This window comes from Dendrobates tinctorius, unplaced genomic scaffold (genome assembly GCF_039654945.1).
Source record: "Dendrobates tinctorius isolate UK_male_01 unplaced genomic scaffold, ASM3965494v1 ptg000230l, whole genome shotgun sequence".
Classification (NCBI taxonomy): domain Eukaryota; kingdom Metazoa; phylum Chordata; class Amphibia; order Anura; family Dendrobatidae; genus Dendrobates; species Dendrobates tinctorius.
In genome coordinates, this window is record NW_027361897.1 from 3,978,764 (window position 1) to 4,122,942 (window position 144,179).

The window sequence follows — 144,179 nt, forward strand, 5'->3', positions numbered from 1 at the left end:
GACTACACACGCCGGATTCCGCCGCTGCCTGACCACCCACCTCCATGCAGTCACAGCCTGCAGGAAAGACTGCGGCTTGCTGGCTGTGCTGGAGATGGGGTGCAGGAGCCCTCTGGTGGCGCCGCCGCACCCCATCTCCAGCACAGGCAGCAAACCACCGTCTTTCCTGCTGGCTGTGACTGCACGGAAGTGGGTGGGCAGGCAGCGGAGGGACACACACCCCACACACATACTTCCCTCCCGATGTGATATCATCGGGCCCACCTCTAGTTTAATAATAAGTCATATTTTGTACTGATTGATTTATTCTCCACTTGTCAATTATAATATTGCTGAAATAACTGTTCCTTAGTTTAACATTAAAGGAATTGTCACAGACAGATGCATGATGAACAACTTTGAATCTTACAAGTCTCCCTGTGGAAGGGAAGCTCTACCTCCTGTTGTCCTCCTGCCATTGTTTGTGTTGATACTCATTTTTACTTTATTTTTAAATATTTCTTTATAGCACTGAACACTGATTTTCTCATACAAAGACCCAGATCCCCGACCCAAGCACAGATTTTATATATAACATGTTGGCTGCCTGCGTTCACCATCAGGGGAAACCGAGGAGTTTACTGCATATATTGTGATAATGTAAGCTTCTCATCTCCCTCTAGTGATAACTGCATAGAACTAGCATAATGCATACCTGCCCTTTCACAAAAAAAATGCTTGTTCCAGTCTAATATGCCCTGGAACTGACCCAATATGTTCTTTTTTGATTAAATGGTTCCTCTTTACTAGCGTTATGCCAGCACTATAAGTGCAGGAATTTCCTTTTCTCCCAGATTATACTTGAAGTGGACATTAAGTTAGGTACCTGGTGTCTGAACTCTGGAATGATTTTCAGGCTAAGCCATCTTAAAGGGGTTATCCGGGATTTTTTTTTACTATGGGTTTAAGAACTAAAAGGCAGGTAATTGCTACCTAACTGCCTGTTGTGATAAATAGGGATGAGCGAGTAGTGAAATACTCGGACTCACTGTACTCATTACAAGTACCTCCTAATACTCGGGTACTTGTAACGAGTCCAATGTAAGTCAATAGGAAATGCGAGTAATGGGCTGTGTGTGTGTGCTGGGCGGGGACAGTGCGATGACTGTGCCGGGCTGTGTGGGACTGTGCTGGCCGGTGCGGGACTGTGCTGGGCTGTGCAGGTACTGTGCGGGGACTGTGCCGGGACTGTGCTGACCTGTGCGGGACTGTGCTGGGCTGTGCAGGTACTGTGCGGGGACTGTGCCAGGACTGTGCTGAACTGTGCGGGACTGTGCTGGGCTGTGCAGGTACTGTGCGGGGACTGTGCAGGGCTGTGCGGGACTGTGCTGGGCTGTGCGAGGACTGTGCTGGCCTGTGCGGGACTATGCTGGGCTGTGCGGGGACTGTGCAAGTCTGTGCGGGACTGCGCTGGGCTGTGCGGAGACTGTGCTGGGCTGTGCGGGACTGTGCTGGGCTGTGCAGGTACTGTGCAGGTACTGTGCTGGGCTGTGTGGGACTGTGCTGGGCTGTGCGGGGAAAGTGCTGGCCTGTGCGGGGACTTTGCTGGGCTGTGCAGGTACTGTGTGGGGACTGTGCCGGGCTGTGTGGGACTGTGCTGGGCTGTGCGAGGACTGTGCAGGGCTGTGCGGGACTGTGCAGGGCTGTGTGGGACTGTGCTGGGCTGCGCTGGGCTGTGCGGGAACTGTGCGGGCTGTGCCAAATATTGCGAGGCGAGTAGTGAAATACTCACCAGGATTCGAGTACCGCATTACTTGCCGAGTAGCGAATCCTAACGAGTATACTCGCTCATCCCTAGTGATAAACACTGATTTCTGCTGGTGCAGAGCAGTCACAGACCGCTCCTGCCAGGGATTTTGCGGTTTCTGCTGATGTTACATCCACAGAGCAATGACTTCTCTTCCTCTCTGTTCTGTTAATGGAGCATGACTGCTGATGTTATGCTGATTGACATCTGGTTTCCAGCTACCTAACTGCGGGGATCCAGCTGTCAATGACCATGATGACGGTAGTAACGTCCCATCGACAGTGCAGCAGGAAGAGGAAGAACTGGTTTGTAGATGTTAAGCAGCAGAATTGCTGTCTCCAGTGGTCAGTCAGCAACTGCTCGCCTGTTACTTTTTAGGCCCATAGTAAAAAAAAAAAATATTGTCTTGAATAACCCCTTTAATTTTAAAAGTGACATATTGCATAGCAAATTAGATCAAGTGCTGTGCTTGTGCAAATGCCTGGTTATCTCTATGTTTAAACATAATAGTTTAGTATAATAAACTATTCGGCACCACGCAGCTGTAGTATTCCCAGGTACGCGAGATGCAGTGACGAGACGGGAGATGGGATGAACTTAGGATGTAAGTTTTTATGTATATTTGTCCCTATGGGGACTATCTTGAGTAACCAACAAGCTAACATCAGTTATCCTTGCAGGGATCAAAACAAGAATACACAGGTAACACCAACACGACTACCCGGTCGATACCGGTAACTATAGGGCTGCGGTGTGGCCGACTACAGGTCCAGAAAACTATAGGTTATTAACTACAATGTGTCACTTATCCTCCTCTGACATCCGGCAGAGTGGTGGTCGATGCTGCTTCGGTGTTTCAACTGCTGGGCCCAGCCGACGAGGATTTGCCGCAGGCTTCGGGCATTCCTACGCCCAGGTGGAGTGGGGGCACAACAGGCCCCTGTAGAGTTCCTCTGCGTTGCACCTCCCAGCAGAGGCGGGATGGTGTTGGCCGGGGTCCGAGGCGTGTAGGCCGCAACCAGAGGTTGGGGCCAGGTAGCGGCGGCCACGGGTGGCGGTGAACAAGACGCAGTCGCGGGCTGAGATCGGGCTGCGATGGCCGCAGGCAGCGGTGGGTAGGCTGCAGCCCCTGGCTGGAGTCGAGCCGCAGAGGCCACAGGCGGCAGCGGGTAGGCCGCAGCCACAGGCTAGAGTTGAGCCGCGGGGGCTGCGGGTGGCAGCTGACAGGCCGCAGCCACGGGCTGAAGTCGAGCGGCGGAGGCCACGGGCGGCAGCGAGTAGGCCGCAGCCGCGAGCTGGAGTCGGGCTGTGGCGGCCGTGGGGAGCGCGGTTGGGCAGTCGGTGTCTCTCTGCTGTACGGCTCGGTGCCGTCTCTCTCCTGTCTGCGGTGAGTCTCTCCGATCCCTCCAGTCGCTGCTCTCTTCTTCTAGCTCTCGCTCTGGCTCTCTGGCACCATCTAGCCTTCCTGCTTCTCCTCTCCCGCTCTGTCAACTGCCCCCTGCTGGCATCCTCAGCTCCTTTTCTACTTGCTCCGCCTTCATCCCTTCTAGAACCCTCTCTGGTCCGGCCTCGAATTATGTCCCACGGAAACAGTCCCCCTAGGAACCTTGGTGACAGTCCCCTTGGTTCCAGTCCGGTTACACAGCGGGGACTCCCCCTCCTACACTCCCCCATCCTGTAATAAACAGGAAAAAGACATAGTATATGTGGAGGCAAGAAGTAACTAGCCTAAATAAGTACAAAAAATCATATTTCCACATACACATAAGTATATTATATATATTGGGACTTAAATAGGAAAACTGCACAATTTTGAAATAGCACCAAGGAAGAAAGCAGTCAAAGAATCCATAAAATTAACAATTTTATTGAAATCACATATATAAAAAAGGACACAACAGTACATGGAATGGGGAGGAGAAATATCAAAATGTACACAGTGGTGCAAAGGATCAAAACACACTGTATCCACAATCCCAGGATTTATATAAATAATCAATGTATCAATATATCAATATATATCCCTGGTAGGAAAGGTAAGGGCAGCTTATCATGGGCACACCAATGGATAATCAATATCTATCCCTAATAAGGGTTTAAACAGTTCATCATAAACACATCAGTGTATAGGCTAAAAGCTCAACCCTCACTGCTGCCCATAGTTCCCCGACAAGGCATAATAGAGAAATCTACAGAGCAAATGCTCAAAAGAAGCGCCCTGACAGCATCATCAGTATTAAGGCAGCATCAGTTGCATGAATGCCCAGAGGACAAGCCCCTATACGGCGGATGCTAGAAATAAACATTACAGTACAAGTGCTGTGAAGGCGTCATTACCCAGGTCTAGTGAAGGCGGTGTGATAGATCCAGTCCCCAATGCGCGTTTCGGAGCCGTGGCTCCTTCCTCAGGGGGCGTGGTAAGTGGGCGCAACCACCCAGTTTAAGTAGCGCGCCCACCGGAAGTCCCACCGGCGTGCACGCTGCCCGCCAATCAGAGGACGACTCATCACCACGGCGACGCTGAATACACGCGGGCCCACGTGATCAGACGCCGCCGGGTGGGAGGAGTCAACCAGATGGTCAGCAGACAGCACACACGCGCAATGGATGTGGCTGTAAAGCCACCATTTTGATAGAGGGCAAAACAAAGGGCAGAGATCGGCAATATGGTATAAAAGGACAAAGAGCATATAAAATGCAGCCGCATAGTGCCTACAGAACGAAGGACAATATAACAAAAGGGCCTACCAACGTGCGAAGTATGCAGCTCGCAATGACCTGCTGTACAGGAATCATAAGAAATCTGAAGGGAATGACATGGTTTGCTTTGTCACTTCCTTTCATTCGCAACATGGGTTGAAGCGTGATGCTATGGCAAGAGCTTGGCCCATCCTTAAGGTTGATTCAGTTCTAAATAAATTTCTCCTGGAATATCCATCCATCACCTTTAGGAGGGCTAAAAATCTGAGGGATCAACTGGTAGCCAGTCACTATGTTGACCATCGGGCGCACACCTTTTTGGATGATATTCCGGCTAGGCAGGGATGTGCTCCATGCGGCAGATGTGTGGCCTGTCCCAATATTGTAAGGAGCACTTCATTTACTAACTACGATGGTACTAAGACATTTACCATCAAGCATCATATAACATGTACCACTCGGTACGTGATATACTATAGCACGTGTCTCTGCGGTTTAATCTATGTGGGTATGACAACACGGCAATTGAAGGTTCGTACAAGAGAACATGTCCTGGGTATACAGGCCGCCTCTGCCTGCACTGACAACTCGAGTCTGAAAACTCTGCCCAGACACTTTAAGGAATACCATGGGTGTAATGCCACGTTATTTAGTGTTCGTGGCATTGATGCCCTTAATATTAATATAAGAGGAGGTAAACTGTCCAATCGTTTAGCCAGGTCCGAAACCAGGTGGATCTGGACATTAGGTACTATCCAACCATATGGATTAAACGAAAATATTTCATATGTCCCATTCCTATAGTCATGGTCTGGTATACATTTATGTAATTACAGTGGCTTTTGCTATTTTATTCATTTTATTTTTTATATTTATTTCTGTAGCTCTATTTACATCATCTATTTGCTTGGAGAATGTGGATGAAGTTCAGAGTCTGTTTCAAGATATTGAAGATAATTGGCTTGAATTGACCTACATATTCTGTTGATGTGACATGATGTGTTAATATATGTCCATTACATCATTAATGGTTGTCTTATATATTTTCTGTATAAGAGGTGCTACACATACATATACTCTGCTTTAATATGGTAATATACTAGTTAGTGTATATTTTGCATGTTAGATGATTTTTTACTAACATGTATATAGGTGTCTATTTGGCATATGCATGCTGTATTCCTCCTTGTTGCCAATACAATTTTGTACGCTTTACATGATTATTAATTGTGGGTATAGGTTCTAGTATTCTATAAATTCTATATGTCCCTTTAATGCAGACTTTGTGTATATTCTAGTATGTATGTGCCTCTTGCTGTATTTTATTTTTTAATTATTGCTCTGCATAGTTGTTATATTGTCCTTCGTTCTGTAGGCACTATGCGGCTGCATTTTATATGCTCTTTGTCCTGTTATACCATATTGCCGATCTCTGCCCTTTATTTTGCCCTCTATCAAAATGGTGGCTTTACAGCCACATCCATTGTGCGTGTGTGCTGTCTGCTGACCAGCTGGTTGACTCCTCCCACCCGGCGGCATCTGATCACTTGGGCCCGCGTGTATTCAGCGTCGCCGTGGTGATGAGTCGTCCTCTGATTGGCGGGCAGCGTGCACGCCGGTGGGACTTCCGGTGGGCGCGCTACTTAAACTGGGTGGTTGCGCCCACTTACCACGCCCCCTGAGGAAGGAGCCACGGCTCCGAAACGCGCGTTGGGGACTGGATCTATCACACCGCCTTCACTAGACCTGGGTAATGACGCCTTCACAGCACTTGTACTGTAATGTTTATTTCTAGCATCCGCCGTATAGGGGCTTGTCCTCTGGGCATTCATGCAACTGATGCTGCCTTAATACTGATGATGCTGTCAGGGCGCTTCTTTTGAGCATTTGCTCTGTAGATTTCTCTATTATGCCTTGTCGGGGAACTATGGGCAGCAGTGAGGGTTGAGCTTTTAGCCTATACACTGATGTGTTTATGATGAACTGTTTAAACCCTTATTAGGGATAGATATTGATTATCCATTGGTGTGCCCATGATAAGCTGCCCTTACCTTTCCTACCAGGGATATATATTGATATATTGATATATTGATTATTTATATAAATCCTGGGATTGTGGATACAGTGTGTTTTGATCCTTTGCACCACTGTGTACATTTTGATATTTCTCCTCCCCATTCCATGTACTGTTGTGTCCTTTTTTATATATGTGATTTCAATAAAATTGTTAATTTTATGGATTCTTTGACTGCTTTCTTCCTTGGTGCTACTCCCCCATCCTGTACGCTCGCCAGTCCTCGGGCGAGGGTTTGGAGGAGCCTGGGCCGGTTTTACGATATGAAAGTCTTTTCTGCCACATGAACTGGTCCTGTTCATAGCGTTCGGGGGGTTTGCCAGCTGTTGACCGCTCGGAGCATTGTGGTTCGACTGTGGTGGAGTCTTCTGGGGTGGTGGAAGATGGTGGACCGACTGGATCTGCTGGAGTATTATTTCTTGAAGGGTCCGTTTGTACCGCCGGAGGATCTTCCTCATCGTCCTCGTTCCATACTGCTGCCGGAGGTTCTGAGACCTGAGGAGGGGGCCTCGGGTAGTGCAGGGTCTGTGGAAATACACGGTTGTAGCATATTGCGGTGTACGGTACAGGCAGGGTGGTCCCCATCTTTTTCAGATTGTATTTCATATATTGGCCCCTCGCGACTTACTAGGCGCAGTACTCGGTAGGGACTTTCTTACCAGCAGTGTTCCAATTTGTTTTGGGGTCGCTGATCTCGTACGAGTACACGATCTCCTGCTTGGAGGTCGGTGCATTGAGGCGAGGTCCTCCCCGGGTGTTCCAGGTCCGGAAATCTTGTGTGGACGATTCGGTGCAGGGTTTGTAGCCGTTATCGGTGATTCCGGACCCACGAGGAGACCCCTGTCCATGGTTGTTCATCCTCCGGGTTTTACTCTACCTCCATGATCCCCTTGCCTTCCTGGCCGAATACCAGCGAGTACGGAGTGTAACCAGTATCTCGGTGTACCTGGTTGTTATAAACCCAGACCAGTTCGGGGATGTATTCGGGCCAGCGGGCCTTCCAGTCACTTTCCAGGGTGCGCAGCATTTGGAATAATGTCCGATTAAATCGCTTGCAGGCCCCATTTCCTTGAGGGTGATACTCAGTGGTTCTGGATTTATCGATACCGTATAAGCGGTGCAACTCTTCCATTACTTTTCCCAGGAAGCACGCATCTTGGTCCGAATGGATCCGCTGGGGGCAGCCGTATACCTGGATAAAGTTTTTACAAATTGCGTAGGCGACGGATTCCGCAGTTTGATCTCAGGTAGGGGTTACCATGGCGAATTTGGTGAAATGGTCCACCATGACAAGACAGTGTTCATACCCCTGGTGTGCGGGACCAATGGTTAAATAGTCTATCATCAAGAGTTCGAGGGGTGCCGCTGTTACAATTGTCTGTACTGGAGCCTGTTGTGTGGGTGGTTTAGTTAACTCACACAGGCAGCATGCACGGCAAACTTCTTCTACCGCGGCCTGCAACCGGGGATGGTAGGCTATTTGTTGTAGCCACTGAAAAGTCTTTTGTGCCCCAAAATGAGCTCCCTTTTCATGGACCTCGCGAGCAAGTAGAATGAGTTGGGCTCCCAGTAATACTACCAGCCAGGCTGTCGCTGATGTTGTACGCAACACTGCCTTCTGGTACAATAGTCCTCCTTTGATCACCAGATTCTCCCATTGACATAGCATCAGTAAAGTCAGTGTCTGCCTTTGGGTGTCGCTGGGTAACCGGCCCGTGGCCACCCATTGACGCAGAGGCCCAATCTCTCCATCTTCCTGCTGTTGTTGGATCCATTTATCCAGGGATTGTTCTAGTATGCCCCTAGTGGGTCCCATGAGGGAATGTTCTTGGTTGTAGCTGTGATTCCGGCGGGGGCCAGAGCGAACAGGGTTTCCTCTCCTTCTAGCTCGTCATCTTGGCTTCGCCCCGGAGTAATACGTCGTATTCTGGAGAGGGCATCGGCATGCACACTCTCTGCTCCCCGTTTATAAATGATTTTATATTTCAATTTGGCCATTCGGGCCACCAAACGTTGCTCCAGGTCCCCCAATTTGGCATTATCGAGGTGTTATCAGTTCGTACCACCTCAGAGCCTGCCAGGTACTCAGCGAACCGCTCCATCATGGCCCACACTACCGTGAGGAGCTTGAGCTTAAAGGACCTGTAATTGTCGGGATTACATTCGGCATCGTGGAGTGATCGACTACCGTAAGCGATCACTCTTTCTCGGCGGTTTTGGATTTGTGACAATACAGCCCCTAGCCCGTGTAAGCTCCCGTCGGTGTGTAGTATGAGCGACTGCGAGAAATCCGCGTAAGCTAGCACTGGGGCGTTCGAGAGTGCGGTTTTGAGATCTTGGAAGGCCTCTTCCTGTGTTTCTTGCCACTGAATCTTCCAACTATTTGCTCCGGCAGGGGCTCCCTTCAGCAGGTCTTGCAGGGCTCCGGCGGGCGAAATTCTTTACGAAACGACGGTAATATCCGGCCAACTCCAGAAAGGCTCGTACATCTTTTAGTCTCGGGAGTAGGCCACCCTTGTATTGCGGTGACTTTTTCCATAGACGGTCAAACGCCTTCGGCGGAGACGGTATGTCCTAGGTATTCGATCTGTGTACGGAACAGATGGCATTTCTAGGGTTTTACCTTCAACATGTACTTTTGCAGCCGACCGAGCACCTGCCCCAACCGCTGCAGGTGGTCCTCAAATGTGGCAGCGTAGATCATAATGTTGTCCAGGTATATCAACGTGGGCTTGAAGTTGAGATCTCCCAGACACCGCTCCATTAGCCGTTGAAAGGTCCTGGGGGCATTAGCCAACCAGAACGGCATGCAGTTAAATTCGAACAGTCCCATGGGCAAGATGAACGCAGTTTTGGCATGTCCTCCTCTGACATGGGCACCTGCCAGTACCCGCTGGCCAGATCTAGGGTAAAAAAGTATGTTGCCTTCCCCAGGGCGGATAGGGACTCCTCTGTCCGGGGCAGTGGGTACGAGTCTTTGATGGTACAGGCGTTCAACTTTCGATAGTCCACACAGAACCGCAAGGTCCCGTCCTTCTTGCAGACTAACACAATGGGGGCCGCCCAAGGGCTCTGGATTCCTCGGATAACTCCTTTCCGCAGCATTTGGCCCAGCAGTGTTTTTACCTCTTGATATAATTGTAGGGGAATCTGTCGGTATCGTTCTCTGATAGGGGCCGTTCCTTCCGTGGGGATGCCGTGCGTGATGGCTGTGGTGCACCAGAAATCTTCCTCATGATTGGCCCTCTTGGTACTGGCCCAGGAGTGTTTCTACCCGGAGTATTTAGGCTGGGGTGAGGCCTGAGAGTTCTTTTTGCATTTTCTCCAGGATGGTTCAACCCTTCTCTTTGGCCGAGGACCTGGTGGTTTGAAGGGATCGGATGGTTACTGCCCATGGGTCCCCTGCCTGCACTTTTAACTGGAATGCCGGGGTTGGAAACATCTCCTCTAGAGGTTTCATCAGTTTTGCCATTTCGGCTCGCAGTTTAAGGATCACATCCTGATCTTCTGAGTTGACGCAGCGCACCAGGACGGTCCCTTTCCTCACAGTGGCCAAGGTGCAGCCCACCAGGAATACAGGGGGCAGGAACTCTGAGAAGCATGGATCCACCTGCATCTCCACTCCCTCCAGGGGCCCGGACAGGCAGGGCCACCACCATCTGCCCGTGCGACAGCACGAGCTGAGGGGCCACCGGCACGATCACTTTCCCCAGCACCTCGCCCTCCTGGCAGTGCTGCAGGACCTGCGCCCCCAGCACCAACTGCTGAAAGATCTGCCCTTAGGGCGTGCGGGAGTCCCACTAGCTCAGGGTCTCTTGTGAAGGCTCCGTGAGGAGTAGACTGCCGAACTCCCACAATATGTTCATACCCAGGGTAACAGGATGTCTGTCGTTTGCGTCTCCTTGGGTCAGGATCACCCCTTGGCGGCCAAGTTGTTTGCCGCACAACTAAATTTGCATCCAGGCTACTCCGATGACAGGGACTGGCAGCTGGTTAGCGGCTAATAACTTTATTACGGACCCCCACTGGGTCCTCACTGCCTCGGAAAGTGCTGCCGGATATAAGTCTCTGGCATGGTCGTAACTTGCAACCCTGTATCTACTAGGCAGCGAACTGCACATCCTTCCACCTCTGCCCATATCACTGGACACTTGATCTTCAATCAGATCTTTGGGACTTCTACCACCCCGCATCGTGGTTTCTGGCTCCGAGCGGCATCCCCCAGCTCAGCGCCCTTTAGTTTAATGGCCGCCGGGGTGGGTACCTCCCACGCCGTGGACACTCTCGGGCAAGGTGGCCCAGTTCGCCACATTCAAAGCATTCCCGAGGCCGCGGGGGCCGACCACCCCTAGGATTGCGAGGACCCCAGGGCCCCAGGCCCGCACCAGGCCGTCCACTCCTGGCCTCGGCCCTTTTCTTCACCTCAGCCAGTTCGCCCCTGATGCTCTTCAGCGCCAGTTTCATTTTTTTCCACCCATTGGGGCTCCCCAATGGCGTTCATGGAGACTCCAGTGCTCCAGACCTTTCCCACGGGGACTGTCAGCCCCTGTTCTTGCTCCTGCGCGCGCCTGACTCCCTACCTCGGAGAAAGCCATATGCTGGTTTACACAGACTTGCTCCCGTAATGCCTGTTTAGTCAGAGGGTCTCGGAGCCAAGTCACTAAGAGGTTGCGTAGGGTTATGTTGATGGGTCCCACACCTACGCCATCCTTCCGCTCAATGGCCGTGTATAATTCTTGAAGAACGTTCATATATTGGGTGACTGTCTCCCCTTCCCTCTGCATACGACTGAACAAACGGGTTCTCAATTTCCCCACATTCGTCGGGTCCCCATGAGTCTCCTCCAATATCTGTAAGACCCTAATAAAGGTGTTTCGCTGTCCTGGGGGGTCTCAACATTACAGAATCCCGGGCCTCCCCGTCCAACGCCATAAGGGCTACCTCTGCTTCTAAGTCGGGGGTAATCGGATGCATTCTAAACAGCCCTCGCATGCGTTCCGTCCAGCTCCACAGCATAGTATTGGTGCTGGAGAACTTGGGCAGGTTACTCAGCATAGCCGCCAAGGATATATTGGACCAGGGGCCACCGTTGCCCCCCCCGAGTCCACGGCCCATCCTTGGTCCGTGGCATCTCCACTCGCGCTCGGAGACTGCTTCCTGCCGACTACGCCAAATGTATTTTGAGTAACCAACAAGCTAACAGCAGTTATCCTATAGAAAACTATAGGTTATTAACTTCAGCGTGTCACTTATCCTCCTCTGATGTCCGGCAGAGTGGTGGTCAATGCTGCTTCGGTGTTTCAGCCACTGGGTCCAGCCGATGAGGATTTGGCGCAGGCTTCGGGCGTTCCTACGCCCAGGCGGAGTGGGGGCACAACAGGCCCCTGTAGAGTTCCTCTGCATTGCGCCTCCCAGTGGAGGCGGGATGGTGTTGGCCGGGGCCCGAGTCGTGTAGGCCGCAACCCCGGGCAGCGGGTGTCGGTGAACAAGCCGCAGCCGAGGGCTGGGATCGGGCTGCGGTGGCCTTGGGCGGCGGTGAGTAGGCTGCAGCCGCGGTCTGGAATTGAGCTACGGAGGCCGTGGGCGGCAGTGGGTAGGCTGTAGCCGCGGGCTGTAGTTGAGCTGCGGAGGCCGTGGGCGGCAGTGGGTAGGCTGTAGCCGCGGGTTGTAGTTGAGCTGCGGAGGCCGCGGGTGGCTGCGGACAGGCCGTAGCTGCAGGCTGGAGTCGAGCCGTGATGGCTGAGGGCGGCAGCAGATGGGCCGCAGCCGCAAGCTGAAGTCGAGCCGCAGAGGCCGTGGGCGGCAGCGGGTAGGCGGCAGCCGCGGGCTGGAGTTGAGCCGCGGGGGCTGCGGGAAGCAGCGGACAGGCCGCAGCCGCAGGCTGAAGTCGAGCGCGGGAGGCAGCGGGCAGCAGCGAGTAGGCCGCAGCCATGGGCTGGAGTTGGGCTATGGCGGCCACGGGGAGCGCGGTCGGGCAGTCAGTGTCTCTCTGCTGTACTGCTCGATGCCGTCTCTCCTGTCTGCAGTGAGTCTCTCTCCGGTCCCTCCAGTCGCTGCTCTCTTCTTCTAGCTCTCGCTCTGGCTCTCTGGCGCCCTCTAGCCTTCCTGGTTCTCCTCTTCCGCTCTGTCGAGTGCCCCCTGCTGGCGCCCTCAGCTCCTTTTATACTTGCTCCGCCCCCATCCCTTCTATAACCCTCTCTGGTCCGTCCCCCTAGGAATCTTGGTGACAGTCCCCTTGGTTCCGGTCTGGTTACACAATGGGGACTCCCCCTCCTACACAGCGCCAGCAGCAGAAGTAGAAGGTGTGAGTACCGATATGGATGTTACAGAAATACTAAATTATGCTTAAAATATTGAATAATGAAATTGCCATTTTGGTGGCAATTGTCTGGGTCACAGAGGAACATTTTGATTTCTGGTATGTGATCCCAAGTCCCAGAGTTCAGTGTAGAAAATGCTCAAAGTAGAATATTCAGCTCATGGGTATTACTCACATCAATCTGTCTTCTATTCAGTGCAAGATTTAACCACAGCAATTTACCTATTAATTTGTCAGTTTCAGAGAATTATGTTCACTACAAAGAGAAAAAAACCCAGCACAATCGCTGAAGATTATATCATATAATAACCGCCAAGGTAATATACTGTATGTTCTCTGCTAACATGGCTTACACAGGCTTTATGAAACTACTACATCATAAGTCAACTTGAAATTACACTTTGGACTTGGTAATTATAGAGGAATCAATCATGAGAAGATCTCCTTCATGATGGGCAGGGAGATTACCCAGCCAATTGCTTCCAGACAAGCTCCGCATCATACTCCGAGACAGATCTGTCACATTTTGGACAATTAATGAGTGAATTATCTAAGGATTAATATAAATCTACCAAAATCTCCACGTGTGGTCAAGTGACAATTAGATGTTGGAGGTTGTTCTTGACTTTTATGCTTATTAAACCGATAACCTTCTTCAACTGTTTTTTAAAATGAGGTTCCCCTTTATATAAGTAACATGAGATGAAAATCATGTTGCACATTTTGCATTGACGTCAGGGGCCCCTGACTGTATTGACAGCCTGGGGCCCGTGTGCAAGAAATAGGATTAAGCACCCCTCCTTTTATGGTAATATATATATATATATATATATACTGTATATAATATATGTATATCTATTACACAGTCTCCTCTCATTATGAATATTACACAATGTCCTCCCTTGTTATGTACAGCACCATCCATTACATATCGGATTCTCGTTATTTTTGTTTATAGCGCCCTTTTTATCACATACCGTCTTCTCTCGTTATATAAAAACTGAAATAACTGCTGATGTAATATGGTAAAGCTAAATTCCTGATAGAGTCGGATGAAGGACCGGTCATCTGGTCAGATGCTGCTCCATCAGCAGTCATTTTATATCTAACAAGAGAAGACTCTATGTAATAAACAGAGGGCGCTGAGATTAACAAAAATAACGAGAATACACTATGTAAGGGACGGTACTATATATATAACAAGATATTTAATTATGTAATAATGGGACAGCATTGTACATAACAACAGAGGATGCCGCATAATAACGAATTGCCCCATACATAACTAGGAGAAATTACCAAGTGATGTACATGAACCACAGTTGATGAATGTGTATATAGACAATATTAATGAAAACCAAAGAAAATATGACAAAAATAATGTTTATTATAGATTCAGACACAATATGCGACTACAATAAATAAAAAACATGTAAAAATGTTATAATATGACAAAAGGCACCCGTAGGTGTATTAATGCTCTAATAGCATATTATATTAATCTCACCACTGTACACAAGGGGTTTTTGTATAGAATATAAATTCGGCATAAATAGTAGAGTCCCCAAATAAAGCAACAGAAATGTGTAAAAGTGCAAAGAAAAATATATATTTATAAATGCAATAATAAAATTGACAAATGTGACTGTATCCAAATATATAATGTGATGCACTAAAAGAACAAAGTAATAAAAAAATTGTAATATATGAAAAACACATATATATTAGTACAAAAGGTGAATATACAAAAAATGTGAACAAAGTTTAAACTGCTGGGATGATAAAGTGAAAAATAAAAAACTCCCAAAGGAGTGCTGAAAAACGGAATACATGGGGAACTTGGACACTGAATACTATGAAATGAGTGAGATATCAAGCCCTTTCTGAAATAAAATCCAGCGTACTCAATGCGCAATAGAAAGGAAATCCAGCGCTCTTATAATACAAAAAGTATATGACACGATGTGTTGAAATGGGCTGCCATATGGCACTGATTATAGAGAGTGAGCCAGCTCAGAAAAAGAGCTTGTGCAAATCACTATGCAGTGAACGAAATAGCTGGCGCTCAATAGTAAAACATATGGCTTAATACAAAAGACCGCCTTGTAGCGCTATGAAGTAAAAATGGGCCAGCAAAGAATGGCAATCACTCATATGGAGCAATATACAAAATGTCTAACGCCCAAAGGAAAAAGGTGCATATAACCGAACAAAGCATAACATATTACCCAAGGCTGGATAGAAGACAGTGGTGAGAAACGGGTGGCCAGAATAACGCGCCCCGACGCACGTTTCGGAAGAACTCCTTCGTCAGAGTGCGCTGGATTTTATTTCAGAAAGGGCTTGATATCTCACTCATTTCATAGTATTCAGTGTCCAAGTTCCCCATGTATTCCGTATTTCAGCACTCCTTTGGGAGTTTTTTATTTTTCACTTTATCATCCCAGCAGTTTAAACTTTGTTCACATTTTTTGTATATTCACCTTTTGTACTAATATATATGTGTTTTTATATATTACAATTTTTTTTATTACTTTGTTCTTTTAGTGCATCACATTATATATTTGGATTCAGTCACATTTGTCAATTTTATTATTGCATTTATAAATATATATTTTTCTTTGCACTTTTACACATTTCTGTTGCTTTATTTGGGGACTCTACTATTTATGCCGAATTTATATTCTATACAAAAACCCCTTGTGTACAGTGGTGAGATTAATATAATATGCTATTAGAGCATTAATACACCTACGGGTGCCTTTTGTCATATTATAACATTTTTACATGTTTTTTATTTATTGTAGTCGCATATTGTGTCTGAATCTATAATAAACATTATTTTTGTCATATTTTCTTTGGTTTTCATTAATATTGTCTATATACACATTCATCAACTGTGGTTCGTGTACATCACTTGGTAATTTTTCTTTGTCTCATTGATACCGGATGGTCTGCCATCTAGCCTTAAAGGAACACATTGCTAATATATTAAATTACATATATTATATGATTTATTCATTATATATTGTTGGAGTGTTCTTTTTTCTTTTTTCTTTTTTCCCATACATAACTAGAAGGGATGATATATAGTAAGGGACACCCTTCCAATAATAATGTCCCCCATACAGGCCCCCTTCCTGGGATAATTTTTCCCAACCTAGCCTCCTTCTTGGTATAGTGTCCCCCTATCCTGGTCCCCATTTTGGTATAATGTCCCCATCCTGTTCCCCTTCTTGGTATATTATCCCCCATTCCTGGTCCCCTTCCTGGTATAATGTCCCCCACCCTGGTGTCCTCCCAGGTATAATGTGCTCCATCCTGGTATAATGTGTCCCAAACAGGTATATATGCCCCCCATCCTGATGTAATTTGCCCCATCCTGGTATATGTGTCCCCCAACCTGATATACATTTCCCCCATGGTGGTATATACAGTATGTCTCCCATCCAGGTATATATGTCTGCTGTCCTGGTATACATGTCTGCCATCCACGTATGCATGTCCCCCATTGTCATATATATGTCCCCCATCCTGGTATAATGTACCCCATCCTGGTATAATGTGTCCCATCCTGGTATAATGTGCCCCATGTTTGTATATATGTCCCCCATCCCGGTATAATATGTCCCATCCAGGTATATATGTGCCTCATCCTGTTATAATGTGCCCCATCCTGGTATATATGTGCCCCATTCTTGTATATATCTCCCCCATCCTGGTATAATGTGCTCGATCCAGGTATACATGTGCCGTATCTTGGTATATGTGTGGCACTGTGGCTCAGTGGTTAGCACTACAGCGCTGGGGTCCTGGGTTAAAATCCCACCAAGGACAACATCTGCAAGGAGTTTGTATGTTCTCCCTGTGTTTGCATACAAGATAGGGAATTTAGATTGTGATCCCCATCGGGGACAGTGCCTATAATGTCTGTAAAGCGCTGTGGAATTAATGGTGCTGTATAAACGAGTAAAATAAATTAAAAAAATGTGTCCTTTATCCTAGTACATATGTGCCCCTTCCCTGTATATATGTCCCACATCCTGTTATAATGTGCTCTGTTTTGTAATACATTAAAAACAAACAATACTTACTCACCTTTACCCACGCTCCTACGCTGCGGGTTCCTCTTCTGCAGTTGACTTTGGCGTCCCCATCATGGCTTGTGATGTCACTGCCAGGCGTCTCCAGTCACGGGCATGCCGCTGTCAGCTGTCGACCTCTGATTGGTGGGCAGCATCTATTGCAGTGCAGGAAGCCTGACATGTACACAGGAAACCCGCCAGATGCACATCCAGTTGAAGAAGTTGCTGGTGACAGCAGGCTCCCCTTTACCTCTAGGCCCCGCTGCAACTGCATTGGCTGCACTGGAGATATGTCCACCCCCCTGTTGAAGTCCAGAAACTTTAAGTTATTTTTCTGCTTCTTCCGCTTTATGAGATTCATTTTACTTAAAGTGGTTGTCCACTACTGGTTGACCTCTTCTTAACTGTTAAAGTACCTCACATTACATTAACCCATTTCCGACATTGGGCATAATAGTACGCCGATGTCGGACTCCCTCCCTTTGATGTGGGCTCCGGCACTGAGCCCACATCTTTTCCGGCATATGTCAGCTGTGAACTCGTAATGACCTGGAGAATAATAATGGCAGGTCAGTTTTAGCATTTAGTGAACCTAGTAAAAAAGACAAACAAAAAACAAGTGTAGGATTGCACTTGTTTTGCAATTTCACCGCACTTGGAATTTTTTTCCTGCTTTGTAGTACACAACATGGTAAAACCAATGGTTTCGTTCAAAAGTACAACTCGTCCCGCAAAAAACAAGCCCTCACACGGCCATATTGATGGAAAAATGAAAAAGTTATGGTTCTGGGAAGGAGGGGAGCAAAAAAACGAAAACACAAAAACTAAAATATTCTTGGCGTTAAGGGGTTAAAATGCAATAACAGGCGATCAAAAGATTGTATCTGCACCAAAATGGTATCATTAAAAATGTCAGCTCGGCACACAAAAAAAAAGCACTTACCAACCCTAGATCACGAAAAATGGAGACGTTACGGGTATTGGAAAATGGCGCAATTGTTTTTAACAAACTTTGGAATTTTTGTTTCACCACTTAAACAAGAAATACCCTAGATATATTTGGTGTCTATGAACTTGTAATGACCTGGAGAATCATAATGGCAGATCAGTTTTAGCATTTAGTAAACATGGTTAAAAAAAACAACTTGGGATTGCCCTTTTTTTGCAATTTCACAGCACTTGGAATTTTTTCCCCCGTTTTTGAGTACAAGACATGATAAAACCAATGATGTCTTTCAAAAGTACAACTCCCACAAAAAACAAGCCCTCACATGGCCATTTGAAAATGCAAAACCAAAAATACCTCTGGTCGTTAAGGGGTTAAAAAGCCCCTACACTTGGCTCCTGCACTGACACCACTCCTGCAATGTCAGTGCTATGATTCCGCTGAATGGGTACAGCGCTCAAAGAACCTCCAGACAGAACAGCTCCCTCTTATGAAAGTATGAAGGCTGCAGCTGATCAACGGCCATTGATTGGCTGCAGTGGTTATGTTACATAACAATATTGCACCGTAAGAGTGGCATTGGTCCGATAGGTAAGTGTACGTTGTTATTTCGTTTGGTTTTATGGGAATCTGTAAGCAGTAGAGATGAGCGACTTTGCCTTTTTTAGGGTTGAGTCGGGTTTCATGAAACCCGACTTTCTCAAAAGTCGCGTCGAACGAAATGAGCCGACTATAGGGAGAAGTCGGGGGTCCGACTGAAACACGAAACCCAATGCAAGTCAATGGGGAAGCAAAGTCAGCAGAGAGTGGAGAACAGTAAACACACCTACAGTGCCCATTTCAATGCCAAAAACATCAATTCTTATTACTGAAGCTTGTCAACCTTAATGTACTTTATAATAATAGTTACGCACTGAAAACTGGGGGTTATTTGGATAAAGTTGTGGGGGGGGGGGTAGGGCTGGCTCCAGGTTTTCATGTGCCCTGGGCCAAAGAGCGCCCCTTTAACACATACCACAACTCATGATGCTCTGATACGGCACAGAAATATAGGTATAGTACAATGACAAATACTTCACTGCTTACATGACATGACTGATCTATTTTAAATTCTACAAAAGCTCCAAAAAGGACAGTATATTACTCCATACAATATTATGGCCACCATATTCTGCGCCATACAGAATAATGAGCCCCATATATTTCTCCATACAGAATAATTGGCCACATATAATGTTCCATACAGTATATGATGAGCTCCACATAATGCTACAGCATATGATGGTCCCCATGGACGATGCTCCAGTGTGTTATGGGCCCAAATAATGCTCCATTTCTAATGCTCCAGTGTATAATGTGCCCCATAGATGCTGCTCCAGTGTCTGATCTGCCCCATTTAGAATGCTCCAGTATATGATGGACCTCATGGATGATGCTCCAGTGTCAGATTTCCCCCATTTGGAATGCTCCAGTATATGATGGGCCCCATAGATGCTGCTCCAGTGTCTGATCTGCCCCATTTTGAATGCTCCAGTATATGATGGCCCCATTTTTAATTAACCCAGGCATGGTATGTGAAAAGAGCTCCATGAAGTAATCTGAAGTGTGTGCTGCCGCATCCTTCACTTTTGGTGTGGGTGAAGGACACAAGGAAAGTGGTTGCTCCTGACCAGAAGCCTGCACTTATGACTCAGTGCTTGCATTTTTTTAAACTTAAGAAGAGGAGGCGATAGAGCTGGAGGCTGTTTCAGCAATGTAAGCCAAAAACAGTTCCTGATGCTCCGGCTTTAAAAGCAGTCTACCTACTCCCATAAAACGGAGCCTTACAGGCTTTCCAGAGCTACACCAAGACGCAGGCTCAACACCTCCTGCCTTAGCTGCTATTGTGATTTTGGCACTACCAGCAGATGCACCACCACCACCATCAGTTCCAGGTGGCCGCCCACGTCCACGTCCTCTTCCACCATACTTCCTCATGTTTTAGAAAATTGACCCAAAATACCAGCAGATATATGGTACTGTATCAGAAGTGTACAGTTCTATACAGTCTAGGGATAACAATAAATCTCCGTATATATTTCATGAGTCATACACAGATGCTCACAGGCTCAGTATGGATTACCCAATAAAAGGGTACAGTATCAACAGATACAAGGTATATATAGTATAGTGTAAACATTCTGAATCTTCGTATACATTTCAGGAGGCAGACACAAACGCTCTCAGGCCCAGTATGGAGTACACAAGAATATGAAAAGCTGTAAATGGGTAATGTAACACAAGCGTACACCTGTATACAGTGTTGGGCAAATTTGAAATCTCGGTATATATTTCCGGAGTCACCCTCAGACGCTCACTCAGTCTGGGTTTGATCATAATAAAAGATGTTGCAAAAAAGGTACTGGATAACAAGATAGCAAGTATATATATTATAGGGTACAATTGAAATCTCTGTAAACATAGTCCCGTAGTCAGTCTCAGATGCTTACTCAGTATGGATTTGACCATAATACTAAATGTCGAACAAAGGTCATGTAAAACAAGATACAAGCTGTATCGAGTATAGGGTAAAAATTGGTATCTCCGATTCACCGTATATAGAAGGCATAAACCACACACGCTCACACATGCTCACTCACTATGGATGATACCATAACACAAAATTTGGAACAAAGGTACTGTATCAGCACATACCAGGTGTATCCAGTCTAGGGGTAATTGTAAATTTTCGTCTATACTTCCGGATTCAGACACAGACACTCACAGGCTCAGTATGTATTACACCAGAATTTAACAAGTAGAAAAAGGGAAAGGTAGTCGAAGCGTACAGCAGTATACAGTGTTGTGGCACTTTTAAATCTTCATATATATTTCAATCTCAGTAAGCCAGTCCAGACTCTTCGCTACTGGAAACTACATGGATACAAGTACAGACGGAAATTCGAGTGTTATCAGAAATCTGGGAATTACTCATCGCGGGAAAACCTCCCAGTAGATGTTGCAGAGGCGATGCAGACCCTCAATTACTGTGTCTGTGGAGACAGCAAAAACGGTTCTTTGTGAAGAAAGGATTGCTTTATCGCAGTAGCGTGGATCACATCACCGTTACTCGTCTCCATCAAACTGTGATCACAGGGAGAGATGTACACATGGTCCTCACTGCCTATCATGATGTGACTGGTCATTTTGGAGTGCCAAAACCAGAAGCCACAGGCCGTAGGCAATTCTATTGGATTGGCATGAGAGGAGACATTGAAAAATGGTGGCAGGAATGTCACACATCTGTGACTATCACAACTGTGAAAGGTGATCATAAAGCACCACTGCATCCGCTTGTAAGTTGACGTCCATTACAAATGGTAGCCATTGATCATCTGAAGGTAGAGGCCAGCAGGACAGGGCATAGCTACATCTTAACCATCATTGATCAATACACCAAATTTCTAGTGGCCGTCCCTGTGAAGAATTTAACTGAGGGATCCAATGGCTGGATATCCTTAAAGACAAAAATGTCCAGGAAGGATGGGAAATCTTGAAAAATGAAATTCTCAAAGCACAGTTGTTAACAATTCCGAAAAGAGGGAAGAATAGGAAGCAGTTAAGGAAACCAGGATGGATGAACACAGAACTTAAGCACATGTGAAAAAGGAAGAAAAAAATGTTTATGAAATGGAAAGAGGGAGGCATATCTAAAGAAGAATATAATGCTGTCTGCAGAACCTGCAGGGCACAAATCAGATTATCTAAAGCTGAAAATGAATTGAGGCTTGCAAGAGATGTCAAAAGCAATAATAAAGGATTTTGGGGATATGTCAAAAGTAAAAGAAAAGTCAAAGATGCTATAGGATTTTTACAGGATGAAAATGATGAAATGGTAAGACAGGATGTTGAGAAGGCTGAACTTTTAAATTCCTATTTTGCATCTGTTTTCTCTCAGAAAGGAAATGTAACATTAACTGTTATTCACTGTCCTATTAAGGGAATAGAAGAATCCAGGATATCTATAAACAGAAAGATAGTGAGGAAACACTTAGCTAGCCTAAATGAATTCAAGTCTCCAGGTCCAGATGAATTACACCCCAGAGTACTGAAGGAGATAGCAGAAGAAATTTTTGAACCCCTCTCTATAATCTTTGAAAATTCTTGGAGAACAGGAGAAGTGCCAGAAGACTGGAGAAGAGCAAATGTTGTTCCTATCTTCAAAAAGGGGAAGAAGGTGGACCCAGGTAACTATAGGCCGGTGAGTCTGACTTCTATACCAGGAAAGATCTTTGAACAAATTATTAAACAACATGTATGTCAATACCTGGATAAGAATGAAGTGATTAAACAGAGTCAGCATGGGTTTGTAACTAATAAGTCATGTCAGACTAACTTAATTTCCTTCTATGACGGTATCACTGATTGGGTGGATCAAGGAAATGCTGTAGATATAGTATATCTTGACTTCAGCAAAGCATTTGACAAAGTCTCTCATACAATCCTTATTGAAAAAATGATTAAGTATGGAATGGACAAGGCAACTGTTAGGTGGATTCATAACTGGCTTAGTGATCGGACCCAAAGAGTGGTCGTAAATGGCTGCACATCCAGTTGGAAGAATGTCTCAAGTGGGGTACCACAGGGCTCTGTCCTGGGCCCTGTATTGTTCAACATCTTTATCAACGATTTAGATGAAGGAATTGAGTGTAAACTGATTAAATTTGCTGATGACACAAAGCTAGGAGGGATAGCTAATACTAGAGAAGAGAGAGAGAGGATTCAAAAAGATTTAAATAAACTGGAGAAGTGGGCAGCAACTAACAGAATGGTTTTTAACAGGGAGAAATGCAAAGTACTACATCTGGGCAATAAAAATGGAAAAAACATATATAGAATGGGAGGAATAGGGCTAAGTGACAGCACATGTGAAAAAGACTTGGGTATACTAATAGATCACAGACTGAATATGAGTCAACAGTGTGATGCAGCAGCAAAAAAGGCAAATGCAATTCTAGGATGTATTAACAGAAGCATACAGTCTAGATCACGTGAAGTCATTATTTCCCTCTACTCCTCTTTGGTCAGACCTCATCTGGAATATTGTGTCCAGTTTTGGGCACCACATTTTAAAAAAGACATCAACAAACTGGAGCAAGTTCAGAAAAGAGCGACCAGAATGGTGACCGGTCTGCAAACCCTGTCTTATGAGGAAAGGTTGCAGGATTTGGGAATGTTTAGTTTGCAAAAGAGAAGACTGAGAGGAGACTTAATAGCTGTCTACAAATATCTAAAGGGCTGTCACATTGTAGAAGGATCAACTTTATTCTCATTTGCACAAGGAAAGACTAGAAGCAATGGGATGAAACTGAATGGGAGGAGACAGATTAGATATTAGAAAAAACTTTTTGACAGTTAGAGTGATCAATGAGTGGAACAGGCTGCCACGAGAAGTGGTGAGTTCTCCTTCAATGGAAGTCTTCAAACAGAGGCTGGACAGACATCTGACTGGGATGATTTAGCGAATCCTGCTTTGAGCAGGGGGTTGGACCAGATGGCCCAGGAGGTCCCTTCCAACTCTACGAATCTATGTCCAGATTACACAGCGGTGGAGCAGGGAGAGGTAAGTATTGCAACTTGCAAGTGCTGTTGCTATGACCAAGCAGGAGGGACACACTCGTGGTCGACGGTACTGGCACAGGGCCCCTCATAGTACCCTGGTGTGTCTGACAGTGAGTGGGCCCCCCCACCATCAGAGACACTGTATTGTACTATGAGGGGCCCTGTGCCAGTGCCGTCGGCCATCTGTGGGCCCATCCACCTGTTCAGAGCAACGGCACTTGCCCGGGTGCGCCAGGTGTTGACCCCAGCCATTGGGGGGTGCAGCCCACTTAGGTTTAAAAAATGGCATATGTTAATGTGCTGGCTGGACATTCAGCTGCTGCAAAGGGCGGAATTGGGCAAGTCCGAGGAAGAGGAGGACAAAAGCGAGGCAGTTTTCTGGGAACCTATGTGTCATCAGGGGAAGGTGGGACAAAATCCTTTGCAACCCATGCATGGTTCATTTTAATGAAGGTTAGATCATCAACATTTTGGGTAGACAGACGGGTCCTTTTTTCTGTCAGGACTGATCCAGCAGCACTGAAGACTCTTTCAGATAACACACTAGCAGCGGGGCAAGCGAGCTCCTGTAAGGCATATTGGCCAATTCAGGCCAGACATCCAGTTTAGAGGCCCAAAAGTCAAAGGGGAATGACTTGTGAGGGAGAACATCGATAAGGGAGGAGAAGTAGTTTGTAACCATATTTGACAACTGCTGTCTCCTGTCACTTTTAATCGATGCAGTATTAGCAGTCTTGTGAGCGGTACTTGAGAAATCATTCCACAACATGGTCATTAAACCCATCTCCAACGCCACTTCGGCTGTGTGCACCACAAACACCTCTTCCATTGTGCCCACTACGGCTCGTGGGAGAAACAGCACCGCTGCTGTGTGCTGGGAAAGCCTCAAACAACCTGTTTACCAGAGTTGTTTGTTTGTTAGCCAATATTATCTCTAGGTTCTCCTGTGGCATGATGTTGTGTAATTTGCCTTTGTACCGTGGATCGAGGATGCTGGCCAGCCAGTAATCGTCATCTCTCATCATTTTGGAAATGCGGGGGTCCCTTTTTAGGATCCGCAAGGCATAATCGCACATGTGGGCCAATGTTCCAGGTGTCAATGATGCACTGCCAGTGGTGGGTGGAGGAGCACTTTCTGACAAATCCACATCCCTACAGTCACGCACAAACACTGTACCTGATCTTGGAAAGCCAACATTTTGTCTTGCCCCCTGAGAAGCATCCTCCTGCCCAAAATAATCATCCCCCTCATCCTCCTCCTCTTCCTCTTCTTCCTCCACCTCGTCCAGGACAGTTCCCTGACCAGACAATGGTTGACTGTCATCAACGCTTCCCTCCTCCTCCTCTGCAGACGCCTGATCCTTAATGTGCGTCAAACTTTGCATGAGCAGACACATAAATGGGATGCTCATGCTTATGATGGGATCGTCTGCGCTTACCAGCCATGTGCATTCCTCAAAACACTGAAAGACTTCACAGAGGTCTTTCAGCTTTGACCACTGCACACCCGACAATTCCATGTCTTCCCTCAAACTGCCTGCCCGTGTATCCTCCCACAAATGCATTACAGCCTGCCTCTGTTCGCACAGCCTCTCAACCATGTGCAGGGTGGAGTTCCACCTTGTTGCAACGTCTATGATTAGGCGGTGCTTGGGGAGGTGGAGCAATCGCTGCAGCTTCTGCATACGACTGGAGTGTACGGCCGAGCGAGGGATGTGCGAGCACAGTCTTCGCACCTTATGGAGCAGGAATGTTAACTCTGGATAATTATTAAGGAAGCACTGCACCACCAGGTTCAAAGTGTGAGCCAGGCAAGGTATGTGTGTGAGTTTTGCACGGGCTATGTCTGCCACAAAATTACGGCCGTTATCACCGACTACCTTGCCTGCCTCAAGATGTAGACTGCCCAGCCATGACTCTGTTTGTCGCTGCAAGTAGTCGGCCAGTACCTCCGCGGTGTGTCTGTTGTCGCACAAAGACATCATCTTTAACACAGCCTGCTGACGCTTACCACTAGCTGTTCGATAGTGGGACACCTCGTGTGCAACACTGCCAGCTGCGGATAGAGTGCTCGTGCGACTGTGCTCTGTGGACAAGCTTTCACTGATGGAGGAGGATGAGCGGAAGCCTACAGCCAACTGTTTCCTATACCGTGGGCTAGGCAGTACTGTTCCCCCGCCGCTGTCCCGAGTGGAGCCTGCATCCACCACATTAACCCAGTGCGCAGTGATGGACACGTAATGGCCCTGGCCATGCCTACTGGTCCATTCATCTGTTAGGTGCACCTTTCCACTCACTGACTGTTTTAGTGCATGGACAATGCGGTCTTTCACATGCCGGTGGAGGGCAGGGATGGCTTTTCGAGAAAAGAAGTGCCGACTGGGTGGGTCATAGCGTGGGACAGAGTAGGCCATGAGGTCGCGGAAAGCTCCGCTTTCAACCAAATGGTAGGGCATCATCTCTAATGAGATTAGTTTGGCAATGTAGGCGTTCAAACAAAGTGTACGCGGATGAGATGATGAGTACTTTCTTGTCCTACTCAGAGTGTCTGGTAGGGTGAGCTGGACTGGAGAGCTGCATATGGGGGAAGTAGCGGTGGACCGGATGGAGTGAGAGGGGGTTGGTGATGGTATTGGTGGTGATGGCCTAGATTCAGTGTTGTGTTGCAAAACCATTGTGATTCCCTGAGTGCTTTGGCCTTGCGACCACACCTCCACATTTAGTGCTGGTGGTGTGCTTAACGGTGGCGGTGGTCTTACAGTGGGGGAAGCGATGGAGTGTTGCTGGCTACCTTGAGTTGGAGCAGGTGCACACGTGCTACCTGAGGTTTTGTAGTCCGTCCACGCTTGCAAGTGCATGTTGGTTAAATGTCTAAGCATGCAACTGGTATTCAAATTTCTGAGTTGTTTACCTCGGCTAAAGGTCCTTCTGCACTTCTTACAGGTAACCTTTGCCTCATCAGTAGGATTTTGGACAAATAAATGCCACACTGCACTCTTCCTACTATGGTATACATTTTCTGGCCTTGCACGCTGTGCTAAGTTGACCGTCTGGCCAAGCTGTCCTGTAACTATTTTAGTTTTGGTCCACGTTTTTGGACAGCTACGGGCCTGACAGATAACTGCTGCTGCGATGTCAATGCCTGCTGCGAATCTTTCTCCTTATCTGAACTATTGCCAGCGCCACCCTCCTACCCCAATGGATGCCAGTCCGGGTCAAGAACTGGGTCATCCATCACATCCTCTTCAAAGTCATCTGCACCTTCCTCTTTACCTTCCTCTGTGTCACCGTGTAAGGTGGTATAGTATGCGGGAAGGGGCACCTGAGTTTCATCAGGGTCAGATTCTGGCTTAATAGACTGCGAGGACAATGTAGTGCTCTGGGTCGATGTACCAGCAGAATCATCTAGCAGTGGCTGTGCATCAGTGCACTCCATGTCAGATTCATCTTGGACTGGGGAATTCTGGATTTGACTGGATAACCCAGGCATGGTATGTGAAAAGAGCTCCATAGAGTAATCTGAAGTGTGGGCTGCTGCATCCTTAACTTTTGGTGGGGGTGAAGGACACAAGGAAAGGTGTTTTTCCTGACGAGAACCCTGCACTGACGACTCCATGCTTGCAGGTTCAGAAGAGGAGGCAATAGAGCTGGTGGCTGTTTCGGCAATGTACGCCAAAACCTGTTCCTGATGCTCCGGCTTCAAAAGCGGTTTTCCTACTCCAAGAAAAGGCAACCTTACAGGCCTTCTTGGGCCAGACGATGACGCAGGCTCAACACTTCCTGCCTTAGCTGCTATTGTGCTGAACCAGCCGATGCGTCACCACCATCAGTACCAGCTGCGCCCCCCTGCCCACGTCCATGGACTCTTCCACCATACTTCCTCATGTTTGGGAAAATGTACCAAAAATACCAGCAGAGAGATGGTACTGTATGAGGAGCGTCCAGCTGTGTAAGGTGTATGAAAAAAATTAAATCTACGTACGTATATATTTTGTTAGTCACAGATGCTCTCACAGTATGTATTGGACCGTAATCCAACAAGCAGATATACAGAACTGTATCAGAAGTGCCCAGCTGTATACGCTTTTTGTGTAACTAACAATCTCCGTATATGTATTTACAGAGTGTCACACACAGACGCTGACTCTGTATAGATGATACTGTAATGCGAACGGCAGATATACAATACTGTTTGAGAATTAGACAGCTCTATACGGTGTCTGTATGGAAAATTGTCAATCTCCGTCTATTTCTATAGGGACTGACACACGCTGTCTCTGTCTAGTTTTCACCGTAGTCAAACAGCAGATCTACGAAACTGTTTGAAAAGCGGACAGCACTCTAAGGTGTAGGTCTGGAAAAACGGACAACCTCCTCTGCTCTTTTTTCCTGAGTAACACACAGATAGCTTCTATTTGTCCGTGATACCAGCCGGTACACGGTAGTGTGTGAGGATTGTACACCGCTATACGATGTCTGTATGGAAAATTGTCAATCTCCGTCTATTTCTATAGGGACTGACACATGCTGTCTCCGTCTAGTTTTCACTATAATCAAACAGCAGATATACGAAACTGTTTGAAAAGCGGAAACGACTCTAAGGTGTAGGTCTGGAAAAACGGACAAACTCCTCTGCTTTTTCTTCCAGAGTCACACCCAGATAGCTTCTATTTGTCCGTGATACCAGCCGGTACACGGTAGTGTGTGAGGAGCGTACACCGCTATATGGTCTGTGAAAAAATGAACGCTCAGTAACTCACCAGGACAAAATAATAAGGCTAAGTGCACACGTGGATTTTCCTCCTGCTGATTTTTCCGCGCAGATTTGAAGAAATCCGCAGGTCAAATGACCTGCATTTTTCCTGCGGATTTCTTCCGGTTTTTGTGCGGTTTTCCACTGCAGTTTTCCCCCTGCGGATTTGGAGAATGGAGCAGGTGGAAAACCGCACAAAAGAAGTGACATGCTGCATTTTTTGTACTGCACAAAAACCGTGTGGAAAAAAATGCAGCGTCTGCACAGCGTTTTTTTTTTTTAATTGATTTACATTGTACTGTAAATCACTTTGTGGATTCGCAGCGTTTCTGCGCGGTAAAATCCGCTGCGGATCCGCAGGAAAAATGCATCGTGTGCACATGGCCTAAAAGTTGGAGTGCTTTGAAAAAAGCAGTTTGAACACCAGTGTGCACACAGCAATGCAGCTAGCAGGTAGCCTTACAATGCAGCCTAATCACCACCAGCGCTGCTGCAAAAAAGCAAAAATCCTCCCAGTGAAAAGCGCTATCAGCAGAAGCAGTTTTTTTTTCTTCTTCCCTGCCTAACGCTCTCCCTATTCAGAATCAGCAGCAGCGCCTCTCCCTATGCTAAGATCGGCAGAAGTAAGATGGCGGTCGGAGGTCACAGCCTTTTATACCCACTGTGACGCCACACAAAGCCAGCCAATCACTTCAATGCCCTTCTCTAAGATGGTGGTGGCCGCTGCCTATGTCATCGTGTTGCCCACAGTGTGCGTCCTCCATCATTGGCTGAAAAAAGGCGCTGGAAGCATAATTTGAAACGCGACTTTGGCGCTCGGGTCGCCGACATCATGGCTGACCTCACACTATCGTCGGGTTTCGTTTCATGAAACCTGACTTTGGCGAAAGTTGGCGATTTTTTAAATTGACCGACCCGTTTCACTCAACTCTAGTTAGCAGGTTTTAGCTACCTCTTCTGTCTTTTGGTGTTTGATTTAATTATTTTGCATATACATTTTCTTAATGAATCCATACAACAAAATTGTAAAATTTTACTTTTTAAATGATTCTTGTGATATATTTAATCTCTGGCACAATCTTTTCTTTTTTGGTTATTTACATCCTCTGAGAGCAGCATAAGGTAGGAAAATAGACCCTGATTACAATGATGTATCACTTAGTTCATTGGGAGCAGCAGATATGACACAATCAGATTTTTTAGATGTAACATGTAGCAGGGCTCAGGAAGCTACCCCCGCCCACACCCTCGATTTGCAGCTTCCTGTGCACATTGAGTTACGTAGCGTGGGGTGGTAACCGTGGGCAAGGTTCTCGTGCTTCAGATCCCGACACTCTACAGGAAAATGGAGGTCTTGGCTGGGTGCATGGGCTTTGGATATAGTGACCCTACGCCTTTGCAGACCGCATGATGCCGGTGAATTCGGCTGGCCAAGACCGAACTTTATAACATCTAATGAGGGAGATCACCACTCAAAAGTAAACTGTTTTTTACTGAACATTAATGTGTGTACAGGGGAGAGTACAAAACTTCATGCATGCTTCACACACCTTCTGTTCCTTCCTGAGCTCACTCCTCTCCGTCCATTAGCCTCTCTTTGTAGATTCGCTACCACCCAGCACAGCACTTGGGGAGCTTCCCCAGTCTCCAACAGCAGCACCACTAACCAGTAAGTGAGAGTCCTATTTTTTCATGCTGCATTTCCACCTCCTTTTCCCCTTAGGGGAGCTACTTTTGTCACTATGGCCATTACTTAACTTCTCTGCTTGACGACGCCTGGTAGCTACCGCACGGGACACTCTCTCTTTGTCCCAATTTCCTTCTTAGCGCCGCTTCGTCATTTGACAGCCAGATAACTCCATACCACTCCGCTAGGCTTCCTGCCTCAGACCTCGTCTCCGGAGAATCTATCACTCCTTCTACCACTTTTCTTTATCTCCACTTTGGATCACGCTATCCATTGTCTCTGTCTCCACTCACTTTAGGGACACTCAGTCTATGTGGATTTGCTGACTAATCAGACTAAAGGTCTCCTCTAGCTGCAAGCTATGCCCTATCTAACGTCCTGACAGCAAAATCCCTCTGTCCCTTCACTTTAGCCCCTCCCACTCTGTGCTAGTCCCAGCCATTAACTACCAGTCCATATCAAATATCTGTGTCTGGGCAGAACACAACTCTATTGCTAATAACACACATCACTAAAAACATTACACATCCAAATACATTATAATAATACGTGCATCTTCAAGGGGGAAAGGGGCAATGCCTCCACCTCCTTACAATTGTATATTGACAGTGAGCTGCTAATCAGTGCTGGGGGTGTGGTCAGTCTAGCAGTTGCGTGAGCTCTATGGTTTTAATACCCGGAGTACTGATAATCTGATGATAAAACCATCATGTAAACAACATTACACAGCCTAAGAAGTGACACAGCGCTGAAATCTGTGTCTCATTCCCTATCGCCTGCTGTCTTCAGAATACAGAGCAAAAACCTCCTAACAAATTCCCTGAAACCAGGTAAGTGGGGGTTGTCCAATAGTATACAACTCCTTTAAAAGAGTTGTAACTGCTCCCCCAATGCAAAGCTGGCATAATGAGATTTATAGGCCACACAATACCACAAAAGTTTATCAGAAAAAGGTATGCAAATAATATCACAATCAAGAGACTCCCAACTCTAGTTGCCTCCTATTGGAGGGTTGTCTCACATAGGAAAATGAATTTGTGCTATGTACTATATTTAGCAAAAAAGTATCAGTGAGTTCCATAGAAGATTCTTTTTGGTTTAACTACTCGGAAATATCCAGTGTACATGTATAACAGTTGTGTACTTAATGTATGGTGCGATCTCATGTGATGAGCCTGCTTTTTACAGCCAGAACTCAATAGCAACTGCTGATATCTGGTGCCAATCACAACAGCGTAACTTCTTCAATGCTGCTGTCAACAAATAAGAAAGTTGTATGGTCTCAAAAAATGTACTAGTAAAAACTACAGCTAAGCCCCCCTTCAATCATCTGTTTTTTAAGGACCACAAATATGGACACATGCACGCCCATTGTATTCAATGATGGTGCACCCCATGTCAGGTTTTTCACACGGAAAAAACCTGCAGACATGTCCATTTTTTTTATCAGCCGCACAGGTTGCAAAATGTCCCACACCCATGCACACTGATGACACATGGATGACATCTGTGTGCCATTAGCGTGACACGTATCGGCACTTGGGAAAAAGTGGTACAATTTGATGTAAGGTCCCCATATCAATTCTAGCCAGCAAAGGCTAAACAGAGAGCTGTGGGCTTATATTTTTAGCCAGGAGTATTGGATATTGGCTCTCCCTCACAGGCTACCAACATCAGCCCTCAGCCGCACCAGAAATGACGCATTCATAAGATTCACCAAATCTGGTGCTTAGCCTCCCTCTTCCCAGCCTTGGAGCAGTGGCAAGTGGGGTAATAGGGTCAGGGTTGACATCAACTTTATAGAAAAAAGTAGATTCAGCTCACCCTTATATTGATGTCTACACCGCACATGAATGGTTTTGTCCGAGCAAGGAAGCGTCTCTGCTTGACGTTGAATACTTGTAGAAAAAAGAAGGACTAAAAGCACTACACGTGTTCGAAACGCGTCCAGTCGTTCAGGACATTCCTTCCTTCAGTATATACTGGTTATCAAGCAGCTTATTTTTTAATTTGTTTCAATAAAGATTTTGGATTTTATTTCCTGAGCTGGATACCTTCTTTTTTTTACATTAACTTTGCATTGTCAGCTGACATCAAACCCAGGGGTTAGCAATGGAGAGGCATCTATAAGATGCCCCCATTACTAACCCCATAGTTATATTGTAAAAAAGACAGCAAGAATAAAGTCCTTTAATTGAAATAAACAAACCCCACTCTCATTTTCCCATTTATTACTGTGAAAATGAAAATAATAAAAAATCAAATTCCTCACCTGTCTGACGATAATCCATTTGTCCCACGCAGTAATCCTGCTTTATCAAGATGCCTTGCTGAACAGTTGCGTGATGTGATCATTCGGCTTCTGATCCAGGAGACACTGAACTGATCATCAGAGCGCAGCGTCAGTGACCTGCGGTGACATCATTGAGTTTACCGCTGGTCACTGACAGGTATTCTCATGCTCAGTTCACTGTGAGCTGGCCGATGAACTGTGGTAACCTTCATTACATCACAGCTAGTGGTGATCTCACTGAGGTCACCGTAGTACATCGGGCCACTCACAATGAGCTGCCTGCGGGAACTGTAGCATCAGTGACCAGCAAGAATCAGCAATGGCCATAAAACAGGTGACATCAACCCGAACCCTATTACCCCACTTGCCACCGCACTAGGTTAAGTGCCAGATTTGGCGCATCTTATTGATGCACCATTTCTGGGGCCTGCTGAGGGTTGATGTTATTAGTCTGGAGAGAGGACAATATCCATGGCCCCTTCTCTGACTATTAATATCTGAACTCAATTGTCTGTTTAGCCTTTGCTTGTTTGAATTTATAGGGGGTACATACATCATTTTTTTCTGGGCTCCCCCTGTAAACTAACCAAAAAAGGCTAAGCAAGCAGCTGTGAGCTGCTATTAAAAGCCTGAGAACTTTTAAGGCTATTGGCTCCTTTCCCAGATTATTAATATCAACCCCCAGCTGTCACCTTTCCCTCTGCTGGTTATGAAAATTCTGTGGGAGAATATTGCCATTTTTTTATTATTATTTTAATAGTTTAAAAATAGAAAACAAGTACAGAAAAAAACACAAAACAATGATTATATAGCACACTGACATATTCTATCTATCTATCTATCTATCTATCTATCTATCTAAATAGAAAAGATAGATAGCAGCACAAACTTGAGCAGATTTTGGGTGCAATGCTTCCTGAGTAATGCGGTTGTCCATCACAAAATATAAATGGAAAAAAAATCAGGCAGCACTCCAGTTCAAGGAAAAATTGTTGGCTTTAATCCAGCACCAAGTGGTGCAACGTTTCGATCTCACAGCACGGTCTTTGTCAAAATGTGGCACCACTTGGTGCTGGATTAAAGCCCACAATTTTTTCTTGAGCTGGAGTGGTGCCTGATTTTTTTCCATTTATCTATATATCTAGCTATCTATGTTCCTCATTTCTGTCTATATCTTTGAACATCTTTAATACATGACTCTTTAATTTCTGTGCTGCAGTTCATTCCATACATGTCACACTGACACACGTACACGGATAGCAAAAGGACACATGGATGTCACACAGATGTCACATACGTACACATGGATGGCACACAGACACAGACCACGGATCTCACCAGTACTAGTTTTTCCAATACCAAAATCACCAGGACATTTGAAGGAGGCCTAAACCTGTAAAGAAACAATCCCTCAACCAACCATTCTGCTCTTAGAATACAATAACTGAAGCTAAAGCGAACACCTTAAAAATGAAATTCAAATGCCAGAATTACTGTTTCTTTTTTCAGTTCCACCCCGCTTTAATATTTTCCCATTGTTCAGCACATTAAATGATAAAATAAATGGTGACATTCAAAACTACAAACTATCCCGCAAAAACGCAAGCACTCATATAGCTATGTCGACAGAAAAATAAAAAAAACTAACGTGGAAAACAAAAAATGACTGCATGTCCAAAAAGTTTAAGGGGTTGTCCGGTACTTTTATATTGGTGGCCCATCTGTAGGCTGGGCTCACAAGACAGTATAAAAAAATCAGGCTGATTTTCATCCAGAAAAGTGGAAATCATTTTTTTCTCACTTGCCATCTATGTGCATGTGCAGTCCGTTTATAATCTGTTTTTTACAGCAGAAGTTATTAATCATTTACAAGACCTTTTCTAGGTTCCTGTGTTGCAGAATTGCAATGTATGGCGGGGGTCACACATGCGAATGCAATGCGAGAAACTCGCGCGAGTCTCTCGCCTCAATACCCGACACTGCCGCCAGCACTCGGAACTGGAGTGTGCTGCTGCATGTATTCCTGTGCAGCTGAGCACTCCGGTCCCGAGTGCGAGCGGCAGTGCCGTGTATTGAGGCGAGAGACTCTCGCGAGTTTCTCGCATTGCACTCGCAAGTGTGATCCCGTCCTATCCGTAAAAATCAGATGCCATACAGTATATTATATCGGAACCAAGTATATTATTATACCGGAGCATTTCAGAGACTGACTGCAATCGGCCGCCCATGCTGAGATTCCTACTGCCAGTGGTTTGGGCAGCATGAATCGTCAGACAGTTCCCCTTTCATGACGAACGCGTCATTGAATCGCTGATCACAAATGATCGATCTGGCGAATATTGCCCACATGAAAGGCCCTTAGGTGACTGAGCCCTGAAGTTACATATGTTTCGCTCATCAGGTTCTGTATAGGTTCACCGATAGGGCAACGCGCGACTGATGATATTATCTCTACGAGTAAAGTTGAATGACAGACGCTCAACTTGGGAATGCTCCACTTCTGACAAGCATCTTGTATGATACCTGACATCACCTTTGACACAGCGAATATTTCTTTTCGCACAGCCTGAGAGCGTCCCGACACGAGGTCTTACACGTAACCTCACTCAGAGCAATCACCTGCTCCGGTCGTAGCCATCACCTCCGCACAACTCCATCAGATAAGAGCATTTATCTGGATTCTGCTTAACAGCGCAGTCTCTGGAGTTGGCTCTATTAGATCAACTGGTCGATAAGTGTACCTCAAAGTACGCTCGAAATGACATCAGTCAGACATTTTTGCTGAGATGCGGAGAAATTCACATATGCTGCGTTCACTAAAAAGCTCTGTTAGTGTCTGGCAGTTCCTCTAGGGTGACTGATAGCTTTCTGCCACAGCGCCACGGTAGATATGACAGCAGCATGTCATTAGACAAGGTATTTGCAGAAAGCGTTATTTAAAAGACCTCTGGAGGATTTTTATGAGTACTGGCTGCCTCTATCTCTGGAAATCTCTGCCTTTCATTAGCAAGAAAACATTAGATTGGTATCCAAAGTTATGTTTTACTTAGGATCTACCTTTAATGTGTCGTCAGAAGACATTTTATTCTTCAAACCCAATTTTTATGTATTTACTTAAATTTTACATATCAATAATTAAATAATAATTATCATAATTATCATCATCATTATTGTTATTAATATAATTAAATAATAATAATCATTATTATTATTCATTGATAATAATTGTCATAATCATTATTACTTTTATATTAATAATAATAATAATAATAATAATAATAAATAACAGTAATAATAATAATAATAACAATTAAACTAAGTAAACAATAACCAATAATTCAATTAAAAGACATCTGGAAATCCTTCATTTTTACTCTGGTTAATGCCCCATATAATAGGCTGGCATGTCCTGTTCTATAGAAATGACTTCTCAGCAGTCTCTTTATCATCTCAGGCAGGATTATAATTAAAGGTAACCCTGCCGTATACATTATACTTTCCTAACGTCAGATCCATAATTCACAATCAGGGATGGTCAAAGTTTAGCATAGAATTAATTTTATGGTTTAAATGGTCACTGTATGTTTGATAAGGCGCTAGACAATGTGCAAAAATGTTTTATTCAATAAAACGCTCTAAAGTGCGGCAATTAGGTGTCTTTCTCCTGTCTAACTCCTGCATTTGTCAAGGGTAATCTGTCTCGACCAGAGAAAGTGGGGGAACGGGTCTTTATCTCTTTGCTACTGCTTCTCCTGTCTGTCAGGCAGCATGTAGACAAATTAGGAAGAGGGGCTTTCAGTTCAGGGCAGGCACGCAATTGGACATTGGCAGGAGTGATGTATAGTATGAAAGGAACGAAGGAAAGGATGTTCTAGCACCTACAGTGCTGGTAGAATGCTAATGCTAAAAACCGAGTGGTAAGTTACAGAACATGAAAATCAGGCAGTTACAGAACATACAGTATTAGACTGGTATTTGCACTAAAACTGTTTTCCCTTTTCATGGGAGATGAGAGCAGCAAGACCATGCTTTTCTACAAGTTTTATGTGAATGGACAGGTATGTGGTAAAGTTTGCAGCTTTTGACATTTTTTTAGTATGGGAATAGAGCTGGGCAAAAAGAATAGCGTTACCATGGTCCCAGCATCCCAGCTACTTCTGCGGCTGGCATACTGGGCTCCTCTGGCATTTACTTGGCTCCGCAGCGTTGGGACGTCACGTGAGGGCTAGCCTCTAGAAACTAAGCCTCACATGACATCATGGCATGAATGTCGCCGCAACACCAAGTGGATGTGGGGTATGGAGAACGCCAGAGGCGCCAAGGATGAGTGAAGACTGTTTGGTGCGACTGCCTTGGAGGACCAGACTGGATGCCGGAACGGGGCAGCTCGATGCTTTAGGTCAACTCTACGTGGGAAGGAATCGGGAAGAGTCGATGGCTGACTAATGAAATATCGGCTGTGATCACAGCACTGCCCCTAGTGGTCAGATTATCAGATATATGATGGATCCATCGGATGATAGCAGCCTTCCCAGCCGAAAGCTATGTCGTTCTGCTTTAATGCGCCATTGACATTTACAGTATTCAGTGATGGCCTTTTTCCTACTCAACGCTGCTGCTGCTCCGAGTTCATCGTGCTGTCGTAACTGGAGTGTTATCAAGCTACATCCAGTAAAGGAAACTCTACAATGATAAATGACTGTACTTGCTGAAAGAAGATAGGAAAACATCTGTAACATTGTTGTAAATGGAAGTGACAAACAGTTACAGATTGCCGTGAGTCACTGCAAAAGTCAGATTTCAGCCGTCCATAATGTAAAAACATAATAAAGACTTTCACATCTGTCACAGAGCAGCATGTACAGCTGATGTGTATTACAAATACTCAAATACTAGCCCTGGCCACAACCACAGTTTCAGAGTGTTTGTACCAAGTTAGTAAGTTATAATTTATCCAAAGGGGATCCGTGTTTCAACCAGGAGGATCCCGAAGGATCAGCAGGGGTTAAGCATGCGCGCCATCGCTCCCTGCATCGCTTAAGTCTATGCTCAATCTTTCTCCATTCAGATTCTGCAGCCCCATTCTCAGGAGCATAGGGATCCAAGCAGTAGGACCCCCAGCAATCACCTATCCTGTTTACAACCTATACTTAAGATACTTCATCAATGTGTTTTCTATCAGGGTCCAACTTCCAGGATAAGAATGGGGCTAAGATCCAGCATGAGGCACAGACTCATGTAGGGATGCCCAATGTGGTCTAAAGCAGCCCCTTCATTCTGTTGATCATTAGGGGTCACAGGGATCCAACTAATAACACCAGTGGATATTCCCTTGTAGGGAAGGTGACCTGACGGACGGACTTGTCAGAATAGAGAAAGGAAGGTTTGCACAGTTTAGACAGGTGTCAGTTATTACAGTGGGGAAACAGCTAGGAAAGTGTAGTGGACGTGCAGTACCTTGGGTTGACCATTAGAGGGCAGGGAGGAGTGTGAGCATAGGACTTGACATCAGCTTAGGGCTTAAGAATCCGTTGGTCATGGGGGGCGGAGTTAGAGGGAACCGGGAAAGATATAAATTTGACAGGAGGGTTCCAGAAAGTTCCAGTCCCCAGGGGGAGCTCAAGTGACAAGAACACTGTGACAGTTGTGGCACTGTGAGGAAAACCCAACCAGGGGGACTGAGGAGAGAGGAAGTCAGGGGGGTGGGCCTGACACGAAGTACCGCAGTATAGACGAGGCTCCGGGTGTGAGACCTAGTATTGGATCGACGCTTGACCAGTAACATTACTGTTAGTGTATAGGCCTAAGGCAGCCACAGTGGCGGAGCTGTCAGAGTGTCACTGAGTGAAAAAGGGGACAGTACGTAAATATACGTCCCTGGAGAAATTGTGTCACCCTGCGTTTCTGTAACCGGAGAATTGTGAAGGAAAGTGCGGTTGTCATGATCCAGGACGGGGTTTCGCTTTGGCCCGTCCTGATCAGACTGGAGGTTAATTGTTCCGCCTCTCTCTGGCAGAGGGCGGCTATTTAATGCTCACTGGACCTAGGTCCGGTGTCAGTTACACTCCTGCCCTCGGCTGAGTTAGTTGACCTTGTGCATGCGTGTGCCTTGTGCCTGATATCTTGCTTGCTTGTTTGGTTTTGATCCGGTTCTGTCCCTGTTACGAGTTCTGCCTGCCCCTCTTGTACTGCGCCACCTCTCGTGTATGACTCTCTGCTTGTGACCCGACTTCTCTCTGCTCGTCCCCTTGGTACCACGTCGCCCTCTTGTGTATGACCTTTGGCTTTGTCTGACTACCCGTCTGTTTGTCCCTCCTGTGCCTCGTTTGCCCGCACTGTTGTGACCTCCATTTTGCCTGACTCTGAGTTGTTGTATGGTGTCCTGTCATATCTGAAAGCAGGACGCTAAGCCCCGCCCCCTTGCAGTCACCTGACCATAGGTCCTGTGCCAGCTTGCTAACTATAGTGTCCGCAGGTCCTGTGCCTCTTTACTTTCCGGTGCTGACTGGACCCTGACACTAATAGTTTGAAGCACGCATTGTCACCTCTGCTGCCCTGCTCCACAGGTATCTTTTAGCACTGTTTCGGTACTCAGGACACGCGCACTGGCTCTGTGAGCGAGTGTAGTGCGGTGTCTCTGACATTATAACTGACCCATACCATTTTTTTTCTCTGCTCCCATTCTCCTGTGATGGATCCTATGCACGCTCTTTCTGAGCAGGTGAGGCACCTGACTCAGATGTCTCAGAAACTCCTTGGAGAACGAGTCCTGGCTCAGTCTCAGCAGCTGATCGCTGACACTGTGCAGGGGGTATTCTCATCGGGGGCTCGGGATGTTACATTAGTTTCCCCTGAGTCTCTGGTTAAGTTACCGGATACCTTTTCTGGAGATAAAAGGAAATTCAGAGTTTTCAAGGAGGGCTGTAAGTTTTTTTTTCATTGAGACCACACTCTTCTGGGGATGAAGGTCAGAGAGTGGGGGTCATTATGTCTCTGTTAAGGGGAGCCCCCCAAGCTGGGCTTTCTCCCTTCCGACCACGGTCCCTGAGCGTATGAATGTGGATGCATTTTTTGAAGCCCTGGTGCATATTTATGATGAGACTGATCGGATGCGTATGGCTGAGGACATGGTGATGAGTGTGTGCCAGGGGAAACACTCAGCCGAGTGGTTTTGCTCAGGGTTCAGACGCTGGGCTGCTGAGGTCTGCTGGAATGATGCCGCCCTCCGGGGTTTGTTCCGTAGAGGCCTGTCTGAACATCTGAAAGATGCCTTGGCTCTCCACCCTCTGCCTGATTCCCTGGAAGAGGCTATGACACAGGCCGTCCGAATGGATCGCAGGCTACGGGCGAGGGGAGTGGTGCAAATTGAGAGACCGTTATTCTCCCAAGGAAGGGGAGACAGTCATACATTGGAAGTCACGGAGATGGGAACTATCGACCTCACAGAAAATGAAAGGAGTCAACGGCGCATGGGAAAATGCTGTTTTCACTGTGGCGATTCTGGACATTGGAAAAAGGATTACCCCTCCAGTCCACTGACCAACAAGCGACTGAGCCCGGGTGATTGTCATGGAGGTCACCCAGGCTCTCAGGTACCCTTTTCTGCCTTCTCTAAAATGTTGTTACAAGTGGAACTTTGCTGTGGGAGTGTCTCTACATCCACTTCTGCCTTCTTGGATTGCGGTTCATCATTGAACTTTATTGACTCGGACTTGGTGGCCAGGTGTAAGTTAGGGACAGTTAGGTTGGAGACTCCTATTCACATTGTTGGAATTGACAAAACACCACTGCTAAAGAATAACATTATGTTTTGCACTGAAGAGTTTCTCCTTAAAGTGAGTTCCTTACACCAGGAACATATTTCATGTTTTGTTATGAACAACCTGCCTGCGGAACTGGTGTTAGGGTTCCCCTGGTTACAATTGCATAATCTTGTAATTAATTGGGAATATCGGGACAATGTTAAATGGGGTCCCTATTGTTCTGAAAAATGTCTTGTTACGGTGTCTGTGTCGTCCGTGGGTCTGGAAGGTATTCCGGAGTGTCTGAAAGACTATATGGACGTTTTCTCCGAAAGAGAGGCAGAGGTTTTACCACCACACCGCCCATTTGATTGTGCCATTGACCTGGTTCCAGGTGCTAAATTGCCCAAAGCCCGCTTGTATAACCTTTCGGGTCCAGAATGGGCCGCGATGAAAGAATATATTTCCAAGAGTCTCCATAAGGGACACATTCGTCCTTCTGTTTCTCCCGTAGCGGCGGGGTTCTTTTTTGTAAAGAAAAAAGACAGTGGTTTACGCCCATGCCTCAATTTTCATGAGTTAAATAAGATAACTGTGAGGAATACGTATCCCCTTCCACTTATTCCTGGTTTATACAATCAGTTGTCCGGAGCTAAATGGTTTTCAAAGTTAGATCTACGGGGAGCGTATAACCTTATCCGAGTCCGGGACGGAGATGAGTGGAAAACCGCTTATCTCACTACTGAAGGGTTGTTTGAAAACTTGGTCATGCCTTTCGGTCTGACCAATGCTCCAGCGGTTTTCCAAAATTTCATTAATCATGTGTTCTCTGATTTCATTAGACGTTTTATGGTGGTATATTTGCATGACATATTGATCTACTCTCCTGATAAACAGGCTCACATTGGACATGTTCAGGCAGTTCTCCAAAGGCTCCAGGAGAACTGTCTCTTTGCTAAATTAGAAAAATGCTTATTTTTTGTCCAGGAACTGTCTTTTCTGGGGTTCATTGTGTCTGCTGAGGGGTATCGCATGGATCCTAATAAGGTGCAGACCATTGTGATTTGAAGGCTCTGCAGCATTTCCTAGGATTCGCCAATTACTACCGTAAATTTATAAGAGGGTTCTCACAGGTGGTTAAACCCCTCACAGACATGACTCAAAAGGGGGCCGATATCAAGAATTGGTCAACCGCAGCGGTAGCAGCGTTTCAGTTTTTAAAAAAATGTTTTATGTCTGCCCCGGTTCTTATTCAACCAGACCCGTCGGAACCATTTATTGTTGAGGTAGACGCCTCAGAGGTGGGGGTGGGGGTGGTATTGTCCCAGGGACCCGCCACTTTGACCAATTTGAGACCTTGCGCCTTTTTCTCAAAGAAGTTCTCCCCTGCGGAGAGAAACTACGATGTGGGGAATCGAGAACTTCTGGCTGTAAAGTTGGCCTTTGAAGAATAGAGGCATTTTTTGGAGGGGGCTGTCCATCCTATAACAGTAATTACGGACCACAAAAACCTAGCTTACATTGAGTCAGCTAAAAGGTTGACTACCCAGACAGGCTAGATGGTCACTTTTTTTTTCCCGGTGCAATTTCTCGATCACTCTTCGGCCAGGATCTAAAAATGTCAGAGCGGATGCCTTGTCACGCAGTCTAGATCCGGTGTCCCCCCCCCGGAACCTCCATCCTCCATTCTTCAGCCTGGGGTGATTCGGGAGGCTCAGTCTCTGGCACCTCCGACTAAGCCGGTGGATAAGCTTTTCGTGCCGGCTCAGTTTCGCCTCACGGTCCTCTGGGAGTTCCATGACTCAGTTCTGGGTGGACATCCAGGGATCTCAGCTACCCGGAAGGCCATTGCTAGAGTATTCTGGTGGTCTGCTTTAGCCTCTGATGTTGGGGAATATGTGTCTGCTTGTGATGTTTGTGCCCGTGCAAAAACCCCCCATAACCGGCCGGCCCGGGGAATTGGTACCACTGCCAATTCCTGAGAGACCATGGACTCATTTGTCCATGGATTTCATCACCGACCTTCCCCCCTCCAAGGGTAATACCGTCGTTTGGGTTGTGGAGGACAGGTTTAGTAAGCAGGCACATTTTGTACCTTTGGCAGCTCTACCTAATGCGGAAACGTTGTCCAGATTGTTCGTTGAGCATGTGGTGTCACCTCTGCTGCCCTGCTCCACAGGTATCTTTTAGCACTGTTTCGGTACTCAGAACACACGCACTGGCTCTATGAGCGAGTGTAGTGCGGTGTCTCTGACTGACAGCGGTGTGCTGAGAGGCCGTCTGGAGGACGGCGAAGGAAAGAATAAACTTGGACCTGTTGCACCCGAAACTTGCCTCCAGCTTGTGTCTGTATGTCTCTGCGCGGTATCCAGAGGGACCACCCCCCAGTCCGGCCCACCAACCCACACTTGGCGTAGTAGGCAGGATCAGCGCCGCTAATACACTATCTTCTGCGGCAGGCCTGCCTCTGAGGAATGGAAACGGACTTGGAGCGCACTGTGTGGATTATAAACACCTGTGGATTACAAATTACCAACCTGTGGATTACAAATTGGGAGCACTGTGGCGCATCTGCGTTGCCAGCAGAGGATCCGGGGCAGTACCAGGTCCGGCTCAAGATGGCAGTGCTACTTCAGCGCAGAGGAGAGATCCAGGTGTTTGCTGTTGTCCCCAATGGACGTATCCCTGGGGACAGCAATATGTACCAGGAGGCCGACGCCCCCACATACCGGACCCTGACAGGTGGGTGGAAAGGCCTGCTGACACCACACCCCGCAAAAGGAGTGGCATAGAGGAAAATTTTGGCTGCGGCTGTCTGGCGCCACTCGAGTGCTGCCCATCGGACGATATGCGGCGCTGTGGATGTCGGGACATCGGGCGCCTGGAGTGGCGGTGGCGCCGGGAGGTCGAGTCATGTCAGAAAATGTCTTCCTCAGAGTCACGGGCAGGAAGCTGGATGCTGAGCGGAGAAGTGGAGCCTTTGCGGAGCCAGCGGGAGCGGCCACTGAAGATACCAGCAGGGAACCTGCCCGTGGAGCTCCTGAGCCTGGAGGCTAGCCCCGTCGGACGGCGGGGTAAAGAGCGGAGACTACGGGAGGAGCCGCGTGATAACGTGACGGAGGCCTCGGTGCCGGGGAAGGTGAGAGTTCCCCTGGTCCCATCAGTGGCTCCGCAAGCGGCCCCCACCATTCAGCCGCAGCCTGCGGCATCCTGTGTCCTGGAGAGCCTGATCAGGGAAGGCCCTACAGTCTACGCAGAGCTGAGCGGGGCCTCTGCCCCTAATCCCGAGCCACCCCACCCAGCGACGCCACGCTTGGTGTCGCCGGTGCGGAACCTGTAGCCAGAAGACGCTGTTGCGTCCCCCCTGCCAGAAGTGACATCTTCCCCGAAGCCGGCTGTTACTTCTGCAATACCGGCTCCGGCTGAAGCCCGGATGCGTCCCACCCTGCGGCCGCGGCTATGCCGGGGTTGGAGTCGGCTGCGGCCTATGTGTCGGTTCCTGTGGCCCGTTCGGCGAGGAATACGGCTGTCCCTGCTCACCACCCGGGTCCAGCGGCTGCTGGGCCACAGACATCATCAGCCGCCTCTGCTACGCCAGCACCCTCGGTTAGGTCCCGCCCATCGGACTCCGGGGCCTATGCCGGACCCTCCGTTTGGGTCGCGAAGGTATAAAGAAAAAGAAAGCCCGGGAGCAGGATGTGTGGAACTTGCTTCATACCAAAGGAGAGGCTGGCAGCCACACGATCCCTGGGACGGCTTGTGTATACGAACATACCCAGAGGATACGGGTTCATACGAGATCTTGTGACCGGCCAGAAGGTTTATATCAACGTTGCTTCTGTCCGTCATGGCCGGGCCTTGCAGGAGGGGGACTTAGTATCCTATTATAAGGAGTATTGCCCCCCGCGGCTACTATGCAGTAGCCGTGCTCGCGGAGCCTGAAGAACACGAGCCCCCCGTAGGAAGAACTGTAGGACACTCTCTGTATCCCAGGAGCTCCACGGCTGTGGGGATTCCTTGCTACCAGTCACCGGAAAGTGAATTGGACTGTCGGGTGTTCGTTGCACCGTTGTGCAGGTCATAAGGACAGTTCGCGTTCAGATTTTAAAAAAAGAATGTTGTTTATCTGTGGTTTCCATTTTTGTTTTTCTATGTTCCTCTTACAGGATAGTCTACGTTTACTTGTTAGCCTGACAGAGCGGGGATATGAATAAGAGAGGGAGTGTCCAGGTCAAAGGAAGGGGGAGAAAATTTGCTATGTTTATGTTTTATTATATGTTGGTTTTAAAGCACTAGTAAAAAAAAAATGTAAAAATGGGGTACTTGTGATATTGTAAAGTTGTTTTGATGTATAATATGCACAAGAAAATGCAACAGGTCTGGGTAAGAGAGGGTCTGAGCGACCAAAGGGAAGTGTGAGATCCAAAGGGGGCTATGTGTAGAGAAGGTCTGGGAGACCGAGACGCCTACCATGACGTGTAATCAAAAGAAAGGCAAAGAGATGGAAGACGTGAGAAAGACAGTCGTCCTAGGTCAGGTCCCTGACACCACGGACCCCGCGGGTAGTGGGTTTGGCCCAACAGCTGGTCCGACAACAGAAGGTAGGGTAAGCTTCAGAACGACGAAGGCAGGGATTACGATTGTCGAGGACGACAAAAGACAAAGGAAGGGAGAGTGTAGGGAAGGTGACCTGACGGATGGACTTGTCAGAATAGAGAAAGGAAGGTTTGCACAGTTTAGACAGGTGTCAGTTATTACAATGGGGAAACAGCTAGGAAAGTGTAGTGGACGTGCAGTACCTTGGGTTGACCATTAGAGGGCAGGGAGGAGTGTGAGCATAGGACTTGACATCAGCTTAGGGCTTAAGAAACCGTTGGTCATGGGGGGCGGAGTTAGAGGGAACCGGGAAAGATATAAATTTGACAGGAGGGTTCCAGAAAGTTCCAGTCCCCAGGGGGAGCTCAAGTGACGAGGACACTGTGACAGTTGTGGCACTGTGAGGAAAACCCAACCAGGGGGACTGAGGAGAGAGGAAATCAGAGGGGTGGTTCTGACACGAAGTACCGCAGTATAGACGAGGCTCCGGGTGTGAGACACAGTATTGGACCGACGCTTGACCAGTAACATTACTGTTGGTGTATAGGCCTAAGGCAGCCACAGTGACGGAGCTGTCAGAGTGTCACTGAGTGAAAAAGGGGACGATACGTAAATATACGTCCCTGGAGAAATTGTGTCACCCTGTGTTTCTGTAATCGGAGAATTGTGAAGGAAAGTGCGGTGTGCTGAGAGGCCGTCTGGAGGACGGCAAAGGAAAGAATAAACTTGGACCTGTTGCACCCGAAACTTGCCTCCAGCTTGTGTCTGTACGTCTCTGCGCGGTATCCAGAGGGACCACCCCCCAGTCCGGCCCACCAACCCTACACCCTCATCCGGAGCATCTATATACAAATAATAGACCTCAAATCAAATGGGAACATATCTCCCAATTCTGTCCCTCTTCTCAGCTCTTTGTGTCGACTTAACTGTTATGCTTGGCTTGGTCACAATTGGTGGCATTGCTACAGACTTGCAGTAGCAGCACCATGGATGAAATATCAACATATCTCATCCACATGTATGAATCTTTTCCATGCAAGGCTCGTTAAAGGGGCAATATTGACTTTTAGGATTGCTGCGTCCAATAGGTGGCGCTAGAGGCAATTTGCATATTTAATTTCTCAGAGGATAATTGCATGGCCTATAAGTCTCCTAACACTAATCTACCAGGCATGTCACTCTTCACTAAGAGAAACGTTACTCCTCGTTTTCCATGCAGAAATTTACCTGCAAATTTTTAAATGATCAATTTTTCATACAAATTCCACATTGATATGTTGAGGATTTTAGCTTTTTTCTTTAGATGCAAACCTTCCTTGGCTCCTGATAGTTTGTTATTTAGTATTTTGCTATATTTGTTCTCTTAAAAGAGACCAGCTAACTCTTACAGGCATTGCTCCTTGGGAGAAAGTTATGCAAACTAGTTTTCTTGCATAACAAAAGAAACTGTCCTGTAAGTAAGTATTGCCTAGGGAGGGTGGCTAGCCTATAAGTTAATTTCTGAACCTTTAAGGAGCCTTGCAACAAGACTAGGTATAGATACCAAAAATAAACTCATCTATAGACAGACGGTTTCGGGCTGTTTGCCCCTCATCAGTGTAGCGCAAGGTGTGGCTGGTTGAAAGCTAAGTCCTTGTGGCAATGTAGGGGAGTTACTAAATACCTCTTCAACAGACCGACTGAGTATGGCATCTTACTCTGCCTGGGAGAAAAGTATGCAAATTATGGACAGCTTACTATTAAGAATGAAAAGCTGAGCAGAATGATACAGTGGGGATAATAAGTATTGGATACACTGCCAATTTCACAAATTTTCCCACCTACAAAGAATGGAGAGGTCTGTTTCTATTGTATCAAATACCTATATCATGCAATAAAATGCTAATTAATTATGTAAAAATCATACAAGGGGATTTTCTGGATTTTTTTTCAAGATTCTGTTTCTCACAGTTGAAGTGTACCTATGATAAAAATGACACCTCCCAATTTTTTTGTAGGTGGGAAAACTTGCAAAATCAGCAGTGTGTTAAATACTTATTTTCCCTCTTGCTTATAGTTTTGTTGGAAAAGATTCTGAATAACTTTTATTTTATGCACTGAAATCCCTGCTGTTTGTATGCATATGAGTCAGGGGGGTTGTCCTACTAGTGATTGACAGCTATATCTGCATACATATTCACACAGGGAAGAGTGCAGAATTGCCAACCATCCAGAAATTGCTGAACTGTCCTTAAAAACAGAACACTTTATTGCCCTGCTTGTAAAAAAAATTTGAATTTCTTGTGAATTTTTTTGAAGCTGGAGAAATTTTCACAGAATTTTATGTAATTTCCATATATTTTACAACTACCAGTGATTGTTCATGTGTTCATATCTGTGATGTGTCTGTAACAAATGTTGTCTCTCCATAATTTTCAGATAAGTTATCCAGAAAAAAAAATTTAAGTTGGCAACCCTGGAAGACTGTCAAACACTGAGTAGGACCACCCACTGGACTCCTATACCCGGTGGCGCAGTGGTTAGCACTGCAGCCTTGCAGCGCTGGGGTCCTGGGTTCAAATCCCACCAAAGACAACATCTGCAAGGAGTTTGTATGTTTTCCCCGTGGGAGAACATATGTTTTCCTCCCACATTCCAAAGACATACTGATAGGGAATTTAGATTGTTAGCCCCATCAGGGACAGTGATAATAATGTGTGTAAAGCGCTGCGGAATATGTTAGCGCTATATAAAAATAAAGATTATTATTATATAATCACTTCAATGACAAAACCCAAGAAAATAAAATGAGCATATACCTTATAGCAACTAAATAGTAATAGTACATGTAAATAAAATAGGATACTTAGTTAGCACTATTTTGATCAATAAAGCATAAAAGCTATCCCACTGCAACAAGGTGTACCCATCAATGTTTCCATTAATAAAATGCAAGTTTTTCTGAAACTTTTTCCACAAAAAATATCTTTCAATCTGATCAGTTCTTCCTATTCTATAACAGATCAGAGAAAATTTTCAACATGACTGGCTCCATTTAGACATAACTGGTTCCCTTTAGAAATGACCGATCCCCTTTAGACATGAATGATTCCTTGTAGACATGACCGGTTCCTTTTAGATATCACCGATTTCTTTTAGACATGATAGCTCCCTTTAGAAATGTGCGGTGACCGCACGAAAACGCAAAATTTTGCAATTCTGTGAGGTCGCCGCACACGTCAAATCGCCGCATGCAGATGCATCCGCATACAACGCATGTCCCTGCGTACCCAATATTAAAGATAGGTACACAGGGAAATGCTGGATGCATACAGAAGTGGGTGAAGTGTAGGAGGAGCTTCAGGGAGGAAGAACGGAGGAAGTAGGCAGCCATCAGCAGCCCTCCTGAACGCAAATGTGAAACCAGCCTTAGACATGACGGGTTCCATTTAGACATGACTGGTTTCCTTTAGACATGACCAGTTCCCTTTAGACATGACCGGTTTCCTTTAGACATGACCAGTTCCCTTTAGACATGACCGGTTTCATTTAGGCATGACCAGTTCCCTTTAGACATGACCAGTTCCCTTTAGACATGACGGGTTCCATTTAGACATGACTGGTTTCCTTTAGACATGACCAGTTCCCTTTAGACATGACCGGTTTCCTTTAGACATGACCAGTTCCCTTTAGACATGACCGGTTTCATTTAGGCATGACCAGTTCCCTTTAGACATGACCAGTTCCCTTTAGACATGACTGGTTCCCTTTAGACATGACCGGTTCCCTTTAGACATGACCGGTTTCATTTAGACATGACCGGTTTCATTGAGACATGACCGGTTTCATTTAGACATGACTGGTTCCCTTTAGACATGACCGGTTTCATTTAGACATGACCAGTTCCCTTTAGACATGACCGGTTTCATTTAGACATGACCGGTTTCATTTAGACATGACTGGTTCCCTTTAGACATGACCGGTTTCATTTAGACATGACCAGTTCCCTTTAGACATGACCGGTTTCATTTAGACATGACCAGTTCCCTTTAGACATGACCGGTTTCATTTAGACATGACCGGTTCCCTTTAGACATGACCAGGTCCCTTTAGACATGACCAGTTCCACTTAGACGTGACCGGTTCCCTTTAGACATGTTCCTTGTATCTTTGGTCCAATGTAAATTCCAAAGTGCCAGCTACTACGCCTATCTTATAGAAGCTGAATTATTGGGTTTGGCAATCACAACTTTGCATATAAGACGATTTGTCTCTAGTCATACTCCAGTCACTCAATAATTTGTTAGAAAGCGACGCGCTACCCTTCTAATCTTGTACACAAAAGGTTAATCTATCTATATCCATCCACCGAGAATGCCAGAAGGTGCGGGTATCTATCATCTGCTTCGTCTCTAACCTCCCAGCAATCAACTAGAGGTTTCTTCGGATTCTCGAGGGTAGGGGGTTAGAAACCTTTACATTGATGAACAGATAATCTTACATGTTGGGCAGAAGAGTCCAGCATGTGGCTGGGGGCTCTGTTGTCCCCCCTGAGGCCTGTGGAAACATCACACTGTCTGCATGCAGTCTCTTCCCGTCCCTCAGGAGATGCCCTTTCACTTAATCTTCTAACTGCAAACATTCAATTTCAGCCATTTTTGCTCTAGAAATAAATCTGCCTCACTGGCTGCTCGGGATTTATCTCCTCCTTGGGAATATTGAGTGTTTATCTGTTTTTTTTTTTTAATGGATTGATAATGTTTTCTTTTTTTTCAACTGAAATGAACTGAGGCTTTTACCTGTCAACAATTATCTTTTAATTGAATCCCATTAACAGGGTTAAATCAGAAAAGCAATAGTGTAACCAATGGGAAATGTCAGGAAAGTCGACGTCATATTTGGAATATTTTCTATCGCGCTAGTCTAATAGATAGAAGTAAAAAGTCAAAATTACCATAACTAGACAGGTAACCACTACTCCGAGTAGTTGCCTCAATTTGACCGATTGGAAGAGAAATTTACATTTTTGTACCCGCTGTAGATCTCACTATACTTATAAATATGGTGGTGATTTTCGTTAGTTTCCGCTCTTCTCCATCCCTGAGATGTGGCCCCCTCTTCCATATATAGAATTTGGTCTTTTTAACCCAAATTTTTTTAATATACTTTTTGCATTTTTTTAAATACATTTTTACATATTCGGGGTTATGTACTGTTTTACACATTTGTATATATTTGGGGATATATAACCCTTGAAAGCACCAATCCAGCATTTTTTTTTTATTTAGTGCACCACTGGAGTGGTGCAATACAACCTATGGAGAAAAGTAACGCTGTTCCTGGATAAACAGATCCTTTTTGGTAATCTTAAATAATTCTTTTTAAAGGGAATTTATAATCCAAATATAACCTATCGCTAAAGTCAAGTTTTTGTGTTACATTTGTTTTCATTTTTATCATAATCTGTAATCTGCAAAATTTTTATTTAAAAAAACTGTAACATAAAATCCTTATCCAGTAGGTTATTTTCTAAAGACGCATACCAATATCATGCAATGACAAAAGTTACCAAAGACAAATGTCTTTGCACAGATTGTAGACTTTTGTCATCACAGACAGAATTATAATAACAGTTAATTCCTCTCTACACAACTATAGCAAACAAGGAGAGAAAAGAGCTATGTAGACCATAGTGATCCCCTCAGCTGATTTTTATTTCTTTAAACAACAACAAAACAAAGCCACAAAGAAAATGTAAAAAACGTTTTAAAAAGCACAAAAATTGGCTATGCTACAACAAATCATCTAGTCTATATAAAGACCAGAGGTACCTATTCTGTGGTTTCCAATTAATCAGTGGTACATAGCAAAGTACACATCAGTCCCAGTAGGTGATGTCTCATCTTCTTCTCCCCATTGACTTTTGCGCATGATCATTAGAGGCTTCAATACAAAAGATAGGGTCTATTGCTGCTAATGTACATGTGCAGAACGCATGAACCTAGAAAAGCCCCCTAGTGGCCAGTGTAAAAAATTGCAAGATTGCTAATTTTTTTTTTTTTACTGGTGATAATATGAAATATAATAATAAAAAATTTGAAAAAAAAATATATAAAATAAATAAAAATCTTAATTAAACAGTAAGTTATTTACTGAAGGCAACTACCAATGTCATACAGCGAGAAGACAAATGTCTCCGCACAAGTCGCTTTCATCATGCAGGTAGCTGCCCAAACAGTTAAACAGCTGACGGAGCCTTGTGGGGTTAAATGATGAAGTATCTAGCATCTGTGGCACTTTGGAGCAATAACATATAAACACTTTTTTTTAAATGAGAGGAGGGCAGTAAGTAGGAGATCAATAAATCACTAGGATTTTAATGAGATGTACCAACCGCAGGCTTTAACCTTGCTCATAATGGGGTTAACAGCAGTAATTCTTATTGACAGTGCAGGCTCCCCCATTCTTAATGACCTAATCAATACTTGTACTCATCTTAATTTTCATCTAATTGCTCTTTAACGACGCCGGATAATGGCGCGCCTCTAGTGAAATGGGAAGCACCGGGCAAGAGATTGTAAAATCTCAGCATGAGAAGGCAACGATCATGTTAATCAAATGCTTATCACCTAGCCATAAAGCTCCGTATTTATCAAATGAAACGCGCTTTACCCCTAATTAATCCTTAATTACTTAAGATACCTAATTGGTACTTAAAATCGAAAATACATTTTATAAAGCGGTTCCAAAATAAATAAATAAAATTGTCCAGCCTTTTAAAATGTTTTAGAACGGCTCACGAGGGCCGGAAAATAAATCTTGGTTGCTATTATGTATTGCGGAGCTGGATCTCGGTAGTCAAGGCTGTGAGCTATTAGCCTATGTTTTACATTTATTATTAAAATAGCTCTCTGTAGTGGGAGCATGGGACTTGTGGATACCGCACACATTGTTTTTGCATTCTGTAACCATGGAGACACATTGGTCTGCACGGGAGCTGCAAACACAAAACGGTTGGAGGTTTCTAATTAAGACTAATTGCAAAGTTACCTTATTTTTCATTTTGGTCGCAGAGGAGTGATACAGAGAGGATATATTCTTTATAGGGATGATAGCAGAATAATTTGGGATAAAATGTATATAGCGCTTTGACTTTGCTAAACCTCTTTATAATGGTCTGATGCAGAAAATGTAATAATTTTCGACTATATAAGATGAAAGGCTGCATTCATCACTCATCCACGGGAGAGGATGTCCGGCTGCTGCTGAGACCCCAACCGATCCCAAGAATGAGTGATCAAAGGACTGACTGGTAGTGAGCATGTGCGACCACCAGTACTATAGACAGTGGTGTCATATGCTCACTAGCCACCACTAGAGGGAGCTTCCTTCATACTGTTCCATTATACACCAGTATTTGGCAGGTTCCTGGTAATGCGGCATCTCATGTGAATGCTCACTTTACAGCACATACATACAAGCATTACTCGGAATTACACAGAAATAAGCATCAGATATATAAACGGCAGTCAGGATATTAGATGAGGCAAAGAGAGAATGGGCACATTGAAATCACTACTGCTACAAAAGGAGCTGAAGGCCTCTCTCTCCAGCAGGAGCCCTCACAGCAGGACAGGCCTCGGCCAAGCTCCATCATTCCCAGAAAAATGAACTTATTATTCAGGTCGTGCTGATTTACCCTGAATGAGAAGAGGAAGAGAAATGGAAAATGGCCATTTACCAAATATTTTACTGTGTAAATTGTGTGTAACCGTCCTGATGGTCAATGAAAATAATATCTAGGTATCACATAATCTACACTATCTATTATCTATCTATCTATCTATCTATCTATCTATCTATCTATCTATCTATCTATCTATCTATCTCTATCTATCTATCTATCTATCTATCATTATCTATCTATCTATGATCTATTTATCTATCTCTGTCTATAGATCTATTATTTTTTATCTATCTATCTATCACCTATTATCTATCTATCTATCTCTATATATCATCTATCTATCTAGAGATCTAGCTATCAATCTATCTATCTACTAGAAATTAAGACATTACCGCTATTCCCCTTCGTAGGTGCAGTAACAGCCATGTCGTTACCGCACATGTGTGGGTAGAGCGGGTGGAGCGCGCAGTTGTGGCTGTTACTGCGCCTGCGGGGGAATAGCGGAGACATGTATGTCACTTGCGCAGGCGCAGTTCGTGGCCTTGCGGCCATGAACTGCGCCTGCGCAAGTGACACTGCCGCGGTGCCTTATGGGATTCGGGGACAGCAATCGGAAGTCCCAACTGGCAATTATATATGTAGATTATCTATCTATCTATCTATCTATCTATCTATCTATCTATCTATCTATCTATCTATCTATCTATCTTTCTCTTATCTATCTCTATCTATAGATCTATTATTTTTATCTATCTACTTATCTATCATCTCTCTTTTTATCTATTTATTTATCTATTATCTATCTAGGGGTGGGCACAGACTGTAGAGGTCCCTGTGCAAGAACTGTGTAGGACGCCCTTCTTTTCGCATAGCTCATGTAACAAGCACCTAGTGATTTTTCTCTAACGCCCCCTATACACATTAGTGTACTGTCTGCCGGATCTGCTGATATCAATGGGCTCAGCCAATAATCTAATGTGTATGTGAGTCCAGGGTAAGTGACTGTCATGGAATTCAATCACCAAACATATCTAGCAGTGGAGTTCTCAGACAGGAGCGTTCAGCCGAGCGAGCCGCACTGTGTATGGGAGCGATGCGGGAGATAGCTGCGAGCCAAATGATCGGCCAGACCAGCGCTTGACTGGCAGCCATTCAATGTGTATGGTATGCTTAATTTCCACTAAAAGGATATATCTAGTAATTTTATGAAATGTGTTTAAATTGAACAATTTACAATTTTGCATTTAAATTTGTAATTTATATGATTTCATGACAAAACTTCTATTTTGTATACCAAATAATATTTTGACTTATTGCCATGGAATAGAATATATTCCTGGTATTTTTATTTACAAACGGTAATATTTATGCTTTTTTTTTTTACATTTTCCATAAAAATGGGTAAAGTTGACTACAAAGGTTCACTTGCCCCATTATGTGATTTTTCAGGTGCCGTTGTTCACTTAGTGTCCACTTGGAGGCAACAGAGTACACTATTTTCTTCCGGCAGCTGCCAGCCCTCACTGTGTTTGTCATCCGATTGTGGAATCATCCTATATCACACTTGTCACTTCAAAGACGCTATATGTTGATCTAGGTGAGGGATCCACTTAAACAACATGAACATCAAAACCAGTGTAAATATTTGACATTCAAGAACTATCTGTCAAATGCTCCTCTGGCTTCTTGCCCACAAGAAAACGTTTTTCACAATAACGCTATTAAAGAAAGAACCTTCACTGTTCTGGGAAACACATGGTGGACTCATTGGAAATAATGATTGCAGACAGTGCAGTCACAAATACTGTTTAATCAAAGGAAATGTAGAAGAGCTGAATTTGCCATTTAACTTTTTTTTTTTGCCTGGACAATATATGTGGAGGCTTCTTACATTGATTTTTGAGAAGGTTGCTACATTTATTCCAATGTTAAACTAATACCACTATACAATACCAAAAAATACAGTACACATATGACGTAGTGATTACACAGTGCCTTGAAAATGTATTCATACCTCGTCAACTTTTCCACAATTTTTCACATTATGCTCATAAACTTAAATGTATTTTATTGGGATTTGATGTGATATACCAACACTATAGAAAGTATTTATTTCTGTACATAGTTTTCAAAGTATTTTAATAATATAAATTTGAAAGCTGTGATGTGCATTTGTATTCAGCCCTTTGTAGTGTAGTCTGATACCTCTAAAAAAAATCCGGAGTGACCAATTGCCTCCAGAAATCACAAAATTAGTAAATTGAGTCCACTTGTGTGTAATTTATTCTCAGTAAAACTACAGCTGTTCTGTGAAGACCTCAGATATATTTGTTTGAGAACACAGCATCATGAAAACAAAGGAGCACACCAGACGGGTTAGGGATAAAGTTGTCGAGAAGAGTAAAGCAGGATTAGTTTGTAAAAAAAATAGTCAAAGCTCTGAACATGTCAGGAGCACTGTTCAACCAGTCATCCAAAGATGGAAGAAGTATGGCACAACTGCAATCCTACCAAGACACGGTCGTCCACCTAAACTGACATCCCAAGCAAGGAGAGCACCAATTACAGAAGCAGCCAAGAGGTCCGTGGTCACCCTGGAGGAGCTGCACTTAGCCAGAAAAAGGAATTACAGACATCTGTAGTTGCAAAATGGAAAAACATTTTTAATAAAAACTATTTAGAAAGTTGCTTTATTTTGCATGTAGGATTCAAATGAACAATAAAGATAAATTCCGTGTGAAGGTTTATGTAGCCGTCAGATACTTGTTGCTTCCTGAGCTTTTCAATGCCCGATGCACAAAGAACTCTCTATTCCTATACTTTTTGCCTAGTATCTTGATCTATGAATTGTAGCAAACCTTGCAATATAATTGTATTCCGTGCGGTAACAAAGTATCATTAATTGCACAGGGACTTTCAGGATTCTTTTCAGTAATAGTTATCTGTTACCACGCTAAGACTGGGCATATAGGATTGCGAGGAACATATCTCATGCAGCTGCTGTCTGGTGGCTCTGTCCTCCCAGCAGGGTCCTTGCATGGACAGATTGGAACATGAGCTTCTGGAGATAATGGCTGCGGAATGTACACACCATCCAAGTGTCACGTTCTGGGGGCATCTGTGCTACTGGAGGTACCAGAGAGAGTAGACAGTAGGGACGGAAAGTTTATTCATTTATTAGTATTCTCTTTAATGGGGTTTTTCATTATTCAGCAAAATGGACCCTGAATGCTTGCAGGCAGGTAAAATATCAAGCAGAGCAGGACTGAGCTCAGTGATTAGCTGCAGCGGTGGTGCGCGATGTCATCGACGCAGCCAAAACTCAGGATCCAGTGTAGTAGTAGAGAACCGACGCTGGAGAAGGGGATAGCAAGTATCATCTGCCTTTGTTATTTTACAATTCTGCAGAGTCTTGGGTCCACTGTCCAGAAATTCCAGTCCGTAAAAATAGGACAGTTTTTGGCTCATGATTTAAGGCATCCGTGACTTTTTTTTTTTTTAAAGCTGAAGGAACTATCATAAGTAATTATGTAATTATCATCAGTTTACAGTGAATGCAGATAATATCTTTATCGGCAGAAATACATCACTTATAATCATAATTAACTACTATGGTATTCCTATCTGTCCGTAAATTTTAATCAACAGTCCCCCCAAAAAATGTAAAGCCAAGTTGGCAACCATGAACAGTATAAAGAGCAGAATGAACCATCTTTAGGCTGCAGGACCTGCCCAAGTCCCACAAACCCATCCAACAGTTGATTGGCTGAGGTGTCATAAGTGATCTGATATTGACAGCCTATCCAAAAGTGTAGACCATTAATATTGCGATTCCATAAAAAATTGAAGATGACCTATCTTTGGGGTATTGGTATGTATTTTATTATAGAAATTGATATCTTTTAAAAATTAGACAAAAATGTAAAAGAAAAAAAAAAGGCAAAACCACTCCGGTGTTAAGCGAGCAATGATATGTTGTCAGTATTAGGCGGCATTTTCCAGACCTGACTGCTACTAACAGATGTATTGAAATTTGGTAAAGTGCTTGTGAAATAATATGAATGATGTTAAATAAGGATGTCTTAGTGTAAGACACTGTGTGACTTGGCAGGCATGAAGTGTACAGAAGTCATGGAGAGGAATAAGTCTACCCTGCTCAGGAAGTCTAAGGATGTGGTTTCATGGACTGAGAAAGGAGCCGTCAGCAGGATCTGTGGTGAACTCTTGGCTATGACAGCTAAGATCCATTAGTTTCTAACGTGAGATGCACACTATGGTAATACTGTGTGACTCCTGCACAGAGAACGAGAACTTGGCAGTGGCCAAAACCAGCACTGCATGTAACATGCCCAGGCAAAATCCGAGTCATCTATTTCATCCCATTTGAGAATTAAGCTGATTCCAGCTGCCCATGTCACTATACTGGGCAGCGAACAACAGAAAAGTTGTTGGACCATCCCTAACATGCACCAGTATGACCGTCAATATACTGGATTAAAAAAAAAACTGTTTGAAGAATAATCGTGAAGAGGAGCTAAAGCACTAGACTTTTTTTTTTTTTTTTTTACTGTTGTGCCTCATTCACAGATCAGTGTTTTTTTATCTGTTTTTAATCCATTTTTTCTTCCATATGTCATCTTTTGTCGTTGGCACAAGCTTCTCCTACCCATTACAAAGGAAAAATGGCAAGCACAAAGATGCAAAGTGGATGGCATGAATTGTTTTCTTTTTCCCTCACTGACCCAATTATTATTTATTTATTATGCTTTTCTTATTTAGAACCATCATATTCTGCAGCACTTTACGGACATCATTGCTGTCCCCGTTGGGGCTCACAATCTACATTCCCTATCAGTATGACATTGGAGAGTGGGAGGAAACCGGAGAACCAGGAGGAAACGTACGCAAACGTGGGGTGAACAGGAACCAAGCGCTGTAAAACAACAGTGCCAACCACTGAGCCCCCATGCTGGCCATATCTGACTTGAATGGGTGTTTTTGGTCATATCGATCAAAATGAGACATGTTGTCATTTTTGTGGACAGTCAGCAAAAAAACCTTGATGTTTGAACATGTCCATGATCTAAAATTAATATGTGCATATAAAACACCTACGTGTGAATAGGGCCTTAACCCCATATACGTTCTAAAGTTTTTCTTTTATAATAATGGGAATGCATCATGTATGTAACATGTATTTTAATATTTTAAATGAGTGCTCTATAGTGGAGACACACACTTTCTACCTACATTAACTTCCATATATTGCTGGAAGTTAAAGGGGTGTTCTCAAGTTCTTAAATTTCTTTAATTAGTTAGAGGAGCAAAACAATAAGCAAGCTTGCAATTGACTTGCTTTTCCTACTAGCTGTCATTCTCCTGCAATGAGCGATTTTATATAGCAAAATTTGTTTCCGTGAAGCCTGCTTCTAGAGACAGGCTAAGTGTGCATAGTAGCTACATTCCAGGAGAGAGCTCTTAGCATACGGGCAGTTTCACACGTCAGTGGCTCCGGTACGTGTAGTGACAGTTTTCTCACGTACTGGAGACACTGACACACGTAGACCCATTCTAATGAATGGGTCTATGCACATGTCAGCGGGTTTTCACAGGCCGTGTGTCCATGTGCAAAACACTGAGACATGTCCGTTTTAACACGGACACATGGCCCGCAACACCTGCTGTACACGTGCACACGGAGAACTGTTCACACAGTCCTCCGTGCTCACGGACGGCCGCCGGGAGGAAGCGGCTACTGTAAGCGCTGTTCCTGGCAGCTGGTGCCGAAGCCGGCTGACATTCTGCTCTCCTGCTCTGTTGGCAGGAGAGCAGAATGAATGAAAACCCGACGTGGGTTCCCCCTCCTTTTCATAATCAACCAGACGAAACTTACAGCTGGGGGCTGCATCCCTCAGCTGTCAGATTCAGTCAGGTTGGTTGTGAAGAATAGAGGGGTCCACACGCTGTTTTTCTAAATTATTTAAATAAATAATTTAAAAAACCGGCGTGGGGTCCCCCCTATTTTTGACAACCAACCTGACAAAAGCCGACAGCTGAGGGCTGATAGTCTCAGGTTGGTAAGGGGCCATTGATCTTGGCCCCCCAGCCTAAAAACAGCAGCCCCAGCTGCCCAGAAAAGGCATATCTATTAGATGCGCCTAATCTGGAGCTTTGCCCGGTTCTTCCCACTTGCTCTGTAGCGGTAGCAAGTGGGGTAATAAGGGGTTAATGGCACCTTTCGATTGTAAGGTGCCCTTAAGCCCGGATTAGTAATGGAGAGGTGTCAATAAGACACCGATCCATTACTAAACCTACAGTAAAGAAAGAGTTAAATAAACACACACACACAATAAGAATAAATTATTTTAATGAAATAATACAACTCACACATTTTTACAATCTTTATTATACAGGTAATTCCTTTAGAAAAGCCATCGTTCTTCTGAAAAAAAGAGAAAATAATAAAACAAATCTATAATTACCTGTCCGGCGCTCAGTCACGTCCCACGACGTAAATCCTTCTCGGGGGTTAATACATTTACAGTCGGAGCGCTGCTAACACAGCCGCTCCCGACTGTAACTGACTGGGGAATGAATGGAAGCAGCCGGCGCATGCTCAGTAAATAGCGGTCACGTCACCGCTCATCACTGAGTCAGCGCTCTCCTGCATTCATTCCCCAGTCAGTTACAGTCGGGAGCGGCTGTGTTAGCAGCGCTCCGACTGTAAATGTATTAACCCCCGAGATGGATTTACGTCGTGGGACGTGACTGAGCGCCGGACAGGTAATGTATAGATTTGCTTTATTATGCTCACCTTTTTTTCAGAAGAACGATGGCTTTGCTAAAGGAATTACCTGTATAATAAAGATTGTAAAAATGTATGAGTTGTATTATTTCATTAAAATAATTTATTCTTATTGTGTCAGTGTGTTTATTTAACTCTTTATTTACTGCTAGGATTAGTAATGGATCGGTGTCTTATAATCGAAAGGTGTCATTAACCCCTTATTACCCCACTTGCTACCGCTACAGGGCAAGTGGGAAGAACCGGGCAAAGCTCCAGATTAGGCCCATCTAATAGATGCGCCTTTTCTGGGCAGCTGGGGGCTGCTGTTTTTAGGCTGGGGGGGCAAGATCAATGGCCCCTTACCAGCCTGAGAATATCAGCCCTCAGCTGCCAGCTTTAGTCAGGTTGGTTGTCAAAAATAGGGGGGACCCCACGCCGGTTTTTTAAATTATTTATTTAAATAATTAAATAAACAGCATGGGGACCCCTCTATTCTTCACAACCAACCTGGCTGATGCTGACAGCTGAGGGATGCAGCCCCCAGCTGTAAGTTTTGTCGGGTTGGTTCATAAAATGAGGGGGACCCACGTCGGGTTTACATTCATTCTGCTCTCCTGCCGGCAGAGCAGGAGAGCAGAATTACAGCCGCGGTCAGCACCAGCCGCCGGGAACAGCGCTTACTGTAGCGCTTCTTCCCGGCGCTGTTCGTGTGGTCCTGATGCGGCACACATGCGCACACGGTTGCCACACATGTGCCACATGGAGGTACCACGTGTCCACATGGACACACGGATAGCTCCGGTACCGGTTTTTCCGGTACCGGCATTATCTGGACGTGTGAAACTGCCCTACCTGCCACCTCTCTCCAGCCAATTGATTTCTATATAGCAGTTATTTTACTCATCTCCCTCCCCATCCGTCTTTCTCTTCTGCAACATCATCAGACCACAACTTTTAGAGCAGGTCTAATTTCTCACTGTCCAGAGCTTGGTGCTTGTTCAAATGCCTTGTTATTCCTATGAGTAAACAAAGTATACCATATCTTATAATATTAATGAAATTACTCTGCTGATTCCAGCTCAGTCTACACAAGAAAGCCGAACAATAAGCTGTAGAGTACAAGAAATGTCTAGTTTGGTCAACATTAAAAATAGAATGTTTCAGGATTATTTTAAATAGGAAAATAGACATTAAAAATATCATACTAGTAAATAAAAAAAGATGTATAATACTATAAGCTCGATTTTAGAGATGAGCAAAAAGATTTGAACTTGAGGTCCAATTTGAACCTCTGGACAGCTGAACCAGTGCGCTGTTCACTTCTGCTCCGTCAATCCTCCACCTGGAATCCTGTAGAGAAAGTTATTCTGCAAGCTATTATATATACAAAAAAGAAGTATTTGCTGATCAGAGGGGGGTTTGGTAGCTATCTGAAATATGTGGCTCTGATGTGCCCCCCACATGAGGAGCGATGGCGCCTGCAGTCAGGCAGTACTATAGAGAATAGCTGTAATGGTGCTCGTCTTAACCAATTAGCGAGTTATGACCTAGCCTGTGTATGAGCGATAGCTTGCAGTGTTCAGAAAAACCCTAAGGATTAGACATACTTTCAGTCTCATATAGGTGGGTGTCTGACTGCTGGGATCATCAATATAAACAGTGATGGGTTTCTGGCACTGACTTTAAAGCAGAGATGATCATGCACCCGCTACCTTCTTTCCCTTTAAAAGATTTAACAAAGTCTTCAAGTTGGTATATGGAAATTCTATTAATTTTAAAGAGCATATAGCTGTCAATGCACAATCATGTCATCATTTATCAATGCTTGGAACACACTCGCTATTGAAATCTGTGGGGGTCCCAGCTGCTGGACGCACCAATGTGACTATAGTGATGGGTCTGATTGACATGTCATTAAGGTCTATTATAGGAAAACCCCATCCAAGCCATTATATATAATCTAAGTCTATTCTTCACATACTTTCTTGCCCTCAGACTGTAAAATAATCCAGGAGGGGTACATCTCAGGCTCGGTTGTTGAAATAACTGAGTATTCCAATGATTTATATCTGAAGAGTGCGGGGCCAGTATTTGCTGCGCTGTGTGTAATAAAATCTTACTGTAAATTTTTCCTAGAGCTTGAAGTATGTGAGATACTTAGTAACCACAAGGAGCTGACACAGTATATTAAACTGGACAAACTGACAGCCAAACGGCTACTGATAGAACCTGTCAAAACTCAACAAATCCTTCATACCAGGAATTTATCCAAAATAATTGGAGGCAGCAGGCTGATATTTCAGCGATTGCCACCTATTAAGTAAATGAAAGGACAGAATGTATATTGTAAGCAAGAACTGCTGTGAAAAGTCCCAGAATGCGGGTCCAATTTGGTAGATGAAATAAAAGCGGATTGGACTAACTAAACAATTGTATATGAGTCATTTAATAGAAGTTAGTGGTTTGGTAGTGAACACAATATTCCTAAAGGGAATCTGTTAGTAGGATCAACCCTCATAAGCCATCTATATGGGCATGTAGCTCATAAAGAGTTGAATAACGTGATTATTATTATCTATGGTGCTGTACATGAGAAGGGGTTACATACAAATTACAGATATCACTTACAGTAAAGAAACTAACAATCACAGACTGATAAAGAGGGGAGAGAGGACCCTGCCCTTTTGGGCTTACATTCTACAGGATGGTGGGGAAGGAGACAGTAGGTTGGTGGGTTGCAGCAGTTCCAGTGATGTTTGAGGTGTTATCTCCGGTAGTGGTGAGGAGGTAGCGGGGTCATTGCAGGCTGTAGGCTTTCCTGAAGAGGTGGGTTTTCAGGCTCTGTCTGATGGATCCGAGTGTGGTTGATAGTCGGATGTGTTGGGCCAAAGAATTCCAGAGGATGGGCGCTATTCGGGAGAAGTCTTGGAGGCGGTTGGGTGAGGAGCGAATAAGTGTGGAGGAGAGAAGGAGGTCTTGAGAGGACCGGAGATTACATGAGGGAAGATATCGGGAGATTAGTTCAGCGATATATGGGGGAGACCGGTAACAGATGACCTTGTAGGTCAGTATTAGTAATTTGAATTGGATATGCTGAGGGAATGGGAGCCAGTGAAGAGATTTGCAGAGGGGAGAAGCGGAGGAGTTTCGAGGAGAGAGATGAATTAGTCAGGCAGCAGAGTTAAGGATGGACTGGAGAGGTGTGAGGGTGTTAGCAGGGAGGCCACAGAAAAGGATGTTGCAGTAGTCAAGGCAGGAGATGATGATGGCATGCACAAGCATTTTAGTAGATTGAGGGTTAAGGAAGGGACAGATTATGGAAATATTTTTGAGCTGGAGGCGACAGGAGGTGGAGAGAGCTTGGATGTGCGGCTTGAAGGACAGAGCAGAGTCAAGGGTTACGCCGAGGCAGCGGACTTCCGGTTCAAGGGAAAGCGTGATGTCATCAATTGTTATAGATAGGTCGGGTAAGGAAGATCTGTGAGATGGGGGCAAGATGATCAATTCAGATTTGTCCACATTGAGTTTGAGGAAGCGAGAGGAGAAGGAGGAGAATATGGCTGATAGACACTCCAGGATTCTGGGCAGCAGAGAGGTGACGTCTGGGCCAGAGAGGTAGATCTGAGTATCATCGGTATAAAGGTGGTACTGGAATCCATGGGACTTTATGAGTTGCCCCAGGCCAAGTGTATAGATTGAGAAGAGTAGGGGTCCTAGAACAGAGCCTTATTGGACTCCAACAGAGAGAGGGTGAGATGAGGAGGTAGTGTGGGAGTGGGAGATGCTGAATGTGCGGTTGGAGAGGTATGAGGAAATCCAGGATAGGACGAGGTCTTTGATGCCAAAGGAAGAGAGGATCTGTAGTAGGAGGCAGTGGTCAACTGTGTCGAAAGCAGAGGAAAGGTCTAGAAGTAGGAGTATAGAGTATTAATCCGATAGCTTTGGCTGTAAGTAGGTAGTAATTTTGGTCAGGGCTGTCTCAGTGGAATGATGGGGATGGAAACCAGATTGTAGGTTATCAAAGAGCAAGATAGATGAGAGGTGGGAGGAAAGTTCAGCGTGGACATGTTGTTCCAGGAGTTTGGAAGCGAATGGGAGCAGCGATATTGAGCGATAGCTGGACATAGCATTTGGGTCGAGGGTTGGCTTTTTAAGGATAGGCGTGATAGTGGCATGTTTGGAAGCAGAAGGGAAGGTACCAGAAGTTAGTGATAGGTTGAAGAGCTTGGGTTAGGGATGGGATAAGAGTGGTGGTGATATTGGGGAGGAGGTGGGATGGGATAGGGTCAAGTGCACAAGTGGTGAGGTGTGATTTGGAGAGAAAATGAGCAAGCTTCCCTTCAGTGATGTTGGATAAGGAGGTTATGGGGTTTGGGCATTGGTCTGGTATACAAAGGGGTTGTGGTGGTTGAACAATAAAGACTTGCCATGTTTGGTATATCTTGTTTTTGAAGTGCGTGGCAAAGTCCTCGGCAGAGATTAGGGAAGTCAGAGGGGGCAGTGGTGGGCGGAGGAGGGACTTAAAAGTATTGAACAACTGTTTGGGGTTGTGGGATAAGGAAGATAAAAGGGATGTAAAGTAGGTCTGTTTAGCAGAGGTGAGGGCAGATTTGAATGCGAGTGTTGCTTGTTTGAGCACAGTGAAGTCGTGTTGTGAATGCGTTTTCTTCCAGCGCCGTTCTGCAATCTGAATGCTTGCCGAAGCTTTTTAGTGATGTTATTGTGCCAGGGTTGTCTATTGATTTGTCGCACTCTGGTGTGCATGAGAGGGGCGACCGAGTCGATGGCTGATGCAAGAGAGGCATTGTAGAAACTAGTGGCAGTGTCTGTGTCGTGGAGTGAAGATATGGAGGACAAATTTTGGGATCATTTTTTTCATCGCTGGAGATTATTTCTCTCTTTTTTACTGAATATATATATTGTCATTTGAAATTTAAAATGTTCCTGTATAATGTATAGCGTGTGATAAGCATTGAAAATGTAATATGCATATTTTAAAGTGATGTAGGATGTGATAGAGTAAGGTATAGTATAAGTATTGTCAATGCATAGTGTGTAGTGTTCTGCCCAGCAACAGACAGCAGAGTTAGAAGTAGTCAAGTGTTGGGACTAGCCCACGGGGTGGGGCTTAGGGATAGGGGAAGGACTAACTCCTATTTGATTCTTACCAGGAATCAGAGTCTGAAGAAGTAACAAGTGTGCAGTGCTGCCAAGGGGATAGAGTGACTTTCCATGAGGCATTAGCGAACAAGACGCTGAGTCACTGGATGCCAGAGAGCTTGTTAGTGCTGAAGGTAATGAGCCTAATAAGGACTAAGAGCGTGGGACTAATACGGGTCCTGAGCGGTAGATCCAGGACATCCATAGAGATAGGACACAGAACCGCTGAGTACGTTGAGAGAAACTCGCTGATCAGGACTGTGGCCTAGAAGCTGGGTTGTGACGACATCGGACGAAACAGTTAAGATGCAAGGCCCTGGAGTAGCCTACAGAGGAAGTATACAAAAAAAAACATAAAAAAACAAATCTGAACTGAGAAAAGTAAGTTAATGTGTATGCACAATGTAAGTGCATATTAACACATGACCATTAACCAGAGAAAACAAAAAGCAAAAAACACAAATATCCTGAACTAAAAAGTAAAAAATATACTGCAAATAATGCATAAAAGGTAATAATAATAATAAGGGTATTTAGTAAACATAATTTTGATCAAAAAAATGTACAAGCCATCCCGCCACGTCACGGCAACCCTTGTGGGACAGTCCCTACTCTAGTATTTAAAACCTTTTCACTTGCCAAGTGGCGTGAATGTGAACAAGGGTCGAGCGGCTGAACCACTAGTAACAGATTAGGCCAGACTGGATGGCTTTCCCAGCTCAGAAAGAGGGCGGTCACACCCATATATGCACTGAATGCACAATGAAATGAATAAAAAATTTTTGATCAAAATTATGTTTACTAAATACCCTTATTATTATTATTACCTTTTATGCATTATTTGCAGTATATTTTTTACTTTTTAGTTCAGGATATTTGTGTTTTTTGCTTTTTGTTTTCTCTGGTTAATGGTCATGTGTTAATATGCACTTACATTGTGCATACACATTAACTTACTTTTCTCAGTTCAGATTTGTTTTTTTATTCATTTCATTGTGCATTCAGTGCATATATGGGTGTGACCGCCCTCTTTCTGAGCTGGGAAAGCCATCCAGTCTGGCCTAATCTGTTACTAGTGGTTCAGCCGCTCGACCCTTGTTCACATTCACGCCACTTGGCAAGTGAAAAGGTTTTAAATACTAGAGTAGGGACTGTCCCACAAGGGTTGCCGTGACGTGGCGGGATGGCTTGTACATTTTTTTGATCAAAATTATGTTTACTAAATACCCTTATTATTATTATTATTACCTTTTATGCATTATTTGCAGTATATTTTTTACTTTTTAGTTCAGGATATTTGTGTTTTTTGCTTTTTGTTTTCTCCAGAGGAAGTATACAGTAGGAATTTAAACACTTTTTACTGTGAAGGAAACGAGTGTAAGACTGTGTACCCACTATTCCTTGTACACAGGCTCGGACTGGCCCACCTAGTCCTTGTACACAGGCTCAGACTGGCCCATCGGAGAATGGGAGGATTCTCTGGTGGGCCCAGGCACCGACATCTGCTAGCATACTGGCCAGCAGCTGCCTAGGGCCCCCACTGCTCCAAGGGCCACCACTGCTCCAGGGGCCCCCAGCCAGTGGCTATGGGGCCCCCGAGTCAAGGGGGCCCGCCCTGTGCCAGCATAACAGCAGCGGGAGACAGGATCCTGTCCCCGCTGCTAAAGCAAAATGAATATTCATGCTTCCCCATGCCCCTATGGGCGTGGAGAGGCGTGAATACCATTTCTCTTTAATAGCGGGCAGCGTTAGCCACAGGATGCAGCTAACACTGCCATCAAACATGTAAAGCTCCACCACAGCATCACACACACACACACACACACACAGCACCTCACCACATACACACATGCAGGCAGACAGACACACAGCACAGGTCACCTCCCCACAGCACATCCCGGTAGCCTGCTTCCTGCCTGGCTGGATGACATCATCATCTAGCACACTGTCTCAGACAGAAAGCTGCCACGCAGAAAGCAGGATGCCAGGATTTGCTGCGGCTGCGGGGAGGTGAGCCGCGCTGTGTGCCTGCATGTGTGTATGTGGTGCGGTGCTGTGTGTGTGTGTGTGAGAGAGTGATGCGGTACTGTGTGTGTGTATGTGTGAGAGAGAGGGGTGGTGGGGGAGGCAATGATGGAGGTGATGGTCAATGATGGCGGTGGGGGGAGGCAATGATGGAGGTGATGGGCAATGATGGCGGTGGGGGAGGCAATGATGGAGGTGACGGGCAATGATGGTGGGGGGAGGCAATGATAGTGGTGGGGGAGGCAATGATGGTGGTGGGGAGAGGCAATAATGGAGGTGATGGGCAATGATGGTGGTGTGGGGAGGCAATAATGGAGGTGATGGGCAATGATGGTGGGGAGAGGCAATGATGGAGGTGATGGGCAATGATGGAGGTGGGGGGGCAATGATGGAGGTGGGGGAAGGCAATGATGGAGGTGATGGACAATGATGGTGGTGGGGGAGGCAATGATGGAGGTGATGAAATGGACAATGATGGTGGTGGGGGAGGAGGCAGTGATTGAGGTGGTGGAATGGGCAGTGATGGGGAGAATGATAGAGGTGGTGGGGGAGAAGGCAATGATGGGGGTGAAGAGGGGATGCATTATATTTATTATATTCTGTGGTGGGGCTGCATTATTCTCTCAGGGGACTACATTATATTCTGAGGGGCTACATCATGCTATATGAGGGTTGCTGCATTATACCCTATGAGGGTGCTACATTATATTCTATGGTGGGGACTGCGTCATACCTTATGAGGGGTTTGCATTATATTTTGTGGGGTGCTGCATTATACTCTATGACGGGGGCTGCATTATATTTTATGAGGGAGGCTACATTATATTCTATGAGAGAGGCTACATTATATTCTATGCGGGGGCTACACCTCTGATTCTACCCCATCCCCTGCTACATAATTAAGATGTGTACTACCTTATATTATACCCTGATGTTAGCGTGTTTTACCACACAATTGTTGGTCTTGTATTTATTTCTGTGTAGGTACATAGTGGGCCCCAAGAATGATTTTCTCTGGTGGCCCCAAGATGCTCCAGTCCGACGCTGCTTGTACATAAAACTATTCAAGTTTAATTAAGTTAATTAATCTGCAGAATTCGTGGTCCTAGTCAGGCCCTCACATTAACAGCAACCCACTAGGACCAATGATATTCTGTAAAGCATCAGGGCGATATGAAGCAGCAGCTCGGACATAGCTACCGCCCGCAGTCACTTTACACATACAGATTAATAAACAGTTAATAGGATCATACATGAAAGTATCTGAGCTGCAAACAGTGAGGTTATATTATCATTCAAATGTAGGGAAGGGGACTCCCACAGAGTGTCTGGGCCAGAACCAAGGGGACCGCCATCTGAGTTCCTAAGGAAACAGTACCCGGGGAACAGAGGAGGAGAGTGGTCTGTTGAGAGTGACAGGACAGCAAGGGGAGGGGCGAGTATAAAAGGGATAGGGAGCGTGCAGAGGAATCAGTTGGTGATACGTTAGACACCGAGCAGGAGGCGGAGGGGGCGAGAGAACGGGAAGGACACTGACAGTTGAGAGAAGAGACCAGCAGCAGAGGGTAGATACGCAGTGGCCCTCAGGAAAGAGGTGCCGAGCTTACCGACAAGGGACTGCCTCTTCACCCCAATCCCGGGTTACGATCTGCCCCCGGTCATCCTTGGCCGTTACCGCTGAGCTCGAGCCCTCCGCGGCCTGTCCGCTCCCTCTCCTGGCTGCTGCCATCCCCCTTCAGCCCGCGGCTGCGGCCTGCGTGCTGCCACCCGCGGATGCTGCAGTTTCTCTTCAGCCCGTGGTTGCGGCCTGTCTATCACCGCTCACAGCCACCTTCACCCCGCTGCAGTCGGCAGTTGGGGCCTGTTCCTCGTCAGCAGAGACACTCTGCACACAGCCCCAGGCTGTGCGTGTGGCCAGTAAACCGCCACTATTGAGCACTGCGACACAACCCTACTTGGGGACAGGAGTCCCATTGAACTCGCTAACAAGTGCAACCCCGCTGTTACAACAGGGGGTTACTTCATCTCAAAACTCCATCAGGGCCTGTTGTGCCCCAACTCCGCCTGGGCGCTGGAACGCCTGAAGACTACTCCAAATCTTCAGCAGCTGGGCCCAGCTGATGCGACGCCAAGGCAGCCTCATCAAAGATGCCACAGCAGCCTCATCAGAGACCCCAGAGCAGCCTCATCAAAGACGCCAAAGCAGCCTTATCAAAGACGCCAAAGCAGCTTCATCAGCAACGCAGCTTCCACAGAGACGCCGAGGGACGTCAGGACGGATAAGTGACATTATAGAGTATAAGGACCCGTAGACGGCCATACCGTGGCCCCATAGAAACCGGCCTCGGCCGGGTTAGTCATGTTCTTTTCAAATAGTGTTTGGTTGTACTGAGTCCCTGCGAGGACAACTGTTGTTATCTCTTTTTGGTTGCTTAGTATAGCCCTAGCGGCTTCAAATTATAAAAGTTTGCTTTTCAAAGTTCAACCAGTCTCACGTCTCATCACTGCATCCTGCGAACCTGCTGTTACCTACACTTGGCGTAGTCGTCATTATGCAGTCTCTGAGTACGGACAAGCATGCTCCAGACCAGGGCAGGGCCGTGAACTCAACAGTTGACGAGGGCCCTCGTTCCAGCATTTCGTTGGGGGCTATTCTGAGCAACCTGCCTAGATTTTCCGGCTCCAATACCATGCTATGGAGCTGGACAGAGCGAATGCAGGGGCTCTTTCGAATGAAGCCGATGACTCCTGACCTGGAAGTAGAAGTAGCTCTCATGGCATTAGAAGGTGAGGCTCGGAATTCAGTGATGTTAAAACCCTCGGGACACCGCAACACCATTGATAAGGTTTTGCAGATTTTAGAACAGACCCATGGGGACCCAACCAATGTGGGAGAGTTAAGAACCCGGTTGTTCAGTCGGATGCAGGAGGAGGGGGAGACCATCACCCAGTATTTGAATGTCCTCCAAGAGTTACACACGGCCATCGAAAGAAAAGATGGCGTAGAGGTAGGACCTGTTGACATTACACTACGCGACCTGTTGGTGACTGGACTGCGGGACCCATTAATAAAGCAGGCATTACGGGAGCAGATAAGAATGAATCCACGTATAGACTTTTCCGAGGTGGGAAGTCAAGCACGCGCTCGAGAACAGAAGCAGGGAATGGTGGTCCCCTTGGGGAAGGTCCGGAGTGTGGAGCCTTCCCTGAACGCAGTTGCGGAGCCTCAATGGGTAGAGGAAATGAAGCAGGAGTTGAAGAACATCCAGGGCGAGTTGGCTGAAGTGAAAAGAAGGACTGAGTCTGGGCATGAACATACTGCCGGAGTTCGGCAACCTACTCTTCAATGATCCCACGCATGAGACCCTGAAACAGTGGGGTTCCCGCACGGCCCAAGGACAGGTATTCCAGCAGTTGGTGCGGGAAGCACGAGTCCTCCAGGACTGCCAGGAGGGCGAGGCCCTGGGCAAAGTCATTACGCCAGCGGCTCCCCTGCTTGTACTGCCCCCTGGACAGACAGTGGTGGCCATGCCCATCCGAGCCCCGATACCATTGGAAGGTGTGGAGATGCAGGTGGAGCCATGCTACTCAGAGCGCTTACCCCCTAGCATACTGGTGGCTCGCTCCCTGACCACAGTGCAGAAGGGGACTGTCCTGTGTGCAAACTGTAAAGCGCTGCGGAATATGTTAGCGCTATATAAAAATAAAGATTATTATTATTATTATTATGGTGCGCTGCATCAACCTTGAAGACCAAGACATCATCCTGAAGCCCCAGACAGAATTGACCAAGCTAGTAAGGCCTTTTGAAGAAGTACTACCGGCCCCTGCAGTTCAATTGAGAGTGCAATCCGAGGACCCCTGGGCAGTAACTATCCGTACTCTACAGGCTACCGAAATTTCAACTCAGGAAAAGGGTCGAATCATCCTGGAACAAATGCGGGCCAAACTCTCCGGACTAACTGCAGCCCAGCTCTCTCAGATAAAAACACTGCTCGGACAGTACCACAAGGTATTTGCTAGTCATGAGGAAGATTTTGGATGTACCACCACCATCACCCATGGAATTCCCACGGCAGGAGCAGCCCCCATCCGTGAACAATATCGACAGATTCCTCCACAACGCTACCAAGAGGTGAAAACTTTGCTGGCCCAAATGCTACAAAAGGGAGTGATTCGAGACAGCCATAGCCCCTGGGCGGCTCCTATTGTGTTGGTCTGCAAAAAGGATGGCACCTTATGATTCTGCGTGGACTATCGAAAGCTGAATGCTTGCACTATCAAAGACTCATACCCACTACCCCGAATAGAAGAATCCTTGTCCGCCTTGGGGAAGGCGATGTACTTTTCTACTTTGGACCTGGCCAGTGGGTACTGGCAGGTACCGATGTCAGAAGAAGACAGGGCAAAGATGGCGTTCATACTTCCTATGGGGCTATTTGAGTTTAATCGAATGCCGTTCGGACTGGCCAACGCCCCGGGGACCTTTCAGCGGTTGATGGAGTGGTGTCTGGGAGATCTCAATTTTGAGGCCACGTTGATATACCTGGATGATATCATCATCTATGCTGCCACTTTTGAGGACCACCTGAAGCGGTTGGGGCAGGTACTCGGACGGCTGCAAAAGCACGGATTGAAGGTAAAACCCCAAAAATGCCATCTATTTCACACCCAGATCGAATATCTGGGTCATGTCATCTCAGCGGTAGGGCGTAAGGCCGTCCTGGGAAAAGGTTGCTGTCATTCAGGGATGGCCTACCCCCGAGACGATAAAAGACATGCGGGCCTTCCTGAGGTTGGCAGGATACTACCGTCGTTTCGTAAAGAATTTTGCATGCCGGGCTCGAGCCCTGGGCAAATGGATGAAAAATCCAGTGGCGACAACCTCAAGACGAGGCCTTCCAAGACCTTAAGGCTGCGCTTTCGGATGCTCCGGTGTTAGCTTATGCGGATTTCTCACAACCGTTCATCCTGCACACTGACGGGAGTCTTCACAGGCTGGGGGCTGTGTTGTCACAAGTTCAAGACGGCCGGGAGTGAGTGATCGCGTATGGAAGCTGCTCACTCCATGATTCCGAGCGCAACAATGACAATTACAGCTCCTTTAAGCTCGAACTCCTCGCAGTAGTGTGGGCCATGATGGAGCGGTTCGCAGAGTACCTGGCGGGCTCCGAAGTAGTGGTGCGGACTCACAATAACCCGCTGGCCCATTAGGAAAATGCCAAACTGGGAGCTCTGGAACAAAGATGGGTGGTCCAGATGGCGAAATTCAACTATAAAATTATCTATAAAAGAGGGGCTGAGAATGTACACACTGATGCTCTCTCCAGGATTCGATATACAACCCCAGGGAGAAGTCGAGACGACGAATCAGAAGGGGAAGAGATACCGTTCGCCCTCACCGCTGCCGTGCTTACAGCTGCCACCCAGGAAGTACCTCCCACGGAGACCCTAAGGGGCATGCTGGAACAATCCCGGGATAAGTGGATCCAACAGCAGCAAGAAGACGAAGAAATTGGGCTTCTCCGGAATTGGGTAACCACTGGCAAACTGCCCACTGACTCACAAAGACAGACTTTGACTCAGGACATGTCGCTGATGTTACGACAATGGGAGAAACTGGTTATCCGAAAGGGACTATTGTATCGTAAAATGACATCACGAACAACATCTATGACGAGTTGGCAGGTATTTGCGCCCGGAGCCCAACTTAACGAACTGGCTCGAGAAGTCCACGAAAAAGGGGCTCATTTTGGAGCTCAAAAGACCTTGCAATGGTTACAACAGAAAATTTACCCTCCACACTTGCATGTTGTTGTGGACGAGACTTGCCGGACCTGTCGCCTATGCGAATTAGCTAAACCGCCCGCACAGCGAGCCCCAGTACAATCAATCGTGACCTCAACGCCCCTCGAGCTTCTGACAGTGGATTATTTGACCATTGGTCCCACATTCCAGGGGTATAAACACTGCCTCGTCATGGTAGACCATTTCACTAAGTTCGCTGTGGTCACACCCACTCGAGACCAGACCGCGGAGTCGGCCGCCTCCGCAATTTGTAGAAACTTTATAAAAGTTTATGGCTGCCCTCAACAGATACATTCTGATCAAGGAGCATGTTTTTTGGGAAAAATAATGGAGGAACTAAACCGTCTCTACGGTATTGACAAATCCCGGACCACGCCATACTACCCGCAGGGAAACGGGGCCTGCGAGCGATTTAATCGGACATTAATCCAAATATTGCATACTCTGGAGAGTGACAAGAAGGCCCGTTGGCCCGAATATGTCCCTGAACTAGTATGGGTCTATAACAACCGAGTACATCGAGTTACCGGCTATACCCCTTACTCCCTGTTGATCGGACGCGAGGGCTAGGGGATCACAGAGGTAGAGTTGGACCCAGAGGAACCTCAGCCCTGGACTGGGGTATCATTATGGGTCCGAAATCACCAGCACAGGCTGCAAACTCTTCATCGAATCCTACATACCAAACTTTAAGACTTAGAACACCCAGGAAAGAGTTCATCTCTACCTCCTGACCTCCAAAGCGGAGACCGAGTACTTGTACTAGACCAACGTCCCCAGAACAAATTAGAGCCACGCTGGGAAGAGGGTCCCTATCGGGTCCTACGCCGTATAAACCCTGAAGGACCTGTGTACGAAATACGACTCGAGAAAGATGAAACGCTGCCTACCCACATAGTGCATAGGAATATGCTATGCCCCTGTATTTCCACCAACCCAAAACAACCTGAACCTGCTCCACAGGTCTCTGAACCATTGCCCGTGTTCTGGGACTCGGACAATGAAGAAGACTTCCCCACAATAACCAGGGGATCTCTACTCAATGACAAATCAACTGACTCAATTAGCCCGCCCGAACCAGCTAGCCCACCACCGGCCACCACCCCAGAAGACTCCACCCTTGTCGAACTAAGACGCTCCGAGCGGTCAACAGCCAGCAAACCCCCCGAACGATGCGAACAGGACCAGTTCATATGGCAATGAAAACTGACACCTCTGCAGACCAGCCCAAGTATACTGAGGACCTTGCCCGAGGACTGGCGAGCTTACAGGATGGGAGAGTGTAGGGAGGAGGACCCCCACAGAGTGTCCAGGCCGGAACCAAGGGGACCGCCATCTGAGTTCCTAAGGAAACAGTACCCGGGGAACAGATTAGGAGAGTGGACTGTTGAGAGTGACAGGACAGCAAGGGGAGGGACGAGTATAAAAGTGACAGGGAGCATGCAGAGGAGTCAGTTGGTGATACGTCAGACACGGAGCAGGAGGCGGTGGGGGCGTGAGAGAACGGGAAGGACACTGACTGTTGAGAGAAGAGACCAGCAGCAGAGGGTAGATACGCAGTGGCCCTCAGGAAAGAGGAGCCGAGCTTACCGACAGGGGACTGCCTCTTCACCCCAATCCCGGGTTACGATCTGCCCCGGTCATCCTCGGCCGTTACCGCTGAGCTCGAGCGCTCTGCGGCCTGTCCGCTCCCTCTCCCGGCTGCTGCCATCCCCTTCAGCCCGCGGCTGCGGCCTGCCCGCTGCCACCCGCGGACACTGCCGTTTCTCTTCAGCCCGTGGTTGCGGCCTGTCTATCACGGCTCACAGCCGCCTTCACCCCGCTGCACTCGGCAGTTGAGGCCTGTTCCTCGTCAACAGAGACATTCTGCACACAGCCCCAGGCTGTGCTCATGGCCAGTAAACCGCCACTCTTGAGCACTGCGACACAACCCTACTTGGGGACAGGAGTCCCATTGAACTCGCTAACAAGCACAACCCCGCTGTTACAACAGGGGGTTACTTCATCTCAGGACTCCATCAGGGCCTGTTGTGCCCCAACTTCTCCTGAGTGCTTGAACGCCCGAAGACTCCTCCAAATCTTCAGCAGCTGGGCCCAGCGACTGCGACGCCAAGGCAGCCTCATCCAAGACGCCACGGCAGCCTCATCAGAGACGCCAGAGCAGCCTCATCAAAGACACCAAAGCAGCCTTATCAAAGACGCCAAAGCAGCTTCATCAGCAACGCAGCTTTCACAGAGACACAGAGGGACGTCAGGACGGATTAGTGACATTATAGAGTATAAGGACCCGTAGACGGCCATACCGTGGCCCCATAGTAACCGGCCTCGGCCGGGTTAGTCGTGTTCTTTTCAAATAGTGTTTGGTTGTACTGAGTCCCTGCGAGGACAACTGTTGCCATCCCTTTTTGGTTGCTTAGTATAGCCCTAGCGGCTTCAAATTATAAAAGTTTGCTTTTCAAAGTTCAACCAATCTCGGGACTCGTCACTGCATCCTGCGAACCTGCTGTTACCTACACAAGGACACATACCAAATGTATAAGAGAGATTCTGAACCTTCCTCTGTGTATAACATGGCATATGAAATTGGATCTGTAGCTCTTTCCTTGTAAAATATGAGAACTTATTATAAATTTGTCCCAAGTCAAATGCTTCAGGAATCAGATTTTTTTTACTCATGCTTCCTATGTAAGGAAAATGTGCTGTGTGTCCTCCAATTATTTGTAAGTGAACTCATGAAGTTCACAGAGACAGTTTGGTAGTTTATAGCCTTACAAGATCTCTGCATGCTGTCAGTGAATAGGAACATTCTTGTTTACATCTAGACGAGAGGCTAAAAATCCCCACAAGCCTGATACTTCTCAGAGAGAAGTTTGCTTCTTCATCTTTTTCTTCAACCCCTTAACGACCGCCGAAACACCTTTTAATGGCGGTGGTTAAGGGGCCTTATTCCTCAGCGCCGCTTTTTTGCAGTGTTGAGGAATAAGAGTATAGCGCAAGCCCTGTGGCGGTGATTCTTGATAGTGTCAGTGGGTCACCCTCCCAGGGCTGTGGGGTACTCGGCACCAGGCCGGTGTCGGCGGGATGTGTCACAGCAGCAGTGACTCGGTCCGTGGCCCTGGGCGCCCAAGTAATAGGGGAAGTTTGAATGGTGGAATGTAGTTAATGGAATAGTTCGTGATGCCACCTGTGGTGTTCGGCAAGGGAGATGTTAAGCCGACGCTGCATGCAGATCCACTGGGACTGATGGTATGGTGCAGAAAAGATGTAAAAGCTCCCCACAGGTGAAGCTGTAGTCCCAGGGCAGTGTAGATGTGATTGGCACGGGGATGTAGCAGTGCCGGAAGGGTAAGAAGCAGACAAAGACACAGTGGGGTGCAATTTCTGTACCTTTACTTGATAAATGCAGTCCAGGGTCCTGATTACAGATGGTACCGGAGCAGGCTAGCCTGGAAGCAGCTCAGGGATTCTCTCTCAGCAGATGGGCTGTGCAGTCTCCTTCTTAGCGCTTATTTGAATGAAGTACTCCTAGTACTGAGTTACACTGAAGTTCCTCCTAATTCTCTTCTACTAGCACTCCTCGTATGGCAGACAGCTGTAGCCGCTATTCTTCTCTTGGCTCACTCTGTGCTGTTGTGCCTCCGAGTCTTAGATGGGAGTAGGGCATTTACAGCCTCCTACTCCTCTGGTGTCTTTTGCAGGACCATTAGTATCCGTACAACCATGGAGACCAGGCTCCAGTTCATGCGCTTTCACTGGGATGGAGCTCTCTTTCCTCAGCTCAACCACCAGTTTCTCTCCACACGTCTGCACACGTGGACCTCCTCACACTAACTGACCACTCCTTCCTGTTGGCCATCAGAGAGCACTCCTCCCTTCAAATCCGGTTCAGAGTCCCCCCTGCTGGCCTGGAGTAGAACTGTGTTGCATGTATAGGTTAACTGCGAGAGAGACCCTTCACTGCTTCCAAGCCTGGCATTACCCTCCCTGGAGGAAGGCAAAGCCACTGTGGCGGCCATACTCCTGGGGTGCCACTTTCCCCCCTAGTGCAAGTCAGCACTCCTGGGCTGAACAAAACATGAAAAACATATAAACAGCTAGACAATGTGAACAATTATAATTGTACAAGATTTGAAAAAGGAAAAAGTTACAAAAAAAACCAACAGCTCCAAAAATAGTCCTATGATGATAAGTCCAAGCATCAATGTCCATGGTCCATTCCTGGGCAAATGGTGAACTATATACAGATTGATGACCACACAAGTCCTGTGGTACAATGTCCATAAAACAAGGTAAAACTGGAAAATTCAAAGGAAACTCTTACAGATTACCTGTAGGCACAAAACTTGAAACAGTTACATATATACACAATTTTAACATTTACACTTGCTTTGCTATATACGATATCTGATGGGTGGTATACCTTGTGTAGTACGGGTAGACCTGCGTAACACTGGTGTGACTGAGGACCTTACTGGTTGTCTAGTGCTCACTACAGGTGTAGTTAAACTAGGTAGTATTCTCCTACTGACTCTTAGTCTCACCATGGGTATGACAGATTCACCACTGGCAGGGCGAGGGTTCTCTGGCTCCACTGCTGGTATGGCATCTGCTACCTGAACTTCCTGATTTTCAGAGTTCTCATGAGTCACTTCTTCTTGTACTACCAGTTGGGGAAATGTCAACACTGGCACAACTATATCATCATTTACTTTAGTCCAATTTGCAGGGAATGCTCCTAGTATGGTGCTGACCTTTTCTTCTTCTATGGGCTGAACGTTATCTTGTTCTTCCATTCTTTCTCTTAACTGGTCAGGGTATAATTTCAAATGATCCCTTGATACTGCTGCTGAGGTTTCTCCTCCATCTTTACTAATACGGCATACCTTGGTATTTCAAAATTTGAGGGTTGAATGGTGTAGGGTTCAGCTTCCCATTGATCATCCAGCTTATGCAGTCTTCTTTTCCTCTTGAGGACTTGTTCTTCTGGTGACAAGGGAACTGCAGGTGCATGCTGATTGTAGTGCCTTTCTTGCTTTTATCTTGCCTGAGCTAAACTCTTTTCCACACATTCTTGTACTCTTCTGTACTGTTGCTGCCTCTCTGTATCCCAGTCAGCATCTGGTGATGTTACTTCAGGTGTCAGGACTCCCATGTCCAAATCAATAGGCAGTTTACCAGGCCTCGCTCTCATTAGGTATGCTGGAGTGCAGTTGGTGGAATTCACGGGAATGTAGTTGTAGAGGTCTACCAGATCTGGCAACTTTTCTTGCCACAGATTCCTCTCCTTCAAAGGCAAGGTCTTCAGCAGGTCGATCACCACCTGGTTCATCTTCTCACACATGCCATTGGTCTGTGGGTGGTACGGGGTTGTCCTGATCTTCTTACAACCATACAAGTTACAGAATTCCTGGAACACTTCTGCCTCAAAAGCGGGACCTTGATCTGTAAGCACTCGCTCAGGATATCCATGTGGTCTACAGAAGTGCTGTTGAAAGGCTCTGGCTGCTGTCCTGGCTGTTTGATCTTTGACAGGCACAACTACCAGGAATCTTGAGTAGTGGTCCACAATGGTAAGAGCATAGATGTAGCCTGACCGGCTCAGGACCAACTTCACATGGTCCAGGGCAACCAACTCGAGTGGCTGCTTGGTCACTATTGGCTGCAGAGGAGCTCTCTGGCTGTCTCGATCCTTTCTGCGCAAATTACATGGTCCACACTCCCGACACCACTTTTCAATGGCTTTCCTCATACCAGCCCAGTAGAATCTCTCCTGGAGCAATGCTTCCAACTTCTTCCATCCGAAGTGTCCAGCTCCATTGTGGTATGCTTCCAAGACCATTGATGCCTCTCTCTTTGGGACTATTACCTGCCAGACCAGTCCTTGAGTGCGGGCATTGATACTCCTCCAACACAGCTTTCCTTCATAAATGAACAGCCGGCCTCTCTCCTTCCACAACTGCTGGGTTTTCTCTGGAGCATTCGACTCTGGGCGTGAATCAGCTTGTGACAGTAGCTCCTTCTCCAGGCGGACTGCAGGGTCATTATCCTGAGTTTCTGCCCAGTCGTGATGGGGCAAGGGATTTAGGGTGACCTCTTTCAAGCCAGACTGTCTGTTTCTCACTCCTTGAGCACGCTGGGCTGCAAGTGGCCGGTGGAAGGGAGGTAACTATTTCTTCAAGAGCCTCAGGGTCTTCTCCTGCATCTGGCAGATTAGGAATTCTGGACAGCACATCAGCATTGGCATTCTTGTGCCCTGCTCGGTACTTGATAGTAAACTCATAGTTAGACAGCCGGGCCATCCATCGCTGTTCCAGTGCACCTAGTTTTGCAGTGTCCAAGTGGGTCAACGGGTTGTTGTCCGTGAAGATGGTAAACTTGGCTGAAGCTAGGTAATGCTTGAATCTTTCAGTCACAGCCCAGACTATGGCGAGGAACTCCAGCTTGAAGGAACTGTAGTTGTCAGGATTCCTTTCAGTGGGACGAAGCTTCCTGCTGGTGTAGGAGATCACCCTTTCTTTGCCATTCTGTACTTGTACTGCTCCCAGTCCCACGTTGCTAGCATCAGTATACAATACAAAGGGTTTGTCATAATCTGGTTAGGCCAGAACTTCATCTCCTGTGAGAGCCATCTTCAGTCTGGTGAAGGATCTCTCCAACTCCTCAACTCCTCTCCAACTTTTCTGTTTGACCTTCTTGGACTGTCCTACCAGAAGATTTTGCATAGGAGTGGCTATTTCAGTGAAGCCTTTGATGAAACTTGCTGGGCTTTGGCCAGTCCCGGATGACTGTGACTTTGTCCGGATCTGGAGCCACACCTTCTGCACTCACTACATGACTGAGGTACTGTACCTTGGGCTTCAGGAGGTGGCATTTGGAAGGCTTCACCTTCAGGCCGAAGTTGGACAAAGCTTGAAACACCTCAGCCAGGTGCTCCAGATGGCCTTCATAAGTCTTGGAGAAAACAATTACATCATTAAGGTACAACAGGACTGTTTCAAAGTTCATGTGTCCCAGGCAGCACTCCATCAGCCGTTGAAACGTTCCTGGGGCAGTGCAGAGCCCGAATGGCATATAGTTGAACTCACAGAGACCCATTGGAGTGGTAAATGCTGTTTTCTCCATGTCTGCCTCTGCCACGGGAACCTGCCAATACCCACTAGTGAGATCCAAGGTGGAAAAGTAGTTAGCAGTTTTAAGTGCAGCTAAGGACTCTTCAATTCTGGGTAATGGGTAGGCATCTTTATGTGTAATGCTGTTAATTTTTCTGTAATCAACACACATTCTCATGGTACCATCCTTTTTCTTTACAAAAACTATTGGAGCTGCCCAGGGGCTACAACTGTCTCTGATGACCCCTGCTTCCTTCATCTCTCTCAACATACCTTTAGCACATTGGTATTGTGTTGGGGGTATAGGCCGGTACCTTTCTTTAATGGGTGGATGATCTCCAGTGGGGATATGATGTCAAACCCCTTTTGCCTGCCCAAAATCTAGTGGGTGTTTACTGAATACCCGCTCATATTCTTGTGTCACTTTGTAAACCCCATTTTTCTGGTATGCTTCACAGAGCCATTGTCCTCCACCTGATCGAATGAGACCAAGGGCTCTGCTGCCTGCAAAGAGTTCTTATTAACAGTGATCAGCTTAGCAACTGTGGCGTACCGAGGTATTGTGGCCTCCTCCCCACAATTCAAAAGGCGTACAGGTACTCTCCCTTTACGTTCGTCAACCACCCCTCTGGCTGTCAGGACAGTGGGCCTGCTATCAGAATATACTGGTTCTACCAATGCCTGGTAATCCTTCCCTCTGAGACCTATGGCTGCCCGACACCAAATCAACATTTCATATCTGGGGGTTTTGCAATGGGGAAAGCATCACTCACTCTGACACTGCCAATTTCTCCGCCAGAGAGTTCTACCTGTTGTCTTTGCATCAGGGCTTTGATCTACTTCTGCAGGACTCGTTGTTCACTGGAACCAGCAGTCTCAGCCACCTGTTGCAACAAGACAATAACCTCGGAAAGACAATTTTCAATTACATTTGTACCAAGAGTCATCATGGGATTACATTCACGTTGATCAATATCCACAACTATCAGACCTTGGGATTTTAGCTCCACCCTCCCCACTTTAGCAGTAATTTCTTTACATCCCACTTGTGGTAAAGACTGGCCATTACTGGCAACTACTGTTAGTTCATCAGTTGAGCCACGGGTGAGCTCAGAGTCAGCCCAATACCGCTTGTAGAGGATATAGGGCATGGTGGTCACCTGGGAGCCTGTGTCCAGCAAAGCGTTCAAGGGGATGCCGTTAATCACCACAGGAAGGACCTGTCTCCCTCCCACATACTTGGCTCGCCAGTTCCTTGGGCCTTGTGGTCCTACTCCTGGGGGTTGGCCCTCTGCCCCAGGGGTTGCTCGCTTAAAGGACAAAATCTTGCAAGATGACCTGCCTTGTAGCAGCAACGACAGATGGGACGTCCGTCCTGGTCATAGCAGTCGTTGTTCCTCCCTCAGAGTGGCGGGGTTCTCCTCTTCCGGAGCCACGGGACATCCTCTGGACTGGAAGCAAGCTGTATCTTCTCCTTGGAGGACACCTGTAGGGACTGCACGGTTTTAGTAAGTGCAGTCATACCCCTGGTCAACTCCTGGACCTGAAGACGCAGCTCCTCAGTGGGATCTTTATCCAGCGTCTGTGCATCAGCCTCCACAGGGATGGAAGGAAAAGATGTTGCTTCCTGATGGTAGGTGATCTCTGGGCGCCTAGGGGGCACTGGATGGCTATCAGTTGATTCCTGCAGGACCCAAATAGCCCTGTCCTTAAAATCAGCAAAGTCCAGATCAGGGTTTTGCAGGGTTATGATGCGCAACTGTCCTCTGTGGGTACTGGATAGGAGTCCTTCAATGTACTGCTCCTTTAACAGTTTATCGTCCTCCTTCACACTGTCAGGATCAACTTGCTTAACTGCTTGCAGCGCCTCCTGCAGGTTAAGAGCATAGTCCCTTATACTGTCCTGCGGTCTCTGCTTACATCCAAAGAATCGCATCTTAATTTCAGCTGCAGTGTGTGTGTCAAAGGTGCTTCTCAGTGTGATGTACAATGTCTGCAAGATATGTTTTCTGTTGCAATGTGCTAACAAACCCTCCATTTTCTTTTGAGAAGCTGCCTGCCAGTGTCTCAGTTACATTGCACACTACAGCAGCTTCCCTTCCCCGAGTGCCATAAACCAATTTCCTGTCACCCCATTTGGCTTCTCATGTGCCTCGGCTGAAAGAGAAGAAAAAAAGTGCGGGAAAAACTTCTTTGTTTGAAACGAATAAAACTATGAGAGCCTATACCATAAGAACCAAATACGCTAGAGATATGAAAATCATATTTTTGTAACCTGAGCGGTCCCAGCTTCGAGACCGCGTATGTTTCGAAGTTCTACCCTGTCCAGAACATGAGATAGGATTTGCGCCCAAATGGACGGTCATATCGCATAGATGTTTGATGTTTTCTTGATGGGCTCATTACGCTGGGAAACATGATACCACTGATGAGTCCATACCAGCTTCTCCCATAAAGTTATAGCTAATCTAAGTTTTGTAGCCAAAACATAACTTGGATAAGAGAGGTGGGATCAACCCAGAATGCACCTCTCTGTGATGTCACATAGGAAAGTCTATAAGGCATTTCCTGGGCAAACCAGCTCAGAACAGCTGCAGAGTCCGTGCTGACAAGAACTCAGATGAGCGGAGAAGTGCAGCTCCGCCTACACCCACCTTAAAGCCACATGGTCTGCCTAAGGAACAATATGGAACTGTGAGTGTAATCTCTTTGTTTTCTCCACTTTTATTTTATACCTGTACTGTACATATTTTATGTCTCAATTTTATAGCAACTTTTATCTGTAATCACTGTCCTCTTTCGGAAAATAAATGAAATAATTATTTAGATCTGTCTCTATGCTCTAAGACTCGAACTATACGCCTTTGTTAGATAATCGCTACTAATTCGAGGGGTTTGCCACGGACTCTCTTAATTTAACACTGTGAATTAAGTAACCGTGACTGGTGGCAGCGCGTTGTGCACGGCTATTGCGGCTTGCTGGTAGTCTAGAAGGGTCTTATATTGCTGAGTAAGGGGGCTTCAGCCACAGCATTGATAATTCCCTTACTGCAGAAGCCTAATTGCCGGTTCACAACAGGCAGCCCGTCCGGCGACTAATTATCCTAGGTGCAGTTCCCTGACTGACCTGAGGGTAAGGGGGGCGCCGGAGAGCTGCGAGTTCCAAAGTGGAACTGAGAAAGTGGGATATACATAAATCCTCGCAGTACTTGGAGGATTGATAGCAGTGGTGGGGCATCCAAATTAAACTCCCCCTGCGGCAAATTGTAGAGCGAGATTAGCTTGCTGGATATTTTTGTCACATGGTGCCGGTGGTGGGATAACTAAGATAAGCCCCAACGGTGCCTGTGATAGCCGTGTGCCGGCATTGTGTCACGTCCCTCCGTCCGCTGATACACCCGTGTCAGTGGTGGGATTGTGACATAGTGGTGACACAGGGTCCGCTGTCCGTCGCGTTTTGGTGGCAGCGGAACCCCCGTTAGTGTCGCCCGTAAGTAGACGAACGGCGGTGGGCTGTTCGTCACATATTGGTGGCAGCAGTGGGATAATCCTAGAGCATTAGTGATTTGGTTTGAGCAATCATTCCTCTCACTAAAAACCTGCACGGTTCCTGCGGGAATCCTGCATCATAGGTTTTGGAGAACAGACTCAGTGGTTACTAGTCCTGAGACATTAGTGTGTACTTGCAAGTATCCCCCTCCCGTTTCTTTGTTTTTCTTTTTCTATCTTTTATTTGGCAACCATGGCGGCAAAAGGAGAACCTTGGTACAACCGGCAGACAAAGGAAGTTCTTGCTGCGTTATGCACGTACCAAGGCCTTGACGCCACGAACAAAAACAGAGCTCAAATGATCGCGGCTCTAGTGCAGCTGGACAACGACCAGAATCCAGCGAGCGCAGAAGTTGGCCCAAGTTGCAATGGGGCTGCAGCAGAGGCTCCACTCCTGAGCGCTGGCCCCACATTCAACCAGAACGGGGTGGACCCCTATCTGCAAATGGCCTTGGACGAACTCCCCGCCGAAGACAGGGATGGGCGGGTGAGGCTGATCCAGCAATATCGGCAGGAGGCCCAAGCCGAACGTGAGCGCCAAGCTGAGGCTGAGAGGGTCGAGCGTCAAGCCCAGGCTGAGAGAGCTGAGCGCCATGCAGAAGCTCAGAGGGCCCATGAGCTGGAGATGCTCCAGCGGGGGTGGAATGCCCCCACAGCCCGAAGCCGTGAGCCCAGCAGCGTCCAGACTCCTAAACCCCGGCCAGAGCATTTTCCCGTGATGGAAAAGGATGGGGACTTGGACACATTTCTGCGAGCCTTTGAGAAAGCCTGCAGACAGTACCGACTGCCCGAAGACCAATGGGCCAGGTACTTGACCCCAGGGCTAAAGGGCAAAGCTCTGGAGGCGTTTGCTTCTCTTCCGCAAGCGCATGATGATGACTATGACGCCATAAAGCAGGCGCTGATCGCCAAATACCGTCTGACACCTGAGGTATACCGAAAGAAGTTCCGGCACCTCCAACGTGGCCCACATGATAGCTACAGTGATGTGGTGCAAGGACTCAGGACCCACTTTGACCAGTGGATCCATGGACTGTCCGTTGAAACCTTTGAGCAGCTACGGGACCTGATGATCAAAGACCAGTTCCTGCATCTCTGCCCAGCTGAGGTCCGACAGTTCATCCTGGACCGCGAACCAACGAACGCGGACAAAGCGGCGCAGATTGCCGACAACTACGAGGCCAACCGGAAGCCAGAGACGCGGAGGCCAGTCACCACCAGCTGGAGAGGGGGTAAGCCTGCACCCAACCCCAATGCCCCAGCTAGCCGTCCCTCCGGAGGCCCTGTCCCTGTTGCCAACAACAGGCCGGCTGCTGACAGTCGCCTGTGTCACCACTGCAAGCGGCCTGGTCACTTCTCTTACACCTGTCCGGATAGGCCGAAGAACCCCCCAGCCAAGGCCCCCGGGCCCAACGCCTCTGTTCTTTTGGTGGGAGGTGTGGTTGGGAGGGCTGACGACAACGTTCAACCTGTTCAGGTGGGGGCCCGTCTTGCTACAGGCCTCAAGGACACCGGGGCTGAACGAACCCTCATCCGTCCTGGACTGGCGGCCCCTGAAGAGTTTGTTGAGGGGAAAACCCTGACTGTCACCGGGATTGGAGGCACCCGTTGTCCCTTGCCAGTGGCACGAGTTTATCTCGATTGGGGTGCTGGGAGCGGGTTGAGGGAGGTGGGAGTGTCTGAAAATTTGCCCACTGATGTTTTATTGGGGACTGACTTGGGGAGGATGGTTGCATACTATGTCCCTGACACCCTTCCCCAAACTGATAATAAGGGTAACGTTAACCCTGATGATGTTGATGATGGGAAACTGAATGTGTTACCTGCTAATGCCTTGATGAGTAATGATGCAACTAACAACCATTCTTTCCCAAGGTATGATGCTGATGCTGATGTGAATGTACCAAAGAAAACTGATAACCATTCTTTTCCTAGGAATGATGATGTTGATGTATCTGTGCCGACTGAACCCGTTAACCCTTTCTTTGAAACGGTAGATGTGTCCACAGGTACCGAGGTGCTCAGCCCCGTCACTCTGCGGAGTGAGACGGCTGAGGAACCCCTGGCAGGAGCAAGCAACGGTGCTCAAGAGAATGGGGAGGTGCATGGGGACCATGAGGAAGGTAATGCCATGCAGCTGACCAGTGCCACCGAGGAAGGTAACTGGCCCATAAGTAGCACTGCTCCTAAAGTGTTGGGGGTGGATGGGGAGGGAGAGCCCAGGGCAGCACCGGCTGGTGGGTCTGTAGAAATCCCCAGGGAGACAGCATACATAGCAGCTGTCACACGCAGTCAGAGTGCCCAGATCGCAGGTAACGCACTGTCTTCTGGACCCTCTGCTGCTACAGGAGAGACTGAACCAGAGGTGAACCCAGAGCCGGTTCCAGAGGGTCCCAGTAAAGGAGGTACCCTGACATCACTTCTGGCAGCCTCCAGCATGGAGTTCCAGGCTGCTCTGCACTCAGATGCCAGCCTGGAGAAATTGAGAGGTCTCGCCGAGACGCCCACCTCCAAGCCTGATAAGGAGAGGGTGTTCTGGGAACGAGGAAGGTTGTACCGGGAGACAGTACCCGGAGATCCTAAAAAGAAGTGGTTGAGGGAAAGACAGCTGGTCATCCCCTATCAGTTCAGAACCGAGTTGTTGCGGATTGCCCATGAGATTCCACTCGCTGGACACTTGGGGATCAGCAAAACAAAGGCACGGCTGTCTCAACACTTCTATTGGCCCAAGATGGGGACAGATGTAACACACTACTGCCGCTCCTGCGCCACCTGTCAAAAAGTGGGTAAGGCGGGGCCTGCTCTTAAGGCTCCCCTTATTCCTTTGCCGGTGATAGAGGAGCCTTTCCAGAGAATCGCGGTGGACATTGTAGGACCGCTGTCCGTCCCCAGCAGCTCCGGAAAGCGATACATTCTCACCATGGTAGACTACGCTACCCGGTACCCAGAGGCAGTAGCTCTGTCTTCAACCAGGGCAGATAAGGTGGCTGACGCACTGGTGACCATCTTTTCAAGGGTGGGATTTCCCAGGGAGATGCTTACCGATCAAGGGCCCCAATTCCTGTCTCGCCTAATGGAGGCTCTCTGTGAGAAAATGCAGGTGACGCACCTGGTATCGAGTCCGTATCACCCACAGACTAATGGTTTGTGTGAACGCTTCAACGGTACCCTCAAACAGATGCTCCGCATACTGGTTGAGACCCAAGGGTGCGACTGGGAGCGGTACCTCCCACACCTGCTGTTCGCTTACAGAGAAGTTCCGCAGGCCTCGACCGGGTTCTCCCCCTTGGAGCTCCTGTATGGCAGGCGAGTCCGGGGACCCCTTGGGTTGATAAGAGAATCCTGGGAAGATGAGCCAAACCCCACAGAAGTGTCCATCGTGGATTATGTCATGCGCTTCCGTGACAAGATGCAGACCTTGACGCAGTTGGTGCATGACAACATGACGCAGGCTCAGGCTGACCAGAAGCACTGGTACGACCAGAACGCCCGGGAGCGGACCTACCAGGTGGGCCAAAAGGTGTGGGCGCTGGTCCCTGTACCAACGGATAAGCTTCAGGCAGCCTGGGAAGGCCCGTACGTCGTCCACCAACAGCTCAACCCGGTCACCTACGTGGTCACGCTTGACCATGCTCGGGGTAGGCGCAAGGCCTTTCACGTCAACATGCTGAAGGCGCACTACGAACGTGAAGCTTGCATCCTACCGGTCTGCAATCTGCCAGAGGATGGGGAGGAAGATTCCCTCCTGGACATGCTGGCCCAGGCCAAGGCCAATGGGTCCATTGAGGACATGGAGATAAGTGGTTCGCTCACCGTGTCCCAGCGGTTGCAGTTGATGGCCACCCTGGAACTCTTCCGGCCCGTGTTCACCAACCGTCCTGGGAGGACGGAGTTAGCGGTTCATGAGGTGGACACCGGGAATCACGCCCCATTACGGCGAACACCCTATCGGATCTCTGAGACGGTGCAACAAGTCATGCGCCAAGAGATCGATGAGATGTTAAGGCTGGGGGTGATTCGACGGTCACAAAGCGCGTGGGCTTCACCTGTAGTCCTCGTGCCTAAAAAGGATCGAACCACCCGGTTCTGCGTGGACTACAGGGGGCTCAACGCCATCACAACCTCTGATGCCCACCCAATGCCGCGCATCGAGGATCTGCTCGAGCGGTTGACAAACGCCAACTACATATCCATCATGGATTTGAGTCGGGGATACTGGCAGATTCCCCTGAGCCCTGAGGCGCAGGAGAAATCCGCCTTTATCACCCCCTTTGGACTGTACGAGTCCACGGTCATGCCCTTCGGCATGAAGAATGCCCCTGCCACTTTCCAGCGGATGGTCAACCACCTGCTTCGGGGACTGGAGGAGTACGCAGTGGCGTACTTAGACGATATTGCCGTCTTCAGTTCCACCTGGGAGGAACACCTTCAGCACCTCCAGGAGGTGCTCAAGCGTCTTCACCAGGCAGGCCTGACCATCAAGCCGGGGAAGTGCCAGATAGGCATGCGCAAGGTCCACTACCTGGGGCACCGGGTAGGCGGGGGTTCCATGAGCCCGGAGCCAGAAAAAGTGGACGCAATCGTGTCCTGGCCCACCCCCAGGACCAAGAAACAGGTGAAGTCCTTCTTGGGCACTGCAGGGTACTATAGGCGGTTCGTACAGGACTATAGCGCCCTTGCCAAACCCTTGACTGACCTCACCAAGCAGAGGCTACCCCAAACAGTCAACTGGACAGATGACTGTGAGGCGGCTTTCCAAGCTTTGAAAGCAGCCCTGTGCAACTCTCCAGTGTTGAGAGCAGTCGACAGCAGTCGCCCGTTTCTGGTACAGACCGACGCCAGCGAGTTTGGCCTCGGTGCTGTGCTTAGCCAGGTCGACTCGGGGGACCAAGAGCACCCCGTGTTGTACCTGAGCCGGAAACTTTTGCCGAGGGAAGTGGCATACTCGACCATCGAGAAGGAGTGTCTGGCCATGGTGTGGGCACTGCAGCGTTTGCAGCCCTACCTGTACGGGCGCGCCTTCACGGTGGTAACTGACCACAACCCTCTGAGCTGGTTGCACACAGTGTCCGGAACCAATGGAAGATTGCTCCGCTGGAGCCTTGCCCTTCAACAGTACGATTTTACTGTAAAACACAGGAAGGGCAGTGAAATCGGCAATGCCGATGGGTTGTCCCGCCGGGGCGAACCCGCTGAGGTGCGCATGGCCGATTACCGAGAGGTAATGCCTCCTTAGCGCCCTCTTAAGGGGGGAGGTGTGATGTACAATGTCTGCAAGATATGTTTTCTGTTGCAATGTGCTAACAAACCCTCCATTTTCTTTTGAGAAGCTGCCTGCCAGTGTCTCAGTTACATTGCACGCTACAGCAGCTTCCCTTCCCCGAGTGCCATAAACCAATTTCCTGTCACCCCATTTGGCTTCTCATGTGCCTCGGCTGAAAGAGAAGAAAAAAAGTGCGGGAAAAACTTCTTTGTTTGAAACGAATAAAACTATGAGAGCCTATACCATAAGAACCAAATACCCTAGAGATATGAAAATCATATTTTTGTAACCTGAGCGGTCCCAGCTTCGAGACTGCGTATGTTTCGAAGTTCTACCCTGTCCAGAACATGAGATAGGATTTGCGCCCAAATGGACGGTCATATCGCATAGATGTTTGATGTTTTCTTGATGGGCTCATTACGCTGGGAAACATGATACCACTGATGAGTCCATACCAGCTTCTCCCATAAAGTTATAGCTAATCTAAGTTTTGTAGCCAAAACATAACTTGGATAAGAGAGGTGGGATCAACCCAGAATGCACCTCTCTGTGATGTCACATAGGAAAGTCTATAAGGCATTTCCTGGGCAAACCAGCTCAGAACAGCTGCAGAGTCCGTGCTGACAAGAACTCAGATGAGCGGAGAAGTGCAGCTCCGCCTACACCCACCTTAAAGCCACATGGTCTGCCTAAGGAACAATATGGAACTGTGAGTGTAATCTCTTTGTTTTCTCCACTTTTATTTTATACCTGTACTGTACATATTTTATGTCTCAATTTTATAGCAACTTTTATCTGTAATCACTGTCCTCTTTCGGAAAATAAATGAAATAATTATTTAGATCTGTCTCTATGCTCTAAGACTCGAACTATACGCCTTTGTTAGATAATCGCTACTAATTCGAGGGGTTTGCCACGGACCCTCTTAATTTAACACTGTGAATTAAGTAACCGTGACTGGTGGCAGCGCGTTGTGCACGGCTATTGCGGCTTGCTGGTAGTCTAGAAGGGTCTTATATTGCTGAGTAAGGGGGCTTCAGCCACAGCATTGATAATTCCCTTACTGCAGAAGCCTAATTGCCGGTTCACAACAGGCAGCCCGTCCGGCGACTAATTATCCTAGGTGCAGTTCCCTGACTGACCTGAGGGTAAGGGGGGCGCCGGAGAGCTGCGAGTTCCAAAGTGGAACTGAGAAAGTGGGATATACATAAATCCCCGCAGTACTTGGAGGATTGATAGCAGTGGTGGGGCATCCAAATTAAACTCCCCCTGCGGCAAATTGTAGAGCGAGATTAGCTTGCTGGATATTTTTGTCACATGGTGCCGGTGGTGGGATAACTAAGATAAGCCCCAACGGTGCCTGTGATAGCCGTGTGCCGGCATTGTGTCACGTCCCTCCGTCCGCTGATACACCCGTGTCAGTGGTGGGATTGTGACATAGTGGTGACACAGGGTCCGCTGTCCGTCGCGTTTTGGTGGCAGCGGGACCCCCGTTAGTGTCGCCCGTAAGTAGACGAACGGCGGTGGGCTGTTTGTCACACTCAGCTTGGCTAGAATTTTTTTTAACAGTCTCTTTGTCAGTGTCCTGCCAGGCTTTCACCTCTCTCTGTGCTGCACCTGTTAGCTGTCTAATATGGATGTTCACTTTCTGGCTTTCAGACAGAGGGTATACTTTAAACCAACTGCACAGTCTCTCTTTAAATTCACTCAGGGTATGTGACTCACTCGAGTACTGCGGTAGCCAGGCCGCTCCCGGAAGGTAGGGCATAGACAGCGGCATTATGGGGACCGCTGCGGCGGGCGCTACTCTTTACGGCGCTGAGGGGTTGGCGGCGGCGCCCGCCGCTGCATTGCTGCTTGGCACCGACATTTTCTCCCCCCCAGTTAACGTTAGCCAGGGCCGGGGGTTTAGTGAGCCTAGCGGCGGCCACTTCGCAGGCCCGATGTTCCGGGCTGGAGGCCTCAGCTCCTCCCCTTCTCACGCGCTGTCCTCTCTTCCTGCACCGCACTTCACTTCTTCGCACTGTGGCAGGCTCCGCCCACCAAGGCCTGCCCCTTTTTCTTCCCGCGCACGCCAATCAGCGGGATAATGGCGGCGATGGTGCCAATTTCACACACAGACTATAGCACACAGCAGTCTCTGGCACACAGGACCCGGGGATATCGGGCTCCGTAATCCTGTTTGTGACGCCAAGTTGGGTCACCCTCCCAGGGTTGTGGGGTACTCGGCACCGGGCCGGTGTCGGCGGGATGTGTCATAGCAGCAGTGACCCGGTCCGTGGCCCTGGGCGCCCAATTAATAGGGGAAGTTTGAATGGTGGAATGTAGATAATGGAATAGTTCGTGACGCCACCTGTGGTGTTCGGCAAGGGAGATGTTAAGCCGACGCTGCATGCAGATCCACTGGGACTGATGGCATGGTGCAGAAAAGATGTAAAAGCTCCCCACAGGTGAAGCTGCAGTCCCAGGGCAGTGTAGATGTGGTTTGCACGGGGATGTAGCAGTGCCGGAAGGGTAGGAAGCAGACAAAGACACAGCGGGGTGCAATTTCTGTACCTTTACTTGATAAATGCAGTCCAGGGTCCTGATTACAGATGGTACCGGAGCAGCCTAGCCTGTAAGCAGCTCAGGGATTCTCTCTCAGCAGATGGGCTGTGCAGTCTCCTTCTTAGCGCTTTTTTGAATGAAGTACTCCTAGTACTGAGTTACACTGAAGTTCCTCCTAATTCTCTTCTTCTCTTCTAATAGCTGTAGCCGCTATTCCTCTCTTGGCTCACTCTGTGCTGTTGTGCCTCCGAGTCTTAGATGGGAGTAAGGCTTTTACAGCCTCCTACTCCTCTGGTGTCTGTTGCAGGACCATTAGTATCCGTACAACCGTGGAGACCAGGCTTCAGTTCATGCGCTCTCACTGGGAGGGGCTCTCTTTCCTCAGCTCAACCTCCAGTTTCTCTCCACACGTCTGCACATGTGGACCTCCTCACACTAACTGACCACTCCTTCCTCTTGGCCCTCAGAGAGCACTCTTCCCTTCAAATCCGGGTCAGAGTCCCCCCTCCTGGCCTGGAGTGGAACTGTGTTGCATGTATAGGTTAACTGCGAGCGAGACCCTTCACTGGTTCCAAGCCTGGCATTACCCTCCTTGGAGGAAGGCAAAGCTGCTGTGGTGGCCATACTCCTGGGGGCGCCACATTAGGAGCTGACACCCTGCAGTATCAGACCCAGCCGGTTTTGAGACCAATCACGGCCGATTAAAGTCTTAAATAATGCTATCAATTGCGACAGTGGTATTTAAGTTGTTGCAAGGGGGTCACAAGACCCCTTTAGTAATCATTGGACACCAGCGATGAAAATTGCAGGTCCCGATGGTTACCATGGTTCCATGAGGTTATGTGATAACCTCGGGGTACGGTGGCCTATCAGCAGGCTTGGACTGGCCCACAGGAGAATCCTCCGGTAGGCCCCTGTGAAGGACTGCTAATGTGTAGTGCTATTACACTTGATTCACAATTTGCAAAAAAAGGTATACGGTAATCTAATCTTTCATGAAATAAGCTAGCCACATTAATATTACATAGAAGCAAAAGTAAATTTATGTACTAGGGTCAGGTTATTTTTGCATGTAGATGAACAGTGGGCCCCAAGAATAAATGTTGGCCTCCGCCAACCCAGTCCGACGATGCCTATGAGATCTAGCAATAAGCTGGGTCTCACAGGATGAGTCAGTGACTCACTGAATGATCACATGCACTGCAGTACACGAGTACTGCAGTATATGAGACCAGTGATCAAAAGAAAAATTATACATATCCCACAGTAGAACTAAGTGAAAAAGTAAAAAATAAAAAGTAAAAAAACACCCAAAAAAGTGCACACAAATCACGAAAAGCCTTTTCGCCACTCAAAACACAACGTTTGCGATAAAACAAAAATAAACAAAGAAAAGTAAACATAATTGGTATCGCCGCGTATGGAACAATCTGCTCTATAAAACTGGCATGTTATTTATTCAGTAACGCGAACACCGTAAAAAAACAAACAAAAAAAACACGCTCCTTTTTCATCATAGAGACTCACAAAAAAGTGAATAAAAAGCGATCATATGTAAAAAAAAGGGTATAAATGAAAATACCAGACCATCCCACAAAAAACAAGCCCTAATATGCGCCATTCAGCAAAAATTAGAAAGTTCCAGCTCTTAGAATAGGACAATGCAAAAACAAATTCATTTTTTGTAAAATATTGTTTTACTATGCAAAAATAGCAAAGCATAAAAAAGCTATATAAATTTGGTAATAAAAAAATGGTGTTTACAGATAAATCTTACCAACCTGACAAACAAATCGGTCTTATCACTTTTATCGCACGGTGAACTGTGCAAAAAATAAAAAATAAAAACAATAACTGAATTACTGTTTTTTGTTTCTTCTGTGTTCAAAAAAATCTAAATAAAAGCGATCAAAAAATATGTGCCCCAAAATGGTGCCAAAAAAATCTGTAAGGCTGGTTTCACACTTGCGTTTTTTTTCGCGGTGTTTTAGCGCTAAAAAACGCATGCGTTTTTTTTTCCTATACTTTGCATGGGATGCGCTTATGTGCGCATACACATGCGTTTGTATGCGTTTTTCCGCGCATGCGTTTTTTTGCGGTATGCGCTCAGGCGCACAAAATGCATCCTGTTGCATTTTTTGGGTGTCCGACTTGCCTCAAAAAAACGCATGCGCACGCAATGCGTTTTTTTACAGCAAGACACCCATTATAAGTCTATGGGTGCGCATATGTGCGCATTGGCATGCTTATGTATGCGTTTTTTTGCGCATGCGTTTTTTTTTTTACCATTAGTTGGACAATGGAATTTAGGGGTTTGGGTTAGAGTTAGGGTTAGTTAAGGGGGTTTAGGGCTAGGGTTAGGGTTAGCTAGGGTTAGGGTTAGTATGGTTTGGTTAAGGGTTAGGGTTAGGGTCAGGGTTAGGGTTAGGGTCAGGGTTAGGGTTAGTATGGTTTGGTTAAGGGTTAGGGTCAGGGTTAGGGTTAGTATGGTTTGGTTAAGGGTTAGGGTCAGGGTTAGGGTTAGGGTCAGGGTTAGGGTTAGGGTTAGTAAAGTCATGGTTTGGGTTAGTGTGAGGGGCCACCTAATGTTGGAAAAAAACGCAAACGCGGTAAAAACGCACTAAAAACGCATACAAACGCATAAAAACGCTGCGTTTTTTTCATGCATGCTCATAAAAATGCTTGAAAAAAACGCAGCATTTGTATGCGCTTTTTCAATGCGTTTTTTTGCGGGAAAAACGCGCTGCAAAAAAAAGCAAGTGTGAAATTAGCCTAACTCGTCCCACAGAAAATAAGCCCTCTTACAGCTCCGTTCGTCAGAAAAAATAAAAAAGTTACAGCTCTAAGAATGTGGAAATGAAAAAAACTACTTTTTACTGTGTGATAGCAGCAAAACCTTAACAAAAATCATATAAGTCTGGTATTACTGTAATCGCACTGACTCGAAAAATAAATAGGACTTCTCTCATACCGCATGATGAACTGCACAAAAATAAAAATAAGACTTATTATTGTACTGCTGTCTATTTGTTCATTCTGCCTCCAAAAAATCGGCTCACATTTATCCTGCACTCTCCACTGAGTGCATACATCAGAGTTTCCGTGTGAATTGGCCAAAACCGCGATCCAGAAAAAAATCCAAACAGAACCGCACACTTATGAGGCAGATGGAGTCACTTTAGACTGATCTCTGTTCCAGCGGTGACACATCGTTTTCGGTGTCTTTTTAGCGTACAAGTCTGGATGACTACAGATCAGTGCCCGCCTAAAAAGATGGAGACCACCGGAGCAGATGCCAAAAGGGAGAACAAAGTAAAGGTAACATGATAGCATGACAGTTGATACATGTTTCTCAATACATGGGCAGCACATATCAGTCTCTTACTGCAAGATTTCAGCCAGGTATATTTGTCTCTGAAATGCTGCAGAGTTTCAGAGAAAAGCCTACTGTAAAAGCCAGCCAGGGAGACAAGTCGACAAGGCGGAACCCTTCTCCCTGCTCTCTGCCAATGACTGACGAGTCTCTCCCTATACAAACATGCAAGGCAAGACCTGTCACTCTCTCTCAGGCTTTTAAAGTATGTTTTTCTTTGAAACACCGCTGTGTTTCAGAGTCAAATATACCTGGATGAAATTATCCAGCCAGCATCTGACACATGTTGCCCATGGATTGGTCAGCATGTATCAACTGTCAGGTTCCCTTTAAATCCCTGGCTGTCCAGTTCAGTTACTCTAGTAGCCAGTACCAGTCTTTGGTTATTTTGCTGCAGCTGATCACATGCAGCACATCCACGTGAGCACTGCAAATCTTGTGCTATTTATAAGCACTAACGCTAAGCCAGTGACTGGTGGCAGTGTTCACATTTGTGTACATGGAATGCGATCAGCAGCAGCAGCAGTGTATACAAAGACTGATGGGGACCACCAGAGTGGTGGTGCTGAAGAAGAGGGTGTTTAGTTGGGTATATTTTTATAAAACATTATCATCTCTGTTCCTCGTGGGGCTCACAATCTATATTCCCTATCAGTATGTCTTTGGAATGTGGGAGGAAACCATAGAACCCGGAGGAAACCCACGCAAACTCCTTGCAGATGTTGTCCTTGGTTGGATTCGAACCCAGGACTCCAGCGCTGCAAGGCTGCACTGCTAACCAATGTAGTTGAACATCACATAAGAAACTTTTATACACTAATTGGAATTTGATGGAAAATAAATTGTGGTCTAAGCCCCAGTCACCAATCTTTCACTTGCATCTCTTTAAGTTTCAAGAATGGTGATGGTTCCCAAAAGTCAAACCAACAACCAACCCCAGTGACATACCATCACTTTTTAAGATTGGAATATCCCTTTTAATTTTCTACTGGATACTGTATTACAGAAGTACAGCTGTAACTACTGTAAGTGTAATACCTGTTCTGCCCAAACTACTAAGGGCACCATGGCATGAAGGCAGACAACAGTGTCTTTCTACACAAACTTGGAATTTTTTTCCTTCAATAACAGTAATAATAATCATTTCTTTTGCGTATTTTTGCATGAATCATTCATGAACATGGGAATGTTTTCCTTACCTGCTCTACTTGAAAAATATCCTTAAAAAATATACATAGGAGAACACCTCACCGGTAGTTCACTTGGTAAATCATTACTCCTATGGACTCAATCATGTTGGAACATATTCTTGGATGAAAATATATTTAAGTTTCCAAATTACATCAGATATTGAGAAAACTGTTTGACAATGTGCATAGTTGTATAGTGATAAATACAGAAGTCTGAAAAAACTACATAAGGCAACTTTATACACCAGTCAGTGTTGCACCAGCGTCCCTGCGCGCTGCCCATCTCCTCTGGCAAGAACACCGACTCATTTACCACCGCAGACCCTATTCCACCCCTACTCGTCGGCTGCTGCCTGGGGTGCACGTATGGCGTGCAGGTCCCCAAGTACTGTGCTTAGGGCTTGTGCGCACGCTCCCTCCTTCTCAAAGGGGCCGCGCACTCTGTCCTAAAGTGTTCCTAGCGGTGACATGTATGTCACTTGTGCAGACGCAGTTCTTGGCCGCAATTGCTACGCATAAGCAGTAATAGCCACAACTGTGCGCTCTACCCGCGCTGCTCCTGTCAGCACCACTAAGCATACACAGATGTTAATTTCACCACACTCCCGATGCGATAGCATCGGGCCTATTTCTAGTAGTGTATCATCGCTAGTGATGTCATAAGATTAGCAATGAGATGTGACAATACTGGAGAAAGATCATATCATTGCACCAGATTCCTGGGGTTGAAGGGCTACAAGTAAACTAGAAGGGTCTGGACGAGAACTGAAGGAGTTGTCTGGGACTTAGGATAGGTCATCAATATCTGATCAGTGGTGGTGCGACATTTGGTACCCCACCAGATCAGCTGTTCCCATTGCTGGCGTCAACTGGAATTGGTCAGTTGCGGAGTTGCACAGAAAAGCTACGTCGACAGAATAGTTGCTGCAGCCACTCTACAGTCGACAGAGCCGTGATGTGCAGCTGCACAACAGTGCAGCTGCACAACAGAGCAGTTGCGGCTGCCGCCGACACCATGAGCAGCTAATCAGTAGGGGTTCTGGGTGTCATAAACCCACTGATCAGACATAGACATTGATGACCTATCCTAAGGATAGAGCATCAATGGTTAAGTCCCGGACAACCTCTTTGAAAAAAATATGTACATTATAAAGTGTACTATTTTTTCTATTGTAGGCACATTCCTAGTGTTATAAAACTAAGATCTGCATGAGCTTAAAGTACAGATGGACTACCAATAAAAAAAAAGAAATGCTGCATTCTTACTAGTTCACATACTTTTACATTTGTACTTTTTTTTGTACCCATAGCTTATAGCGCAAACCCTGGAAACTAATTAATTAGGCTTGAAAGATCCACATGTTTGGTCGTATCATTCAAAAATATTTATTGTATTATAAACAATGATTGCATCAGATTTCCCAATATTTGGTCCAAGTTTTAGATGTGATGAACCTGAATGGTATCCTTACACCAGCACAACCCATGCACAAAATTCCAGAAAAGTTAAATATAAGATTTACGATCAGTAAATTTCTTCCAGGTGTCTCGGCGGAGACGGATCGTAAACTGACTTTAGATAGGTCTGCCTGGCTAATTGTCATTTGCATTACAACAAAGACTCATAATATCATTTTAATGTGTCGTTTTTGTACTAGACCTCTGGAATGTGTAATAATTACCACATTGGAAGATCTTGACTTGTAAATCTGATATATGGCAGAGTGCGTTCTCGGTTCCACCTTCAGCTGAGGGATCATTTCCCGTTACTGCTGGTGGTAATAATTTAGTATTTCCAGACTACTTGAAATTCACACTAGAATTTACATAATAGAGTGATCAAACAGTTTTCACTGTAAACAGGTTCTGTCAGCGAGCGCTTTGATCTACTGAAATCACTACAGGGTATTTTTCCATCTGTATTACTGTATCGGCACGGGCAACACATCACAAAAGAAAGAAACTATGAAAATGAATGGGGAAAACTTCTGTACTGTCTGCAGCTATTTTATGGAAACTGCTTAGTTATGCCCAGAATTGTGAAAAAGGGCATATAAACTAAGTCTCATGAGGCCTAATTAGAAAATGCCCAATTTATATCCAAATTCTGTACTCAACCACACTAGAGATGAGCAAAAAGATTCAAAAGACACTGGTCCAGTGGCCACGTCAGTTGTCCGTGGTCGCCAAACCGGAGCCCTGAGAACTTGCTGCTACCTGTGTCATTCTACTAGGTGCCTGGTAGGCGGAGGTTTGCAGGGCTGTGGTCTGGTAGCCGCAGACAATTGACCGGGCAGCTGGGTCAAAACGTTTTGCCCAACTCTAATGGTGTGCTTTTTAATTGCGTTTTTCACTTATTCATCTTAATGGGTGAAAAGTGCAGCAAGACGATTGAAAGTATTGTCATGCTGCGTCTTTACAAAAACACAGCAGGGCACAGAATATGCAAAGAGCAGCGTGTTCGTATTTTACGCACCAAATACGCTGCATAAAGTATGCAGCAAATGACATATGTGAACATAAAATTAGGATATGTTCACACGTGGCATTTTTGCAGTGTTTTTATTTTTTGCCGCTTTTTCTCTGCTGCAAAAACGTTGCAGCAAAGTGAGTGATATTTTAAAAAATTTAGGCACACAGTTGTTTTTTTCTCTCCTCGTTTTTTGAGTTGCTGGTAGTTTTTTTAAATCTGCAGCACGCCAATTCTTTCAGTGTTTTTGCAGCATTTTTTGCCAATTTTTATGAATGGGTGAAAAAAGCAAATAAAGACGCAACACAAATACATGTAAAAACACGCCTATTTTATGCAGCGTTTTTCCTGCCAACGCTCTGGTTTTTGCTGCAGAAAGATGTGCTGCAAAAAGCAATGTATGAACACATACCGTACCTATTATAGACACGTTATCTGTGTCATACTTGGTTCACTGGTTTTTCCTGTCCTTGTTGTGGCCCTCTGTTCTATACTATTAGCTGCCAGACAGACTGTTCCTTATTTTCTTATCTAAGCAAAAACCTTCAGAAGATTGTGACGGTGAGAATATTATATGTCAAAAAGTTTAATAAAAAGGACAAAGAAACATGAATCATTGTACTGTACATGAGAACATTTGTTCCCGAAAAATTATTTGTAACTTTCTATTATTTGTAACTGGAACTTTTGTGTATCACATTTTCATTTTGTATAATGTTTCGATATTTCTGTGTTTCTTCAGACATTTTCATTTTCAGACACATAATTCTCAGTTAGCCATGAATTCTTTGCGAATCTCACCAAGCCACACATTCCTTTATGGGTCTAGATGCAAAACCTCATACCAATTATGTTATCTCTGCCTTCTGTAACCAAGGAAAGCAGAACAATAAGTACACCACTGCTATTTCAGTACAGCTGAATGTTTAAAGCGGTCCTGACCTTTTCATAAATCCTGGGCACTGCCGCTGAATTTCAGACTGGATGACTGAGCTGTCAATCAAAATACTGACAGCTTCACCATGCCTCTGTATCAGATTGGACAGCTGAGCTGTCAGTAACTGCATCCCAAACACACTTAGGGTGGAACCTTGACAGGTTTTTTTTGTGCTGCAAACACCTTCTTCAAGTCCCACTAAAGATTTTCTATGGCAGCCACTTCAGAATCTACCAGGACTTTGTCTGAAACCAGAACCAATGATGTCCAAGTTTTAGATTCCTCACAGAAAGATCTTGTCCATATTTCCTGATATTTATGGTGTAGGGCATTAAACCGCGAAGGCTTAGGCCATGAAACCACAAAGATGTAGAATGGAAACCATTAAGAGGTAGAGAGTGAAGCTGCTAAGAGGATTTCCTGATACTTAATTTGATTCATCTTGCTCTACATATGCTGCAGGTTTCTAATGATAAAGAAAGCAAAGCAGCCCCAGACCATCATCGAGCCACCACCATACTTTACTGTAGACATCACTGAGCCACTGGCATGCTTCACTGTAGGTATTACCTAGCCACCACCATGCTTCACTGTAGATATCCTTAAGCTACCACCAAGTCACATTGTAGGCATCACTGAACCACGACCATGCTCCACTTTAGGTGTATCTGAACCACCACAATACTTCACTTCAGGCATATCTGAGCCACCACCATGCTTCATTGTAGGTATGATGTTCTTTTCAGCATATGCCTCTTTTCTTCCTCCTCCGGACATACTGCTAAGTCATAGTCCCAAAAAATTCCAGTTTTGTTTCATTGCTGCACAGAAGAGAATTCCAACATTTATCTGCCTCACTTATATGGTTTTGATTAGAGATGGGTGGACACCTGAAAGTTTGGGTTCGGCCAAACAGTTACAAAAAGTTTGGGTCCAGGCACCAGAACAGTACAGCACTTGAATGGGGGGGCCCAAACATCCAGTGTTTTCTGCACTGTAATGTGCATGACAGTGAGGCAAACACTGCTTCTGATCGGCGAGGAAATTATCCCCGCTGGTCAGAGAGCAGTGGTTCCCACGCTGTCAAAAGACAGTGGGAGCGCTCAGCTGTGATCGGAGGTATAAAGTATACGACCGGTCACTGGTGTCAGCTGATGGGACTACTGATCCCATCATCTGACAGCTGCTGCCGCTAATTACAATGAGAGCAGGAGTGGTGAATGGGAGTATTCATTAGCCTCTCCTGTGCTGTAAATAAATAATTTAAAAAAACAGTGTGGGTTCCCTTGTATTTTTGCTAACCAGCCAGACAAAACTCACAGATGGTGGCTGCAACTCTCAGCTGTCAGCTTCAGCAAGGCTAGTTATCAAGAATTGAGGGGTCCCCATGCTGTTTTTTTAAATAATTTAAATAAATAATTTAAGAAAACAGAGTGGGGTCCCCCCATTTTTGACAACCAGCCTAAGGGGCCATGGATATTGGCCCTCCAGCCTAAAAGTAGCAGCTCGCAGCTGCCCAGAAAAGGCACATCTATTAGTCTATTAGATGCACCAATTCTGGTGCTTTGCCCGGTTCTTCCCTCTTGCCCTGTAGCGGTGGGGTTCATATTTGTGGGGTTGATGTCACCTTTGTATTGTCGGGTGACATCAAGCCCACGGCTTAGTAATGGAGAGGCATCCATTACTAATCCTATAGTTGTATGGTAAATAAAGACACAGCAAGAATAAAGTCGTTTATTTGAAATAAACAGTTTTCCATTTTTATTTAAATGCATAATTCCAGTGAAGCCCTCATTCTCCTGTAATTAAAGTAAAATAAAAACAAACAACGTACCATACCTATCTGTCGTTCTGTCCCACGTCGTAATTCATGTCTGGGGATAAACAGTTTTCAACCTGGGCGGTGCCAAGATGCATCCATCCAGGCTGAAAACCACTGGTGACTGAACTACTGTGAGAACAGCCTCAGAGACTGGTGGTGACGTCATTGAGGTTACGTCCGGTCACTGAGGCTCCGTTCCCAGTTGGACTGAACTACCTCAGTAACATCCCCACTAGCTCCGTGGGAAAAACTCTTGATAACTAACCTTGCTGAAGCTGAAAGCTGAGGGTTGCAGCCCCCAGCTGTGAGTTTTGCCTGGCTGGTTAGCAAAAATAAGTTTGAACCCACGTCATTTTTAAAAAAAAATTATTTATTTACAGCGCAGGAGCGGCTGATGAATATTCCCATCCGCCGCACCTGCTCTCACTGTTATTAGCGGCAGCAGGTGTCGGATGATGGGATCAGTAGTCCCAACTGCTGAAACCAGTGACTGGAGGTAAAATTTATACCTCAGATCACAGCTGAGAGCTCTCGATGTCTTTTGACAGCGTGGGAACTGCGGCTGTCTGACCGGCGGGGATGATTTCACTGCCGATCAGAAGCGGTGTTTGCCGTGCTGCCATGCACATGACAGCGTGACAAACACCCGGTGTTCGGGCAGTCGAACCCGAACAGTAACACGGACTTCCTGGTGAAGCCCATGTTCGGTGTCCATGCCTGAACAGTAGGTGTTTGATATGGACGCCGAACTTTACTGTTCAGGTTCCACCATCTCCAGTCTTGAGAATATTAGAACACATTTTCTGCTTTTGGTTCAGTAGAGGTGTGCTTCTTGGCGTTTGGGTACGGAGGCCTTAAGTGTTTAGTATGTATCGTACTGTGCACACTGTAACCTCAGTTTCTGCTATCTTTAAATTTTGCTGCAGTCACTCAAGGGTTTGTCGGCAGTGTCCCCCTAACTTTGAACTTGTGAACTTTAATTCCAACTGTTATTTTAGGAATATTCAATGTATTTGCATTTCCATGTCTGTGTAAGACAATGATCATTTCTATGAACTTTTTGGACTACTTTCTTGACCAGAAATATTAGTGAACTGGAAGCCATTGCCCAAGATTAATAAAAAGATTCCGCACAAATGCTGCCAGTAGCTGCTGTCTCTTTGAAGGTCATAAGGGCCAAAGGGGAACTCTACCAAGTACTAAAGACACTTGTCATGAAGAGGTTGAATAATTTCCAGACCACATTACTCAGTAAAAGTGGTATTTTGTGTTGAATTTGGAGAAACCCCTTGTTATATCAGGTGTGTTGAGCCATTTCAATTTTTATGAGTAGCTTATTGCAAACAACAGAACGTTTGTAATAAACTTTTGCTTAAATTACAAAGCCAAGTTTGCAGTGAGGATGAATAATTTTGATTTAGCTCTTTCTGCCTTTGGACAAATCAGACATCAAGAGGAAGTGACTGGCCAGTCACAGTTCTGACTTCCTGTTAATGACTGATTCATCCAAAGGCGGGGAAAGTGAAGCCGGTGCTGATCAGGCACAGGGCTCGAGGGACATAACAATGTTATGCGATCCACGGGAGAATGAGTGCCCACACGGGTGGAATGGCGACAGCACTGGAGATGAGGATAGGTGTTATTATTTCACTGGAGGCGAACATGTTGATTGAGAAGGGATTGTCTGAGTAGTGGACAATTCCTCTAATGAATAAAAAGAGAGAGTTAATATGTTTATCCATATAGTGTATTTGCCTTAGTTCTGTAATCATGCTGCATAGACTTGGCTCTGATACTTAATAAATTCTGAATGGATCTTCAGTCTTTACTGAAAAAGTAGTAAACTGATACGGGGATATTGCTATATAATAATGGACAATCAAATCTGTAAGTATCCAGGAACAGCGAACCTAGCTGATGTCATAATTAGGTAAGAACCATTATTCTCATTTTGATAGAGAGATTGGTGCAGAATTTGGCTGCCTGACACTAACAGTTGTGGCCCTTATGATATGTGTAATGGAATTGCCAGAAAACCCATTAAATACGCACTGAGCGGACAGTGAAGACTATAATTCACCTAAACTGTCTGAGTGCTTCTGTGTTTTTACCAACAATATCAGCGGGAGACAGCTGCAAAAAACATTAGATAGTAGAGATATGCACATGGTGTCATCCCGATGCTATGCCGCATGACCAGTATTGATCCCTTTTATTTAATACACATTGGAGTCTTGGCGCAATTTACAATCGTATTTCCAAACTGTTACGTCAAGCAAAGTGAACAGAGGTGAAAATGTTTTAGTGAGCAATATGTTCAAGCAGATGGAAAACAATGACATTTCCTAAACTGACAGAATGTACTTGTGGCGCCCCCAGGAGTATGGTTGCCACAGTGGCATTACCTTCCTCCAAAGGGAGTGTGATGTCATGCCTGGAAGCAATGAATGGTCTCTCTGACAGTTAACCATGTCATGCAACACAGTTCCCACTCCAGGCCAGCAGAGGGAGCTCTGAACCAGAATTGGAGGAGTGCTCTCTGAGGGCCAGGAAGGGAAATGAGGAGTTAGTGTGAGGAGGGCAAAGAGTGTAGACATGTGGAGAGAAGCTGGAGGTTGAGCTGAGGATAGAGAGCTCCCTCCCAGTGATAGCGCATGATATGGAGCCTGGTCTCCACGGTTGTATGGATACTGAAGGTCCTGCAACAGAAACCAGAGGAATAGGAAGCTGTAAATGCTCTATTCCCAACTAAGACTCGAAGGCACAACAGCGACGTGTGAGCCAAGAGAGACAGAGGGCTACAGCTGTCTGCCATACGAGGTAGATCCAAAAAGGAAGAAGGAGGAACGTCAGTGTAACACAGTACTGCATGTACCTCAAGTAAGCAATAGAGAGGAGACCACACAACCCATCTGACAGAGAGATTCCTAAGTTGCTTCCAGGCTAATCATCTCCTGTGCCATCTGTAATCTGGACTGCACTTACAAGTAAAGGTAAAGAAACTACATTCCGCTGTGTCCTTGCCTTCTTTCTGCAACTTCTCCAGCACTGCAACATCTCTGTGCCAGACACTGCACCCTCTTCCTCAACCCCTATTCTCTTCATCTACTCTGCCCTGGGACTACAGCCCTGCCTGTGGAGGGCTATAACATCACTGCTGCACCCCACCATCTGTCCCAGAGGATCTGTCTGCAGTGTCGGCTTAACACCTCCCTTGCCGAACACCACAGGTGGCGTCACGAATCACTCATAAACTTTATTTAATTACTCAAATCCCCTTTTACATGGGCGCCCAGGGCCACGGACCGGGTCACCGCTGCTGTGACAATCCCCTCTGAGAGATCGGCCCGGTACCGATTACCCCACAGCCCTGAGAGGGCGACCCATACTTCAGGTGGTATCTGGTTCCAACAAAATAAGCTCATTCATAAACCCCATCTTATCAGAGTCTTTGTGCCTTTTTCCTGGAGTAAAAATGGTTTGAATTGTGACTTTCTTACTTGTGCCTTATTCATTGTTTAGTTTGCCTTTTTTAAGTTAACTTTACTTGATTTTGTCTGTTTCTTTTTTTTTGTTTGACAATATGGTCTTGGTTTTGGTTACCCAGATGTTTTAGTCTAATTTATCTATTGTGCCTTTTCAAAATGTAAAATTGTTGCACACTTGTACTCTAATACCTAGTGGAGTACAAAATTTGTCTAATTTTAATTTTGAACAGGTGAAGACTAAAGTGAGACATTTTAAAGAGGTCTTTTCACCAAGTGTTGGATTTGAAACACAATGTAATAGTGGCTGCAGAGCTGAAATAAACGTTTTTGCTCTTTGTTTTTTTAATTTCACCTCTCTGTTGCAGAGATATTAGCAATTAAAAATGTGACACTTCATGAGTTAACTTCTTTAGTTCAAATGAATGGGGGCGTGTACTTCTGCCTCCTGTATGTTACCACCCAATCATAAGCAGGCAGCAACATAGAAGTGCTGAAGGATCTGTGATGATGTCATCAGGGTCACATAACCTGAATCAATAGGTCCTTCTGCTGAATGTGCAGTGTAAAAAAGTCCTCCCTGTACATAACACAGATTTGTGGAGCCATTAACTGTAAATGAAAAGATCAAAATTGTAACATTGGTTGATATTAAAGTCTATTCATAAAAGTGATTGTCAAAAATGAAATGAAAGGAACAGTACAGAGTGCACTGATGGACAGGGGGTACTTGAGCAACCGTTCAGTGACATCATTTTGTAATAGACACTTGGTTACAAGTGTAGATATAGTATATCTTGACTTCAGCAAAGCATTTGACAAAGTATCTCACACAATCCTTATTGAAAAAATGGCTAAGTATGGAATGAACAAGGCAACTGTTAGGTGGATTCATAACTGGCTTAGTGATCGGACCCAAAGAGTGGTTGTAAATGGCTGCACATCCAGTTGGAAGAATGTCTCAAGTGGGGTACCACAGGGCTCTGTCCTGGGCCCTGTATTGTTCAACATTTTTATCAACGATTTAGATGAAGGAATTGAGGGTAAACTGATTAAATTTGCTGATGACACAAAGCTAGGAGAGATAGCTAATACTAGAGAAGAGAGAGGATTCAAAAAGATTTAAATAAACTGGAGCAGTGGGCAGCAACTAACAGAATGGTTTTTAACAGGGAAAAATGCAAAGTACTAAATCTGGGCAATAAAAATGAAAAAAGCATATACAGAATGGGAGGAATAGGGCTAAGCAAGAGCACATGTGAAAAAGACTTGGGTATACTAATAGATCACAGACTGAATATGAGTCAACAGTGTGATGCAGCAGGAAAACAGGCAAATGCAATTCTAGGATGTATTTACAGAAGCATACAGTCTAGATCACATAAAGTCATTATTTCCCTCTACTCCTCTTTGGTCAGACCTCATCTGGAATACTGTGTCCAGTTTTGGGCGCCACATTATAAAAAAGACATCAACAAACTGGAGCAAGTTCAGAAAAGAGCTACCAGAATGGTGACAGGTCTGCAAACCCTGTCTTATGAGGAAAGGTTGCAGGATTTGGGAATGTTAAGCTTGCAGAAGAGAGGACTGAGAGGAGACTTAATAACTGTCTACAAATATCTCAAGGGCTGTCACATTGTAGAAGGATCATCTTAATTCTCATTTGCACAAGGAAAGACTAGAAGCAATGGGATGAACCTGAACGGGAGGAGACACAGATTAGATATTAGAAAAAACTTTTTGACGGTTAGAGTGATCAATGAGTGGAACAGGCTGCCACGAGAGGTGGTGAGTTCTCCTTCAACAGAAGTCTTCAAACAGAGGCTGGACAGACATCTGTCTAGGATGATATAGCGAATCCTGCTTTGAGCAGGGGGTTGGACCAGATGGCCCAGGAGGTCCCTTCCAACTCTACGATAATATGATTCTATACTATTCTGTGTTGTGATGATATGCAGCAGCTGAGGTGTATTATAAGGTTCTGCAGTAGCTGAGTTGCTTATTATGATGTTCTGCAGCACCTGAGGTGTGTATTATGAGGTTTAAAAGAAGCTGAGGTGTATTATAAGGTTCTGTGGCAGCTGAGGTGTATTATAAGATTCTGAAGCAGCTGAGATGTATTAGAAGATTCTGCAGCAGCTGAGATGTATTATAAGGTTCTGCAGCAGCTGAGGTGTATTATAAGGTTCTGAAGCAGCTGAGTTGCTTATTATGATGTTCTGCATCACCTGAGGTGTGTATTATGAGGTTTAAAAGAAGCTGAGGTGTATTATAAGATTCTGCAGCAGCTGAGGTGTATTATAAGGTTCTGCAGCAGCTGAGGTGTATTATAAGGTTCTGCAGCAGCTGAGATGTATTATAAGATTCTGCAGCAGCTGAGGTGTATTATAAGGTTCTGCAGCAGCTGAGATGTATTATAAGGTTCTGCAGCAGCTGAGATGGATTATAAGGTTCTGCAGCAGCTGAGATGTATTATAAGGTTCTGCAGTAGCTGAGATGTATTATAAGGTTCTGCGGCAGCTGAGGTGTATTATAAGATTCTGCAGCAGCTGAGGTGTATTATAAGATTCTGCGGCAGCTGAGGTGTATTATAAGATTCTGCAGCAGCTGAGGTGTATTATAAGATTCTGCGGCAGCTGAGGTGTATTATAAGATTCTGCAGCAGATGAGGTGTATTATAAGGTTCTGCGGCAGCTGAGATATATTATAAGGTTCTGCGGCAGCTGAGGTGTATTATAGGATTCTGCAGCAGCTGAGGTGTATTATAAGGTTCTGCGGCAGCTGAGATGTATTATAAGGTTCTGCGGCAGCTGAGGTGTATTATAAGATTCTGCGGCAGCTGAGGTTTATGATAAGATTCTGCTGCAGCTGAGGTGTATTATAAGATTCTGCAGCAGCTGAGGTGTATTATAAGATTCTGCGGCAGTTGAGGTGTATTATAAGATTCTGCAGCAGATGAGGTGTATTATAAGGTTCTGCGGCAGCTGAGATGTATTATAAGGTTCTGCGGCAGCTGAGGTGTATTATAGGATTCTGCAGCAGCTGAGGTGTATTATAAGGTTCTGCAGCAGCTGAGATGTATTATAAGGTTCTGCAGCAGCTGAGATGTATTATAAGATTCTGCAGCAGCTGAGGTGTATTATAAGGTTCTGCGGCAGCTGAGGTGTATTATAAGATTCTGCAGCAGCTGAGGTGTATTATAAGGTTCTGCGGCAGCTGAGGTGTATTATAAGATTCTGCGGCAGCTGAGGTGTATTATAAGGTTCTTCAGTAGCTGAGATGTATTATAAGGTTCTGCAGCAACTGAGATGTATTATAAGATTCTGCAGCAGCTGAGGTGTATTATAAGGTTCTGCAGCAGCTGAGATGTATTATAAGGTTCTGCAGCAGCTGAGATGTATTATAAGATTCTGCAGCAGCTGAGGTGTATTATAAGGTTCTGCAGCAGCTGAGGTGTATTATAAGGTTCTGCAGCAGCTGAGAAGTATTATAAGATTCTGCAGCAGCTGAGATGGATTATAAGGTTCTACAGCAGCTGAGATGTATTATAAGGTTCTGCAGTAGCTGAGATGTATTATAAGGTTCTGCGGCAGCTGAGGTGTATTATAAGATTCTGCAGCAGCTGAGTTGTATTATAAGATTCTGCAGCAGCTGAGGTGTATTATAAGATTCTGCAGCAGATGAGGTGTATTATAAGGTTCTGCGGCAGCTGAGATGTATTATAAGGTTCTGCGGCAGCTGAGGTGTATTATAGGATTCTGCGGCAGCTGAGGTGTATTATAAGGTTCTACGGCAGCTGAGATGTATTATAAGGTTCTGCGGCAGCTGAGGTGTATTATAAGATTCTGCGGCAGCTCAGGTGTATGATAAGATTCTGCTGCAGCTGAGGTGTATTATAAGGTTCTGCAGCAGCTGAGATGTATTATAAGGTTCTGCAGCAGCTGAGGTGTATTATAAGATTCTGCGGCAGCTGAGGTGTATTATAAGATTCTGCAGCAGATGAGGTGTATTATAAGGTTCTGCGGCAGCTGAGATGTATTATAAGTTTCTGCGGCAGCTGAGGTGTATTATAGGATTCTGCAGCAGCTGAGGTGTATTATAAGGTTCTGCAGCAGCTGAGATGTATTATAAGGTTCTGCAGCAGCTGAGATGTATTATAAGATTCTGCAGCAGCTGAGGTGTATTATAAGGTTCTGCGGCAGCTGAGATGTATTATAAGGTTCTGCGGCAGCTGAGGTGTATTATAGGATTCTGCAGCAGCTGAGGTGTATTATAAGATTCTGCGGCAGCTGAGGTGTATGATAAGATTCTGCTGCAGCTGAGGTGTAATATAAGGTTCTGCAGCAGCTGAGATGTATTATAAGGTTCTGCAGCAGCTGAGGTGTATTATAAGTTTCTGCGGCAGCTGAGGTGTATTATAAGATTCTGCGGCAGCTGAGGTGTATTATAAGGTTCTGCGGCAGCTGAGGTGTATTATAGGATTCTGCAGCAGCTGAGGTGTATTATAAGGTTCTGCAGCAGCTGAGATGTATTATAAGGTTCTGCAGCAGCTGAGATGTATTATAAGGTTCTGCGGCAGCTGAGGTGTATTATAAGATTCTGCAGCAGCTGAGGTGTATTATAAGGTTCTGCGGCAGCTGAGGTGTATTATAAGATTCTGCGGCAGCTGAGGTGTATTATAAGATTCTGCGGCAGCTGAGGTGTATTATAAGGTTCTGCAGCAGCTGAGATGTATTATAAGATTCTGCAGCAGCCGAGGTGTATTATAAGGTTCTGCAGCAGCTGAGATGTATTATAAGGTTCTGCAGCAGCTGAGATGTATTATAAGATTCTGCAGCAGCTGAGGTGTATTATAAGGTTCTGCAGTAGCTGAGATGTATTATAAGGTTCTGCGGCAGCTGAGGTGTATTATAAGGTTCTGCGGCAGCTGAGGTGTATTATAAGATTCTGCTGCAGCTGAGGTATATCATAAGGTTCTGCTGCAGCTGAGATGTATTATAAGGTTCTGCAGCAGCTGAGGTGTATTATAAGGTTCTGCAGCAGCTGAGATGTATTACAAGAATCTGCGGCAGCTGAGGTGTATTATAAGGTTCTTCAGTAGCTGAGATGTATTATAAGGTTCTGCAGCAGCTGAGATGTATTACAATATTCTGCAGCAGCTGAGGTGTATTATAAGGTTCTGCAGTAGCTGAGATGTATTATAAGATTCTGCAGCAGCTGAGGTGTATTATAAGGTTCTGCGGCAGCTGAGGTGTATTATAAGATTCTGCTGCAGCTGAGGTATATTATAAGGTTCTGCAGCAGCTGAGATGTATTATAAGGTTCTGCAGCAGCTGAGATGTATTATAAGGTTCTGCAGCAGCTGAGGTGTATTATAAGGTTCTGCAGCAGCTGAGATGTATTACAAAATTCTGCGGCAGCTGAGGTGTATTATAAGGTTCTTCAGTAGCTGAAATGTATTATAAGGTTGTGCAGCAGCTGAGATGTATTATAAGGTTCTGCAGCAGCTGAGATGTATTATAAGATTCTGCAGCAGCTGAGGTGTATTATAAGGTTCTGCAGTAGCTGAGATGTATTATAAGGTTCTGCGGCAGCTGAGGTGTATTATAAGGTTCTGCGGCAGCTGAGGTGTATTATAAGGTTCTGCAGCAGCTGAGATGTATTATAAGATTCTGCAGCAGCTGAGGTGTATTATAAGGTTCTGCAGTAGCTGAGATGTATTATAAGGTTCTGCAGCAGCTGAGGTGTATTATAAGGTTCTGCGGCAGCTGAGGTGTATTATAAGATTCTGCTGCAGCTGAGATATATTATAAGGTTCTGCAGCAGCTGAGGTGTATTATAAGGTTCTGCAGCAGCTGAGATGTATTATAAGGTTCTGCAGCAGCTGAGGTGTATTATAAGATTCTGCAGCAGCTGAGATGTATTATAAGGTTCTGCAGCAGCTGAGATGTATTATAAGATTGTGCAGCAGCTGAGATGTATTATAAGGTTCTTCAGTAGCTGAGATGTATTATAAGGTTCTGCAGCAGCTGAGGTGTATTATAAGATTCTGCAGCAGCTTAGATGTATTATAAGGTTCTGCAGCAGCTGAGTTGCTTATTATGATGTTCAGCAGCAGCTGAGGTGTATTATAAGGTTCTGCAGCAGCTGAGGTGTATTATAAGGTTCTGCGGCAGCTGAGGTGTATTATAAGATTCTGCAGCAGCTGAGGTGTATTATAAGATTCTGCGGCAGCTGAGGTGTATTATAAGATTCTGCGGCAGCTGAGGTGTATTTTAAGGTTCTGCAGCAGCTGAGATGTATTATAAGGTTCTGCAGCAGCTGAGATGTATTATAAGATTCTGCAGCAGCTGAGGTGTAATATAAGGTTCTGCAGTAGCTGAGATGTATTATAAGGTTCTGCAGCAGCTGAGGTGTATTATAAGGTTCTGCAGCAGCTGAGATGTATTATAAGGTTCTGCGGCAGCTGAGATGTATTATAAGATTCTGCAGCAGCTGAGGTGTATTATAAGATTCTGCGGCAGCTGAGGTATATTATAAGGTTCTTCAGCAGCTGAGATGTATTTAAGGTTCTGCAGCAGCTGAGGTGTATTATAAGGTTCTGCAGCAGCTGAGATGTATTTTATAAGATTCTGCAGCAGCTGAGGTGTATTATAAGGTTATTCAGTAGCTGAGATGTATTAAAAGGTTCTGCAGCAGCTGAGGTGTATTATAAGATTCTGCAGCAGCTGAGGTATATTATAAGGTTCTGCAGCAGCTGAAATGTATTATAAGGTTCTGCAGCAGCTGAGGTATATTATACGATTCTGCAGCAGCTGAGATGTTGTCTCGGGGTCCTTCTCTGGTATCACACAATCAACAGAGCAAGCGAAGAGTGAACAATTCCAAGACCTTTATTCAGGCAAAAATACGAAAAGGTCCATATTCAGTCCACCACACAAAGGATAAGATAGTCCAGAATAAGAATGCAGTCCAGTATCAGGATAAAATGTCCTGGGAAACGAGATTTCAAAACTCTAGCACCAGAGGATAAAAATGGGTCCTTCTCTCTGAAATGCAGCCTTTTCACCATCTTGTCTCTAACGGAACTGACTTGTCCAGCTGCCGTTCTTCCCCCCACCCCCTTCCTTGTCCAGGGGTAGTCCAACAAGTTGCCTCCCAGAGGAGAACAAAAGGCCTTAGGGATTAATGCACTACAGGGGGTCATCAAGAGACAGATACAGTGAGGCTGTAGACTTACAATGTAATAAGAAAAACACTATGAAAGGAATATACAAAAAATGACATCCACATAACATATCACACCATCACAACCTCTCCCCCCCCCATAATAAGTGAGCACTCCATGAGGTCTACACAGACCTCTGGCCTGCTCACTTTAGTCCACATTGCTCAGTTATTTATAATTCCTTGTACAGTGGCAGGGGTAGGTCGGCCTGGGGAGCCTATGGTTCTTCTTGTTGAGACAGTCCATCGGCGTTCTGGTGTTGGCTTCCTCGCTTGTATTGGATGGAGAAGCTGTATGGTTGTAAGGACAAGCTCCACCACAGCAATCTTCCATTGTCCCCTGATACGCGATTCAGCCATGTGAGGGGGTTGTGGTCTGTAACAATTGTAAAGTCTCTGCCATACAAGTAGGGCTGCAATTTTTTTAGCGCCCATACGATGGCAAGGCACTCCTTTTCAATAGAGGCATAGGCAACTTCCCGATCCAGTAGTTTCCGACTGGCAAAAGCAACAGGATGTTCTTCTCCGGCGGCGTTCACTTGGCTGTACTGCCCCAATCCCAAAGGTGGATGCATCTGTCTGCATGAGGAACCTGCGTTTATAATCCGGGGCAGCCAAGACAGGAGCAGTGACGAGGGCAGTCTTTAACGCTGAAAAGGCATCCTCGCATGCCGTCGTCCACGTCACATTCCTAGGCATGTTCTTGCGGGTCAGGTCGGTGAGGGGCTTGGCCAAGGTGCTGAAATTAGAAACAAATTTGCGATAGTAACCAGCAGTTCCTAAAAACGCAAGTACCTGCTTTTTAGTCTGGGGTCTACACCAGTTGCTAATGGCTTCCACTTTGTCAGGCTTAGGCCTTAGTGTCCCACCCCCTACTCTATGCCCGAGGTACTGCACCTCAGCCATCCCTATTTGGCACTTATCAGGGCGAATGGTCAGTCCTGCAGTAAGGATACAGTCCAGCACTATGCCCAAGTGTTTAAGATGTTCCCCCCAGGTTGTGCTAAAAATGGCATTGTCGTCTAAGTAAGCACAGGCAAAGTCCTGACATTGTTGGAACAGTCAATCCACCAGTCTCTGGAAAGTAGCGGGGGCAGTTTTCATCCCAAAGGGCATTCCCAGGAACTCATAAAGCCCAAATGGAGTAATGAAGGCTGAGCGCTCGCGAGCGTCCTCCATTAGGGGTATCTGCCAGTACCCCTTGCTCAAGTCTAACGTTGTCACAAATTGGGCACTGGCCAGACGATCCAATAGATGATCAATCCTGGGCATGGGATAAGCATCACTCTTGGTGGCATCATTTCGTCGTCTGTAATCAATGCAGAATCATGTTGTACCATCCTTCTTGGGGACCAGGACGACAGGAGAGGCCCAAGAACTGTGAGATGGCTGAATAACTCCCAGTTGTTTCATCTTCTTCAGTTCGTTCTTTATCATGCCTTGAACAGCCTCTGGAACCCGGTAGGCAGCCTGCTGGATGGGGCGTTGTCCGGGGGTTTCCACATGGTGACTGGTGAGAGTAGTCTTCCCCGGCTTTGAGGAGAAAGCAGCAGCCTTCGGCCTTAGTACGGCGACAATATCGTCCTTTTGTATATCCGATAAATGGGAGCCCAGAGGCACTTGTTCCAGTGATCCTCCCGCTTGGGCAACCTGGAGGAGATCTGGGAGATACTCGTCGGCGGCGGTATCACTAGGGGGGTGGCAGACAGCTAGAACAGGCAGAGATCGGTCATGGTAGTCTTTCAGCATGTTAATGTGGACGGTTTTCTGTCGTCGACCACTAGAGTCCAGGGCAATAACATAGTGTCATTAATTTTCTTGACAACCTGATAGGGGCCTTCCCACACTGCTTGAAGCTTGTTGGCAGGGGAAGCAGTAATCATGAGCACTTGCTGTCCTTCCATAAATTCCCGGTTCCTGGCATTACGGTCATACCAGGTTTTTTGTCTGGACTGGGCCATTCGCTGATGTTCTTTAGCGAAGGTAGCTAGCTGGGCGAGACGGTCTCTGAGCTCTAGAACATAGGGAACGATGGGCATTCCGGTATCTGAGATGTCTCCCTCCAAATGTTCTTTCAGAAGAGTGAGAGGTCCACGGACCTTCCGGCTAAACAGTAGTTCGAAGGGAGAGAACCCTGTGGACTCTTGGGGAACCTCCCGATAGGCGAAGAGGAGATGTGGCAGGTACTTTTCCCAGTCTTTTTCAACGTCAACAAAAGCCCTCAGCATATTTTTTAGGGTTCCATTAAAGCGTTCACATAGTCCGTTGGTCTGCGGGTGGTATGGGGTGGTGCGAATGGCTCGAACACCACAGGTATGCCATATGGACTGGACCAGATCTGACATGAACTGAGTGCCTTGATCCGACAATATTTCACTAGGAAACCCTACCCGGGTAAAGATGGTAACAAGGGCCTTGGCTATCTTTACTGCTGTAATACTGGACAGGGCCACAGTTTCAGGATACCTAGTGGCATAATCCACCACAGTCAGGATATATTTTTTCCCTGACCTGCTGGGGTGGGCCAGAGGACCTATGATGTCGACGGCTACACGTTGAAATGGTTCCTCAATTATGGGCAGGGATTGCAGGGGTACCTTATGTCGAGCTCCTGGATGCCGCATTCGCTGGCACACATCACAGGTACGGCAATAATGGGCTACCGACTGCGAGACGCCCGGCCAGTAAAAACTTTGGGTGAGTCTCTTTTCAGTCCTTTTTCTCCCTTGATGCCAGCCAAGGGGATGTCATGGGCCAGCTGAAGTAGCTGTGCCCTGTACTTCTGAGGGACAATGAGTTGCCTGGTCGTTGCGTCAGGGTTGCCCTGGTCACTGCCCTTTGTTACACGATAATACAGTCCGTTTTCTCGAGTGAAGCCATCCCCATTATCTCCCATGTGCCCAGTTTCTGCCTTTCGCCTAAGGGCTGCTAAGGTAGTGTCACCCTCTATTTCTCTCCTAAACTCCTCTCTGTCCCAAGACTCTCCCAATGTAGTAGCAGAGAAAGTATTGCTTACCGACTCTGATGCGGTTCGTGGTGGTTGCTCCAAGGTGGGGTCCGGATGACGTAGTGCTTGAAGGGCCTGTAGTCGGGTGACTGCTCCCACAAATTGGCACTGTAACTTCCCAATGTCGTTCCCAAGGAGGATATCTGCAGGAAGTCCTCCCATAACTCCAATCCAACAGAGTTTTTCTCCACAACCATAATCCAAACGCACAGAAGCTCGCTGTATATATTTGCGGGCACCGCCCGCCAGGACAATGGGAATTCCCGGACCCTGGTAAATTGCCTCGGGTCGAACCACACGGGTGTCAGCGATAGTCAAGAATGCCCCCATGTCTCTAAATCCTGACACTTTGTATCCATCAATAAAGACATCCTGCAGGTGGCGTTGCCGTTGCTCTGAGTAGCTAAAGGACAGAGGCCGGAGTCCGTACTCTCCAGGAGGGGTATCTATGGTGCCGTGGTCAGTGGTCCACTCTGGTGGGGGTGGTGGTAGCTCTTCCTCAGTTGTGGTGGAATGTACAAGATACACTGGACGAGGTGGGGCTGCGTGGGGCTCCCTCCGAATCCTGGAGGGACAGCCAGACTGCAAATGTCCAGGTTGCCCACACCCATAACACCTCCTCTCTGTGATACCCCCAGGTCGTGGTCGGAACTGTTGGGGCCTAGGATTGTGAGGCGTGATTGTCATCGGCTTGCGACTAGGTGGAAGGGCAGATATAATTGGAGGGGGACGGGGAGCGGGAGCAGGCCGTGGTTCATTGTCCAGAAGCCTCCTCCATTGCGGCCGGATAGTAAGGGCTTCATCGGCCAGGGCTGCAGCTCTATCCACGGTACACGGCGTGCGCTCCTGGACCCATTCCCGTACCTCTGCAGGGCACTTGGCAAGAAATTGTTCTATAAGGAACGCCTGTATAACATCTTCCACAGTAAAGGCGTTTTCTGCTTCCAGCCATCTCCGACATGCCTCGGGCATCTTATGTGCATACATCCTAAACGATCCCCCCGTGGTGCATGGGAGGTCTCGGAACTTGGCCCTATATGAGTCTGGGGTGATAGCATGGTAATCCAGGATAGTCCGCTTTACAATGTTATAATCCCGATTCCGCAGTGCATCAATGGTTCGGTAAGCCTCCGCCAAGCTTCCGTTCAGGAGCCCCACTAACAAACGCATCCAGCTAGAGTGGGGCACCTCCATCACAGCACACTGCTGCTCAAAGTCTTTGAAGAACCCCTCCACATCTCCAGAAGCCTCATCAAATGGCTTAAACTCTGTCCGGGTGATCCGTACAGGCTCCCGGATTGTTGGGGTTACACTCCACATTGCGTTACTCCCTTTTTCAAGCTCCATTGCTTCCTGCCTCCGCTGTGCCCGGCGGGCAGCCTCCTCCTTGTAATCCTGAGAGACGCCGGGGCCCAGAACCACCATCTCTTCTTCATACCACACCAACCACTGGCTTTTCTGGATGGGGATCCCTGTCTCCAGTGCTCGTCCTTCAGACATGTGGGAGGAGGTGGCCGGGCTAGCGCCCACCAGGAGATCGATTAAGGCCTCTTTAGTCAGTCCCTGGTAGTTCAGGCCCAGGTCTCTGGCTCTCTCCTGTAAACTGCATACAGTCCAATTTCTGTACTCACTCTGTGGGTGGTTCTCCATTGGGTGACGCTCTGTTGATCCCACTGCTGCCACCAGTTGTCACGGGGTCCTTCTCTGGTATCACACAATCAACAGAGCAAGCGAAGAGTGAACAATTCCGAGACCTTTATTCAGGCAAAAATACGAAAAGGTCCATATTCAGTCCACTACACAAAGGATAAGATAGTCCAGAATAAGAATGCAGTCCAGTATCAGGATAAAATGTCCTTGGAAACGAGATTTCAAAACTCTAGCACCAGAGGATAAAAATGGGTCCTTCTCTCTGAAATGCAGCCTTTTCACCATCTTGTCTCTACCGGAACTGACTTGTCCAGCTGCCGTTCTTCCCCCCACCCCCTTCCTTGTCCAGGGGTAGTCCAACAAGTTGCCTCCCAGAGGAGAACAAAAGGCCTTAGGGATTAATGCACTACAGGGGATCATCAAGAGACAGATACAGTGAGGCTGTAGACTTACAATGTAATAAGAAAAACACTATGAAAATAACTGGAATTGTTACAAATAGGAATATACAAAAAATGACATCCACATAACATATCACACCATCACAGATGTATTATAAGGTTCTGGAGCAGCTGAGATGTATTATAAAATTCTGCGGCAGCTGAGGTGTATTATAAGATTCTGCAGCAGCTGAGGTGTATTATAAGATTTTGCAGCAGCTGAGGTGTATTATAAGATTTTGCAGCAGCTGAGATGTATTATAAGGTTCTGCAGCAGCTGAGATGTATTATAAGGTTCTGCAGCAGCTGAGGTGTATTATAAGGTTCTGCAGCAGCTGAGATGTATTATAAGATTCTGCAGCAGCTGAGGTGTATTATAAGGTTCTGCAGTAGATGAGATGTATTATAAGATTCTGCAGCAGCTGAGATGTATTATAAAATTCTGCAGCAGTTGAGGTGTGTATTTTATGACATTTTACAAAAGCTGAGGTGTATTATGAGGTTTTACAAAAGCTGAGGTGTATTATGAGGTTCTGCAGCAGCTGAGGATTATTATAAGGTTCTACAAGTGATGAGGTGTGTATTATGAGGATGTGCAACAACCAATTTGTATTATGAGGTTCTGCAGCAGCAGAAGTGTGTATTATGATGTTACAAAGAAGATTATGCGATATTGTGAGGTTCTGCAGCAGCTGAGGTATGTTATGAAAGGTGTGAGTCCTCTGTGCTCTCCTCCCAAAAATGGGCGCAAATTAAAATAAGTTGCAAATAAAGAAGTGTAAGGCAGCACTCACTGAGTGCATTGGGGAACGCCCGCTTGGCAGCGCTATAACATACAGGAAGACTCAATTTCCTTAAAAGTTCTCCTGGGTTTATTGCTCCATATCCCCAGCAGCACAAACACAGAGTAGTCAGCCTTTAGGTCCGGCAACATAAAATAATAATGACCATAAGGGTCATTTGAGGGGGCTTTGCTCCCTCAGACCCTGTTCACACACAGGCCAGGGCAATGTCCGTTAGACACTCAGTTCCATAGGACAGTACAGTCTCTTACTGACCGGGGTCAGTGCCATTCACGGTTGTCCGACCGTCCACTCTGGAGGTGTCTCACAGACCTCGTTCCTCTGGTTCAGGAAAGCCAGCACTGCTTCCCCAGGCTGTGCGATATCCAGCAAGCAGGGTTGGCCTGGAGCCACACACACAGGAGGCCTTCTACCTCCCTGGTCACAGACAACACTGTAGGGTCCCACCTGGACACATGGAAATCTGTGCACAATCCAGACTCCCAACACTCTCTCATGTGCTAACCCCACCCCCAGGTGAGGTATGGATCACATGGCTGGTCACCTGGTCATGACCTTACGGCAGGTCCTGAGGGAAAACGGGTACAGCCAGCAACCTCACCCAAAGGTGAGGTCATATGGGTAGCCTGACCCTCCCATCTCTCATAGCTACCCGCAACCCGGACCCAGGTGCACTAACCATTATATTAGTGCTCACGTGCACTAACAATAAAACACTCCGGGTTGCATCTCAGGGAGCATCCATCCCTGTGACATATATCAGCCATTCACAACCCTGCCAGTCACTGTTTCTGCATCACCACAGAGGGAGCGCCTGTATGCATGACCTGGGGAGCCCAAATAGCGCCCCCTAGCTGTCACAGGGGTCACTGCATTACAGAAGTCAATATTTGGGCTCATGCACACAACTGATTATTTCTGAAAAACCACGGATAGCACTCATACCCATGATGTTCTGTGTCACTGTGCACATGGCCGATTTTTTTCCGAATGTCGGATCAAAATTGGCAATGTAAGTCTATGGGTCTGTGATAAACATTACATCTGAGTGTGGTCCAATTTTCACGGACTGACAGAATGGTAAAGGTGTGGAAACTTTTTTTTTCTCCATGTCCGAGATGCTGTTCTGATCAGAGTCTAAGGCTGGAGTCGCACTAACCAACGAGAAATACGGACCATGTTTTACATGCATAATACGGAGAAATGTCCCCTAAATAGTGATCCGTATGTCATCTGTTGTCAAGGTGTGGTCGCGTATTTCGCACATGTAAGCATCCATATGGCATCCGTATGGCATCCATATGCCGAGATTTTCTCGCAGGCTTGCAAAATGGACATATAATGGAATCCTATGACAGGTTAAAACCCAAACGAAAGAATAGATATATACACATAGTATACATATGTACAGTATATATATATATATACTGTATATATATACAGTGGGGAAAAAAAGTATTTAGTCAGTCAGCAATAGTGCAAGTTCCACCACTTAAAAAGATGAGAGGCGTCTGTAATTTACATCATAGGTAGACCTCAACTATGGGAGACAAACTGAGAAAAAAAAATCCAGAAAATCACATTGTCTGTTTTGTTTTCATTTTATTTGCATATTATGGTGGAAAATAAGTATTTGGTCAGAAACAAGCAATCAAGATTTCTGGCTCTCACAGACCTGTAACTTCTTCTTTAAGAGTCTCCTCTTTCCTCCACTCATTACCTGTAGTAATGGCACCTGTTTAAACTTGTTATCAGTATAAAAAGACACCTGTGCACACCCTCAAACAGTCTGACTCCAAACTCCACTATGGTGAAGACCAAAGAGCCATCAAAGGACACCAGAAACAAAATTGTAGCCCTGCACCAGGCTGGGAAGACTGAATCTGCAATAGCCAACCAGCTTGGAGTGAAGAAATCAACTGTGGGAGCAATAATTAGAAAATGGAAGACATACAAGACCACTGATAATCTCCCTCGATCTGGTGCTCCACGCAAAATCCCACCCCGTGGGGTCAGAATGATCACAAGAACGGTGAGCAAAAATCCCAGAACCACGCGGGGGGACCTAGTGAATGAACTGCAGAGAGCTGGGACCAATGTAACAAGGCCTACCATAAGTAACACACTACGCCACCATGGACTCAGATCCTGCAGTGCCAGACGTGTCCCACTGCTTAAGCCTGTACATGTCCGGGCCCGTCTGAAGTTTGCTAGAGAGCATTTGGATGATCCAGAGGAGTTTTGGGAGAATGTCCTATGGTCTGATGAAACCAAACTGGAACTGTTTGGTAGAAACACAACTTGTCGTGTTTGGAGGAAAAAGAATACTGAGTTGCATCCATCAAACACCATACCTACTGTAAAGCATGGTGGTGGAAACATCATGCTTTGGGGCTGTTTCTCTGCAAAGGGGCCAGGACGACTGATCCGGGTACATGAAAGAATGAATGGGGCCATGTATCGTGAGATTTTGAGTGCAAACCTCCTTCCATCAGCAAGGGCATTGAAGATGAAACGTGGCTGGGTCTTTCAACATGACAATGATCCAAAGCACACCACCAGGGCAACGAAGGAGTGGCTTCGTAAGAAGCATTTCAAGGTCCTGGAGTGGCCTAGCCAGTCTCCAGATCTCAACCCTATAGAAAATCTTTGGAGGGAGTTGAAAGTCCGTGTTGCCAAGCGAAAAGCCAAAAACATCATTGCTCTAGAGGAGATCTGCATGGAGGAATGGGCCAACATACCAACAACAGTGTGTGGCAACCTTGTGAAGACTTACAGAAAACGTTTGACCTCTGTCATTGCCAACAAAGGATATATCACAAAGTATTGAGATGAAATTTTGTTTCTGACCAAATACTTATTTTCCACCATAATATGCAAATAAAATGAAAACAAAACAGACAATGTGATTTTCTGGATTTTTTTTTCTCAGTTTGTCTCCCATAGTTGAGGTCTACCTATGATGTAAATTACAGACGCCTCTCATCTTTTTAAGTGGTGGAACTTGCACTATTGCTGACTGACTAAATACTTTTTTTCCCCACTGTATATACATTTCATAGAGTTCTACATAGGAGAATAGCCACAAAAATCAATTGCCGGCTTCTGTAAAATCATTCCCAAACCCGATATGAAATGACACTTAGTCTACATAAAGTAAGCCATTTCCTTTCATGTATTTTTAAAGGCGCCGTCACACTTAGCGATGCACCAGCGATCCCGACCACGATATGACCCAGTCAGGATCGCTGGTGCATCGTTAAGTGGTCGCTAGTGAGCTGCCAAACAGGCAGATCTCACTAGCGATGTAGCGACGCAGAAGTGGTCGCTACTTACCTATCAGACGCGGCGATGAAGACGTCCTCCCGCCCGGGTCCACGCGTCGCTCGTCGGCGCCAGCAGGAAGCCCAGCATGAAGCAGCCGACGAGAAACCGCCCAGGACGTTCTCGCGCGATTAGCAATAACCAGTGGGGAAGCCGGTCAGAGGTAAGTATCACACATAGCGATATCGCACGCAATATCGCTGCTGCGTCACAAAATCGGTGACGCTTTAGCGATATCGCTAGCGATATTACTTAGTGTGACGGGGCCTTTATCTGTCCTTGACCAATAATGAAATTAGGGTTTGTGTGTACAATGTGGGATGTCTAGGTGTTAAATTAAGGGGTTAACTCGTTGGGAAAAAATACGTGGACTCCCGCTGCAAAATCACAACCAGAGAGGTAAAGCAGGTGAGTGAGGGCAGATTTCAATAGCCTTTAGAGAGACCATTGTTTTTGCCCCCCCCGGCTACAAAAATCTGCCCCCAGACACCCCAGAAAAGGCGCATCTATAAGATGTGCCTTTTCTGGCAGTTATCCTAGAATCATAGAATCATAGAATCGTAGAGTTGGAAGGGACCTCCTGGGCCATCTGGTCCAACCCCCTGCTCAAAGCAGGATTCGCTAAATCATCCCAGTCAGATGTCTGTCCAGCCTCTGTTTGAAGACTTCCATTGAAGGAGAACTCACCACTTCTCGTGGCAGCCTGTTCCACTCATTGATCACTCTAACTGTCAAAAAGTTTTTTCTAATATCTAATCTGTGTCTCCTCCCATTCAGTTTCATCCCATTGCTTCTAGTCTTTCCTTGTGCAAATGAGAATAAAGTTGATCCTTCTACAATGTGACAGCCCATTAGATATTTGTAGACAGCTATTAAGTCTCCTCTCAGTCTTCTCTTTTGCAAACTAAACATTCCCAAATCCTGCAACCTTTCCTCATAAGACAGGGTTTGCAGACCGGTCACCATTCTGGTCGCTCTTTTCTGAACTTGCTCCAGTTTGTTGATGTCTTTTTTAAAATGTGGTGCCCAAAACTGGACACAATATTCCAGATGAGGTCTGACCAAAGAGGAGTAGAGGGAAATAATGACTTCACGTGATCTAGACTGTATGCTTCTGTTAATACATCCTAGAATTGCATTTGCCTTTTTTGCTGCTGCATCACACTGTTGACTCATATTCAGTCTGTGATCTATTAGTATACCCAAGTCTTTTTCACATGTGCTGTCACTTAGCCCTATTCCTCCCATTCTATATATGCTTTTTCCATTTTTATTGCCCAGATGTAGTACTTTGCATTTCTCCCTGTTAAAAACCATTCTGTTAGTTGCTGCCCACTTCTCCAGTTTATTTAAATCTTTTTGAATCCTCTCTCTCTCTTCTCTAGTATTAGCTATCCCTCCTAGCTTTGTGTCATCAGCAAATTTAATCAGTTTACCCTCAATTCCTTCATCTAAATCGTTGATAAAGATGTTGAACAATACAGGGCCCAGGACAGAGCCCTGTGGTACCCCACTTGAGACATTCTTCCAACTGGATGTGCAGCCATTTACGACCACTCTTTGGGTCCGATCACTAAGCCAGTTATGAATCCACCTAACAGTTGCCTTGTCCATTCCATACTTAATCATTTTTTCAATAAGGATTGTATGAGAGACTTTGTCAAATGCTTTGCTGAAGTCAAGATATACTATATCTACAGCATTTCCTTGATCCACCCAATCAGTGATACCGTCATAGAAGGAAATTAAGTTAGTCTGACATGACTTATTAGTTACAAACCCATGCTGACTCTGTTTAATCACTTCATTCTTATCCAGGTATTGACATACATGTTGTTTAATAATTTGTTCAAAGATCTTTCCTGGTATAGAAGTCAGACTCACTGGCCTATAGTTACCTGGGTCCACCTTCTTCCCCTTTTTGAAGATAGGAACAACATTTGCTCTTCTCCAGTCTTCTGGCACTTCTCCTGTTCTCCAAGAATTTTCAAAGATTATAGAGAGGGGTTCAAAAATTTCTTCTGCTATCTCCTTCAGTACTCTGGGGTGTAATTCATCTGGACCTGGAGACTTGAATTCATTTAGGCTAGCTAAGTGTTTCCTCACTATCTTTCTGTTTATAGATATCCTGGATTCTTCTATTCCCTTAATAGGACAGTGAATAACAGTTGATGTTACATTTCCTTTCTGAGAGAAAACAGATGCAAAATAGGAATTTAAAAGTTCAGCCTTCTCAACATCCTGTCTTACCATTTCATCATTTTCATCCTGTAAAAATCCTATAGCATCTTTGACTTTTCTTTTACTTTTGACATATCCCCAAAATCCTTTATTATTGCTTTTGACATCTCTTGCAAGCCTCAATTCATTTTCAGCTTTAGCTAATCTGATTTGTGCCCTGCAGGTTCTGCAGACAGCATTATATTCTTCTTTAGATATGCCTCCCTCTTTCCATTTTATAAACATTTTTTTCTTCCTTTTTAGCATGTGCTTAAGTTCTGTGTTCATCCATCCTGGTTTCCTTAACTGCTTCCTATTCTTCCCTCTTTTCGGAATTGTTAACAACTGTGCTTTGAGAATTTCATTTTTCAAGATTTCCCATCCTTCCTGGACATTTTTGTCTTTAAGGATATCCAGCCATTGGATCCCTCCAATTCTCTTTCTGAATCCCTTAAAATCTGCCTTTCTGAAATCTAACCTTGACGTCTGAGTCTTCACAGGTCTTCCGCCTCTAGTTATCCAAAATTCTAAAATAGCATGGTCGCTACCTCCTAGGGTCCCAGCCACTTTTACCTCCTCAACCATTTCCTCCCTGTTTATAAGGATTAGATCCAAGGTAGCAGTTCCCCTTGTTTTCTCCCTTACCTTTTGGAAGATAAAGTTGTCAGCAAGAGAGGATAAGAATTTCCTTGACCTGTTAGTTTTGCCTGAGAGAGATTCCCAACAAATGTCTGGATAGTTGAAATCTCCCATGACAACTATGTCATATTTTTTGGAGAACTTGGCCATTTGATGCATAAAGAGTTCATCCATAGCTTCAGCTTGCACAGGCGGCCTGTAGTAAATGCCTACAATGGTGTCCTTTCCATTGTTCTGTCCTTGTATTCTTACCCAAACAGTTTCCACAGAACTCCCAGTCTCTGAAGCTTCAATCTCTGTGCAGATATACGCGTTTCTAACATACAATGCGACACCCCCTCCTCGTTTATCAAGTCTGTTTCTTGCAAATAAGTTGTATCCTTCTAGTCTTGTATTCCAATCATGTGTATTGTCCCACCAAGTTTCAGTGATTCCAATGACATCATATTTCTTTTCCTGTGTTAGTAGTTCCAATTCTCCTTGTTTGTTGCCCATGCTTTGTGCATTAGTATAGAAACATTTTAGTTTGTGATTGGTTTCTCTTTCTCCAATATTTTTATTAATTAGATTCTTTCGTCTTTGTTCTTCCTTTCCACTTCTAATAGCAGAGTTCTCAATAGCATTTGTCAGGTGTATGGCTTTTTCTGGTCTTTTGCTTCCCTTCCCATGTTGTTCTAGTTTAAAGCTCTCCTTACAAGTGTAGCAAGGCGACTTCCAAATACATGCTTACCAGTCTTCGTAAGGTGCACCCCATCTCTAGCAAGTAGTCCATCGTATAAGTAGTTCACTCCGTGATCCAGAAATCCAAATCGTTGCTGACGGCACCATCGACGTAGCCAGTTGTTCACCTGCAGAATCTTATTCCACCTCCTTGTTCCATGGCCATCCACTGGGAGGATGGAAGAGAAGACCACCTGCGCTCCCAGTTCTTTCACTTTCTTGCCTAAGTCTTCAAAGTCTCTCTATTACTACTGCCCTGTAGCAAATTGAATGTTCCGGAGTCCACCGCATAGTAAACCATGGAAGTGCTGGGGCTCCGGGCTTTCACAAAATGTCGGTGGAGCCCCAGCACCACCGAACACCCACAGCGTCGCACATCAAAATACCCCCTCATCCCAGCCTGCGGCCTGCAGCAATGCTCCACTTTTGCCTCCTCCAGCAGCGACCCTGGGACCTTGCGCCACTGCAGCCTGCACCACTGAACACCCACAGCGTTGCACATCCGAACACCCCTTTCTCCCAGTCTGGATTCCTCAGCATCGCCCCACTCCTGCCTCCGCCAGCAGCGACCCTGTGACCCGGCTTCACTGCAGCCATCACTCCCGGTAAGCAATAAGATGCATGGATTGTAAGAAGCACCACCTTTTATTATAAAAAGGTTTTTCTTCCTATTTTTCTCCTCAAAATTTGGGATGCATCTTATAATCCGGTGCATCTTATAAACTGCACAATACGTTACATACAGGTGCTCTTCTCACAAAATTAGAATATCATCCAAAAGTTGATTTATTTCAGTTCTTCATTACAAAAAGTGAGACTCATATATATAGAGTCATTACAAACAGAGTGATCTATTTCATGTGTTTATTTCTGCTGTTGTTGATGACTATGGCTTACAGCCAATGAAAACCCAAAAATCATTATCTCCGAAAATTAGAATACTTTATAACACCAGCTTGAAAAATTATTTTAAAATCTGAAATGTTGTCCTACTGAAATGTATGTTCAGCAAATGCACTCAATACTTGGTCAGGGCTCCTTTGGCATCAATTACTGCATCAATGCGGCGTGGCATGGAGGCGACCAGCCTGTGGCATTGCTGAGGTGTTATGGAAGCCCAGGTTGCTTTGATAGCAGCCTTCAGCTTGTCTGCATTGTTGGATCTGGTGTCTCTCATCTTCCTCTTGACAATATCGAGTTTGCTGACCAATCAGGCATAGTGATTCTGTTTGTAATCCAGGTATTGGTACTTCTGGCAGTGTGGACAGGTGCCAAGTTCTGCTGGAGAATGAAATTTCCATCTCCAAAAAGTTTGTCGGCAGACGGAAGTATGAAGTGCTCTAAAATATCCTGGTAGACGGCTGCACTGACTTTGGTCTTGATAAAACACCTTGGACCTACACCAGCAGATGACATGGCTCCCCAAACCATCACTGATTGTGGAAACCTTATACTAGACTTCAAGCAGCTTGGATTGTGACCTCTCCACTCTTCCTCCAGACTCTGGGACTTTGATTTCCAAATGAAATGCAAAATTTACTTTCATCTGAATACAACACCTTGAACCACTGAGCAACAGTCCAGTTCTTTTTCTCCTTGGCCCAGGTAAGACGCTTCTGGCATTGTCTATTGGTCATGAATGGCTTGACACAAGGAATGCGACACTTGTTGCCCATGTCCTGGATATGTCTGTGTGTGGTGGCTCTTGAAGCAATGACTCCAGCAGCAGTCCACTCTTTGTGAATCTCCCCCAAATTTTTGAATGGCCTTTTCTTAAAAATCCTTTCAAGACTGCAGTTATCCTGGTTGCTTGTGCACCTTTTTCTACCACACTTTTTCGATCCACTCAACTTTCTATTTATATGCTTCGATACAGCACTCTGTGAACAGCCAGCTTCTTTAGCAATAACCTTTTGTGGCATGATTGTGGAGCCTACTGGACTAAGGGTACCGTTACACTTAGCGATGCACCAGCGATCCCGACAACGATATGGATCGCTGGTGCATCGCTAAGTGGTTGCTAGTGAGCTGCCACACAGGCAGATCTCACCAGCGACATAGCAGGGGTCGGGGGTCACCACTTACCTGTCAGACGCGGCGATCCTGACGTCCTCCTGCCCGCGTCCATGCGTCGCTCGTCGGCGCCACAGGAAGCCCAGCAGGAAGCGCCCGACGAGAAATGATACAGGACCTTCTTGCGCGACCAGCGATGAGCAGCGGGGGAGCCGGTCGGAGGTAAGTATCAGACATAGCGATATCGCTAGAAATATCGCTATAACGTCACAAAATCGGTTATGGCTTAAGGGACATTTTTGAGCACTTAGGAAGCCTTTGCAGGTGTTTTTTTGTTAGCTATTCTAATTTACTGAGATAATGACTTTTGGGTTTTCATTGGCTGTAAGCCAGTCATCAACATAAACAGAAATAAACAATGAAATAGATCACTCTGTGTGTAATGACTATATAATATATGCTTTTCACTTTTTGTAATGAAGAACTGAAATACATTAACTTTTTGGTGATATTCTAATTTTGTGAGAAGCACCTGTACCTCTCAGCTATTCCCTTTTTAACCAGATTGTCACTAAGGGGGCACAGGTTATACAAATTTGCATAAAAGTGGGCTCCTTGTAAGTTTTTGCTGATATTTCCAGGTAGATTGGGGGATGCTTAAAAGCGTCCTGTGATTATAGAAGCATTGACACTGATTGAAAAGTGTATTTTGGTTTAAAAATAAGTAAATATCTTTCCACTGGATAGGCAATAACTGTTAGATCAATATGTCCTCTTGCCTGGGATGCCCATTGACACTATGTCCCCTGATTGCCCCCCCTCTCCATCCACAAAATGCTAGAGTTGAATGGAGCACTGTTTGAATATTCAAAGTACTTGGCACTGATTTTGATATCTGGACCAGAGGGTCGCTTTAAGTAAGGCTAGAGAATGGAGTGGAAAAGGGATCAATGTCCTCTGTTTCTCCTTTTCGCATGTTGTAGATAATAACCATTTTATTGGATTCATGCGAATTGAATCCCCAGAATTTGAGGGTAATTCATAACAAATTGGATTTCTTATGAATCACTTCGCTCATCCCTAGACGCAACCCTTAGACCACCTTAAAATTCTTTAATGCTAATACTCTACAGCTCTAATGCACTCAGTATACTGTTTGTGCATAGGTGCACAACTTGCATTGTCCCGGTAGACAGTACTAGCAATCTTGTGATCTGCATGTTTAGGACTTTGGGATGACATTGATAAATGAGACATATTACATAATATTCTTTATTCAGTTACCTTGTTTCAAACCCCGGGAACCATTGTTAGGGTGCTGACACTTTGTTCCTAACAGGAAATTACTTTACTTGGAATTCACATAGAAGAGGAACACTTATTGTTACCTTAGTGGTACATGATGCTTAGTGGTTACAAGCAGACTCAATGGAATTATAACATATGAACGGAACAAATGCATACTTCAACTTGACCTTGGATATATTTGTCTCTTACAAGGAACTGAAGGACCATGAGTCCCGGAAAAGTTCACATTGCTCCCCTAAAACATCATGACTGAACCATCTCTCTCACTGTGGGTCACTGGGTCAATTGCACATAGTCTCTACAGGCCCCGCACTTGGCCTTTAGACAACCAAACCTCATCATGCACTTTCACTAAGTTTCGTAGACCACAGTAACTCAGCTTTCTGACTTCCATACATTACAGTTCATCTTCAGATTTACAAGCCCTCTGGAAGCTCCCAGTGACACTTCTGATTCTTTCAGTGAAGTCACAATAACTCTCTGGAATTATAAGCCTCTGTTAGTTTGACCTTAGTTCCTCATGGAAGCTTCTCCAGACTTCAATCAGTCACAGCTTCTGAAAAATGCTCCATCTTATAGATGACCACCTTGCTCTTCAGTTTCTGGACTCACGTATTACCAATGGCCAAAATTAATTTCTCTAAAGCCCCCATACACATTAGGTAGCTGTTGGACAAGCAATGTTTTGGCAGATTGTTCGGCCGACAGCTGTCTCATCTGACTCTCTCATACACAGGAGCAGTTGCTTGTGTTCCTTGTGAGACATCTCTGGTGGTGGCTTATATCAGGGAGAACAAAAGAGCCTGAAATCAGAGATGTCAGATCCTTATCTCTCCCAACAATCATCTGTCTGGGACCACATATGCATCTAAAGGCCCCTTTACATTTAGCAATGCACCAGTGATCCCGACCACAATATGACCCGGTCAGGATCGCTGGTGCATCGCTAAATGGTTGCTAGTGAGCTGCCACACAGGCAGATCTCACAGCGATGTAGCGATGCAGCAGCGGTCATTACTTACCTTTCAGACGCGGCGATCCTGACGTCCTCCCGCCCGTGTCCACGGGTCGCTCGTCAGCGCCAGCAGGAAGCGCCCGACGAGAAATGGAGCTGCACGATCTTGCGCGATCAGCGACAGACCACGGGGAAGCCGGTCGGAGGCAAGTATCACACATAGCGATATCGCTAGCAATATCGCTGCTGCGTCACAAAATCGGTGACGCTTTAGCAATATTGCTAGCGATATCGCTATGTGTAAAGCCCCCTTTACTGTTGGTTGATAGATGTTAGTGTGTATGGGGGTCGTAAAGGGAATCTTTCTCCAGGTTTTTCCTATATAAAGTACGGCCACCCCGTTTAAGGTCTCCTCTACAGCATTCCAGTATGCTGTATGTATGTCCCCAATTCCCTCTGTATAGCACAAAAATGACCTTTTATTTTTGTCTCCACTTACAGAGGGGATTAGGAGCAGAAATACAGCATACTAGAATGCTGTAAAAGAGGTCTTAAAGGTGCTGGCTGTATTTTATATTGGGAAACCTTGGTGACAGGTTCCTTTTACCATGCATTATATGTGCGTCTGCCATCAGGCTTCTGACATTGCTTTGCTCTTAACACAATGGCCTCCGCTGACGGACATCTACTCTTCCTGTAAGTTGGCATCCAAGAAACCTCATTCCCAGTGACAGTGTATAGTGACACCTCAATGTGTAGTGGTCCCCTAGTCCAAAATAAAAATGGTGCAATGAGTGCACAGACATCTTCAGGTAGCCTAATATAAAGTTTTTGTAGTCCATAGCAACCAATGAGAACTCAGAATTCATGTTACCACAGCATTTTCACAAATGAAAGCTGAGTGCTGATTGGTTGCTATGGGCAATAAAGGCGCATTTTCTGTGAGATTAATGAGACCCGTTGTTTTTATTGTTCTAAACAGGGAAATGTAATTGTCAAATCTCTGCATCGTCCTTCAGAAGGAAAGGATGTTTCTAAAACAGATCGGCTGACTGGGTACAATGAGCGCAGTGTCTCCACAGCGGAGCTGGACATCCTGTGTTATCGTTACATGCCCAGTGGGGGAGTCTTCTAGATAATGGAAAATGCAGCAAATTGCTGACACTCGAACTTTATTTTAGGAGGAAACCAAAAGTATTCAAAATTCCTGGCTCTTACTTTAAAGCCTTCCACACATTTCCTATTGGTACGGGTATTATGATTACAGAGATTCTTTAAAACAATTATAAAGAAGCGGGCATATGTTTTTAAGATTTTGTTCAAGTTTCACTAAGAGATTATCTCTCATTTTAAAAGTTTAAAGGGGAACTTGTGAGGAGTTTTAGGGTCATCAAACTTTAGCCTTTCTAAAAAGTGTTGTGGTTTTGGTGTTTTCTAAACCCCCTTTTTTGCCTTTTTTGGGGGGCTATGATATACAGTCATGGCCAAAAGTATTGACACCCCTGCAATTCTGTCAGATAATATTCAGTTTCTTCCTGCAAATGATTGCAAACACAAATTCTTTGGTATTATTATCTTCATTTAATTTGTCTTAAATGAAAAAACACAAAAGAGAATGAAGCAAAAAGCAAAACATTGATCATTTCACACAAAACTCCAAAAATGGGCCGGACAAAAGTATTGGCACCCTCAGCCTAATACTTGGTTGCACAACCTTTAGCCAAAATAACTGCGACCAACCGCTTCCGGTAACCATCAATGAGTTTCTTACAATGCTCTGCTGGAATTTTAGACCATTCTTCTTTGGCAAACTACTCCAGGTCCCTGATATTTGAAGGGTGCCTTCTCCAAACTGCCATTTTTAGATCTCTCCACAGGTGTTCTATGGGATTCAGGTCTGGACTCATTGCTGGCCACCTTAGATGTCTCCAGTGCTTTCTCTCAAACCATTTTCTAGTGCTTTTTGAGGTGTGTTTTGGGTCATTGTCCTGCTGGAAGACCCATGACCTCTGAGGGAGACCCAGCTTTCTCACACTGGGCCCTACATTATGCTGCAAAATTTGTTGGTAGTCTTCAGACTTCATAATGCCATGCACACGGTCAAGCAGTCCAGTGCCAGAGGCAGCAAAGCAACCCCAAAACATCAGGGAACCTCCGCCATGTTTGACTGTAGGGACCGTGTTCTTTTCTTTGAATGCCTCTTTTTTTCTCCTGTAAACTCTATGTTGATGCCTTTGCCCAAAAAGCTCTACTTTTGTCTCATCTGACCAGAGAACATTCTTCCAAAATGTTTTAGGCTTTTTCAGGTAAGTTTTGGCAAACTCCAGCCTGGCTTTTTTATGTCTCGGGGTAAGAAGTGGAGTCTTCCTGGGTCTCCTACCATACAGTCCCTTTTCATTCAGACGCCGACGGATTGTACGGGTTGACACCGTTGTACCCTCGGACTGCAGGGCAGCTTGAACTTGTTTGGATGTTAGTGGAGGTTCTTTATCCAACATCCGCACAATCTTGCGTTGAAATCTCTTGTCAATTTTTCTTTTCCGGCCACATCTAGGGAGGTTAGCCACAGTGCCATGGGCTTTAAACTTCTTGATGACACTGTGCACGGTAGACACAGGAGCATTCAGGTCTTTGGAGATGGACTTGTAGCCTTGAAATTGCTCATGCTTCCTCACAATTTGGTTTCTCAAGTCCTCAGACAGTTCTTTGGTCTTCTTTCTTTTCTCCATGCTCAATGTGGTACACACAAGGACACAGGACAGAGGTTGAGTCAACTTTAATCCATGTTAACTGGCTGCAAGTGTGATTTAGTTATTGCCAACACCTGTTAGGTGCCACAGGTAAGTTACAGGTGCTGTTAATTACATAAATTAGAGAAGCATCACATGATTTTTCAAACAGTGCCAATACTTTTGTCCACCCTCTTTGTTATGTTTGGTGTGGAATTATATCCAATTTGGCTTTAGGACAATTCTTTTTGTGTTTTTTCATTTAAGACAAATTAAATGAAGATAATAATACCAAAGAATTTGTGTTTGCAATCATTTTCAGGAAGAAACTGAGTATTATCTGACAGAATTGCAGGGGTGTCAATACTTTTGGCCATGACTGTACTATATATGATCGAGATCTTTTTGGTGTGTGTAATTATATTACTAGGTAATGAAGTAAAAGACAAGTCCATCCATACCTTACTGGCCACAAATGGATTTTCCACTGCTCCAAAAATCAACTTTCAATTTTGACATAAATGAGGGGGCAAGTGCATTGACGACAGGTAGAGTTTTAGGTAGTGCACCACTCCTTCCCATTATTCTTTGCCAGGAATCGGATCACCTTTGGTGCACTTACATCCTCATTTACATAAACATTCAAAGTTGATTATGTTTCAGCAGTGGAAAATATATTTGGAGTTAGGAAAGTATATGCTAGCTCATCTTTTAATATTCTCCCCAGAAATGTAATTAGTTTGATGACCCTAAAACTCCTGGAGGTTTCATTTTCATTTGCTCAATTGTTATATTTTTCAAAAATGAAGATATACTCACCCCTGGACTCAGCTCTCCACTACAGCCTGACCAGAAGCGATGTAGCTATTGACCATCAGTTACTGAGCACTGTGGCCGCGGACTGGCTGTGGCGATCAGGTCCAGTTTTGAGTATATCTTATTTATTGTTTTACCACCCTGACTTCCCTCTGCCAAATTTAATAACTGAAGAATTGAGTGAAATAGGTTAAATCTGCATTGCCGGTGAATGATGATGGAAAATGAGTCAGAAATCCAGGAATGTGGTTTAATAGTCAACGCTTTTCGGAGTGCCACACTTCTTCATCAGGACAAACCACAAACTGTGGATTTCTGATTCCTTTTCCATCATCATTCACTGGCAGCGCAGATTTAACCCATTTCACTCCAGTCTCTGATGTTCTTCAAGCTGTGGATCTGCAGCAGCCTTGAGTCTTTTTACTGTTTGCGATCACCTAACCCTACCAGGTGTGCACCTTTGCCCACAATCTCCCCATTTTACCTTGATAAGACCCTATTGTCTTTCCAGCTTTCTACCCTAAATTTAACAGTTGAGAAGATAAATCCTTTATGTAAAGTAATAATATGCTCACCCCAGATGATCAGCCTTTATTGCTGTACTGTACAGAATCCCTTCTGCAGGACAACAAGAATACAAAAATCCAATAGGTTTAGTAGACGATTCAAAAAGAAAAAATTGTCTCTCTGTGTGACTGCGCTCTATCATGGTCCTCCGGTGCCGACACGTGGAACGGGTTGTCAAGTGGTACTTGCATACCTCTAGTCACATTCTAACTAGACTTGTCTGGCCTTGCGCAATACGCTTGCAAATAGTATACTTGCAGCCCGCCGCACCATACACTGTCACACCTCACAGGACTGCATATTCACAAGCCTGCAGTCACATAGGCCGGACAATCCCTTTAATATTAGTTTTTAAAACTCCAAGTGACAAAAAAAACTGACGGCACATCTAGAACTAGTCTGAATAGGTGCATACCAAAAAACAGCTTACATATCAAATAGGGAAATGGTTGCACTCAATTGCATTAAGGCATATCAAATATGAAATATGTGAAATACGAATAGCATAATGGCTTTTGTAATCTAGAAAAAACATATGCGATACTTAGCACAAAATTTGGCCAAAAGATGTGAGCCCATTCACCAATGTCAAGGTGATCTCATTGAACGGGTCTCTATTCTAACTGCCTAATGTGAACTAACCTCTGGCTAATAACATGCTAAAGCCTGTATTTATAGGAAGATAGGAACCAAAATGTGATTGGATGTAATTAAAATCACAGCCTGATGAAGGACGGAGTGCTCAGTCAGAAAGCTAACATACAAATGACAGAAAAAACTGACGGCACATCTAGAACTAGTCTGAAGGCTGTGATTTTAATTACATCCAATCACATTTTGGTTCCTATCTTCCTATAAATACAGGCTTTACCATGTTATTAGCCAGAGGTTAGTTCACACTAGGCAATTAGTATAGAGACCCGTTCAATGAGATCACCTTGATGTTGGTGAATGGGCTCACATCTTTTGGCCAAATTTTGTGCTAAGTATCTCATATGTTTTTCTAGATTACAAAAGCCATTATGCTATTCGTATTTCACATATTTCATATTTGATATGCCTTAATGCAATTGAGTGCAACCATTTCCCTGTTTGAGTCTTTAAAACTCCGGCAGGTTGAAATGGATGTAATAATACGTATTACTAGCTTGGCCCATGCAAAATTTTCACACATTGGTTGTCGGGGCGCAGGCAATTTCAGAAAAAGTAAGCTGGTCAAATGTAAATGTATTTCATGAGATGATGAACACAGACCGGTATGTATATATGTAGATTGGTAATATAATAAATTGGTTTGATAAGTAGAGCTGAAAAAATGTCTTCCGGTTGAGGTGCCACCTGCAGGTCATTGTGTCTTTCTGCAGGTTTATGAAAATGAATGATTAAACTGTATTTAGTGATTAAATCGTGAATGTGTGGTTTCTTTGGTACTTTTCCTGCAGAAGGGAGCAAGTTTACCTTTCAAATGGTGTATCATTTATGTGTCGGGCGAAATAATGAGGGAAAAAGAAGTGCATGTATGCAAATGTGTTTGTTTATGAGACTCGCCTGCAGTGAAGTGTGTAATCCTCCAATGTGCCTGAAATAGGCTGGGCAAGCACATGAGCAAGCTGGAAAGATCTCAAGGAAAATGTTTGGATTTGTTTGTGATAGTGTGCTTTGGGGTACTGTGGTGCCACCTGCAGGTCATTTTTCCTTACTGCAGGTTTATGAAAATTAATGTTTAAACTGTATTTTGTGATCAAATCGTGGATGTGTGGTTTGTTTGGCTATTTTCTTGCTAAAGGGAGCAAGTTTACCTTTCAAATGGTGTATCATGTGTGTGTGTGGGTGCAGTATGAATGGAGATACAAAGTAATCACCGAAATACAGTGTTTAGAAATAAGAGAATAGATGTTTTTTAAGATTTTTAATTAATAAAATCTACTTGTGAAAATGTGAAAAAAAAATCTTTTGTATGCTTTTTCTGACTAACTTCTCACCAACTTTTTGGAATGTGTCTTACTCTTTTTAAACAAATATTTCATAGATGATTTTTGATTTTTTATTTCTTAACTCTATTCAGTTTGATTGTTGCAACTCCCTTGAAGGAACAGTTTAACTTGAAGAAAGGTAGAAAATTGACACCTGTAACTATTAGTTTACACTTTCCTTAGCAGCAGCTTAGTTGATATACAATATCTACAGTATATCTCTGCAGTGCAACATGCACTCTCTAAGGGTCCCGTTACACTAAACGACGTACCAGCGATCCTGACAACGATATGACCTGGTCAGGATCGCTGGTGCGTCGCTACATGATCGCTGATGAGCTGTCAAACAGGCAGATCTCACTAGCGATCAGGACCAGCGAGGATGCTGGTATCCTGGGTAAATAGCGGGTAACTAAGCGCGTGCGTCCCCTAGTTACCCGCTGTGTACCCTGGATACCAGCGTGCTCGCGCTGGGAGCTGGTATCCAGGGTAAACTGCGGGTAACTAAGCGCGCGCAGTGCTTAGTTACCCGCTGTTTACCTTGGATACCAGCTCCCAGTGCGAGCACGTTGGTATCCATGGTGCACAGCGGATAACTAAAGGACGCACGCGCTTAGTTACCCGCTATTTACCCTGGATACCAGCTCCTAGCGCCTGCTGACAGCGCTGGAAGCTCGCTGATCGTTGGTCTCCTGCTACCACACACAGTGATGCGTGCTGGCCAGCGGGAGACCAATGATCAAAAAATGGCTCAGGGCATTCCTGCACGATCAGTGATACCCGGCGGGGGCCGGTCTCTGATGCGTGCCACACACAGCAAAATCGCTGGCGAGATTGCTGTTGCGTCACAAAATCGGTGACGCATCAGCGATCTCGCTAGCGATCTCGCTTAGTGTGAAGTACCCCTTAGTCCTAAATGGTAATTTTTGTATGGCAGCAATGTCCTGCAATTGCATGTCTGGCAGTTCTCCACCCGGGACAGTGCTCTGCTCTCCAGCTCAGAATGGAGCTTTTTTCATGTTCCTCTGTAGCCCTATCAAAAACTTTGTACAGATCACCATAACAATGCTTACTCACACCCACTACTAGCTAACTAATGTTGCAAGTGCATCTCTGGCTCAACCTCTGCTTGTGTCTGTATGACCCCTGGAAAAGTGTCAGCTTTTATTCCCTTTGAGATTTCCAATATAATTCATGACCTATGGGTCATTTTTGCAGCAGTGTAATATATTTATTAATGTCACAATTCAAAAACCTTGCCCTGTACTGGCAGTACCTCAGATTTTCTATTTACAACACATTCACACCCTGCAGGGGTATTTCTGTACAGTGTGCACCCTGAAGCACAAGGAAGACAACAGACATCGTATGTAGTATGTAATGGTAATGCTTCTTATGTCACACACGGTGAAAACATGTTGCTGTTAAATCTCTCAATGTACAAATAGGCAAAACCTGTAATTTACTGCAAACATGACATTCGTGTGCTTGTTCTCAGTATACTGGAACTTCCTCTGTGCCGAGAGGGTTGGATGTAGCTTTGAAGCTGGGCACAATGATAGCAATTGTAAGTCTCAGCCCCATATTGCAGTGCTATGCTAAATTTCACACAAGGGAAAGACCGAGTGAGTGTTTCTATTGCAAAAATCTCTATAATACTACTCTAGGGTTGTTGATTTTAAAAATTATACAAACATACTATATATTTTCATATTTTCCATGTGTCATTCACATATACCATGGGGCTCATTTAGACTTGGGGACAATTGTGTCTTGTTCAGGTTTGGCTAGAAATGATCATGCAGCATTGATTGTGGCTATTGTTTCTGGTATATTTAGACAGAATTCCTAGAATCTCCAAACAGCTGCAGAACTGAGAATATACAGACAATTATATGAACAAGCTGTGAGCCCTACACTCCCAGAATAATATAAATGACTTCTCCATCAATCCTCTATTGCTTTCAAAGTATCTCTTACTAATAAGTGTATAACCTGCCATTAAATTGTTTTGCAGCATTTTGCCACATGCAGGGATGTCAACTGTCAATAAATTCCTGGAGAGTCTACAGTAATAGGGCATCTATCACCTGTGAGGGGTTGACTCACTTGGCTGCTTGCAAAGGTAGACTCAGGAACGCCTCTTGAGATAAAACACCCGCTAGTTTATTAAAACACAGCATAAACTTTAGCGGGGTTGAATAAAGTAAACATGGCTTTTCTGACCTCACTAAAAAACAAAACAAGGCTAAAGTGAAAAAGAGTCCTTTCCCTGCAGGATTCACCCGTAGATACCACACAATGTCCTCAACTCCTCCTGGAACCACATGGGAGTTCCTCCTCTCCCCAGTCACAACACACACTGACTCTCTAGACAAGCTATTTAAACCAGACCATGTGATGATCACCTGACCGTGGCATCATACCAGGTCCTGTCAGTACACATGCTATTGTCGACTCTGCAGTTGGAGACATGGTGAGCACTCTCCCATTCGCTCTATGGGTGCCCACATAAAACCAGCCCATGGTAAGGGGTTCACAGAAGCTGTTCTGAACCCCTAAACATGTTCCGATTTAGAGTGTATAAATGTATATATACCGTTGCCTCGTAATGTTAAGATGTGTACATAATGCTGCCATGTATATATTTTCTAGGTGTGGTTTAGGGAGAACGTAGTATTTTTATTAGGCCACCTAATGGAGATATAATAGTGTATATAATATAGGACAAGAGTTTAAAAGATAGTATATAGTTAACATAGGAGGGGTTATCTGGGGTGTAAGGCAGGAACAGTTCCTGGTTAGAGTCAGTTAGGGCTAGGTAACCCGAAGTGTTCGGATGGGCTAAATGACTGAGCTACTCAGCCCCCCACAACGTTTAAGGAGGAGCCAAGTCATCCAGAGTCAGTGGGCCAGCATAGCTACAGAAACAGCAGTGTCAGCACCTACAGGAACTTGGGCTACAGGAGAAGTCACCGCAGCACAACAGGACAGGTCGCTCACCATGTGGCAGGTCATTGCTTGGGCTGATGCCCTCAGATCTGAGGCAAAACGGCTGAGGGAACACTCGTATGCAGTGAGGCTGGCCAGGGAGGACGCTGAGGAGCCATTGGAGACGGTCTGACCCAGGCACATGCAGTGTGACAGAGAAAGGAGTGCAGAGAAAGACGAAGTAACGTGTAACACGCTGTCGATAATGTTGTAATGAAACTGGATGTGCTGTGAAGACATGAGAGTAAAGTTTTACGCTTTGAGTTGCACCTGGACTGAGCCTCTGTTTATTCATAAGTGGCCGGAGGTGACCTTAAAGAATGAAGAAAAGGCCCTGACGACGCAGGGGACTGTTAGGGCTGGCGGAACGCACCAAATTGTAAAATAATAGTAGGTGCGTTCGCAGACCGGGAGCCCGGGGTCCACCGTGCAGAGGTGGAACACTGCTGCTAAGTAATGGCTGAAGAATTAAGTGATGTGAAACCAGTCACACGTGGGTTATGTCACCCAATGTGAACAGGGGCGAACTCTGTTAATGCACATAGCTGCACAACCGCTGAACGTAGATGCCGGAGCCTGTTAAGCTCACAGAGCCCAGCCAAAAGAACGCACAGTGTACGGCCACAGAACTCTACCCCAAGGATACGGGGTTAGAGTCCTTCTAGGTCCACTGAACGCATGGCGTCGCGGCATGACTCAACCTCTGTCCTACCTACACCTAGGCCTGGGCGCTAGCAGGCTAGGCTGCACAACACATGCGTACCAAGGGTAGGGGTTTCTTAATGAGTCATTCACCAGAGACATTCATGCGTGCATACATCATGCACTCCACATAGTCTGTAAATACAGTCTTATCCAGCGCATGGCCGAGCGGCCATGCGAACCTTTTATAGCCGCCAGCGTCCGGGACCTTCCTGGCTTCTCGGATGGGCCAATCCGAACAGGAGCAGGACCTGAGCACGAGACCTTCGATCTCCAATGGGAGATCACTCCACGGGCATGCTCAGTGGCCCGACATGGGGACTTAGTCCCTGGAGAATCTCGCTGCTGAGCAGCATGTATTGTCATAGCAGCTCCAGAGGTGGCAGCAGCAAGCAAACCCACGTAGCTGGTCTGGGCAGAGCGCCTGGACCGATGAGTTTGCTGAGCAACCTCCTCTGTGGCTGGAGAGGAATGGGAGACCACTGGAAGTAAGGCTCGGGATTCTCGCTGTTCAGCGACAGAAATCCAATGCCTAATATTACCCCCCCTTCCCCTCTGAGCCTCGCTGCGCTCAAACTCTGCAATGAAAAGAGGAGCGTGGATGTTCGCTCCCAGGTCTGAGCCTCAGGACCATGACCCTTCCAATCCACCAAGTAAAACTTTTTGCCCCGCATCACCTTGCATCCCACGATGGCATTGACCTCAAACTCGTCAGACAACAGTTCTGATGTCCCGGCAGATGGCTCAAAAAACTGGGACATGTGAACCGGCTTAAGGAGAGACACATGAAATGTGTCCGAGATAGCCAAGTGTGGTGGAAGGGCCAGACGATAGACCACAGGGTTAATCTGCTTGAGGACCTTGAAAGGGCCAATATATCGCGGTGCGAACTTAGCGGATTCCGCCCGCAGCCTAATGTTTCGAGCGGAGAGCCACACTAAGTCGCCAGGGGCGAAGGTCAGAGCAGAGCGCCGACGAGTATCAGCGGAGGACCTCATTCTCTCCTTGGAGGCCCGGATAGCATCCTGCGTGCGATCCCAAATGTCACGTGCCTCCACTGCCCAGTCTGCCAGCCTAGAGTCGGTGGACGACACGGGCATGGGCACGGAGACGCGCAGATGCTGACCGTAATTCAGTTGAAATGGGGTTTGACCGGTGGAGTCGGCCACAGCGTTGTTCAAGGCGAACTCCGCCCACGGCAGCAAAGATGCCCATTCATCCTGCCTGGCCGAGACAAAATGTCGGAGGTATATCACCAGGGTCTGGTTGGCTCTCTCCACCAACCCGTTCGTCTCGGGATGATAGGCCGAGGAGAGATTTAGCTCAATGCTGAGCAGAGATCAGAGCTCTCTCCAGAACCGAGATGCAAACTGAGGACCCCGGTAGCTGACAATTTTATCTGGCATGCCGTGCAGGCGGAAAACATGTTTAATAAACAACGCTGCCAGACCCCGTGCCGAACGTAGCCGAGAGAGTGGTACCAGATGCACCATCTTGGAGAAATGATCGGTGATCACCCAAATGACGGTGCTGCCACTGGACTTGGGCAGACCCACCACAAAGTCCATACCGACCATCTCCCAGGGCCTGTCTGCAACCCGCAGGGGATAGAGTAACCCAGCAGGCAACTGCCAAGAGGACCGATTCTGGGCGCAAGAGACGCACGCCTGAATATAGTCCCTGACGTCACGAGCCATATGCGGCCACCAGTACTTCCTCGCCAGGAGATCAGAGGTTCATTTGGTCCCAAAATGTCCCCCCACCCTGGACGAATGTGCCCAAGAAAGGACCTCCGGTCGCAGATGGGCAGGGACAAAAGTCTTGCCTGGAGGTACCGACTCGAGAGCAACCGGAGCCATGGTCCTCAGACTCTCCGATGGAACTATCAGCCGAGGCTCATCCTCCTCCTTTGATGACACCACGGAGCGAGAAAGAGCATTGGCCCAGACGTTCTTCTCCCCGGAGAGAAAATCCAGGGTGAAATGGAATCGGGAGAAGAACAAGGACCATCTCGCCTGGCGAGAATTCAGCGGCTGGGCAGTCTGTAGATAGACCAAATTTTTGTGGTCAGTGAACACCTGGAAAGGATGGCAAGCCCCCTCCAGAAGGTGTCTCCACTCTGAGTAGGCCAGCTTCATTGCTAGCAACTCCATGTCGCCGATGGAATAAATCCTCTCCGCCGGTGTGAAGGTCTTAGAGAAGAAGAAGCATGGGTGCTTCCGACCTTGCGAGTCCTTCTGGAACAGGACTGCTCCAGCACCGACGGAAGAGGCATGCACCTCCAGAATGAAGGGCTTATCTACATCGGGGCGATGTAGAATGGGAGCGCTAGCGAAGTGGGATTTAATAGTGGCGAAGGCCTTGGAGACAGTTTCCGACCACAGTTTGGGGTTTGCGCCCTTCTTGGTGAGGACTACCAAGGGCGCTACCAAAGTTGAGAAATGGGGGATGAATTAGCGATAGTAATTTATGAACCCCATAAAGCGCGGCACCGCTTTGAGAGAATGGGGCTCCTGCCAATCCATCACCGCCTGTAGTTTGGCAGGATCCATGGCCAACCACTGGGCCGAGATGATATAGCCCAGGAAAGGCAAGGACTCCTGCTCAAACACACATTTCTCCAACTTGGCGTAAAGGGAGTTTGCCCGCAGATCGAAAATTTTGCGAACATCTCTCCGGTGGGAGTCAATATCTGGAGAGTAAATGAGACTATTGTCCAGACAGACTACTACCGAGGTGGTAAGCATATCCTGGAAGATATCGTTCACAAAGTCTTGGAAGACGGCTGGCGCATTACATAGCCCGAAGGGCATCACCAGGTATTCATAATGCCCATTTCTGGTGTTAAGTGCCGTCTTCCATTAGTCCCCCTCACGGATGCGAATCAGGTTATAGGCTCCTCGCAGATCAAGCTTAGTAAACACTCTCACTCCCCGTAGCCTATCGAACAGTTCCGATATCAGGGGTAGAGGATACTTGCTCTTAACGGTTATGGCGTTAAGCCCCCTGTAATTGATGCACGGACGTAATTCTCCATTCTTCTTTTGGACAAAGAAGAATCCCGCTCCCGCCGGAGACACCGACTTCCTAATAAATCCTCTTGCCAGATTCTCCCTGATATACTGAGACATGGCTTCTGTCTCTGGGAGAGATAGGGGGTAGACTCGACTCCGGGGAGGCTCAGCACCGGGCAAGAGGTCAATAGGACAGTCGTAAGGGCGGTGCGGCGGAAGGGTCTCTGCCTCCTTCTTAGAGAAAACGTCTGCATACTGCTGGTAAGGCTTGGGAAGCGAGGAGAGATCTGCGGGAACCTCAGAGGTAGCGACCTGTACGCAGTCCCTCAAACACCTACCCTCGCAGGACTTGCTCCAACCGAGGATTTTTCCCGAGGACCACTCTATGTGAGGAGAGTGAGCTCGTAACCAGGGAACTCCTAGGAGGACCTGGTCGATACCTTCGGGCATGACCAGAAGAGACAGCATCTCCTGATTGGAAGGAGACAATGTGAGTCTCAGTGGAGCCCTCTGGTGGGTGATTTGGGATGGAAGTGTCGCACCATTCACCACTCTGATAGTGACTGGCTGAGGAAGCAGGACCAGGGGGATTGCGTGTTGTAGGACGAAGGCAGATGACATGAAATTGCCCTCCGCTCCAGAGTCCACACAAACCTCCACCACCAGAGTGGAACAATTAAATTCTAACGCCCTTTTAAACAAGAGCTTGGAGGAGAAAGTCGCTGTGTCTAGTAGGCCCCCTCCGATCACCACTAGACGGGAGCGTTTCCTGGGTGCTGTGGCCACTGGTTAGCTAGGTGCCCAGTCTGCCGACAACGGAAGCAAACTGAAGGTACCCGCGCAGACCGGGCCCTGGACCCCGTGCGAGACACCTCCATGGCCTCTGGAGGCTCAGGCGGTTGACTGAGGGGTTCCAGTGGCCTAACAAAGTTTGGAGCCAATCTATATTGTTGGCGGGACTTGGAGCGCTCCAGCCCTCGCTCAGTGAAGCGAATATTAATCCGGGTGAAGACCATAATGAGCTCCTCCAAGGTGGTGGGCACCTCCCTGGTGGCCAGGGCGTCTTTGACATGATCAGCCAGGCCTCTCCAGAATATGGGTATGAGAACCTTATCAGGCCACTCAAGCTCTGAGGCCAGAGTTCTAAAGAGGATGGCATACTGACTGACCAGAGACGAACCCTGGGTTAGGGCCAGCAACTGCAGTGCGGTGTCGTGCATGACCCGAGACCTGCTTCAAAGTGACCAGAAAATGGGTGGCACTCTGTACCAGGGGATCACCACGCTCCCACAGCGGGGTGGCCCACTCCAAGGCCCTTCCCGAAAGAAGGGAGATGACAAATCCCACCTTGGCCCGCTCAGAGGGAAATTGTGTGGCCAGCAACTCCAGGTGAATGGAGCACTGACTCACGAAACCCCTGCATGAAACACTATCACCCGCAAACTTTTCGGGCAGCAGGAGGCGAGACAAGGTCGGGGCAGGACTAGCCGTGGCGACACGGGCGACAGCCTCTGTAGCTGCTTGAACAGCGACCGAAGTAACATCCGCAGCTGAGGTGGTACGCTCTAGCGCTGCCAACCTACCCTCCAGCTGCTGGATGTATCTATGCAGTCGTTGTTCGTCCGCCATTATTAGCCAGACCCTGGCACTAGGATAATGTTAGGGCTGGCGGAACGCACCAAATTATAAAACAATAGTAGGTGCGTTCGCAGCCCAGGGTCCACCGTGCAGAGGTGGTACACTTCTGCTAAGTAATGGCGGAAGTATTAAGCGGTGTAAAACCAGTCACACGTGGGTTACATCACCCAATGTGAACAGGGGCGAACTCTGTTAATGCACAGAGCCGCACAACTGCTGAACGTAGATGCCGGAGCCTGTTAAGCTCACAGAGCCCGGCCAAAAGAGCACACAGTGTACGGCCACAGAACTCTACCCCAAGGACACGGGGTTAGAGTCCTTCTAGGCCCACTGAACGCGCAGCGTCGCTGCCGCGAACACCACTATAGACGCTGGCTATGGAGAACGTGCACTGAGGCGTGTCGAGTCCCTGGTGAGGACTGATGCCTGACTCAACCTCTGTCCTACCTACACCTAAGCCTGGGCGCTAGCAGCCTAGGCTGCACAACACATGCGTACCAAGGGTAGGGGTTTCTTAATGAGTCATTCACCAGAGGCATTCATGCGTGTATACATCATGCACTCCACATAGTCTGTAAATAGTCTTATCCTAGCGCATGGCCGAGCGGCCATGCGAAACTTTTATAGCCGCGAGCATCCGGGACCTTCCTGGCTTCTCGGATGGGCCAATCCGAACAGGAGCAGGACCTGAGCACGTGACCTTCGATCTCCAATGGGAGATCACTCCACGGGCATGCTCAGTGGCCCGATATGGGGACTTGGTCCCTGGAGAATCTCGCTGCTGAGTAGCATGTATTGGCATAGCTGCACCAGAGGTGGCAGCAGCAAGCAAACCCACGTAGCTGGTCTGGGCAGAGCGCCTGGACTGATGAGTTTGCTGAGCAACCTCCTCTGCGGCTGTAGAGGAATGGGAGACCACTGGAAATAAGGCTTGGGATTCTCGCTGTGCGGCGACAGAAATCTGATGCCTGACAGAGGCAAGTAAGCTGAAAGTGAAACATGATTTATATGTATTGGAAGTCCAGGGCACACAAGGCCTGATGAACTTAGCCACCACTATGGTCCTGGCTGACCTCCATACATGCAACTTTAATTTAACCCTCTCAAAACTTAGTGTGCTAGAGGAAAAATATCCTGGTTTCACATCACTGACGCCAATATGCGCAGTGACACATTTCTCTCCTCATACACTGTGCCAGTGACTCTGTCACACACCATACAGGACCCCCTTCCATAATATCCAATTCAGCTTTGCCTCTTACTTATAGAATTGGGACAGTGCATATCACTTCAGGTACTATTACAGAAAGCACTGTCATGTGTGTACATAATCAATAGCACTATTTCTAGCCATTATATCACTTGTATCCTGCATTTTCACTAGTTTACTTATCTGCAGTTTTTACCTCTGATTTTAAGTTCTTCTTGACCTAGAGACTGGCTGCTATGTCCCTTTGTCACATGCACAGCACACACACACAACAATGGATTCCTGCTCTTCTTTCTCTGTAGCACACAGACAGAAGCAGCAGCATGGAAGATGTTGTACAACAACACTAAGGTGTGTGGCTGTGAATCCAGCACTGAGTATAATAGATTGTCTACAAGCTGCAAAGAAGCTGCAGCAGATTTGCCTGTGTCTGCTTGGTCTATCAGTGTGTTGAGTGCTA